The following is a 139,376-nucleotide window of genomic DNA, read 5'->3' on the forward strand; positions in this document are numbered from 1 at the left end:
AGTGCCAGCCCTGGGGCTCCGCTCGTCAGCCGCTGACTCAGCCACGAGGAAGGGAAAGGGCTGGAGCAGGCTGTGCTGAAGCTGCCGTGGTGAGATGCTGCTGCTGAGCCTTCAGCCAGCACCTCAGGGCACAGGGGCACTGCCAGCAAACTCACTGATTGATTGATTGATTGATTTGTTTGTTTGTTTGTTTGTTTGTTCAGCAGCTGGCAGTGCCATCCCTGCACCAAGGTGAGTCAGTGCTCAGCACCCCAGTGCCATCCCTGCAGGTGGCTGAGTGGCTCCTCTCCTCACCAGGCAGCAAAGCCACGTGGGATGAGTCAGACAGAAAATGAGTTTATTTCCAGATGCTGCAGGGGAACTAATTTTGATTTAACAAGCAGGCAAGAGTGAGGTATCTTGAGTTTTTATTTCGATCCTACTCCACAGGAAACAACATCCACTAGAGTTATCTTCCTTACAATTGTTTGTATTTGACCCAATACTGTGTTAAATATAAAATACCGATTGAACAAGGATGGATGGTGAAAAACATGAGATGCTAAAAAGATCCCTCGAGCCCTCCTCCAGAAACATCCTGAATGTTACGAGTCATTTAAAATTAGTATAAAACAGGAGGACAATCCAATCACTTGCTCTGTGCCCCCCATGCTTTGCAAGGGGAGGATTTAGGAGCAAGAGGAGAGGGGGAGCCTCTCACTTACAGAGAAGCTCACTGCACATCCAGGCTGAAGGCAGGGTGTCCAACAGAGCCTGCACATCCACTCCTGCCCAGGAATCCTGCCCTGGATTTTCAGCAGGAGACTGAGATGGAGCAGCCTCAGAAAGGTCCTCTGGCACTCGCTGTGCCTCAGGAGCCCTTGGGACAGATTGAGGGCCAAAAGACCACAAATGGCAAAAGAGTTTCTGAGATAAATCCCTTGGGGTGAAGCTCAGGGCGGTATCCCTGGGCATCCTCAGCCCTGCCAGGGACATTGGCCTGGGGCTGGCAGTGCTGTTTGCCTGCTCCAACTCCAGGGTGGCTCCCCATGGTGTTTGGGGACACAGGGAGAGCAGAGCTGGAGTTGTCACTGTGCCCTGGGGTGGCTCTGGGGACCTGCTCCCCCAGAGCCAGGGAATATTGAAGCAGGAGTTTGTGCAGCTCTGGCTGTCCTCCAAGTGCTTCACGGGATCCTCACACGAGCCCTGTGAGGTAGGTCAGGGTCTGCACCCCCATTTTACAGATGGGGAAACTGAGGCACAGAGAAGGGTAATGACTTGCCAGACAGGAAATATGGCATCTCCCATCCTGGGATCTCTGCATCCTGCTATTCCAACCCTGGATGTGCTCAATCAGCTGCTGGTTACTCACAGCTCATCCTTCTCCACCTGCAGCAGGTGGCAGGGCCAGGGCTGGGCAGAGCAGCAGCAGAGTCTGGGCTCACACCAGCTCCTTCACCCCGTCCCTGAGACCACCCATCATCCCAGGGCAGCCCCAGCCCAAAGGATGCTTTGGGCACAGAGCCCCAGCAGCCCCAAACCAGGCTGGGGTGCCAGGGACAGCTCCCAGAGCCTTCTACAGGCACCTCCTGCCTGTGGAAGTGAAAACCCAGCAGATATTTTTGTCAGCCTGACAACCACAGGCATCACATCAGGAGGGGGTGAGCATCCAGATGTTTCCTCTTTGGTGATGTGCTGCACAGTGGCACAGCCCTGGAGAGCCAGGCCTGGGGTGCCACAGGCTGGGGGCCCTCAGCTCTGCTCAGCTCCCTGCAATGCTGCTGGAGAGACAGGAGATGTGGGATGGTGGCCACAAATCTCCTTCACTTGCCACATGGTGCCAGAGGCTGCAGCTGTGATTAATCAAAGGCCAAAAAGAGGTGATGGGCAACTGATTCCTTTGAGGCTGGTGGGGAAGGTGCAGGCACAGCCCAACACACACCACCACACCCTCCTGGCTCCAGCAGCTCTGCCAGGGTGTTTGGGAAGCAGGATCTGGTGTGGTTTAGCCATTCTGCTGCTCCCAGCAGCTGGATGGATGTTCCATGGTTAGGCATCTGAAAACTGAGTGTCACTGGGATCTCTCCATCACAGCTCACACCCAGGCTTTGTGTGGATGCATTCCTGCCCTGCAGCAATCCTGAGAATGCCAGGAATCTTTCCAAAAGTGGAATTAAATCTGATGAGCAATAGTTTCATCAGCAAATAGGAGCAGAGAAGGCAGGTAGCCCCGTGATCCCAGTCCAGGGAGGATCTCTTCCCTCCCTCCAGGAGAAAGGGACTCCCCTGGGCTGACCCCAGCCAGGGAGATGCCAGGAGCTGGATCCCAGCTCTGCTCCCTGCTGAAGGCACACGTGCAGCAGGGCCTGGGAGCTGGGCTGTGCTTCAGGCTGCCACTGGAGAGGAAAACCGAGCATTCCAGGGAGAAAATGTCCACAGGGGATCCCAGGGATGTATGGATGAGTTGTGCACTTCACATTGGCTTAGAGAAAGGCTTTCCCAGTGCTCAGGGACTGGGATGCCCTGGAAGAGATTCAAGTTTCAATCTCTTGTAAGGCTTGTTGAGTATGGACCATCCCCTCAAGGGCTTGGGACGGAGCTGTTGATGCTGGCAGGACTCAGGACGATTTAGGAGCCAGACCAGGTGGTGCAGGGGTGTCACCACATCCCTCTCCACCACTGGGGCTCTCCACTCACCCTGACTCCTCCAGTCCCCTCAGTGGCACATCTAGGGACTCCAGGAGCCAAACCCAGGGTGTCATAGCTGAGGCATGTGAGGCCAAGGTTCCCAGTCCCATGGGATGCTCAAGACCAGGTGAGTGAGCAAAGCTCCAGTGAGTGGTCACTCCTACCACCCACAGCCCAGTCACTCACTGTGTTCTGAAAACTTTGCCTAAAAAAATAAACAGTTCCCGAGCTTAAAAAAGAAAAACATTTAAAATCAACCTCCAGGCTCTCCTGTCTGTGCAGGAAGGGCACCAACAGCTGCTGTCCACGGGGCCAGGGGGTGGGTTGGGGCGAGCCCGCTGTGTCACCAGTGCCCTGTGTGTCCCCACGTGCCAGGTGGCACAAACAACGTCTCTAAGGCTTCTACCGAGGGGAGGTTTTCGTGTCCAGTGCCCCAGGCTGGTACAGGTACCTCCAGATGGCATAGTAGTGGGTGCCAGCTCCCATGGCCACGAAGAGGTGCCAGATGGCGTGGGCGAAGGGGATGCGCCCGTCGCTCTTGAAGAACACCATGCCCAGGCAGTAGAAGAAGCCACCAGCCACCAGCTCCAGGAGGCCGTCCCTGTTGGGCTGGGGGCAGGCAATGCTCAGTGAGGCCAAGGCAGGCTGCCCTCTCCCCACCACCCCACTGAGACCACAAGGGGTGTCCAGCTGCAGCTCTGGGTTCCTCTGCCTGCTGCTACACCCTTCTCTCCAGCAAGGCAGCAAGGAACCAGCAGCCCTGGGAGAAATGGAACTAGATGGTCTGAAATGGAGCTAGATGGTCGGAAATGGAACTAGATGGTCTGAAATGGAGCTAGATGGTCTGAAATGGAACTAGATGGTCTGAAATGGAGCTAGATGGTCTGAAGTGGAACCAGATGATCTTTAAGGTCCCTTCCAATCCTATGATTCTGTGACCCTACAATTTTCAAACAGAGTCCAGGAAGGAGATCTGGGAGGGATGCACACGATGCTGCCAGGCACCCAAAGCACCTGCAGAACCAAGGTGAGCCACTCACATCAGGGATGGCTTTATCCCTCACACAGCCTGGACACTGCACCAAATTGCTCTGAGTTTTCAAACCCCTCCTGGGATTTGTCCCTCAGGCTGAGCCCAAGTAGAGCCTTACCATGGAGAGGATGACCAAGGCGGGGAAGAAGCCCATGATAACGTAGCACACCAGCTCCACTAGCTTGTACCTGTGACAGACAGACAGACAGACAGAGGCAGCTTGGAGCAGGAAGGCTGAGTTTTATGCTTGACATTTCCACAGCAGTGCTACGGGGGAAGGGGTGGCAGTGCCATCACAGCAGGTCCCATGTCCTCATGAGCGGACTGGCTTGGGACCTGGCACTTGGGACTCCGGGGTGACATCTGGGGCTTTTGGCTTTTTATTTGGTGCCACCACGTGGAGGAAGGAAGGAACTCGTGGCAGCAGTGCCTGCTCCTGGCCCGGGTCCCGCACGCCCTCCAGCCCGGGGCTGCAGGCACTCACCGCTCGTGGAAGAAGAAAACGTAGACGGTGCCGACGGATGCCATGATCCAGATGATCCAGCGCATGTGGGACGCCCAGGGACCCAGCTCCCGCAGGTTCAACCTGCAAAACCAGGGCTGGGGTGAGGGGGGTCCAGGGCAGCACCCTGGACTGGGCTCAGCCCCTCACCCCCGTGGCTGTCCCACCACAGGGTCTTCCCAAATTGTAACTTCAAGAGGCTGGAATCCATAGGGTGTTGTGGAAAGGGGTGAGGTACAACCTCAAGAAGAAGCAAAGCCGGAGGGGGAAACCCTCTTTGTTGGAACCAGGATGATTTTTTTCCCCTTCATTTGGGCCAGGTGAAGGCCCCCAGCCACCAGCAACTCACCAGGGAGCGTAGGAGGCGGCGATGAAGAAGTAAATCACCATCCTGTCAAACATGTGCAGGCAGTGCTCCACAGTCCTGCAGGACAGACAGATGGGTCACAGCTCTGGGGGCATCTGGACCCTCTCCCCCTTCCCAAGCAGTCAGGGATGGTACCTGAGATGCCTCTTCTTCCAGGAGATGGTGTGGAAGATGGTGGAGACAATGAAGAGGCTGGACAAGCCAAAGCCATAGATCCAGGCTGAGATGGTTTCCCACTGGTCATCAGAGAGGATATAGAGGATGGAGCTGCCAAGGATGCTGGGCAGGATCCAGAGCTGGAAGGGGAAGCAAACCCACTGATGACTCTCTGCATTTCCATTGAGTAGCTACAACAGAGCCTCCACTTTTTTTTTTAGGTATTTCTTTAGCTTCTGGTCAAAGCTACCACCCCTAAGGGGCAGGCAGGGTCCCTCCCTGCATGATGCAGCTCCAAAATAGTTTGTCCAGAAGGTAGGGAGGAGGAGGAGGAGGAAGGCACAAGGAGGATGACTGTCTCTGAGTCATCTCCCAGGACTCAGAGTGGGAACTGTCAGCTCCAAAAGAAACCCTGGTGGGGGGAGAGGTCCCTCCCACCGCTGCACAGGCAGCCCCATGGGCACCTGTCACAGCTCTTGCTGTGAAACAATCCATTTTCAGGGAGCTTTGAAAATACTCCTGCCCCACCAAGCCCAGCTTCCCCAGGGACATGGGGCCACAGTGGGGGAGAGCAAGGGAGGTGAAAATCAAATTCCCATGGTGGGAGGAGGGAGAACATCCCAATCCCCAGGAGCACACAGAGCATATCTGCCTCAGGCTATCAGTGACTGCCCCAGGGCTGAACACAGATGTTTTTGGGTGTCCCTTGAGGTTCCTCAGTGGATCCCCAGAGGGATGAGCACTCAGGATCCAGGGACAGGGACTCACAGCGTGGGTGGCAGTGTTGGCTGCATGCTCATATTCCGTGGGCTGGTACCTGCAGTTGGACGGGACACGGTGATTCATGAACCTGCAGAGAGAGATGGGGAGAGAAACACACTCAGGGGACAGGGATGGAGCAAAACCCTTCTGGAAGGGCCTGCTCAGGGCCTGCAGCCCTCCCATGGCTCAGCTTTGCTCCAGCTGCCCTGCAGAAGGGACAGCGGAGCACAGCTTGTTCGTATGGCTGTCTCCATGTGCCCAGGTCTTGCTCAGCCATGGCTGCGGCTGAAGCAGCTCCTGGCAGTCCTGGTGGGACCCCAACCCATCCAGGGGTGACACCTTCATGTCACAGCAGCATGGCCAGCTCCAAAAAGGGGATCCCTGCATTGCCTTTGGTTTCTGGGTACCCCCTGCATCTCCCTCCTACCCCCAGGGCTGCACATCCCAACACACATGTGAAAAGCCTACTGCCCTCCCTTGGAAACCTGCATCTTTATTTTTGTTTCTCTTAGTCTTAGGAGGCATCAGCTTGCTCTTGGTGTTCACAGGAATGTATTGATTTCCCTGCTGGACCAACAGACAGAGATAAAAAACAGTGCCACTGCATTTCTGGGTGTGTAACAACAAATTAAATGTGCATAAATAACAGCTCTGAGCACAGCCTCATCCACCACCCTCTTCTGGCAGGAGAAAGCAGTGGAGCCTTAGCAAAGGGAATGAGGAGCAGGGAAATGGAGAGGGTTCCTTCTCTGCTCCTCAAATTCTGGGATTTTAGGACTTTTCCTGCTGTGGCTCAGATCAGGGAGGCCGAGCTGAGCTGCAGGGCAGGACCTGGGCTAATTGCTCTGTGACCCTGCTTGCCCCCAGCTCCAGCACCATCTGCAGCCTTTCACAGCTGAGTTGTGCCCAGCAAAGGGGCTCAGGGGCTGGCACAACCTTGCTGCTGGGCACAGGGTGATGCCTCAGGCCGGGATGCTTGGAAAGGCAGGAAATGTCCCCTCTCCCTGTCCCCAAGCCACCCACGCCTGTGTGGGCTCCCCTGCCATCTCCTGCCTGCTTGGCCCCCCTGCCTGAGCCACGGCCTGTTAAAACTGAACCAGGATGGATTAAATAGCTCAAATGACAAAGATTTGGTGTGGGGGGAATTGTGCAACCACAGCAGGGTGAGGGGAGCCCCAGCAGGTGACAATGACAGAGGGGCCCTGTCCCCAGCCCCTGCTCTATCTCCTGCCCAACCCTGGCACTGTGGGGAGACAGTCATGATCCTCATCAGCAAAAAATGTCTGGAATTAAGGGGGGGAATGGAGGGGCCAAGCTGCCACTGCTCTGCTCCCCAGGGCTCACAGGGGGCTCAGCAGGGCTGGGAAGAATCTGGGCTCCCCTGGGGACATGGCTGTGCCCAGAGCACTGTCACCTCCTCCCCAGGGACACCAGGGATGCCCTCCCCATGCCACCACTGCAGGCACAAGGGCTGGCAGGGCTGCCTGTGCCATGTCCCCCTGGCAGGAGGAGGTTGCTGTCCCCAGCGTTGCCAGGAGACTGTCCCCAGCTCCCCTCCACTGTCTGCTTCCCTTTATTTTCCCTTTTAATAACCAGGAGGAGGGGGAAGAGGGGAGGCCAGACGTCCACATGACGTCACAGTTGCTGAGGAAACACGTTCAAGGCCTTTTCCTTGGATTTATTGATTTTAACAAAGCCTGCTCCATCTTCCCTCTGCTCTGGCTGGTGCTGTTCACAGCAGCAACACAGAACCAATTCCACAGATCCAATTCCACACCCCTCTCCCCAGGGCTGGGGGGCTCCCAGACACTTTGGGAAGGTTTTTCTTGGGTGTAAATATCCTCCCTAGCTCTGGCACAGGGTAGAGATGCTGGGAAGGACCACCCAAACCATGTCCATGTCACAAGGCTGGAGAGAATTTATGTTCCTGCAGCCCAGAGCCGTGCTAGTGAGGGGCACCACAAACTCCTGCTTTTTCCAGAGGGACAACAGCCTTGAGGAGGAACCTTTATTTTTGGACATGGGGAGAGATTGCTCTTATTTTCCTGCCCTGCTTTCTAGTAAGCATCATCTTGTGGATGGTGGGAATGGAGCATCAGGGATGTGGGATCTGGTGGGTCAGCCTGAGCCCCATTTTTGGGACCTGCATTGTGTTTTGGGGCTAATTTGGCACATTTCTGTGGTCCTCTATGGTCTTGCTTTGCCAGGGTGGGAAGAAGGGAAGAAGAGGAGAAAGGGATAGAGTTAAGTTTTTCCTCAGGAGGGCTCGTGTGGGACTCTGAGCTCTCCTGAGGGCACCAAGAGAACCTGAATCAGTCACTCCATGGTCACCTCTCTGTAGAAACGGGAGCAGCTGGTGTTGGCACATCTCCTGGCAAGGCAGGATAAGTCCCTTATTTCCCCTTATTTCCAGGGGTTCAGAGGTCACTTCCTCCCCTACTCCCCCAGGATTTTATGGATCACCTCGTGCCATCCCTGTGCACACTGGCATGGGTGCAGGGCATGGGGAGCCCTGCAGCATTACCAGCCTGCAGATAGTTGCCATAGCAGTGTGCAGAACCAGCTCCAGCCTGGACAGACAGATGGATAGGCTTGGAAGCAGCACTGGTGATTGTTGGGTGCAGGAAGGCACCAGCAGGTGCTCACACAGCACTGGGTGCTCCAGTGCAGCTCAGCAGGTGCTTCAGGATGGCAAATCAAGACCCAGAGAAGCTCAAAGACTCTGGAGAGCAGGAGCAGGAGCAGGATCATGTTCACTCCCAGGGATGCTGTGTGGGAAGCAGGGAACCAAAGGGTTCCCGGGCACCTTCTCCTCCTGGTGCTGCTCCTGGCACACCCCTACAACTGCTGTATGAAGAGGGGGCAGCCCAGGGGTTATTCACAGCAATCCCAGGGTTTTTGCCCGCCCTGCTTTGCCCTGGCCCCTTTCCCAGGGAGGGAGCCTGAAAAGGGCCAGTACAGCAGCTCTGGCCAGGGAAACAATGAGCCCCTTGTCCCTGGGCAGAGTGCAGAGCTGCCTTCCCAGGCCTGCTCCTTTCTCCTGCTCTTTCTCCCACTCTCTTCGGTTGGGGTGGTTTTTTTAATATGGCTTTAGGGGTTCTTACTGAGTTTTTAAAAGACTTTTGTCCACCAACAAAATTCCAGCCTCCAAAATCGCACAGATCTGCCAGGCTCTTGCTTTGCCAGGGTGGGAAGAAGGGAAGAAAGGGATAGAGTTAAATTATTCCTCAGGAGGGCTCATGTGGGGCTCTGAGCTCTCCTGAGGGCACCAAGAGAACCTGAATCAGTCACTCCATGGTCATCACACACTCACTCAAGCAGAGCCATGGGACACTTGCAGGAAAGCTGTCCCCTGCACACATGAGGGGATCTACCCCAAAAGAGACCCCAGCCAGGCTGCAGTTTGGGAGAGATGGGATTTAGCCCTGCCTTTGACACAACTCCCTGGATGACCTCTGCCACATGTCTTTGTGTCCCTCTCACTCCCCTTTTCCCTCTCTCCAAGTGAGGATAATAATTTTGACATCCTTCAGGCAAGCCATTGGTGGATAATGTGAGGAAGGTGTAAAATCACCACAAAGATGTGGATGGGGAGGTGTGAGCTGGGCTTCTGCCCTTGGAAAGAGCTGCTCCAACACCTGCTATAAATCAGGTAGTGCATGTGTCTGTGTGTCTGTGTGTCTGTGTGTCTGTGCACTGTGGGCTGGGTGCCATGGGGACAAAGGAGCAGTCAGCAAGCCCAAGGTCATCCCAGGTGATACAAATTTCCCCAGAGCAGCTCACCTCCACAGGTTTCACCTGCAAATGGATTATAAAAGGGCTGGGCTTGCTCAGGAGCTGGCCTGGAGCCTGTGGAGATGGGTTTGTTGTGCATCCACCCTCCTGCCCAAGGAGCTGGGGCTTCTTCAAGCTCTGTTCCTTGCTGGGCAGTTCTGGGATCTGGCTGCAAAGGAAGAGAATTTCTCCTTCTTCTTGTGCCTGGATGTCACAGCTGCTTTAAAAATAACAGAGGAAGATGCTGGTGGTGTCAGAGAGGAAGGATTTGCTGGATGTTGATCAGCAATGGAGGTAAGTCCTGCTGAGGCCGTCCCCTGCTAGAACAAGTGTTGTGATGCCTGAGGTGTCAGTGATGGAGCAGATGTGTCCCTGCAGGGCAGATCTCACTCTCTCACTCCTCAGGGCCTGGCCTGGGGTTGCTCTGACAGCCCTGGGGCTGCACACCCAGCACAGATGGCAGGGCTGGTCCCAGGGCTCACATGGGAGCTGCTGTAGTATGGCATCCCCTAAGCTGGGGCTTGGCAAGGCCCTGCCTCTGATCTGGGATCTGCTCAGGCTCCGGCTGCATCCCTGGTAAGAGGCTTCAATCCCCTGAGCTGCTGTGTGGTTTGTAATTAGCTGAGTCCTGTGTGTGCTGGCGTGGGGCCTGGCTGCTGCTTGTGTCCAGCTCACCACCACAGGGCCCACAAGGTGCAGGAGCACCAGGAAACCCCCATGGCCCATCTGGAGCCTGGGAGATCCCCCAGACTTTACTGCTTTATCCAGCCTAGGAGCCTGTGAAATCCTGCTTTTCCTTCCTACCCATTGACTTGGGAATGTTTGCCATGGCTGCTGCTTGTGTCCAGCTCACCACCACAGGGCCCACAAGGTGCAGGAGCACCTGGAAATCCCAGGAGCCCAGGAGATCCCCCAGACTTTACTGCTTTATCCAGCCCAGGAGCACTTGTTAAACCCTGCTTTTCCTTTTCCCATTGACTCAGGAATGTTTGCCACGGGAAGCAGAAACACCAAGGCTGGCACTGCCCAGCAGTGCCATCTGCAGTGCCACCCACATGGGCACGGGTGGCACCTGCAGGGGGCTGGATCCTCCCTTCTGTGCCCATTCCTCAGAGCTGCCTGCTCCCACGCTCACAGATGGTTCTTTGCTTTGCAGAGCTGGGCTGGAGCAGCTCCTGGGCCAGGCCTGGCCTTGGGCTCTTCCTGTGACTCCCATCCATGGGAGAGGGGCAGCAGGGCTGAGGGAGCAGAGCAGGACAGCTCAGGGGTTTCTTTTTGTCACACTTCCTAGCACAAGGAGCTGGCAGCTTGGGCAGGGAGCAGCAAATGGAAGGGTTTTTATCTAAGCCAGCATTTCCCTACCTTTCTCGTGGGTAAATCCAGCAGATTTCTGGAGTAACCCACCCAGATTCCCCCAGTGCAAGCCTTGCTTCCACAAAGCGAGTCAAGAGGGGCAGCAGATCCAATCATCATCCATCTCCTCATTCCTCCCATCCCACTTTTGCTCATTCCCAGCACTCTGAGCACCCTGGGCTGGCTGAGGACCATGCCCTGGCACTACACAGCCTGCACACCCTGAGAACCCATGAGCAAGGGCTGCTGCTGACTCAGAGAGGGGCCCTGTGCTCAGCCAGGTCCGTGCTGTCCCTGGCTCTGAGCCACAGGCACAGGTGTCCCCTGAGGAGGCACAGAGGAGGCACCCCCTGACACACCTCAGAGGGTGCAGGAGGGACTGTGCTGTTCTTCCCCTGACTACCAAGGGCATCCAAAACTCCTTTCTTGCTCAGGGACAGCCATGGGATGCTCCAAGCCAGGCATTGACCATTTCTGCACCCACCAGAGCCCATGTACACCCAGCAGGGCTTGGCTGGTGGTGGAAGCTCAGCAGTAATTCCCAACTGTCCATATTCCCCTCCTGTGGGCAGGGATATTCCTTTTTCTCCCCAACTCTCTGTGTAGATGGTATCTCTCACTCTTCCAAGGTAATTCATGACCCTGCAACCACAGCAGAGCTGTTTGTTTATTCACAACAGATGGGATCGGTGAGTGTTTCCCAAATTACTTTCTGAGCTGGGACTTCTTGTTTCATTTGGTACTCATGAGACATCCAACAACAGCTGATTAGTCACAAAATTACTCTGATGTCCCAGGTGTTTGGTGAATGTTGGAAGGACTGTTTCCAGAACTGCAAATCCTCTATTATTCATTAATTTCTTGCTTGGAAAGTCATTGTGCATGTTCCTTGCTGCCTTGCCTTGAGCAGTGGGATAAATCCTGAGTTGGCTCTGCCTCTTTAACTGCAGCAGCCCCAGCAGTGAGTGTGACCACTGGATCCTGTGCCTGCTGGCACAAGGTTTGGATAGTTTGAGGGCTGGAGCTTTCCCAGCCTCTCACCCTGACAGTGACTGTGAAATACATGGGCAGGTGAGCAGTCCCAGGTTCATAAAACCTCCCCACAGCATGGCCTGAGACACAGCCAGGTCTCACTTGGGATTCCCAGATGCTGCTCAAGAACAAACCATTTCTGTAAATTATTCAGCAAATGCCTCTGGACAGCAAAGGCAGAGAAGGGAAATCATGTATTTCACCAGCCAATCATGCAGATAGTAAGATTTCCATTAGTATTACTTACAACAGAGAGCAGGGCTGTGTCTAATGCTGCTGCTCGGCACAGAGAGGAGCCAACTCCTTGCCCTGACCTGATGATCTCTTTCTGCATAAAATCCTTTCCTCAGCAGCAGCAAACCTGGGCTGTAAACTCAAACAGGAGCACAGAGCTGACTCTAAATTCTCTTGAAGGTCAGCACTGCTTGGCTCAGCTCAGTGGTCCCTGACTCATCCAGCAGGAACGTGACACCTGTGGTATCGTGTTATCATGAGAGGCTCAGTGCTATCACAGAGAGCCCCTCTGGGCTCCCTCTGCATGAAAATGTTGAGTTTGTCATACCTGGAGAGACCTGATCAGTGTGCTTGGCCATGTCTGCTCTGCCTTCCTCAGATCCAGCCCTGGCAGCAGCATCATCTTTGGAGACTGAACAGAACTCCTGGTGCAGCTGCAGCCAGGCACCCCTCAGGAGTGAAGGGCTGGAATAAGTTGTGCTTTTTTCCCTTCCTTTCTTTGGGAGTTGTACTTGTTGGCATGGCTTTGTCTGGCTGTGGAGCTGGGGGTGTGGGAAGGGAGGAGGAGGAGGAGGGAGGCCAGCCCTGGCAGAGCCCCATTTCTCACAGCCACTGACCTGCAGGGCTGGGCACTGGCTTGAATTTCCCATGGGCGGTGTTGGCTGCTGCCTCGTGAAGCTGGACACAGCAAACTGTGCCAAAGAATCACATCAGGCTGATATCCAACACCAGCTGAAGGAGGGGAAGGATCATGTGTTTCCCAGGCTGTCCTTGCCCCAAAAGCACAAGGCTTGGTTTGCCCACTCATGCACACCTTCAGCGTGTTGCTCCCCACCTGAGCCTGCCCTGCTGGGTGCCCCAGCCCTTGCAGAGGATGGAACAGGGCACTTTGAGTGGATATCCCATCAAAAATGCTGCTCTGAGAGCTTGCTGCCTTCCAAACACCTGGCTCCCATTACACACCCTGAGCTACATGAGGTAAATCCTACTGGTGCCATTTTTAAGAGGGTATCAGAGCCAAGCTGGCCCCACAAAGCAACCAGCATGGAATTGGTTGGTAATATCAGCTGATCCTGCTTTTCCCATGCATTTTGGGGGCCTCCCCATCTCTTGGAGCAGCGACTTTTGCATTTGGGGAGTCTGTCTGCTCAGCTGGGGACAGACTGACAGGTCCTGATGGGGCTGGTGCTTGCAAGGTGAGCAGCCCCTGCCTCTGGAGGAGCTTCAGGCTGTGCTATCAACACTGAAAGCATTTCCCTTCTCACTGCTCCATCCCACATGGGCTGTGGGGGAAGCAGAGCACTTGGAAAGCATCTTGGAGTGTGTGGGAGCAGGAGAGGGCTGCTCATGTTTTCATGGCAAAGCAATGGAGAACAGGTCTTCCCAATGTGGTTGCTCTGTCCAGGCTGCCAGCCTGGCACTGGTTTCCTTGTGTTTGGAGACTGAGCGCCCCAACATTTCCTATTCCTGCTGGTTCTCCTATTCCTGTCTTGGCCAGAGTTGCTGGAATAGCTGATCAATATCTCCTTGCTCAATAATTACAGGTGCAGGGAGAAAAAAAGGTCTTCCCAGCTGCCTTTCCCCAAATTCAGAGGATTTGGTTTTGAGCAAGTGTAGAGCTCAGACCTCCATCCCCTCATGCTGGTGAGGAGGTGGCAATGCCCGTACTGCAGGCACAGGGACGGTAGGACTGGACCATGCACCTGCAGAGACCCCCACAGAGCCCCTGAGACATTTATGTGGATTTTCCCATTCTCTTTGTGTTCCCCATGCAGGGCAAGCCAAAAAAACACAGCAAGATTTAGAGCCTTTACCATGGACAAACCCAAGGAGCTGCTATCAGTCTGTGAGGATGATTCAGTGCCCTGCAGCTCCCAGCAGAGCCCTCTCCAGTGCTGCTCCAGGGAGGCTGAAGCTGGCTGGGTACAGCAGCTCCCTGATTAATCACATTTCCTTCCAATTACAGCTCTGCATGGCCAAGATCTGGGAAGCATTCAGGCAACTAACTGCTCAGCCCCATGGCAGCTACGTGGGCAGGAAGGACCAGACCGTGTTCGAGTTAAAACTGGGCCAAAAGGGGGTCAAAGCTGGTGGTGAGGGTCAGGGAGGGTTTGGTTACCAGGTCAGTGTAACCTGACCAATGAGCCCAGAGATAAAGATGCAGCTTGGTCTGAGCTGCTGGTCTGGGAGGGACCCAGCACTGTTTTGGTGAGCTGGGAGGGAGGAATAACCCTGTGGTGGCTGGATAAAGCAGGAGGAATCTCATCTGCTCACACTTGGTGCTGTGCTGGTGTTGTGGTTAAATCCACTCTGTGGGGCAGGAGATGGATATTCCTTATCATGGTTGTGAGTGACAGGAAAGCCTTGCAGCAACCGAGCTTTGAAACTCCATTTCCCCACGGTGTCAGTGATGGAAGAGCCTCCCGGGCCCCGGAGCAGAGCAGAAACCACCGAGTTTGTCATTTATAACCTCAAATGGCACTGCCTGCACCCTTCTCCACCACGGTGGCAGCTCCTCCCTTTGATTCCTTCCCCTCTGCCCCAGCTCTGCATCTCCAAAGCTCGGCCAGGAGGGATTTGGAGGCAGCCTCGTGTCCCTCCAGCCCTGAGTTTTCTCCTGGCAGTTCACAGAACGTTCCCACATTGATCACAGCTTTTCATCTCTTTGTTCTCACACAACAGGTCTTTCATCACCACACTGTGTTTTATTTATTCCTTTTGGTGGGTGTATCAATGGCCAAGTTCCTCCTTTCTTGGTCCTGGCTCAAAATTAGATAAAATGACATGAAAAATGAAGCTTGTTCCAGGCTTTTCCTCCACAAGGAAAACTTTGATATTTTTATGTTTTGTTTTTTTTTTCAAGGAACACCATAAGCAAGGCCACATTCTCTGAAAAGATGTTGCAAGATGGAATCACGGAATTGCTAAGGTTGGACAAGACCTCTAAGATGGAGTCTGACCATGAGCCCAGCACTGCCATGTTCACCCCTAAACCACTTCCCCAGGTGCCACATCCCCATGTGGTTTTGACAATTTCCAGCAATGGTGATTCAGCCACTTCCCTGGGCAGCCAGCCTGGTTTAATATTTCCTAGCATCCAATCTAAACCTCCCCTGGTGCAGTTTGAGCCCATTTTGTCTTATCCTGTCCCTTGTTCCCTGGGAGCAGAGCCTGACCCCCACCTGGCTGCACCTCCCTGTTAGTGAGTTGTGGTCACTGAGAAGGTCCCCCCAAGCCTCCTTTTCTCCAGGCTGAGCCCCTCACAGCTCCCTCAGCTGCTCCTTATCAGACTTGTGCTCCATTATCCATCTCTGGGCCTTCTCCAGCACCCCAACACCTTTCCTGTAGTGAAAACTGAGCACAGGATTTGATTCTGCTGCCTTGAAGGACGCGTGCCACCATGAGTCCCCTGGCTTCTGCTCGCCCCAATTCCCACCTCAGAGCTCTCTGAAGGAGCATCCCTGGCACAAAGGAAGGAGCAGCTTTAGGGTTTCTTTTGGGACATGCCCCAGCAGAGCATTTCCATGGAGAGCAGAGCTGGTGTACACAGAGGGAGGGGGGACAGGGATTATCCCACTGTTATTTTTGAGCACTGGGCTAAGAGGATCTCTGCGATGATACAGGAAGCCCTGGGTTAACATCACGTGCTGCTGATTTTCTTGGGGTGAAAGCCAAGGGAGCTCCCATCTCCTGCTGCTCCCCAGCCAGCCCTGGCACACAGTGAGAGCTGGAGGGTTGATTCCCTGTGGATCTGCCCCTTCCTGTGTCCCACAGCTCCTGCCCTGCATGTGGGCACCATCCCTGAAATGCCTCATCCCACTGAGCAAGCTGTCTGCAGAAAGCACCACCACAAGGCTGGAGCAGGCTGATTCAGGATAAATCAAGCAACAGGTTGGCAGATGGGCTCTGCTGGGGGGGACTGATGTCAGTAGAGCAGCCCCTAATCTGCTGCCCAGCTCCCAAAGAGCCTCTGCACCCCTGCCATGGGGCAAAGGTGTGGTTTCCCTCCTGCTCTGGGGGCACAGAGCTTTGCTCAGCTCCTTTTCCCCCAGCTCTGCCCTTTGCATGCCAGCAGGGTGGGGGAGTGAAAGGTGGGGGTGTGAAAGTCTTGAATTATCCATTTTTACAGGGTTTTGTACCAGGCACATTGTGCAGATCTGCTGGGTGCCTCCTGCCTCTCCCCCAAGCAAAGGTTATCAGGAGACAGCTACAGCCTCAAAGGGGTCTTTGAGCAAGTGGCCACGTTTCAGGCAGGTTTTGGAGATGCAAGCATGGATTTTCCCCACGGGACACCTGTGAGGAAAGGAGCTGATGGCCGGAGGGGGTGGGAGGATGATCTCCTGTCCTTACCCAGCCCAGACAAACATCCCTCGGGGATCATCCTGCTTGGAGCAGGCGAGAAACACCCTCACCGCTTCTTTTCGCACAACTTTTTCTCTGGTATCTACCCCTAACAGGGCCACGGGGAATCTGGAAGTGGCAGCACAGAGTTCAGTGGCCTCAGGAGCTGTGCCAGCCCGTGGGACCCTACACAGGCACAAAAACATCCCCAGGGAGCTGGGAGCACAGCCTGTCCTCGGTGCAGGGCTGAGCACCCCCGGCAGCCGCTGTCCCCACCTGTGCAGCTGCCGGTGCCACCTGCCTCATCCCGGGCAGGTGCTGTCCCCGTGTCACCTCCCAAAGGCCACACCTGATCCCGCAGCGCGCGTGTGGCCAAGCGCCCTGTGACCCGTGCTCAGCAATCCTCCCGGCACCGGTAACACCGGGAGCTTTCCTGCTGCACCTCAGCTCTCCAAACAAGCCCCGGCTGCTGCTGGAAAAGCTCCCTGGGGATTTCATGGAGGGAGGGAAGGATCCTCCGCCCGGGCATCCCATGGGGACCCTGTTGAGCCTGCGGGTCCAGGCTGGCACAGCCGCCCCGAGGGGGTCGCACCGGGGTGCAGAGGGACCCTGGATCACATCGGTCCCTCCCTCCATGGGGGTTCGGAGCCAGCGTTAGGGTGGTCTGTCCCCTCGGGAAGGCAGGATCCTGCCATGGGAGAGCCGCGGTGAAGTTAGAGCCAGCGAAAGGCTCCCAAGGATGCTGAGAATCCTTTAGGGATGCAGAAAAGCAGGTAGTCGAAAGCCCAGCCCGCACTTGCCCTGTGCTCCGAGGCACTCAGCAGCTCTCCAAGACCCTTTCGGGCTCCATCCCCTCCGAGCCGAGCCCGGGGAGGACTCGGGGCTGTCCGGGGGTCGGGGACCGGCGCAGCGATGGATTTACCTGGCGTAGCGCGTCTTCTGGAAATCCAGGAGCCGGGACACGAACATCGCGGCGGTGCCATGGGGGTCCCGGGCAGCTGCGGCTGCTCAGCCCCGGCCCGGGGGGGCGGCACCAACTCGGCGAGCTCCGGCTGCCGGCGACGAGAAGGGGCGGCCGGTCCGGCACAGCTCAGCCCGGCACAGCCCAGCCCAGCCCGGCACAGCCCAGCCCGGCACAGCCCAGCCCCGGCCCCCTCCCGCCCCCTCGGCCGCTCGGGAGAAGCGACACGGGCAAAACAAAGGCGACCTCCGGGAGGGGGGAGCCAGCCCCGCTGCCGCCCTCAGATGTGCAACGAGGAGGAGGGAAAAAAAGAAAGGGGGGTGTGGGGGGAATCCCTTCCAACTCTTGCCGGCCACAGCAACCTGCGCGATCTCCCTCCGCCCCCCGGCAGCTTTAAGCACAGCTAAAAATATCCCCCACCCTCCCCGCTGCCACCCCCGGGGGATCAAATAGCAGCAGATTTGAATTGAAAATGTGATTAAAGCATCGGGGAGGGGGAGAGCGCCGAGTGCCGGCAGCCAGACGCTCCCCCCCGGTACCCACCTGCTCCCCCCGGCCCCGCTGCCCACGGCTGGGTCACCCCCGAGGGTCCCCGAGGCATCTCTGCCCGCCCCGGGGCAGCGCCATCCCCAAGGAGCTGGTTTGTTTGGCTTTGCGTTCATTTGTTTGGTTTTAACGATTTTTTTCACATTATTTTCCAGGGGCTGGGGTGGGTGGCTCTGCCACCATCGCTGCATGGTGCCCCTGGGAGAGGGCACAGCTCCAGCACCCCAACACCCCTCCCTGCTGGGGAGAAGGGGGACAAAGCAGCACGGCAGCAAGGAAAGGATTAAGGACCCCAAAATCAGCCCATCTCCATGGTAAAGCCTTCACCCCTCCCTCCTCTTCATCACTCAAGCAGGCTCCCGCGGGAGGTGACATCCCGAGGTACATCTGAGGTTGGGCAGCTCAGAGGGGGGATACAAAAGGTGATGGGGCTTGTCTGGGGTAGATTGGTGTCATCCTTGACACAAGGACTGCAGGCAGCCTCAGGCCAGCAGCTGAGGGACAGAAAGGAGAGGTCAGCAACACCTGGAGGAGCAGAGCCTTGGTGACCCCAACATCCCCTCTCCTTCTGGAGCTGTGGCAATGGGGCAGCTGAGGACATCCTGACGGGAAGGGCTGTGCTTGTATGGCCACTTCCAAGGGAAATGGAGCACACACAGCTCTTCCAAAAGCCAAAGCAGACCAAAAGGAAGGAATCCTTTCATTCAAGGCATGAATTAATCCTGGCACCCTCTGCAAGCCCTTCCAACAGCAGCTCAGTCCCTCAGGGGGTGCTGCAGGTGCAGCTGCATTGTGGGGTGTCCCCCAAGCACACCAGAAGCACCCCAGGATCCAGCAACAGGTCCAGCCTTCCTGCACGATTCCCACTGTGGATGGAAGACACCAGTGGGGACCAGGAAAGGTTCAGGAGGTATGGGGCAACAAATAAACCCCATTTTCAGAAGGATATCTGGGACAGCCAAGGCCTGGCTGAGAGTGGCAGGTCCAAGCTGAGATGCAGAGTGAGATCATCTCTGAAAACCTCTCCCACGCTCTGCCACTTAGCCAGGAAGGGTTTTTTCAAATTCCCTCCCCAGATGATGAGCTCTGGCAGAGCCTATGTCATGGTTCTTGTGCCCTGCTCTACCTGTTCTCTGGGCCTGAAGAAAGAGAAAGATGAAAGGATGATAAATCACATTTACCAAAATAACCCCCATCCCCAAAGCCCCCAGCCCACAGCCGAGGGTGCTGGCAAGGGACACCTGAAGCAAACCATCCATCCCAAAATAGATCCATCTCAGAGGGCAAAAGGCAAATTGAATGAAAAATAAGTTACTATTTTTGAAGCCTGAATCCAGTTGTTATGGCAACCAAAGCCTGGAGCATCGTGCTGGGGAATGGCTCCAGCCCCAGCAATGCCTCCAAACCTGGCACACAGGGAATCACAGGGGCTGCTCCAAGCTGGGGTGGGGAGATATCCATGCTCACAGCACCTGTACCCCACTGGGATGTGTCCCCTCCCTGCACAGCAGCTTTCCTCAACCCTGCCCACGAGCCCAGCTTGATTTTCTTCCCTCTCCCATCCCTGGTGCACTCCCCACCTTGCAAAGACCTGAGTAATTGTAAGGAGAAATTCCAATATTCTGAGGTACCCTGAATACAATTGGGTATTTTTTAATGTCACCAAAACAGGGTGGAGTTTGCAGAGTTTTCCTTTAGATGAGGAATGGCTCATGAAGCCCAGGGATGTTTTCTTCCCTCGTTCTGATCTCTTCTCACTGGTGACCAGTGACAGGACCTGAGGGAACAGCTGGAGCTGTCTGGGGAAGTTTAGTTTGGATAGTAGGAAAAAATTCTTCCCCCAGAGAGTGGTCAGGCACTGAACAGACTCTCCAGGGAATGATCCCAGCTCCAAAGCTGCCAGATCTCCAGGAGGATATGGATAACACTCCCAGGCACAGGGTGGGATTGTTGTGTCTGTGCTGGGCCAGGAGCTGGGCTCTGATCCTTGTGTGTGTTCCATCTCAGGATATTTTGTGATTCTCTGCAGGATTCCCACATCTGGAGACCCCTCTGTGCACTGTCCCCCGAGGAAGGGTTTGGGGGATCCCAGTGGACAGTGTGAGCACCCACGCCTGCAGGGATGGCAGCTCTGGGATCCCATTTCCCCAGGGAGGGACATTTTCCTGCACATGGAACTGCCAGAGCCAACAAGTACAAAAAGAGACAATTTGAGATTAAAATCTGCCATCAGAGGGGAAGTCTCCTCAGAGAAAAGAAGCTCTGGGTGGGTAGGAAGAGCTACAGGACACGTGGATGTGTTGGCAGCAGGGGTAGCAGAGGCAGAGGTGACTGTGGGGGACAGGACTGGCTCTGGTGGGCATGGCAGGGGGGGCACAGGGCAGCAGGGAGCTGGGGCAGTGGGTTTGAGCCCTTTGGAGGGATCTCCGTGCCAGCAGCTGGAGCTCCTTCAGCCTTGCAGGCTGGTGAGGGGGAGGCTCCATCACCCCACACTGCTCCACTTGTGAACCCTCTGGAGCCAGATGGCCCCAGAAGCATAAAAACCCAGCACCTGGTGGCTCATATTTGTGAGATTTACCCTTTTCTGTACTAATCCCTTGATGCTGATTCCATTTCCAAAAACCGTTTTATCAGTTCTGAGTGGAGTTTTTTGTTCCTTTTGGTGAGAGTTTTTTTTTGTTGTTGTTTTGTTGGTTTTTTTAGTTTTGTGTGTGTAAGAGAGAGAGAGGGTTTGGTTTCTGTGTTGGGTTTTTTTTTTTTTTTGTGATTTTGTTTTGGTTTGGGTTTTTTGTTTGTTTGTTGGTTTGTTTTGTTTTCATTTTTTTCCCCCTGCAATTTGTGTTATCCACTAGACCAGGATGCTCAATTCAGCCCAGCTTTGGACACTGCCAGGGCTGGGGGGGATCTGCAACCTGTTCCAGCACCTCACCATCACAGTAAAGAATTCCTCTGTGTATCTATTTTCCCTTTCAATGTGAACCCGTTCCTCCTTTCCGTATTCCTACAAATCCTGACCAAGAGCCCCTTCAAACACGGAGAGCTGCTCTGATATCTCCATGCATTTTTCTCTTCTCCATCCCGAACAGCTCCAACTTTCTCTTTATTTTTCCTTTTTCCCAAGTCCGGAGCTGCCTCCCGCTCATCCGCTGAGCCTCGGGGACATCCCGTGGCACGGAGTGGAACTGCACAGGCACGGGCGGGCGGGAACAGCGTGGGGCATGAACGGGGCCACCGTGCGCGGAGCGCGGAGCCAACATCGTGGCCGGACCGCGGGGCCACCACTGTAACCGGGACCGCGGGAATACCGTGACCGCGGATAGCGGAGCCACCGTGACCGGACCGCGGGGCCACCACCGTGACCGGACAGCGGAGCCACCGTGCCCGGACGGCGGTGGCCGCGCTCAGCCCGGCGACAGCGGGGACGCGCCGAGCCGGGGCTCCGTGCGGCGTTTCTCGTCGCCCATCCACCGCCAGCCGCGCTGGGCCCTGCTTAGCTTCGCAACACGACCCGCTCCCCGCCGCTGCGCGCGCGCAGGCGCGCTGGCCGTACGGCGGCCGGGAGGGCGCAGGCGCGGGGCCGCTCCGCCGCCCGCCGCGTAAACAAGGGCCCGGCGGGGATGCGGCGGGGTCGGGGCGGCCGCGGGGGTCGCGGCTGAGGGGCGCAGCCTTCCGGAGGTGTTTCCTCGTCCTCCCCCCGCCGGACGGGGGTGGCGAGGGCTGTCCCGTCATGAACTTGGCCGGGCAGAGCGGCGACGCCGGTAGCGGCCATCTGCTGTTCGCTAACTTCAACCAGGACAACACGTAAGGGAGGCTGAGGGGGCCCGGGCCGGGGAGCGGCAGCGGCCGGGGGGCCCTGAGCGGGTTTGGGGGGCCCTGAGCGGGCCTGGCCGCGGGCAGAGCGCGCTGGGGTCTCCCCGGTGCCGCCCCTTCCTGTGGCGGGGAGCGCCGCTGGGGCCGGCCCGTGCCGGGGCCTCGGGGCTGGAGCGGGGCCGGGGTCCCCCGCACGGAGGAGGGCCCGGAACAGCCCCCGGTGCCCTCCGGCTTCATGGGGAGCGGCGGGGACAGGGACAGGGACAGGCCGCTCGTGCCGGGGACACGCGGCTCGGGGGTGGCGGCAGCCTGGTGGCCGCTCTCTCCCCGGGGAAGTTGAGCTCCTGCTGGGGAGCATCGCTCGCTGTTCCTGGGAAGGGGATGGAAGGAGGGCTCCTGCTGCTCCTCGCTGATGCTCAGCCCTACGAGGGCCTGACGTGCACCCCAGACGTGCAAAGACTTCATCCAAAAGTTCCTCGCAGTTTTCTTATCCTACAGTTATTTTATTGGCACCTGCTATGTTGAAGCAGTGAGGCTTAGGCTTGAAGGTGTTTTTATGAGCCCGTGTTACTTTTGGTTTTGATTTAGAGAACAGGCGTTTCTCTGATCCTTGAAACTGCACTTCCTTGGGCTTGGGATGGCTCAAGCTGCACGTCTCACAAATTACTTAATCATTGCAGCATATTTAGATCAATTAGTGCATATTAGTTTTTATATGGGGTATTATAAAGCAGTATTTTTAATTTAGGAACTCCCTATTAGTTGGGATTGGAGCTCATTTAAAGAAAGATTTGATCATCTTAAATACCTGAGAAATGAAACTGGGGAGGGAGTAAGAATTGAGAGAGCTTGTACGCGAGAAAGGGGTTTTGTTTTAGGAAGTGAGTAAGAGGAAATGATCTCAGGTTGGCATCACAAAGTGTAGCCCACGTGTGTGGTGGAGGGTTTGTGTTTTTAACAGCTCGTTCTTTCTGCAAGCAGCAATATCTTGTCCTCACGAGGGAGATCTGTGCCTGTCGTCAGCAGCTCCTGTAGCACACGGGAGCTGTGAAGGTTATTTCTGCTGGCTGCCAGGCACAGTTACATCACAGCAGGAGAGACTCTGCCTTTGTAGGCTTTGCTGGGGTGAAGAGATGGGCAATTGGAGCCGGGTAGGTTTGAGACAAGAGAGTCTGGCAGTAAATAAGTTGTGGTAAATGATGGGGGAGCAGTAGTGCTCTGTGTGTTTGTGAGTAAATCATTATCCCTATATTGATTCAAGGCAGAGACTTTGCATCTGCTTTTTACATTTTTTCAGTGCCATATAGAGCTCATTCTATCCATATAAAACATGCCCAAGTTTTGCTCAGCTACCATTCATTTTTTACCTATTACTGGAAAAAAACCCCAAGTCACAATAACTAGGGGATTTGTCACCTCTTTCTTCTGCAGTTTATAAGGATCATATGTAAGTTTTTGAAGTTCAGCTCTGTTCTCCAGTGTGGCAGCTCTGCATTTTCAGTTGCTCTTTAGCTTTGTGAAGGTCTTTATGTACCTAAAGATCACTGACTTGTACCAAAAAAACACTTAATCTCAACAAGAGTTGCAGGTTGGCTTGAGAACAAAACCAAGGCAGAAATAACAAGAAAGCAAATACAACATAAACTTATCTAAGTGGGTTTTGGCTTGTACACCTTGAAATCTTTCTTCAAGGAGCATAAAGGTGATTCCTTTATGACTTGGAGTTTATAGGGAGAGAAAAGGGACACCTGGCCAATGATTTTATTCCTCAGTTGGGTGTGCTGCTGCACTACTTTTCCCATTTAATTTTTGTAAATAACTTAGAAAATGTTCTTTGATAGCTGGTTTGGTTTGTTGTTTTTTTTTTTTGTGTGTTTGATATTCTAATATCCTTTGTGTCAATAAATTATATTTTTAAAAAATACTATTTATATATAAATCACCCTGAGATGAGCTGATGAGAATTTTGGTGATGTATCTTTTATGTGAGACCGATCTGGCCCACAGATCTTTGCAATTCCAAGTTTTGGGTTACTAGATCTCTTGTGTCATTTTTGAATATTTATGAATTCAGGTATCTGATGTAGAAATGACAGAAATATCAAAAGGCTTCTGTTCATATTTTTGTCTCAAAATTCTGAGAGTAATTTAAAAGGCCACTTAATTTGAGATAAAATGGGATGGTTGATGATGTGGAATAATCTCTTACCAAAAGTGTCTTGAATAAAACTCCCCAAGAAAAGTAGTAAGTATAAAAGCAGTCTTGCAGATGCCTTTGTGAGCAGCTTCTCAGTGAAACACTTATCTGATGTGGTAAGGGGCCCAAAGACCCAAGTTGCATTCAAGTTCCTAAACTGAGTAGAATTTAGTGATTGTGTACATTCTTTAAACAGAAGTTTATTTAATTTTTTTTTCTGTTTCTCACCCATGATCTCTCCTAGTTTCTTGTTTGAGTGGAGGAACAAGAAGGCAGCCCTGTGGGTTTATAATATACTATAAATATATACTATATATATAGTATTATAGTATATAGAATATATATACTACATATTCCATATATTATTTTATATACTATAATATATAATACACACTATATATTTTATATACTATAATATATAATACACACTATATAGAATATATTTTATATATCTAAGAGATCACAGGTGAGAGGAGCTGTAAAGAACTTATTAGGAAAGCCACTTTCCCATGCTGGGCCTCAGAAAGTTCACCTGTTTTCAACTTTTACAGGTAACTGGAGCCCTTCTCCAGACAGGCAAGGTAAACAAATGTATATTCTTTCAGGCAGTATATGAAAGACAAGCTTTGTTTATGTCTGCCCAGTTAGTAGAGCTCACATCATGCTTTAAGGTGCTTCAGTAATTAGAAAAATTGCTGACAGACAAAACTGGAAAATAAATGACATGGGTTCATTGTTGTTACTACATTTAAAGCTTTTACCTTCACCCTAATAAGGTCCCAGTTCCACTCAGGTGTAACTGTCCTGCTTGCCTGCACAGCAGAGCCAGTTCCTTGTCTTAGGAGAAGATGGAGCTTGTTGCTGCTGAAAAGAAGTATCAAGCTAACTTTTCTTTGTTTTTGAAGATTTGGTAATTAGATACTCTCTCCTGTAGGAGGATGAGCTTCATGGTGGCTCTCAGTCTTGGGAAATTGGATTGCTGGTAGTTAGAATGTTGTCATCACAGAAGCTGCTGCTGCTTTTCCCAGCTGTTGCAATCCCTGGTGGCTGAAGCAGATATCCTCAATCCTGCTTTTTGTCCCTCACTTTTCCCAGACTTGGCTAATATTCATTCATGGATGCTGTGTGTAGGGACATTGTCTCTTGGAATAGTATCTGCATTATTGCAAGTGTTGTCTTGCCTGTTTATGCCACATTGCCCCAAGCTTTATTTACATGAGAGTTTTGAATTACTGGCTGGGACTGGAACTGTGCCTGAAAACACTTCACCTATAATGCAGCAGAAGCAGTTGCTTTGTGGCTTCTCTTTGATATAATGTTTTCATTAAGTAAAAACCCAGAGAAGGGTATTTTCAGAAGATCTTAGTGTGCTTGTTTTGCACTGAGCCCTTTTCCCCAGTGAATCAGTCATTGCACAACTTGGCATCAGTGGCATTCCCTGATTGAGAGGCAGAAGCTCCAGCTTGCAGATCAAAGTGGAGCAACCCATTGGAATTTGGGTGTCCCAACAAAACCAGGCAGTGGAAGCTTGTGGGTGGCCTTGGTGCTAGGTAGGTTTTACAGCTGTAAATCTTGAACAGTGGAGAAAAGCCCAAGTGCAGTTTGTATTACTTCTGGGAAAACTGCTAAAACTGAGCAGAGACAGGTTTATGAAAAATTAAACACCTCACAAACTCATAGAAGCTTTAGGTCTCATAAGGGAAGTGCTAATGGATTAGAAGTTTGTGACTTTTTAAGCAAAGCATAACTTCAAGATCCCAAAGCTTGTATGTATCTGTATAATAAGTAAAACTTTCAATATTTAAACTCTTGCACAGATATTCTTTGGAAGTGCTTACAAATGGTGTTCACATTCAGTTTGCACCCCACCCACAAAAAATAACCCCACCAAACAGCTTGTGAAATAATGCAAGTGGGCAGAATAGAGAAGTTTTAGTCATCTTTTTTTAAAATAAGTAATTGCGGGACAGCGTTTGGAAACAAAGTAGTCACTGCAGTTCTGAAAACAGACTTCTGATGAAAGGGGAAGAGGAAACCTTGTGTTTGGACTTCTAAGGAAAGCACTGGTGTGTGCCTTATTGGCAAGGATTTCTTCAGGCTCTGCTTTCATTTCTGTGTGGAGTTACACATTAAATATATTGCTCCATGCATTTCTTCTTTCCAATTTAATTCTGCCTTTTATTTCCCAAATAAATCAATTTCATTCTACACTGTGAGCAAATGCTGCTGTCTCTGTATGCACCTGGCATGCTCTGTGTCCCAGAAGCTGCATCCTCATCCCCTTATTCTGTGATGTTTGGATCTCTGTAGTAAACTGCTTGTGGTGGGAGGAGCAAGGGTTAGGTGCTGAGCATTCACTCCTCTGCCTTTGTTTCTCCTAGGTTCAGGTGTCCTTCACCCGTGATCCTTGAGGACAGGAGAGCTCTCTATTCCAAGGAGAATTTAAAGCTAAGCCCAGACCCAAAAAAGGAAGGACAGAGCGGCCCCGTAGCTCCCACCCTCAGGGAGGATAGCTGAGACAGACAAGCTGAGACACACAAGCTGAGACACACAAGCGTATGTTGTGTTTCTTGCTGTCGCTGCACAGGGCACAGCAGCTGAGGGGGGCTGGCCAGAGGAGCTGTTCTCACTGTGTGACCATTTGGATGGGATTTGGCCCAAGGATAGTGATATTTATTTGGATTATGGATTCTCTGTTGTCCCAGCCTGCCTGTGAAGTGATGAGCAGGCGTGGTCTCCTTTTGCTGTAGCAGATTTCAGTTGGAGTTTTCTTTTAATACAAGAATAATGGGAAAATCTCCTGTGGGTTGTCAGAATGTTGCTGACAAAAACACTGAATGTATGAAGTTCTGTATCTCTTTTCCAAAATAATGACCTTTGATATTAAGACATGCCCATGAGATGTTACAGCAGATATTTTGGAGGGGGAAATAAAGCAAGGTACATTTCCTTAGTAATTCCTTAGCAATTCTTATGCGTTCATTGATTTTTCTTTCATTATTATTATTATTTTCCCTCTCCTCATCATAAGCCAAAATGTTTTGTCTGTGGAAATTTACATTGGTTTTGAAATGAGATGGAACATTAGTATAATGAGACTGTATCATAATGAAAGTAGGCTTAATTAACCAGTTATTTAAAGCAGTAATGACTTTTAGAGTCATGTTTATGCTGCAGCTGCAATTGATTTAATCTTGGAGAGAGCTGCCCTTGTTAGGAACTTTCTGATTAATGTAGAATATTTCTGATTAATAGTTAAGGTCCTCTGTGATATGGAAAGGGAAAAACTGGTTTTCTTCCTTCTATATGTATATTAAAGAAACAAAAGCAAACCTTAGGATTCTAACCCAGCTGAAAAAACTTGTTCCTTTTAAAGAGCCAGAGAGACTGAAGCAGCTGATTTCCCACTTTAGGTGAGTGCACTTAGAGTGAGTGTCAGCATCTTCCAGTGAATGTGTGAAATCTCCCAGCGCTGTTTGCTTGATGAGGATAGTTTTAATTATTTATGGTAGTCACTCTTGAAAATACTATCAAGATTTATGTAGTCTTGGATCAGTCTGCAGCATTATCTCTGCAAAAAGGGGATAAACACAGTTCCATAAATCATGGCTGTATTGATAATTTTGTACTGAGGAGACAAGCTTCATGATGAAATAGCTCAGAGCCTACAGTCTAAATTGTGTAATAGAGGCTGCACATAATAGAGTTAAAACCCTCATGTGTATAGCATAATGTTAGGGAAAAAAAGCCATTTTAGAGAATATTTATTTTATTTTCTATTTCATTCTCTCATCAGCTTCTGAAAATCAGTGATTATAAAGCATAACACCTGTGCTGTAAAAGGAGCTTCTGATAAACCACAGCAGCTTCTTGTTGGCCACTGTCTATCTGAGCAGCATTGAATGGCTTATTGATCATATTTCCTCCCCATATGCTTGCACATTTTTGCAGAGGTGAGGTAATTTTGGCTAGGTCCTTGTTTTGTGGATTTGGCCATTTAGATGGCTGTGGGTGTCTTAAGGGCTTAAGTGTAATATCAGTGCAGGGGAAGATTGGAGATTTAAATCACTGTGATTATGCTGGTACAATTCAGCCTAGTGGGTTCTTATTACATACAAAAAGCCTTTTTCCAGTAGTTTCATAAGAAGTAATTTAAGAATACATTTTAAAAAAAACCAAACCAACAAAGCAAACCCTCCCAAAGCAAGACTGCTGTTCCAGAAGAAAAAGGAGTTATTTTGCAGTTACACTTGTACACTGAAATGGGTTTAATTATCTTGGCTTGAACTGCTTTATGTAAACAAATAATTTGTGACTTCCATCACCTCAGTCTTGAAATAAATAACACAAAGCAGTTGTCATGGTTGGAAAGGTCCATTCTGTGCATCTGCATTTTGGGTTCTACTCAGTCTAATGATTTTTATCATGTACACAATTCATGTTTGCCATTGTCTGCAGCTCCTTTGAATGAGGTATAGTCGTAGGGCAAGGAAAATTGGTTTCCTTGCTGCTTTCAGTGATGCTGTCAGTAAAACAGTGATTCAGCAGTATTCTGTGTTTAAAACTGTGAGGAAAATTCAGGAATCAGTTCTGCCTAGAAATACAAATAGCTGCTGGTGGGGTTCTGTGTGAGGAAATCATCCTGTGTCTTTTGTGGATCGTTTGTATTGCAAGGAGTCTTGTGACTCCACTTATTTTTAACTCTGTGAAGTGCTTGTTTATCTTTGCAAAGTGACAATTCTGGTGTCATTCTTTGTGAAACTTTCTTTTGAGGAAAGCAGTAGATGATATAAGAAAAGCTGACTCAGTGCTTTGTTTTATCAAGTTAGAGTTTTAGGGGGTTTTTTCTCATAATGTGAGTTTTTGTTGAGTTGTACAACAAAACCACTGAAGTGTCTTTGGTGATGAATCAGATGGAGACTGCTGAACATACTGATTTTGTCTGAAGGAAAATTAAATTCAGTATTTCTAGGGTGACTTAGAGGAGCAGCAACAAAATTTTGTTTTATGATTGCTTCTCTATCTTTAAGCCTAATATGCTTTTTTAATATCTTGGTTATTGAATCTGTGGAATTGAATCTCTTGCTTGCGTGGTTCATGTTTTAATTTGAAGGTTTAAACCTTCTCAAACATAATTTCCTAACCAGATTGTGCCAGCTGTATTTTCTTCTAGAAGAAAAGGTCATACCATCCTACAGAAGTTGATTTTGTAGCTTAATTTCAGAGGGTGAACTATATGAGCAGCAATTTTTAATCTTCTGGGTATGCTGAAATTTAAAAAAGACTCACTTTGGAGCCAGAAGTGAAAATACAGAAAGAACATGAAATCTAGGAATCTTCATTGTAATCCAAATGCTGTATTAATTGTCAGTGCATCTGAACTGTAGAGAATCATCTTGCTGAGTTCAAAAAGGAATTTTTGGCAGCCTGACTGGCACGGTTGGATTGCAGCCCTGTGTTGAATGGCTTGCCACAATTTAGGGGATCAAAATGGATTTTATTGGAATTTTCCTCCATGCCTCTTGGCAGTAAAAAATATATGAACTATAAGCGTACTAATGCACTTCTGTAAAACTGTATTGACTGTTAATTTTCTTTATCTGTGGCATAAAATCATCCTCCAGATGGGGAGGGGAAACAAGAATGAGCCATTCTCTGCTGCCTTGATGTGTAAAGACCTGCAAGACAGGCTAAAGGTTTTTCTAGCTTAAAATTTAAGACCTGCCTTTGACTCTGTCTGGAAAAGCAATTAAATGGTCTGTGAGCTAAGTGTGAAAATTGAGTAATGGAGGAAAGAAGGGGTTTTAGTCAGTTTTTGAATGTTCTGCTATTGTTCAATCTGTTTAACATCAGTCCCTAGCACTTTTCAGAGGGTGCCTCTGATCAAAGATTCACTATGAGTATTTGTAAGACTGAGACCTGACAGTGGGGGTGCTAGAACATCATCATGTAAAGCCAGAGAAAATGAGAGTTGGCAGTCTTTAATTACTTTTTTTTAATATGAAAACTCTTCTGGGATGCTCGGGGCCGGTTACACTGTAAAGAACAAAAATCCCCAGACAGCCCAGTTTAAAAGGTCCTGGAGGTCACCTCTAATGATGAGGCAATGATGTAATTGGTTTGCATTACATTATTCAAGTCATCTTCTCTCCACACTAAAGCTTTTAGCCTGTGTGAGGAAATCACCGGTGAGAATTGGGCAGTAGCTTTACTTTAGGCTGTGAACTCTCATTTCATAAATGTGAAGCAGAATTCCACACCCAAATTCTGTAATTCTGAAGCTGTTTGGTCTAATCAGTATTGAGGAAGCTGTCTGTGTCTGTTATGGCTTTTTTGGACAAACTTTTTATCACTTTCCTTACTGAGCTAACCCAGCTGGAGGTTTAGAACTGGGTAAGAATCTGTCCAAGGGTAATCACAGCTGATGGAGTTGATGTTCCTGACTGGCTTGTTTCTTTTGCAGGTCCCTTGCAGTTGGCAGTAAATCAGGCTACAAATTCTTCTCTCTTTCTTCTGTGGACAAATTAGAGCAGATCTATGAATGCAGTGAGTATCTATTTCCCCTTTTTTTTCCTTTTTTAAATCCTCTTAGTTGGCTTAATGTGAGAAGAATAAGAAATGTTTCACTTTTTCACAGGTTGTTTGAAATTGGCATAAAAAGAACCTTAAGTGTAAATATCACACAAATACAAAACGGTAATTGCAGACAGGGTAAAAGTGTGAATCAATGTTCTGTATTTAAATTTAGCTGGTATGGTACAAAATTTGGTAGTAGCTGAGAACTCTGCTTTTCTAATAATGTCCAGCCAGGTTATATAGCAGCTGAGTATAAAAATAATAATTTACTCATGTGAGAGAGTGTCTTTTGGGTCTTTATACTGGCTCTTGGGGCATGGAAGTACTAATATACCCTTATCAATTAAGAAAACAAAGCCTTAATTATTTTTTTATCCTAATATTTTCTGTTAGAAAATTATTCTTTAGCATGATAGCTGCAGGCTTGCTCATCCAAAAGGGTGAATAACTCAGATTCCCATAACTTCTCAGTAGTGATCACAGTTGAGAGTAGGATCTGAGGTGAAATGGAGGAGGCCTGGGGGAGAAGTGGTGTCCCCTGTTCTGTCAGCAGTTCACAGACTGCCCTTTTTTTGAGATGCTAATGGGTCAGCTATGAGTGCTATGCCTGAGTATCCTTGCTTTCTTGTAAACTCCATGTGAGCAGGTGGTTCCAGTTGCTGTGTTGTCAGCACTTACAGTGGGATCCCATGACAGAGCTGTGCTCAGGCTCCATTCCCAAAGTGAGCTGACCCTGTGGCATGTTAAGTTTGGAAATGGGGTGTGATTCAGGTCACCCATTACCTGGGATCACAGCCTGCTTCTGTACACAGTCAATGGAGAGAAGTAATTGTGAGGTTCAAATTAGGCTCCTGTGGTTGGATTAAATTGTGTTGTAGCTACATCTTCCTATTTGACTCATGGTCTGGTTGTACTGGTTAGTAAGTGGCTTGGACTCCATTTTCTACCGTGGAGTTTATGTACCTGACCTCTGCAGTATGCCAGGCACTTCCAGGGTCTGGCCTGGTGTCACCCCAGGAGGCTCAGTGAGATGAGTCCCTGTGTCACCCCAGGATATTCAGTGCAGATGAGTCCCTGTTACACAAGACACTGAAAAGTATCCTGGGAGATTGGCTGCACTGGGCAGGACTGCATCTTCTGGGGAGTCCTTGAGAGAAAAAGTACAGCTTGGACAAAGTGCCTTGTTCAACATCTTGCAAAAGCTGATAAAAGCAGCTGGAGTTGGAATTTTGACCTGATTCCAGTCTTGTCTTCAGATTGTTCTGGGTTTTGTATTGACTTAAACTCCTGGGAATTTTAAGTTGTCTGAGTGTGTGAAAGCTGAGCACAGAGTATGAGTTAACATTTAGTAAAATGGTTTGGGTTGTAAAGAACCTTAAAGATTATCCAGTTCCCCTATCCCAGGTTACTCCAAGCCCCATCCAACCTGGCCTTGGACACTTGCAGGGATGGAGCAGCCACAGCTTCTCTGGGCACCCTGTGCCAGGGCCTCCCCACCCTCACAGGGAAGAATTTTTTCCATAAACTGAACCTGAATTTCCCCTCTATGAGTTTTAGCCCATTACTCTTTGTCCTCTCACTACAAAAAATCCAGTGGTTTGGCCTGTGAAAGCCAGACAGTCCTGGTTAAAAGCAGATAGAAATATTGAGAAACCTTAATTTTCTTTGTATGAGTCAAATAATTTTCAGTCTTAGACTTGCAAACTGTGCCTGTTAAAACTTGATATGAGGGTGGAGGGCTTCCTGTGCATTGGGTACCTCCTTTCCTCAAGGAAAGGTGTCTTGAGGCCTCTCAAACCCAGTGCCTCCCACTTCCCAGTTTAGTTGAAGTGAGCCTAAAGACTTCTTGTGTTGAGTGAGCATTGCTAAGGACCCCTCCTTCTCTTCTGGAAGATTGATCTGACAACTCTTGTGTAGGTGTTAAAACTAAACTGCAGAATTTGCCTCAGCTGTCTTGTGCTTGAGAGAAATACAAAAAAAAAGGGAGATTTGGCTGCTCCCATCACTGACTTTGCTGTGACTGCAAATCTCCTGACTCCCTGAGCAGTTGATCCCACTGTAAAAACAAGCATTAGATTGGAGGGTGCTTTAGGGCTTAATGAATGCTTCTAACATGCTCATGTTCTTGGATTAAAAATGGAATAAAGGCACAGCTGATCATAATCTAGCTGGCTCTAACCAGCTCTTGTCTGTGATGCTACATGCTTGTGTTTATGAAGCTAATCTTGTTATGTGTTTGCTTGTTCTCCCCTCGCTGCTGATACTTAATTTGTTTTGCAGCTCTTTTTGTTCCTACTCTGTTTTGAATCTGAGTTTCTGGCAATGCTCAGTTGTGTGGTGTAAAGGAGATAATACTAATAGAAAAAAAAAACCAAAAAACCTGAGTAACAGCATTGCTATAGGGCTTTATTGCTGCTAAGCATATGATTAATTCAGGTCAGCTGAACATAGGATGGGCAGTATAGCCTGGTGCCCTCTTGAATGGTTGCTGTTGGGAAGCATTAATGACTTGGCAGCTGTGAGGAGATTTTATCTCTTCTTCCCGTTCAAGGAAGACAAAGGAGCAGAGGTGCATCCTGTATTTTAAAGTGAATTTAATTAAATGCCCATCACAAAGCCTTTCTTTAAAGGTAACTGTCTGTATTATAGTCTTTGTATGGCGAGACTGAAGGATTATCAATACTTTTGAGGCATTTGGCTTATTGAAAATTGTTTCTTCTGTCTGGTGGCTTAGTTGTGCTCTTCCCTGAGTGCCTTCCCTTCCCATCAGTGCAGCATAGGACAGCACTATTTCCATATGAATCCCTGCTGCTGTTCCCCTTCTGAAATTCCAGTTCTGCCTGCCTGGGAGGGTGAGAAATCCCAGAAGCTGTTTCTGCACACTCATCCCTGGATGGGGAAAGAAGCTGTGCCCACCCTGGAGCTGGGAGCAGTCAGACTGTGGGTTTGGGGTCTCTTAGTGCTGGTCTTCTGACTCTTGTAAAAGGATGTCACCATTTTGAAGGACTCCAGGCTTAGATGGAAAGCTGATAACCCATCCTGTAAAATACTTGAGAGTCTTTTATGTAGCTACTCTTATTCAAGGAACATGGACCTCTGCATTTCAAAGTCTCTGCATGCACTTATTGGAGCAGATTTTTGTATTTCTTTTTCATGTGTTTTGTGTAGTATCAGAAAAATGGAGAACAATTCCTTGAAAACAAAGTAATTACTAAAATGCATTATCCCTGTTGCCTGAGAAAATTGAATTTTCAAAGCCTCTGTGAGCTGTTAAGTCTTCTCTGGAAAAGTACCATATTAAATACAAGATGTAGATAAAAGTCAATTATGTAGCATGGAGTACTGAAAATGCAGAGTGTAAACCTGCTCCTTTTTCATAACTAGGCTGTTTCTCTCAAAAAAATGTAGGACATTAAATATTTTGTGTTCATTTTCTTGAAATAACTGCCCAGAAAAAGCACTTTGAAATCAGGCATGTCCCACACTGATGGCAGTGTCATATACTGAGAATGTTGAACAGACCTTTTTTCATGGAGTTTCTGTCACTGCTGATGGGAACAGTGTGAATTAATTACTTAATGTTTCTCTTGGCCAAAACAGAAGCCTTCAGAAACAAGCTTTTTTGGGTTGGTTTTTCTGTTGTTTTTTTTTGTTTTTTTTTTTACTGGCAGTTTTATGATTTGGAATGTGTTAAGCATTGAGCTAATCCAGAAGCTGACTCCTGAAAAATTTGTTTTGATGGATCGAGGCCAAAGGCTTGAGTCACTTGTCTTGATTGGGGTCTGTAATCAAAGGGCAGGTGTAGCCAGTGGCTGTGAGAGCTGCAGAGCATGGTAAAACTCTCACCAGCTTCTCACTGCCCTGAAAAATGTGTGCACTGTGTTCCTGGGGTTTTGGAAAGGAGTTCATGGGATGGAGATGCCAGGATAACTGGTGGTGGGACTTGGCCTCCTGCCAGCATGGCCCAGTGCTGTGCTCTGATCAAATGCTCTGAAATCAACTTTGCCAGAGATCCTGGACTCTCCCACCCTCATGCTGTCTCCTCATGTAGGGATTTGTGTTCCTCCTTTGTTTTCAGTGCTCCCATAGTAGAAACATTTGGCAAATCTGATGTTTTATGGCTCTGCATGAATGCTGGGCATCAGTGATTCCTGCACAAATTGCTCTTAGAGTCTGTCAGGTAAAAGATGGTGTGTGTGGAAATGCTAATTGGTGGCTGCAGCAGTCTTGTGGCAAATGAGTTTCACCAGCTTCTCTGAGTTCTGTAACCTTTCTTTCTTCATAGAGGGGTAAATGGAAATGCCAAGGGTTTGGACTATCAGAAACGCTTTCAAGCATAATGCAGCTTTAAAAAGAAAACCCAAACACATGCACAAAAAAAAAGCCCAAAACCCATTTGCTTTCCTAGATTCTGCAGAGATAAAAGAAGACTGTAAAATTCTGGAATTTTACAATTTTCTGGGTTTTGTAGCTTTGGGATTTTTTCTGGTGGATTCTGGGCATGGGGAGTAGACACTGTTCTGAAACATAAACTTGTGTGTCACCTTGGGAAAGGGGGAGGAAATCTTTGGAAATCATCACTCACTGTGTAGATTTTCTGTTTTAACAGCCTATCCCACCTTGACTCTGAGCTGTCGTGGCAGAATGTTTGTGGTGTTAAACTGTATTTTTGCATAGACTGAATCTATGATTCTATGATTTTCTTAGACAATATTTCCTGTTGATGTGCATCATTCTTCTCCCCTGAAATGTCCCTCTGTATTTTTCCCTTGTTCCTGTGATTGCCCAGCTGACACAGAAGATGTGTGCATTGTGGAGAGGCTCTTCTCCAGCAGTCTGGTGGCCATAGTTAGCCTTAAAGCTCCACGCAAGCTCAAAGTTTGTCACTTTAAGAAGGGGACAGAGATTTGCAACTACAGTTACTCCAACACCATCTTGGCTGTCAAACTCAATAGACAGGTGAGTAGTGGTTCTACCTAGGTGGAAATGTGGGAAAAGGGGTTGTGGATCTTACACTAGCCCTTCCTTTAGTGACAGACTTGCTATTTGAAATTTAGTAGTGCTTTTCCAAGTGTGCCTTGTGTATGGCATCTCAGTACTTCTATTTGGTTAAGTATTTTTGGTTCTGTGTTTATATATTTACTTGGGGAAATACCCTGAGTAAGCTGGGCATGCTTTGAGTGGGAGGTTGGACTAGAGACCTCCTGAGGTCCCTCCCAGTGTGAATCATCCTTTCATCCTAATCTGAAAGTATGTGAGACTGACATTTTCTCTTCAGGTCAAAATTTAAAGTTATCTATTAAATTGTTTTGGTTATAAGTGCTGCATGCTGAATTCCTCTGAAAAAATAAAATCTAAAACATGTCATGCAACTGGAAGCATAGTTTGCTATATGACTAAATCATTAGTAGGCTCTTCAGCAAGTACAAACTTCTCTGTCTTTAACCAGTTCATTCACACTAGAGAGAATGGCATCTGGAGGAGAAAACCTTAATGTCTGACTTTGCCCCCAAAAAATGAGCGTGGGAGGAGGGGTTTCCTGTTTAAAGTCATGAGAGAAAGAGTGGGTAATTTAATTTCTGGCACAGGGAGTTAGTGTAAAATGAGTAATGTCTAATTAGTCATCCACATGTAGTCTACAAAGTAAATGAGATGATGAAGAACTTAGTTTAAAAAAAAGGCCATTCACAAATGATTATGGCTAAGTTATAGGCTTTATGAATGGTTAAAAAGTCTTGTCTGTTTTCTCTGTTTAGCAAAAGCAGAAAGTAATTTCCATTATTCCCACATGTAAATTGGTACAGAATAAGAATTAAGTGAAGGTTTCTGGCTTGCTGACTTAAACTAGTAATGGGAATTCAGTTTGCACTGGTGAGGTTGAGGAAGGTGGGGTGCAGTGTTTGTGTCAGGAGCTGGATCTTGTGTATCTTGTGTCAGATTCTTACTTTTCCCCATCAAGTGGGTACAACTTCTCTATTGGAAGAGAAGTTGTCCCCACCTACTGCATTTTGGGATAGAATTTTTTTAGGATTGGTAAATCCATATGAACTCCATTTCCTCATCACCATTTTGTCCTCTTTCTCTTTTCTAGAGGCTGATAGTATGTCTGGAAGAGTCTCTTTATATCCACAACATACGAGACATGAAGGTATTACATACAATCAGGGAGACACCTCCCAATCCTGCAGGTAAATGTGATGGTAGAATCAGCAGAACTCTGAAAAATGCTTTCTGTGTCAGAGTATGAGGATCTCTACAGGGAGCTGTGATGCTGTAAATTCTGCTTTCAAATACAATAACAAATATGAGTGTTGTCTGAAAGCCTACATGTTAGATCCAGCTGAGAACAAGTAGCAGACTCTGCCCTAAACTGCATCTTCCCAGTTATTTGGTCTCCTGGAGTGGATGTGTTGAAATGTTAGGAAGAAAACAGGAGAGATAAAAGCTGGATTGTGACAGCACTTGGTGTAGTTAAAGACTTTGCCAGGTTAATGCTTTAGGAGTCATGGCAGACATGGGAGGTTCTACTGTTTAATCAGTTATTGTAACCCTATTGGTATTATTCCTTTTCTGTATTATTTTAAACAAACTTATGCTAAATAGTTGCATATATTGCAGGTTGACTCTGAGATTACTTATCTTTGTTTCTGTTTCTGTTGATAATTTGAATTATTTTTGTGACATTCAAGCACAGAATCATAAAATTTTACTGCATAAGTCCTGGAATTTTCCTGTTTCTAATTCTGTTTCTGCATCCCTTCTAGGGTTGTGTGCTTTATCAATAAACAATGATAATTGCTACCTGGCCTATCCAGGAAGTGCAACTATTGGAGAAGTACAAGTCTTTGACACCATCAATCTGGTAAGAATCTTTGAATGCTGTTTCCACCTCTAAAGATGCAGGTTTTGGGAATTTCTTAACTTGCTTAACACAGAGGAATTACTGGACACAGGTTTGTGTGGAACAGTTTGCAGCATCTCTTGCTTCACAGAATATCAGCAAAGAAAATACAAGTGCTGATACTAGATTTGATTGAGTAGAATTGGGCAAATGGGTGGAACCAAGTAATTTCTATTTGAATTGTCTTCCTACTGCTTGTACTCTCTATGTATATGCTTCAGTGATAATTTTATGTACTTAGTTACTGAAAAAAATATTGAAGCTGTTGTCCAGAAATTAAGAACTGTATTTGTCTTGAATGTGCTTAAATATGCAGTCACATGCAGCTTTTAACCTGTACTGTTCTAAGGTTCTCTTTTATTGATTCACTGCAGAGAGCTGCCAATATGATCCCAGCTCATGATAGTCCCTTGGCTGCTTTGGCATTTGATGCAAGTGGTACTAAACTTGCCACAGCCTCAGAAAAGGTAAGGGAGCTTTTCATTGCCTTTGATTGCTAACAGTGATAAAAATCAAATTTGTCATTAAATATTTTAAGTGTGCACAGTTCCATGTGCAAGTGCCAGGAAGGAGGGCTTACAGTTAAAATGGGAAATCTAAGTTAAGATCTGTTAATGATATTTGACACAATTTCCATGCTGTGAAATGTTGGATAATAAGGTTATTTAAATAAAACATTTTAATCTGGCTGCAATTAGGGCAGTCCTCTGAGTGTTTCTCCCTTTAGTGCAGGATACTTAATAGAAATTAGTTGTCTTGTTTTGATGCTGTCTTCCTAATGAAAACAGGACAGTTAAAATCCAGATAGAGAGAAGTGCCTTGCTAGTCTTTGGCATGTGATGACAAATTGTTCATGTAATGTGTGTAAATTAGGGAGTCTGAAGCCTCTGCTCTTTGAGTAATAAGCTTAGACTATAAAGGTATAACTGATTGCACCTGATAAAGGCACAACTGTACTTGTCTAGTGTGCTGGTTTTTCGTGATCAAATATGATAAGAAGGGCTGGTTTTGATGCACAGCTTGTTCTCTGCATTAGTAGCTCCCACCTCTTGTTTCTGTACTCTTCAAACACATCCTACAAACAAGCTCCATAAATACTTCATGTAGTATCTGGGCTGCATCACAGCAATGAGTTAACAGCAAAGTGGTTTGCTGCTTCTGATTGTGCTCACTAGAGCTAGTAATAATGAATGAACTTGAAATGGAAAATGATCTGTTTCTGGTTTTTCTTTGCAGGGAACAGTAATAAGAGTGTTTTCCATTCCAGAGGGACAGAAACTCTTTGAATTCCGAAGGGGAGTGAAGAGGTAAAGTTCAGCTGGGTTAATTACCTGATGCTCATTCCTTATGGTTGATTTCCAGTACGTTCAGCAATTGAGCTGGCATCCTGATTTTTTTTGCCTGTTTTCATCTTCATTCATCCCTGCATGTATGCTCATAACACTTTCAGCTTGAATGTTTTCCAATTTCCTTCCTTTGGACTTGACTATTCTATAAATCAATCCTGTCAGAATTGTACTCCCTCTTGCCTTTTAAAATTTATTGGTGAGGGAACTTGTTTAAAGTGGGTCACCTTTTGTAGGATATATTGTATTCTTATGGAAATTGGAGGCAGTACATCTAATATTCTTACTCTCTTCTAAATCCTTCTAATGCTGTGGCCAGTGATAGCCATTGTGAATGGTGTTGTGGTTTGTGGCAGCAGTAACTCTGTGCTTTTGCTGTACTTTATACAGGGTAACACTGAGTTCAGATGGTTACTAATTGATCCCATATCTGGTAAACATCAAAGCTGAGCATCATTAATCTTGTGCTTGAATAGCTTCAAGAAATTATCAGAGAATTCAGAATGCTAATTATTGAAGGGTGTTTTTTGTTACTTGCAAAGTAGTGGTGACTTTAGAAATCTTCTTAACTAAGCCAAATAGTTTGACTTCCTTGTGTTTCTTCTCTTTTTTCTTTTTTGCCAGGTGTGTGAGCATCTGCTCATTGGCTTTCAGCATGGATGGCATGTTTCTGTCTGCATCCAGTAACACAGAGACGGTGCATATCTTCAAACTTGAGACTGTGAAAGAAAAGTAGGTTTCAAAGGTGCCTTAGAATTTTTCAAGGAAAAGGATTAAAAGTTCTGTACTCAACAGAATGAGTTCTCAAAAGTGTGGACAGACTTCTTTTGAACTTCTGCTTTAAAGTAAAGGGCATAAGAAGTCACTTATGAATCAGCAACTGCAGCTGAGCTGTGTATGGTTCTCCCACTGAGTAGAAAAGGTGTTTTTCTGCCAAAGAGAACTTGGCCATCCTTCACAGAGGAGTGTGGAGCAGTTTTAACATTTTCAGTTACGTTTGTTTCACCTCCTCTGACATCCATATGGGGAGAGCTATGTCATCAGTGCCTTCCAGCTGCATACAGGGAGCTTTAAAAGACACCAAGTTATAAAATCTTCCTATTTATGATTTGAGAGGACAGCCTTAATTCAATTTCAGTGGAAGTTATTGGAAACAGTTATTTGCTTAGTGATAAACAGATTAATAAAATCCTGAAGCATAATGCTTTCCAGTAGGTTCTGCTCTTGTGTAATGGATGTTATAAAATGCAGTCTTATATGCAGAAGTATCAGTTTACAATCAAACATGCTTAAATAACAGGCTGAGGGTATTGGAGGACACATTTTGTCCTGTTGTATAAATGAAGTGTGGTAGAATTCTCAATTAGTTCTTTCTGAATTAGTATTAATTATTTCTGAAGATAAATAGCTGCTTAATATCTTTTAAAATAAAATGTTTTCAGATGTTTACACACTTTTCTCTCTAAGATGAAGGCAAAGTGGGTGACTTTTCTCTTCTGACTTGTAGACCTCAGGAAGAGCCTACAACCTGGACAGGTTACTTTGGAAAAGTGCTGATGGCCTCCACGAGCTACCTGCCCTCTCAAGTGACAGAGATGTTCAACCAGGGCAGAGCCTTTGCTACAGTCCGTCTGCCCTTCTGTGGGCACAAAAACATCTGTGCACTTGCCACGTGAGTACAGCAGGGAGCCTGCACTGCCCACCCTGCTGGGCTGTTTGGACTCTGGACGGGAAAACACAGCTTCATCTGCAGCAGAGCACTGCTCACCTGTGATCATTCCAGTTGCCATTTCAACGTGGCAGAGCCAACACATCTCAGTCCTATGAGAGAAGGAGAAAAGGGCATAATGTTTGGATATATATTGATAGGAATAGCCCATTTCTAAGTGTTGTTTAAAGATGTCTTTTAATTTTGAAGCAAGAATATTGAGAACAGACCTGTGGGCTTTTATGGCATTTGTTTCCATTAGTGCTATGGGGAGTGATGGTGTATGTTGTTAGTGAATTGCAAAATTAGGCAATCCAGCCTAACCATTAAAGAAGTCTTTGAAAGCAAGTTCATATAATTCTTGTATCTAAAACAGCGTAGCATTCATTAAAGTTAATTTTGAAGACTAAATCTAATCTTTTATGCTGTCTTCCTCAAAGGCAGGTCCCATTTGGCACAGCTACCAAAGCAATAAGCTGAGCAGTAGTAAACTTACTTTGTGGGGGTTTTATAGTTTTTATGCTAAATTGACTTAATGTCTGTACTCTCACTCCTCTGATCTCAAAGCACCCTTTAAGCAATAATTAAGCTTTGTAACATTTCTCAAATAAGTAAATCCTTCCCGTTAGAATATTTGTCTCTGGAGCTGCACCAAGCTTGATAACAGGATGGTAACTTCTGAATCTGTTTTACTGAGTTCTATGTAATTGCTTGATTCCTGTGGTATCCTGTTAGCCCCAAAATGTGGTTATGCTATAAATCTTTTACACACAGCTCTTTCCTGGGTGCTCTGACTGTTAACAGCATTCCTTGTCCAGGAGCTAGTGTGGAAAATAAGCCTTAAAGTCATAGAATCATTTAGGTTGGAAAAACCCTCTGAGTCTAACCATTAAATCATGGGAAGGGAGGAGAGCATGCTTTCTTACGTTATTTAATAATCTTTTATATAATAATCTGTTATTAAATAACTTCTGCTCTCAACCTTTCTAGAATCCAGAAGATCCCTCGTTTGCTGGTGGGAGCTGCTGATGGGTATCTCTACATGTACAACTTAGACCCCCAGGAGGGAGGCGAGTGCACACTAATGAAGCAGCACAAGTAAGTCCATGTTAGCTGAGAACTGTTGTATTTTATTTCCTCTCAAAATCCAGTTGCTTCTCAAACTTAGTTTTTTTCTGGAAAAGTCTAACTTAGAACAGCTCATTTCTTCAAAGTAATCTTTTTTCCAGACCTCTGACATGAATGAGTAATTTCAGAATCCCCCTGAGCCTTCCTTCCAGGTATCCCCTACAGCAAGCACTGCTTTACCAGCAGAAACTGAGCCCTGTCCCAGTGCAGGGAGGGATCAATCACTGCTCTCTCTGTGCTCCTGTTTCCTCTTGGCACTTTGAGTTGAGTTACTTAAACAAGAATTTGAAACGTGTGACACTGTCCTCTTCATCAATAAATGAAGTGGTTACAAACACGAGAAAGATCTTACTCTGACTTCACAGAGGGGAAACTGGTCTATGAAATTATCCCTGTTCTCTCTCTGCTGGCGTCCTTATTAAACTTCCCTGCCTATAGGCCAGGCAGGTGTTCTGTAATAGTACTGTAGAACACTTGAGAAATAGGACAATGCAGTTTCTCAATAAGGGTTGGCAGGAAGAGCCAGGATAATACAGTCAAATTACTTCATCAATCATGGAATTAAAGATAATAACTCGTGATGATAATTCAGGTTTGCAGCTTTGGTCAACCTACAATTATAGTCCAAAATCATACATTTATCTGAACATTTGAAGACATGACCTCTGCTTAGAGATGAAGTGAAGCCTCATAGAAGCCTTTACCAAGTTGTTAATCTTTGAAATGCTCTAATACTTTCTCTAAATGGCTTTCTAGTATCTGTGTAAGAAGCGTTGCTTGTGTTGTGACAGAGCTCAAGATAACTTAAAATATTGCTGATTGGGATGGGTTTTTTTAATCATGCAGTCTTGTTTTGAGTCTTCTTTTCCTCCTATGAGCTACTAGGATTTAGATCCTGATGCTGATGAGTCTTCAGAGAAATACCAAATGTTGTCAGGTGCTTTCTAGCCAGGCCTCTGGAATAGAGGGACCAGCTTCCTCCTGTTGCCTTTCCACATACATTATACTTGCACACCAGATGAAATATGTTGCTGTAGCTGCCAGCTCAAGCTGTTTTGTGCCCAGGCAGCTCACCTCTCCAGCTAACCCCTCTCTTCTGGCAGGCTCGATGGCAGCATGGAGCCCGCCAACGAAATTCTGGAGTCTGCATCGCACGACCGGCCCTTGGTAGCGCAGACGTACAGTGCCGCTGTGACTAAAGGTACATATGTGCCTTCCTCACCCAGCAGGCATGGTAAGGAGAAGGCTGGGAATGGGGCAGGGAGCACCTCTGCCTGTTGCTTCCTTCTAGATGGCTGCGTGAGCTGGTCCACGGCCGCACCGAGCTTTGCGTAACCGCGCGCGCGAGGTGGAGCCTCGGTGAGCAGTAGGAAAAGAGCGCTCGTGGTGTGCAGTAGCTTTCTGTAGACGGGCCACTTGTCTTTGCTGCTTTCTGGGTAGAATTTTGGCTTGAGTTGTGGTTGATGGCTGTAGTGATAGTTTCAATATTTGCCACGTGGTTTTGAGGCAGTTCTGCACCCAGGCCTTGTGCAAAGCATCTGAATAGCACTGCTCCCTTTTCTAAGAAAAAATTTTATGAAAGGTTAATAAATGCTGCTATTGTTCCTTTATGGGAACAGTGACCTTTTAGCCTGATTCACTGCTCTGATAAATCAAGAGGATGAGAACTTGGTTAATGCTGCTGCTCTCCAAGTCAGTGGAGCTTTTGCCATGTCTGGCACCCAGGTTATTGTCTCGCTGCAAAGGGAGGGCAGTCAGCACAGGCCAACATCTGCACTGCACTGCATCAGTGGAGACTGAAAACAGTAGCTGCCCAAAGCTCCAGTATGCATTGCACACACAGAGGAGTTTAATTTTGATCATGAACTGCTCTTGGCTTGGAGGAACACAGTCATGAAACAGAGTCATGATAAAAACAAACATAGGGTGGCAGTGAAACTATTTGAAGTAATGCCTGGTAGTTCTGCTCCACGCATTCACTCTGGATCCAAGCCTTAGTTTGTTGCTGCTGATTCCCCAACTCCTTGTTCCTTTCTCTCCAGCCTATACGGATGACCTGGGTGCTGTGGGTGGAGCTTGCCTGGAAGATGAAACCAACTCACTTAGATTGGATGAAGACAGTGAGCATCCCCCCATGATCCTTCGGACAGACTAAACTTGGACCTGTGAACTCACTCCTGAAGCAGAGAACACTGGCTTAATGTTTCCTGAGGAATCTCGTGTTATGCTGCTATGAACTTTGACATGAGTTGGGAGAGAGGATGACAGACTCTTACAGTTTTAAGTCGTAGCTGTAGTTCTAATTCTATACAATTGGAAAAATATATGGTTTTCAATTCAGTGGCTTTTAATCTTGCTTATCTATTTTAGCTGTGTTTATTTTTTTTTTGTTGCCAAAACCTGCTGTTTGTGCAGCCCTCAGAGCCTACTTAGCTTTGCATGCATTCATGTGCCAAGCAAGCATAGGAGGGGGAGAGAGAGAGAGAAGCCACTTTATAACAAACTCAAGTTTGTATTTTTTTTATATATGTATATAATATTTAGCCTATATAAGGAAGGAGTAGAGAAGTGGTTCTGGAAGCTGAGACAGTTCTGCACTGACAAAGGTCCAAATGGGTTCCTGTGCATGGGCTTGCAGGCATACCTAGTGACTGACATGCAACCTCTCAAATGCAATGGCCTGTTTTTTTTGGGTTCTCCCTTCCCTTTCCTGGACCATTTTGTTAATTAAAATTCCTTCTGAATGTTGTGTATTTGTGGGACTGTTCTGTTTGTTGGGATGGAAAACTGGAAGTGTTTCCCTGCTTAAGGATATAGAATTTAGAAAGTGCCTTTACAGGGAAGGAAAGGAATTGCTGCAGGAAGAAGAGCTAGAATGAGGGAAGGATTGTTGGAGAATCTTGTCTGTACACCTTTGGTGCTTGGGTGTCTGCAGCCTGTGGTGGCTGATAAACTTGTGGGTTTTTGAGAAAAGACTTGGAAAGCACTTTCTTTCTTTCCTGTAGATTGTCCTGTTTTCTTGGCAGAGTAGCAATAACCTTTTTTTATACCTGTGTGAATTATCCAAAGCAAGGATTCTGTCAGGCTGGAGGGAAGTCCCTGTAGGGTTTGGCAGCCCCACTCTATAAACAGCCTTAAAGTTTCCTGCTAGAAGGCTCTCAATTCCTGCTTCTTCTCAGTCTGGGGCTGAGTATCCTGCTCTAATAGTGAAAGTTCTTGATTTTTTTTCAGATTCTGATGTAAATATAAATGATTTTGCAAATTTAATTTACTTCTGGGTTCTGTATTGCTACATAACAATGCTTTTCTTTCTGGTTTTTTTTTTCCCATTCCCCCTCTCATCAGAGTACCTCTTATAGATCACTCAAGGACTGGTGTAGTTTCTTTGGCAGTTTTGGAATAAATCTTTGACTGCCCTGACACTGACTAGGGCTTTCCAAGGCTGAGCAGTGCTGCAGACTATTTTTAGGGTTGTAATGTGCCTTCTCTTAAGTCTTGGATAACAGTTATTGAGCAAGTGATTAGTGAAGTACTTGGTGAGTGTTACTTCCCTTTGCCAAAACAAGCCTGCTTTGCCTTCTGTGTAGCAATGTGGGTTGTTTCCTTTCCCTCTACTGACTGCTTGCAGAGAAGTAAATATCAAGAGAGGCAAGGCAGTTGCAGCTCTTAAGAGGAGGACAGAGGCTGAGTGCTCCAGCTGCGTGTGAACTCCCTTCCACACCAGGCAGTGATGTTCTTTTAGGATGGGTACATGAACGAGTCTTCCCTGGAGCAGTAGCAGGCAGTGGGCTCTGTCCCCAGAGCCCTGTGTGGGCAGATGGGATTCCCCTGCCTCCACAAGGACAAAGAAGGTGACAGCCCCTGCCAGGAGGGCTCTGTCAGGGAGGCTGCAGTGAGTCCATGTCAGTGGAAGGTGTTTGTACTCAAGTGTGTGTGGGAGAGAAGGGATCAGCTTTGTTTATTCACTGCAAACCCTTGACTGTCCTAAGTAGGTGGTTGGAGTGGCTTGTGGTGTCCCCTCCAGAACCCAGCAGGATCCCAGCAAACCCCTGAGTCATGCTGAAGCCTCACTTGGTCTCTTGACTTCAAGGTCTGGCTGACAACTCAATTCCATGGTCTGCAGTTACTTATTTCTATTCTGCTTTACTGCTCTCAGCTTTGCTGTGATGTTCCAAGCTGCAGAGTGAAACACAAGTCTTGAAGTAAATACAAGCTCAATGAGCTTTGCTGGCAAACTGAACCACCCAGGAGATGTTTTCTCATTCCAGACTGAAGCTGGTTCACATTCCTGGTAACATCCTTGGATGGTTTGGCCTAGACTCCACAAGCACAGTTTGCAGTAAACATGCACCAGCAACACAGGTCTGCTAAGCACACAAGTTTTACAACTCCTGAGTGTGGCAAAGGCCATGTTACACCCCTAAATGTAATTACTAACTTTACTGTTAGAAATTGAGATCATTTATTGTACTAATTTTATTCCCTTCCTAATTTCCATACCTTATTTTCCACGGGTGAGTAGGAGATCCCGTATTCACTGTATTTGTGTCTTCCATGTGCTGTAGTGTGTTCCTGCTCCTGAGCCACACACTGTGGAATTGCTGTGCCCTACTTGGTTCACTCTTAAATAGAAGCTGAAAGCCAGTTAAAAGTATCTTCTTGCTGTTGTAACTGAGAAAATCTTTTTGTAGAGCAAAAATATTAATGTTCTGAGGCTAGTGAGCAGCTAGTAGGGTGGAGCAGGTCGTTTCTGGTCCCCACTGGCTGTGTATTTAAGAGTGGTGACAGTAATTTAATTGCATGAGGATATAAACTTTTTCTCAGATAAAACATGAGTGATGTAATTTCCCTGTGATGGCCTTAGGCCCTCAGTAACCACCCTGCTGTGGTGTGCTACCAAAGCTAGAAGCCTTTCAGGTTGGGGGTTTATCCTAGTGACACAAAGATGTATTTCTATTTTTTTTTTTTTCTTTAAACATAACCAGAAATGCTGTTTGCAGCTGCATCCTCTCCTGAGTGTGGAGCATGTGATTGCACTGTTGTTCTCTGTGAATCAGGTGGTGTCTAAACATTTCTGTTCTGATGCTCTGACAGACCCAGGGCAAGCCAAGGAGGCTCGAGCCCTGTGCTGTGGCCACAAGCTCCTGGTCACAGGGTATGGGAACACCTGTGCAGTCCCTCTCAGTGCAGACTGACCTTCCTTGGAAGGACAGTGTTTGTTCTGTACAGCCTGTCTCTCTCTCTCTCTGTATGGGCTGCACTCCTAGATAGCTTTTAACTCAGTGGAGGGTTGAGGCAGAGAACTGAAACAACCAAAGCTGGGGAGGGGGGAACACTGAAAAACTTGGAATCCTAAACTCAGGTCTTAGCTTGCAGTGGGATGAGTTCCCAGTGAGTACCGTGGGGAAGGAGCTGTTTCTCTTGATGTGCAAATGGGCAGCGAGTGCGGTCCTCGCTGCTGTCTCGACATCTGTCTGTGTGTTCTGTATTCAAGTTCTGAGGCAGAAAGCTTTTATCTGCCCTGGTCTCTTATGTCACTGTTTCCAAAATACAACTGATAGATACCAATCTAGCAGTTAAAAGGCAGGGCCTGGCAGAGGAGGAGGAGGAAGTAGAAAGCATCAAGAGGTTGGTAAGAGCTGTTTGTTCTGGTGCCCTGTTGAACGAGACGTTGGCACGAGTGAGTGCTCCCTCTGGGATCAGGTGTGTGCTTGTACCTTGCTGCTCTGGGTCCTGCACGGCGAGTTTCTTGGCTGTGTTCTGCAGAGGTGGTGGCTTTTCAAGTCTGCCTGAATGCAAATAAATACCTGAGAAGACCTTTAATGCAGTGACAGGTGTCTGCACAAAGGGAACTTGGTCTGACCTGTGTGGAACAGTGAAAAGGGAGGAGTGAGCAGAGGAGCCTGGGCTGGGTGAGTGCTGAGCCCGAGCTCAGCACTCTCTGTTACATCCCATGCTGTGCTTTCCTGGCTCCAATAATGGCATTAGCACCAAGCAGCATGCAGTAGGACAGTAGGATTTCTTTCCCTGTGGGTTGCTGAGCTGTTCAGTATCCCACTGGTGTGTGCAGATGCTCCACTGCTGTTTGCAGAGCGACAGGAGTCTTTGTCCAAAGCGTTGGTGGGGATTAATCACTGCAGAGGTTTGGGAAGTTTTATTCTGTGCTCCAGCTGTCCTGGCTAACAGTCAACTTCATTTAACCTGTTAATATCTGAGAGCAAGGCCCGAGTGTCTTCTCCACATGTGGAGAGCAGGCCTTTCTTTTCCTGGAATCTGCTGGCCTCTGAAAGGCTTGCAATGAAGAAAGCATGGCTCTGACTGTAAATAAATCCTTTCAGATTCCAGTTGTACAACCAAAGGAATTCAGCAAATTCCTATTTTTCTAATCATGACATGCCTTCATTTTAATGCTCTTCTGACTGGCAAATCTCATCTTACACTGCTTTGAAAATAACGGGCAAGAAGTTGTAACTCTGGCTTGCAAACAGCTGCCCTTGTGCTCCTTACAGGTGTCAGTGCTGTGGCTTTGGCCATGTGGCTGCAGGGACCCTGCATGTGTCCAGCTCAGGAGTGGGGAGTTCTCCCCAAACCTGTAGCTCTGGGTTTCTGTGGGGTGTTGACTCAGCCCTAGGTCTGCCTGGATCTATTTGCTCTTGCATTTGCTTCCTTACCTGGAGAAATCCCTGCATCCTGCAGTGCTCACTGACTGTTTGGTATCTGTGTCGATAAGTGGAAAAATCTGTCTAACATTCCACCTCACCAAGTGTCTGGCTCTCACTGCTAGCCCGTCGCTCTTTGTAATTTTATAACTGCCTAAGAAATTAAATCTGTGTTGTGATAAGTATTCTGTGTCTTCTTCCTTTTGTTTGCCACTTGGAGATGGGGCCGGATAAGATCAGGGTAAGGCTACGTGGCCCAAACAAAACAGCAGCAGTTCTGAGCCCTCGGTCTCAGCAGTGCTTTGTAGCTGCTCTGCACAGACACTGTCAGCTTGGGCTTTGCAGGGAGTGGGGAAAGAAAAAGCTGAGTTTTTCCTGGCACATTTTGCTTGCAAATGTAATTTTCCCTCTTGTTGCTCTTTAAAGCTTCTCTTCCCAGGATTGCATTTGTGTATTTTTCTCATGCTGCTCAGGTGAGTTTGATAAGTGCCTTTATTCCTTTTTTTTTCACGGGATGCATCTCAAGCAGTGCTTTCATACCCAGCCCACTCCCTGTGCTGTCGCTCCAGGCTTGTTGCTCCTCATTCAAGCCCTGGAGGAAGATGTGGAGCGAGCTCTTGCAGGTGGGAGAGGAGGCAGCTCCCGCTTCTGAATCCTTCCTCCTGCAAAGCAGCGACGAGAGCTTTGATCGGGGTGGACAAGAGGAGCCAAAGCCTTTCTGCTGTTGCTGCAGTGTTGGAGCACGCAGGATGAGATGAGGGTGAGGCTCTCCCTGTTCTCCCGTGTTGTTTCATGGTGAGGCCTCGGCTGAGGAGCTGCAGGCGCCGCCTCCCCGATCCAGCTCTGGAGGGCAATGCTGCCCTGTCGCTGCTGCTTTGTGCCTCCCTTTGCTCCAGGCAAAATCGGCTCTGCTGCCTCTGATGAGTGTCTCCAAAGTGTTCACTCGGCTGCTGGTGATGTTCCCCTGTCTCCTGCCTGGAGCAAACTGAAGATCTGAGGTGGATTCAGGCAGTGGCAGTGACTTCCATCTGCTGTGGTGATGCCAACAGTTCCTCTGTCCCCTGTGTCCCAGGTGGATAAAATCATCCAGCCCCACTGGTGCTTTGGGAGGTCCAGCAGCCCCTCTGCTCCTGCCCTGGGGGAGCAAAACAGAATATTCTCCAGTAAGCAAGGGGGAAATTGTAAACAGTGGGTCACACCCAGCCCTGAAATAGGCAGCTGTGGTTGCCTTCAGGACAGCAGCTTCACTTCTGTCTGCTGGTACTGAGTTTGGCCCACTGAGCATGAGTTTCTAGGGAAGGGACTGAGCAAGCCCATGTCCAATTATTTATCTTAATACAAGGGTAAACACGGACCTGTGCCTCTATTTCTCCTTGTTTTCTCTTAGTGCTGAGTTGGCTTTTGCCTTTAGCTGTGATGATCTGCCCAGTGGTCAGGCCCTGACACCTTTCACTATGCAGGGCTTGAGTCCAAGATGAAACAACTGAGCAGAAACACAATCCTGGTGTGAACAGCCCCACTTGGGCTGTGGCTGAGCTGAACACACTGCTGGGAGCAGAGGAAGGTGTGAGACACCAGCAGAGCAGCTCACACTGCCCCTGGCCTGGCTGCTGCGCAAGGTGGATGCAGCATCACTCATTTTTTGAGTCAGTGAGCAGAAAGGAGGAGCTGGAGCCAGAGGTGAGCACCAGCACCACTCTGGTCCTGCCCAGGCTTGGGAGCAGCTTGTCCCCCTCTGCAGCACCCACACTCAGCTGCTCCCTGAGCCTTCACCTCTCCTGTGCCACACCCAACCCACACCAGTCTCAGACAGGCCCTTGGCAGAGGCTTTTTTGGCTAATTAATGAACTATGAGCTAATTGAGGGCATTGTGCCCAGCTTGCTGGAGCTGAGGACAGCTGATGCTGGCTCCTCCAGCACTGGGTTATGTTTTGGGTTGGGAATTTTAGCAGAGAGTTCTACTAAGTTACAGGTTAGTATAAAGGATTTGGAGATTGCTGTATCTGGGTAAGTCCATAAGGTAAGCTAGAGGGTTTGGCAGTATTTTGATTTTTTGCATGCTGTTTTGCAGGGTCAAGGGAGAGACTTGTTTCCCCGCAAGTGTAGTCTGGAGCTGGGGAGCACTGAGTGATGCAGGGGCAGGGATGCTCTTTGTCCTTGTGATCAGATCCACCTTGGCCACACCGAGGGTACATATTCACTTTTGGGTGCCAGCCTGGTGTGTAACTCCTCAGCATCTCCCTTGTCACTGCTGTCCCCTCCTCCCTGCTTGAGGGAGGCTGGTGACACCATCAGCCACTGCTCCTCAGCAGCTCCAGATCAGGCTGATAATTTATTTTATCTGAGGAGGGCAGGCAGAGGGATGGGCCAGGAGCCTGGGCCTGTGGCTGGTGAAGGGGAGGTTTCTGGGGGCCAGCATGGGGGGCTGTGCTCTGGGGCCTGGGGCCACAGAGGGTCCCTGTCCCTTCCTTGGGACCATCCCAGCCCTCTGTCCCCAGAGCATCCATGTTCTTTCTTCCCTTCTCTGCTACCATCCCACTCTTCCTGGAGCATCCATGTTCTTTCCTTGCTCTCCTGGGAGTATCCCTGCTCCTCCCCTGGGAGCACCCCAGCCTGCACATTCCCCAGCAGCATCCCAGTCTTTTTCCTCCCATAACCTCCCTCCTCTTCTGCTGGCAGCATCTCAGCCTTTTCCCCTTGGTGCATCCACACCCCTTCTCTTGTTTCCTCCCAAATCATCCCTCTCCACTTCTTCAGCAGCTCTGCAGCACCTTCTGTGTGTGCTGAGGGCACCACTGGTTCTCCTTGACCCAGAGCAAAATGTGAGAGGGGGGAAATACTGATCAGTGTTTGCCTTCACCTGAGCCAAAACTGCTGGGGGAGGCAGAGGGTGTTTGGTGTTTGCTGTGTGTGCCTGGAGCTTGATCCATGCTGGGAAGAGGGGACTGTGCTGGGGCCAGAGCAGAGTGGCTCTGCCTTTGTGCCACTGCTCTGCTGTGTTTTCCTGAGCAAATAATGCTGCAGCTTTTGGAATTGGGCCCAAAACTTGAGTTCTGGCAGGGGAGGGCAAAGTTCTGGGCTTCACCACAACCTCTGCTGCTGGCTGAAGCCTGGGGCAGGGAAGGGAAATGCAGCCCCTCTGTGTCCCCTCTCTGCACCGTGGGGCACAGGGCTCTCTGCTGCCCTGCTCTCTGTGCCACCAAGCACAGAGAAATCCTGCAGAGCATCTCTCCTCTCCTTACCCGAAAACAATTTTGGAAATGAAAGCCGGGAGGCAGAGCCAGGGACGTTATCTCACCCCTTTTTACCGTTTCAGATAGGAAACAGCCTTTCATCTCTCCCAGGGTGAAAGGCAATTTGCATTTCAAGAGGTCAGGACGAAGCTTTTTCTCTTTACCATCCGAAATTCGTTATTCAAAGTCTATTTGGAAACAAAACAACACATGCACGGGAAGATGGCCTCTGCAGGCTCAAATTAACTGCTCCTGTCATCCCTGATTTCCCTGGCTGCTGCTGCTGGAGGATGCTGGATCGAGGAGGAGGAGGCACAGGCGCTGCTGGAGATGTGAGTGGAGCAAACCCGTGAGCTCCTCGCTGTGGCTGGAGCTGCTCCAGGGCTCGGGGGACTCCCCTGGGAACTGGGGGGGGTTTTTCACCCCCCTGCCCTGCACAAGCTTGGCTCGGACAGGTCAGATCCCTGAGGAGAGCTCCAGACTCGCCTCCCTGCAAACCCTGCTCCCTTCCAGCTCCCACCCTCAGCCTGGCTCCAACAACCCAGTCCTGCTCATAAAACCCCTCTGGCAGCTTCGCTGGGGCTTGCTGGGCACTGCAGCTTTGTTTTCTCAGCTGCTGCCTCTGCCCTCACTGCTGCCACTTATTGATATCAGAGTTTGCAATAGCAGGTGCAGCTCTGGGATATTCAATTACCTATAAAGAGCTGTAGCAACAGAAGACATGGCTGGAGGCATCAAGGCCGTTGGTTTCAGGGTTTTTTTCCTTGATTTCAGGGGTTTTTTTCTCTTGGTTTCAGGGTTTTTTCTCTTGGTTTTGGGTCCTTTGTTTTGGTGTTTTACCTTGCATTTAAAAGAGATGTGAGGACGGGTAAAGTGGCATAAAAAAACAGAAGTGAAAAGTGGAGTAAAGAGAAGGAGAAATAAATAAATAATCCTGTTTATTAAATGAAACAGCTGGGTTGGGGGAAAAAAAATGATCTCCGGGAAGAAAGCAGCTCCCTGGGCTATTTTTAGCTCTTTTGTTTCTCCCCCCCTTTCCACCCCCACCCTTCTTGCACAGTCTGAGGGTTTGGTGCATGTCAATCCTGCTGTTCTCCCTCACCTCCTGAGTGCCAGGTGATGTGCTCTTTTCTTATTTTCTTTTTTTTTTTTCCCTCTCCTTTTTGTGCATCTTATTTATAGCAGGGAGCTGGGGGAAGGGCAGCGGCAGCACCAGGAGAGGCCGTGCAGGCTTGGCCTCGGTCCTGGCTGGGAAAGGAGGGGGCAGCAGGGGCTGAGCCTTGCCTGCAGCATCTGGGGATGCACATGGTCCTCCCTCTGCTCCTCAGCAGCTCCAGAGCTGCTGCAGCCCCCCAAAATTCCCTTTGCCTGCGTCTGGGGGGCTCCAGCAGCTCCAGGGCAGGGGCCCTGTTTGGTGTCTCCTCTCAGCTCTTGCACCAATGGGGCTGGGGAGCCCTGGATTTCCATTTTCTTGGATTTCCATTTTCTTGGATTTCCATTTTCTTGGATTTCCATCAAGTCTTTCTCCCTTAGGCACCACCATTCGTAAACCCATCCCAGCAAAGCTCTCCATCACCCCCAGGCACTCAGCCCTGCAACCTTCCCCTTTCCATCCCTCCCCATTCCCACCTTCCTGGATGCTGCTGCTGCTGCTGCCCCAAGGCCCCTCTCCCCTCCTCTCCTCTGCCACCGAGCATCCTCCTGGGCTCCCATCTCTGTGCCTTTATGGAAGAAATACATAATTCTTTTATTATTCAATTAGGAGTTTAACACACAATCAGGTGATCGCTTTAAGAGGATTTCCTATAAGGCAGGATTTGAATAACGGGGCTATGAGTAATATATTCCCTTAACTGGTTTATTCCTTTATCAGATTTTTTTTTTCCCCCTAAGCACTTTAATGCATTTACTTTCCCATTGTCGACACTTTTCTCCGAGCTCTTCCTCCCTCCCCGAGCTTATGCAAATCCCCCTTAAGGCGTTTAATGCTCCGTGTGTGTCAATAGTGCCCAAATCTTGGCGGCAGCATTAGGGCTTCATGCATGCCCCGGCTGATTAAGAGGGGTGGTGGGGCCAGCCTGGCTGCCCAAACCCCCTTTCCAACCCCCACCGTGGGGCCTCTGCGCTGGGAGCTGCATTTTTGCAGAGAAAAGGCTGAGCTGAAAGTCGCTTTTCTTCTGCAGGGTGAATGGGGAGCGCCGCGCTGACCTGCCCGCCGCTGTTTGCCGCCCTGTCGCTCACATCTGCGGCTGTGTGGAGGTGTCTGCTGCCAGGGGGGGATGGATGTGGGTGGGATGTGAGCAGAGGAGGAAGAGGATGGAAGGAAAATAACCCCTGAGCCGGTGTCAGTGTTGGTTTGTGCACGCACAGTCCGGCCTGTGCGGCAGAGGATGCTCAGGGTGCCTGCTGGGAATGGCTTGGGCATCACTGGCAGGAAAAACGGGGGTGTGCCCACTTTCTGTGCCACCAGGGGCTGGGGTCGTGTCACCCTCGTGTGCTGTGGGTTTGCTTCCCCTGAGGCAGGCCCTGGGGTTTGTTTTGGGGGGTTAAGGAGCCCTTACAGACACAGGTGTGATGTACCTGGGTACTGGAGGCTCAGGGGATGTGTTTGTTTGCCTGCTCACCTTGGTGGAGTGTTCACTCTGACACCTGGGCAAAGGTGAGCCTGGAGAGGAGAGCAGCAGTGATGAAAGGAATAGCAAAATGGGTTGGCCTGGAATTCCTGGTTTTCCCACTGCCTGAGGGTTTGTGGCTGTTGCTGAAGCCCTTCCTGAGCACAGCACAGGGAAAACACTCCCTCCAAGGGTTACTGTCACCATTTTCTCCTTCCAGAGAAAAATATCTCTCAGCCTGGGTCTGTAAACAGCCCGGTGAGTGGGAGGGGGCTGGACCAGCCCTTCCCTGCGTTGTTTCCTCCACGCCCACCACTGATTGTCTCCTTTTTTATCCCGTCCTGCCACTCCGCCTGTGCGTGCAGCAATTATGCAAAATTGCAATCAAGGAGCTGAATTAGGAGCTCATCTTGGATTAATTAGTGATGGATGCAAATCTGTTCCAACAAAGAGGAGCGAGGGGAGTGCAAAGGCCATGGCTATCCTCCCAGGGTTTCTCCAGCTCTCCCAGGCTGGTTTGAGGGCAGGAGGGATGCAGTGTAATGCCTTGCAGGAGAATTGGGGCATCCACGTGAAAGAATTTGGTTCTTGGCCTTGGGACAAGGCTTTGGGCGCCCCAAAGCTGATGCTCAGCTCAGCCCCTGCATCTCCCTGGAGGTTTTAAACCCAGAGCTTTGGGCTTAGAGCATCTCCTCCCACCCCAGCCTCGCTGCAAAGCTCGGGGAAAAACCAGTTAATCCCCACGGCCTCCAGTGCTGAGCCCCTGCCAGCGCTGGGGATTTCTGTTCGCCTGCAATCGGATTGTGACAAACCCCTCCACTTGCATTGAACAAATTCCCCGGCTACTCCCTGCTCCTTGCAGGCCCCAGTAATCCCCTGAGTGTGACTCTGGCCAAGAGGCAGCATCCCTGATTAATCCCCGGCGTCTCTGTGCAAAGCTGCTCTGCCGAGGATGCTCCTGGGCTGGCACGACACGCTCGGCCGGGCTGGGAGCAGACCCAGGGGAGGAGGTAAAGGATGCAAGGCTGTTAAAGGAGCTTCTCCAAGAGGGGATTGCAGCCTTGAGAGCAGCCTCTTCTTCCCCTGAAGTGGAAAAGAGGGATGTGCAGCACTCCTGGGAGCTCTGGGGGTGGGAAAGGGGGGTGCAGATGTTTAATGTTTCTTTTCCTGCCCCCTCTCAGTGTCACCCACCCCAGCTGGTGCAGAGGGGACACCCACAGGGCACAGAATAACCAGGGCAGCCTGGCAGGGTGAGCACAGCTTGCTTAAGGAGCTCCTGGCTCGTGGCTGTGCCCACAGGCATGGGGACAGTAGGGACAGCCCATTCCCATGGTCCCCAAGAGTTTAAAGCCTTGGCTTGAGGCTTTTGGTGTGCAGACAACTGAAAGGTCTCTCCTTCCTCTCCCATCTGCAACAGCAGTGATTAATAAAACCTGACTCGGCTGGAAGGGCAAGGAGAAAAACAACAATACAGGACATTTCTGGAGATGGTCCTAATCCAGCATCTCGGAGCCAAATGAATCAGCAGCTTCTTATTCTGCCGGCAGGATTAGTGAATGCTCATCCAGGCTCCTGGGGAGTGAGGTGAGGCTCTGCATAGCAAGGAGAGATGTGGCCACAGGGTGTTGGCTGGTTCATGGAGCCAAGCAAATCCCTCCTTGTAATCCTGCAAACACTGCTGGGATGCACCCACTGGTGCTGGGAGCCATGGGACAGCAGGGAGAGGCAGGAGAAGGGATAACTACCCCTAAAAATCTGCAGTGGGGGTGAAGGATGAGGCTGTTGGATGTGGGGTACAGACTCAAGGCTGGGGCTGTGTGTAAGGGATGCCCCTCATGCCACAGGGACCCCCATGCCACTGGCTGGTTTTCCTGGCTGTTAAAGTGGGTCAAGCAGAAACCCAAGGAGCATCTGAGCTCGCCAACCTTGAGCCAGCTATGTGGGAGCTGAATTATTCAGGGCCAGCTTAAAAAATTGAAGAGCCCAGCAAAGCTCCAGGAGAGCACAGCCCATGGGACCCCCCTACCCTTGCCAGGCAGAGGCAGCTCAGCCGGCCCATGCTCAGGGGCACCTTGGGCGTTTTGGGAGGGGGGACAGCATTGTTTGTGTCTAACACTGCCCTTGGGGATGGAGAAAAATCCACCAGGGTGAACTTCTCTGGGTGCTTTCTCCCTGTGTTCACTGCAGAGCTCCAAGCTGTAGCAGTTTCCTTGGGTATCCCAGCATGGCTCTGTCACACCTACAGCAGGAGCAGCTGGAAGGGAACCCCCTTGTCCCCTGAAATGGGGATCTCTTCATTGTGTGGTTTTAGAGAGGAGGCTAAAACTTGATTTTTGCCAGCAGGTGTTTGGCTGCAGCATCTCCCCCAGGCTTGGAGAGCACCACATCCTCTTGGGAGCTGAGGTGCTCCCCTCAGCTTGGTCATCTCTGAAGGACCATCCCTGCTTCTGCTCCTGGGGCTTTGGAATGGGGAGAAGCAGCTCCAGGGGGAATCCCTGTGGTGAGTAATGCTGCCTGGCGAGCGCTGCGAGAGGCGGGTGCCCATATGCTGCAGCTCACTCTGCTCTTTTCTGGAGCACTCTCCCTGTCTGGGTGCCAACCAGCAGCACACACGGCCAGGGATCCCCTCCACACTCACCCCACAGTGGCGTTTTACATTTCTAAGGTTCCCTGAACAGGGTGATGGGGTCTGGTGTAGAGCAAGGGGATGTACCCCAAGGCGAGTGAGGTGCTTTGGGATTTTACGGTGACGCTATGAAATTAGAGCTGAACAAATGTGCCAAAGCAAAGAGCCCAAAACAATCCCCGTTTGCACCAGAGGGCCGGGCTGTGCAGGTGCTCAGCCCAGAGGGGAGCAAGGCAGGCTGAGCCCCAGCTCCAGGCCGTGCTTGGCACAGCAGTCAGGTGCACTTGGAGCCAAACTCCGGCTATTTCAGCCAGGGAGAAAAGATGGAAATTTCCACCTGGCCTGTTTTCTTGCCTGTGCTGGGTTTGCAGGAGCCCCTTTCCCCAGCCCCGCTCCCGGCAGCAGGAGGTGGTGCAGGCGCCTGTGTCTCTCATTTCCTCCGGCGCCCGCAGCAGCAGCAGCGCATCCCCGGCCCCGCTCGCTGAGTTACACAGCGCAGCAGCGTTTATTGACTGCGAGGAGATTGTCATTCACGGCCAGGCCTGGAGCAGGGATGGTTCCTCCTCTCCTTCCCGCTGCCTCCATCCTCTCACGCTCCGGGGCAGAGCCCAGGGATGGTCCCGCAGGGCTCTCACCCTCTCGCTGGGAGGGGGCACCTGCTGAGCCCCCCCTCTGTGCCTTGCTGCTCCCGGGGAAAAGCATCAGATCCCCGTGATGGAGCAGGGATGGATAGAGCCTGCAGCCTGGGCTGGGGACACCCACGAGGTCCCTGCCTGGGTCACCCACCCTGGGGACACGTTTTCTCCCTTTAGTGGATATCCACACTGCCCCATTGCTGACTCCCTTCCTCCTTTGCTTCCATTCCCTGGTTTTGGAAGGGAGCAGAGACACTCTTGGCTGTTTCCTCAAAAATCTGAGGGATTGCTGTGTTCTGTTAACCAGAGCTGCCTGCCATCCATCCATCCATCCATCCATCCATCCATCCTGATTCCATCAGCCTCTCTTTGACAAAACCCTTCACAGGGCACGAATAACCCTTTAGCTGAAAACCTCATGCCCTGAACTAAATTACCGGGGCTTTCTTCCTAATTAATCTCTCTTGGCAATTAGCACCGGCCCTCGGAGATCCCTCCAAGGCGCCTCTAGCCGGTACCTACAGGCGGTACCTACAGTCGGTACCTACAGGCGGTGCCTGTGGCCGGGGGTGCGGGCGGGCACCGGGAAAGCCTCTCCGGGGCCGGGGGGCTCGGGGGAGGAGCGGGGGGCGGGCGGGAGGCAGGGCCGGGCCGGGGGAGGCAGGGCCGGGCCGGGGCCGCCCCCGCTCCGCCGCCGCCGCGCTCGGTGCCGGCCCCCTCCCGGCGGAGGCTCCGCGATGGCGGGGCCGGGGCCCGGCGGCCGCCGGGGCTGAGCGGGGCGGGCAGCGCCGGTGCCGCAGAGCCGCCGATGCGGACACGGAGAGGTAAGAACCGACCTGTTGTGCTCGGCCGGGGAGCGGGGGAAAGGAGGGGCAGCCGCCGCTCCGAGCCCTGGCCCCGCCGAGCATCCTCCCGGCTCCCCCGAGCATCCCCGGGGCGCGGCCGGCCGCTTCTCCTTCAGACAGGGACGCGGGTTACCGAATTCCCTCCGTTTGTGGCAACTTCGCCGCTGGCAAGATGTCGGGGGACCCTTTTGCGGGAGCAAAAAGCGCTTTTGTGCCCTGGCAGGAGGGCTGCGGTGCCCGGGGGGCAGCGGGGCAAGGGATCCTCTAGGGTGAGACCCCCCCAGCCCTGCCCGCGATGGGGAAACGCTGCCACCGCCACGCTGGGGCCACAGGGGCGGCACGGTGTGAATCCGTGCGGGCAGACGGATGTGAATCCAGCGGGAGGAGAAAATCCAATTTACGGCAGAGCAGGGATGCTCGGGGGAGCGAGGCGGGGAGCGCCGGAGGCCGGTCCAGCGCCGCGGCCGCGCAGCGCATCCCGCACCCCGCATCGCTCATCCTGCACCCCGCACCCTGCATCCCGCATCCCGCACCCTGCATCCCGCATCCCGCATCGCTCATCCTGCACCCTACATCCCTCATCCCGCACCCTGCATCCCGCACCCCGCACCCTGCATCCCGCATCCCGCATCGCTCATCCCGCACCCTGCATCCCTCATCCCGCATTCTGCGCCCGCATCCCACACCCCGCACCCCGCATCCCGCTCCGCTGCCGTCCCCGCCAAGTTTGGGCCACACACAGTACGTACGAGGCTTTTCCAGCTGGTTTGTTCTCCAGCTGGGATTCCTGCTATGGAAAAACCCCGTAACAGGCTCTCCGGCATCCCGGGAGACGCTTCCCGCTGGGTTTTGTTCCCTGGGGGGCAGCAGGCACAGGAGGTGCAGGTGAAGGGTATCGCGGGCAGCTCCCCTGGGTGGAGCGGTGCCCCAGGACATCGTGCCCTGCTGGGGTGCCCTGCTCTGGGATGGGGGTGTTGGGGTGAACCCCAGCATGGGGACAGAGGGGGACCCCATCCCAGCATTGCTGTGCCCTCAGCACAGCCCCAGAGCCAGGGCAGTGCTGCCCTGTGCACCCATCCCTGCACGAGAGAAGCATTTTGGGCTCCAGGAACTCACTCACAGTGTCTGTGGGCACCACGTTTGCCCCCATCCTCAGGGCCCAGCATCCAGCACATGCTGGCAGCTGGAAAAGCTCTCTGCTCCTGCAAACGCCGTGTCTGGCAGGGAGACCACAGAAATTACTGTCATTGATTTTTCCTGCCTTGCCTGACTCAACCTGCAGCCTTGGAGGAGATTTTTCACCATCACCACCGCCCCTGGATGCCAGGGAGATGTGCAGGAGGTGGGCTGGGGACAGGCAAGGAGTTCAGAGCAGCCCCCTGGGGCTGAACCACAGGGATGAACCCTGGTGTGGATGGCTCTGGCGGGGTCACTGGAGGATGGTGGATATTTGGAGAGCTCATTTTGGGATGCATTTGGTGTGATGCTGGGGTCTCTCTGGCAGGTCCGTGCTGGCTCTGATTCCCCTAGAGAAGCAGATCTGAAAATTCAGAGTCAAACTCCATCTCCTCTCTGAAAGCTGCAGGAGTGTGTCTGCCTGGGCTGGCAGCTCTGCCCCAGCCCCAGGCACCAGAGATGCTGAAGAGGGCAAAAAGCAGAGCAAATGTGCAGCCTCGAGGCAGCCAGGACCTTCCTCACAGCCGCCTTCCCTGAGTGGATTCCATCCATTAATTTCCCTAATTGCTTTTGGATATCACAGTGGCATTTGTCTTTGGGAGCATCCCAGGGAGGTGCTGAGCCAGGCTGTGCCTCGGGGGTGGCTCCTGGGGGTTCCCCCCAAGCACTGCTCACCACCCCAAAGCCAAACTCCTGTGGGTCCCCCACGAGCACTGCTCACCACCCCAGAGCCAAACTTGGGATCACATTCCCATAAAACTCCTGTGGGTCCCCCACGAGCACTGCTCACCACCCCAAAGCCAAACTTCTGCTCAGAACGTTGGTGATCCCATTTGCCTGGGGGGAATCTTCTTTCCAGGTGGAAAAACCCATCAGAACTGCGAGGTGGAGAAGGCTCAGGGCCACCCACGTGTCATTGTCCCTTGCAGACCCCTGGCACCACCCGGGGGGATCTGTGCACACGGGGGTGTCCCTGTCACTGCTGTCCCTCCCCTCAGGTGGCCAGGATGGGCTCGGTGGGTGCTGAGCGCTTCAAGGAGCTGAGCCCAGCGGTGACACCCGAGGGGAACGTGGTGATGAGCTTCAGCTTCGACAGCTACCAGCTGGAGGAGGACGAGCTGCAGCGGGGCAGCCAGGCCAAGGGTGTGCTCACCTTCATGGAGCCAGGTGAGGCAGGCCCGGCCCAAACCAGGGTCCCTGCTGGCTTCCCACCCCCTTAGGAGCTTCCTGAGATGGGTTTAATAGCCACAAACAGCCTGAAATGCCACAAAATGCCCACTACCCTTTTTCATCCCTTTTTGTACCCGTGTGAGCCACCAGCACATCCCATGGCAGTGGGATCTGCAGCTCTCCCAGGCTGGCAAGGAGTTGAGGATTGGTGCCCTGGTTGTCCTGCCAGGCTCATCCCCAGCCTGCAGCTTCATCTTTCTCCATTCAGCACTCAGGGGCACTCCTGGGATTCACCCCAGCCCTGCCCCACATCCTGAGGCAGCCCTGTCCACCTCCGCAGCCACCTCTGACCCTTCCTGCACCTTGACTTGTGCTGTCACCTGCACTGCCTGACTCTGAGCTTGTTTAACTGCAATTAAAACTCACCAGACCCCCAAAACCCAGATGTTTTCCTGACTCTTGGGTCTCCACTCAAGTGTCTTTATTTAGGGAAGGAACTTCTCAGAGCTGAGGCTGTTTATTTGTGCATCTACAGGGAGCTGAGCTGTTTCATTGCGACAAGGCTGAGGTCTCATGTGGGTCCCAGGGGTGCAGCAGTGCCACTGTCACGTCTTTTTCTCTTTCTTTCCTCTTCTGGGGCAGTTTCTGAGGAGCCTGAGCCCCAGGATCGATACCATGGGATTTATTTTGCCATGCTGCTGGCTGGGGTGGGATTTCTCCTGCCCTACAACAGCTTTATCACCGATGTGGATTACCTGCACCACAAATACCCAGGTAGGTCTGGAGCAGCTCCAGCACATCCCTGACACCCCAAACCTGGAGAGAGCTCAATCCCACTTCCAAGGGAGCTGAACTCCTGTCCCCCCATCTACTCCTTCTCTCCAGGGACCTCCATTGTCTTTGACATGAGCCTCACCTACATCCTGGTGGCCTTGGTGGCCGTCATCCTCAACAACGCGCTGGTGGAGCTGCTGAGCCTGCACACCCGGATCTCCGTGGGTGAGTGGGGTCCCTGCACCCCCAGGCAGGGCTGTCCCCGTGCTGTGCCCCTGCCACCACCTCTGTGTCCCCCCCACAGGCTACCTCTTCGCCCTGGGGCCCCTGCTCTTCGTCAGCATCTGCGACGTGTGGCTGGAGCTGTTCAGCCGCAGACAAGCCTACGCCATCAACCTGGTGGCTGTCGGGGTGGTGGCCTTTGGCTGCACAGGTATGGGGCAGAGCAGCTGGGCTGGGACATGCATGGCAGGTAGGGGAGGGAAACAGCCCCATCCCTGAGCCGTGATCTGCTGGGAAAACCTCCTGCTCTGCTCCCCGTAACCCTCAGGTCCCTGCCCCATCCCATCCACCTCTGTCCGGGCATTTGGGACTGACCAGGGGCACCAGCACTAAACTGCACATTGGTCACCAACACCACTGATCTGGGCCACCATGGTGACATGCCAAATCCCCACACCTGGTGGCCACTCTGGGTGGGAACAGACACAGTGGAACATCCAGGGAGGGGAATAAAGGCCCTCCTGCTTTTGGAGCAAGGAGGCTGCTGGAAGGAGCAGCTCCCAGCTGGCACAGCTCATGGGTTCCCTCTGGGGTTTCTTCCCCCTTCCCGGAGTTTCGGCTGCAGCAATAATCCCTCCTTCTCCCCTCTGTGCCTCTCTCCTGAAGTGCAGCAATCCAGCTTCTACGGCTACACGGGGCTGCTGCCCAAGCGCTACACGCAGGGAGTGATGACGGGAGAGAGTAAGTACCCACGGCCATGGTCAGTACCCACAGCCACTGAGCGTGTCCACAGCCCACCACAGGGACTTGCACCTTCTCCTGGGGCCCCAGTGAGCCACACCTGGGGCCCCAGCACAACCAGCAGATCAGGGTGCTCCCCAACAAACCAGGGAGTTTACTGGTTTCTGAGTGCCTGCACTGCCATGCCAGGCCGGGGGTGAGGATGCTGAGGAGATTTATCATCCCAAAATCACTGCTGGTGACTCCTCTATATGGGGAAGCATCCCATCCACATGGTGAGGGGTGATGAGGATCCCAGAGCTGGGATTCAGGGGGGCCCAGCACTGACAGCTCCCCCCACACCACCAGGCACCGCCGGGGTCATCATCTCGCTCAGCCGCATCTTCACCAAGCTGCTGCTGTCGGACGAGAAGGAGAACACCGTCATCTTCTTCTTCATCTCCATCGGCATGGAGCTGACGTGCTTCATCCTGCACCTGCTGGTGAAGCGCACGCGCTTCGTGCGTTACTACACCGACAGCAGCTCCCGCCAGGGCCTCCCCGAGAGCCGTGGCGCCGGCGAGCCCAGCTCCGGCTACCGCGTCCACCACGACGTCACCTCCGAGGACGTCAGATTTGTAAGCCAAGTGCGGGTTCCCCTGCTGTCCCCGGGGGTTCTTGGCCGCTGCACCTCAGCGCTGCTGTCCTCTCCTCCCTCATGCAGGAGAACCGGGAGCAGGGGCAGCCGAGCTCCCCGCGGGGCAGCCCCGGCCCCGAAGCTGAGCTGGCTGGGAGTGGCACCTACATGCGCTTCGATGTGCCTCGGCCTAGGATCAAGAGGAGCTGGCCCAGCTTCAGAGGTGAGTGGTGGGCTCGGGGGAAAGCCATGCCCGTGGGGTGGGATAAATAAATGATGGTGACCCAGTGTTACGGGGAGGATCATTCCCAAGGCTGCAGAGGGACGTTTGAAAAGGGCATGGAAGAGCAGGACAAAGGGAAATGGTTTCAAACTGACAAGAGGACAGGATTAGATGGGATATTATCTACAAATTCTTCCCTGTGAGGGTGGGGAGGCCTTGGCACATGCTGCCCAGAGAAGCTGTCCAACTGAAAGTGTCCAAGGTTAGGTTGGATGGGGCTTGCAGCCACCTGGGATAGTGGAAGGTGTCCCTGTCCATGGCAAGGGGTTGGAACTGGTTGGTCTTTCACAATCCCTTCCATCCCAAACCATATGTGATTCTATGATCCCTTTCCTAATGATGTGCCCATAACCGTGGGGCAAACTCATTTTTGGAAGGCATCCCTGTGGGTCAGACAAAGCTCTCAGGCTCTGCAAGGGGCCTGGGCTGCAGTTTTGGCTGAGCTGTGCTGCCTGTCCCTGCCAGACATGCTGCTCTACCGCTACGTCGTGTCGCGCCTCATCTGGGCCTACATGCTCTCCATCGCCATGACCTACTTCATCACACTGTGCCTCTTTCCCGGGCTGGAGTCAGAGATCCACAACTGCACGCTGGGGGAATGGCTCCCCATCCTCATCATGGCCATCTTCAACCTCTCTGACTTCGTTGGCAAGGTAGGAGAGAGGCCAGAGCCAGCACGGGGGGGTCTGTCCTGCTTTGGTGCCCTCTTTCTAAGCCATTTGGCTCCACCAAGGGTCATCTCCACCCACGGGGGTCTAACCAGTGTGAGGCTGGTGCTCACCAGCACAGCCAAGGTTGGGTTCCCACAGCAGTTGGTCTTTCCACCATCTCATCTCCTTGTTACCCAACTTTGGGCACAGCGGGGCCCTCCCCATCCTCCTCATCCCCCCAGCAGAATCTCTGTCCTCACTGCAGATCCTGGCTGCCCTGCCCTACGACTGGAGAGGGACCCACCTCCTCGTCTACTCCTGCCTCCGCGTGGTCTTCATCCCCCTCTTCATCATGTGTGTGTACCCCAACGGGCAGCCCACCTTCGGCCACCCCGCCTGGCCCTGCATCTTCTCCCTCCTCATGGGCATCACCAACGGCTACTTTGGCAGCGTGCCCATGATCCTGGCGGCGGGCAAGGTCAGCCCGGAGCAGCGGGAGCTGGCAGGTAGGACTGAGCCCTCCTGGGAACCCCACTGGTGTGCCCAGAGCACCCTGACACCCCATTTCCCTTCCCACAGGGAACACCATGACCGTGTCCTACATGACGGGCCTGACGCTGGGCTCGGCCGTGGCCTACTTTGCCTACAGCCTCACCAGTACCTCCCACAGCAGCTGTTTCTACACTGAAACCTCCAATGGCTCCTTCACCTCGGGCTACTGAGCCCTGGGGTGGGGCAATGAGGACAGGGTGGGACCTGCTTCCCCCCTGGTCCCCAGCGCCCCACATCCCTCCTCAAGGAGGGAGCCTGGAGCCTGGAAGCCGCCCCAGCATGGACAAGGACTGGTATCCTGTTGGCACAGGGCTGTGGCATTCCCAAACGGCCTGTGCTGCCCAGCCAGGCACTGTGCAGGGCCACTGCTTGGGGTGACATTCCTCCCACCCCAGGGGACAGTTCTTGTTGCTTTTGGGGGGGTCTCCCCATCAGCAATGTGCAGCTCTCCAGTGAAGGCTGGGGATCTGCTGTTTGCGCCAAGCCATTGACAGGAGGAAGAAAATACTGCCAAATCCCAAAGGGAATAGGACCAGCACTGGGGAGGAGGGTGATGGAGGGCTGGTGAGGAAGAAGAGGAGCAAGAGAGGAAGGAAGCACTGCTTCAGTCCCCCGTGGCTCTGGGAAGGTGGGTCTCCACTTCCATTGATGGTGCTGCAGGTTTTCACCAGGAATGGCTTGAAATCACAGTCCCTCCCTAAATATGCGAATCATATGGATGGGGAAAAAAAGATTTTTTTTTTACTGTGTCTTGTTTTACCCCCCCCTAACTGCAACAGAGGCAGGGTCTTGCCTCCCCCCACTCCACACTGTGAATCTGCTCCATTGCAAGGGGTACAGGGGGGGTCCCAAGGTTGCAGCACTGCCAGTGCCACCTGCAGGCCACTGCTGAGCTTCAAGATTTATTGCGCAGGATGTAAGTGAAGCTGATTAAATAATTAAGTGTCTTTGCAACAATGGCTGGTCCTTAGCTGTGCCACACACAAGTGTGTGGGTGGCATTTGACTGCTGGTAATGGGCCGGGCTGGCAAACACACACAGGGTGGCACCTGCTGCCTGTCCTGTTGGGTTTTGGGGTGCCCCTGGTGCTGGTCTCCATCTTCAGGGTCCCTTTGTGAGCTGGGGTGGTGGAACACGTCACTGGGTTACACCAAACCCCTGCCAGCCTGCAAACTGCCGTGGGCAGCACACAGGAGAGGGAACAGGCCAAGAGGAGCAGAAAACATCAGGAGAAGGTGCCAACACCACGTTTTGGGACCAGCTGCACCTCGCTATGCCAACTGGCGGATGCCACCTCCCACGGAATCAAGCCCAAGGAGCCAATGAGTGCCAGGCCTGGCCCCGACCTTGCCCCCACAAAATGGGAGGGTCTGGCTGCGCCAAGCTCCTGCCTGTATGAAGTGCAGCTCACACCAAAAAAGAGCAAATCCAGCATTTCATCCTCAGCACATGGTGCCCTGGGCACAGTGGCAGGGGGAAAGACCTCCAGGCCCTGTGCAGCAGACACCTCTACTCCAGTGGCCAGTCCTGTGCCATTGGTGCCACCACCTCACACAGATGGGTTCTCCCCAAAAAGCCACCAGGCACCTGGGTTGTATCTTTCTCCAGGGCAGGGGCTGAGCCAAAAAGCCATCATTGCCACCAAGGGGAGAAAAACCCTGCGGTCAGGACAAGCGAGACAAAGAAAGATGCTTCGTTGGGTTGCTTTTTTTCAATTAGATTTTTTTTTTTTATGAAAAAAGATCACACGGAGTTCTCCAACAAACAGAATGCCAAAAAAATTGTTTTAAACAAAACATAAACAAAACAAAACAAAAAGACAAAAACCTGGCTCTCCTTTCCTCTCGATTGTCTGAAATATCCTTGTGTTCCATAGAAGGCAGTGGGTTTTAAGTGCTTTCTATTTAACATTAGCATAAAATCTCTCTCGCGCGCTCTCTCTCTCGCTCTTTAAAATATGCTCACACAATTTGCTTCTAGAAGTACAGTACACTTTGAGCGTGGGGGGTGTGCCTGTTCCCAGATCATTTACAATCACAATCCAACAGGAAATAAAAAATAATATTCTAAACGTCAGACTGTGTTCATTTCTGCCGTTGTGGGTTTTTTTCTTTTTTTGTTTTTTATAATTTCATAATTTTTTTCACAGTTTTAAAAAGTTTATATTTATATATATATATTTATATTTATATTTATAATTAAAAAGTTGAATCCATTTAAAGACTTATAATACAGGAGGGCTAAAGAGTCTTTTGGTACATTAAAACTGTACAGGCTAGAACCGTCACTGTCCGCCGTGGCCCGGGCTGGAGATGGTACGAGCTCAGCACCATGTGTGGTTTGTTTAAAGGACGAGGGGTAACTCTGTGGGGCTGTCCCTCACCCCTGAGCCCCGGCCTCCAGTCTCTGGTATGTAGCCAGGGTGGAGAGTTTCCAATCTGTCCTTGGCTTAAGCATCGCCCCGCTCCGCGTCCCGGCGATCCGTAGTGCGAGTCGGGAGTTGCAAAGATCAGTGCGTCTCTTGGAGTTTTGTTTAAGTGCAAGGATGGTGCGTCGTTCTCCTCAGGTTCTCCTCCAGTGTTCCCTCTTGCCAGGTGTAAGCCTGGAGCAGCAGTGGCGGTGCCCAAGGGGAGCTCAGCCCCTCTGTGGATGGAGGCAGCTGAACGGCGCAGTCCCTGAGCCCCAGGTGGCAGCGGGCTCTGGCTGTGGGAGCGCCGTGGGCAGGCACAGCTGGGTTCACACACTGCCCCCATTCCCTTCAAACCACGGGCAAGGCTTCCCAGCAGCTCCACATCGCAGCACAGGCAAGGCATGGCAGGTAAAGCTGGGTGAGGGATGCCAGAATCCAGTGGCCTCTGCTCTTCTTTCCTCCAAGCACCAAGCAGCAGCTTTTCCCAGTTTTTTCCTGCTCCATCACTGCAGCTTTTCCCAGTCTTTTCCTGCCCCTTCACTGCGGTTTTTCCCAGTCTTTTCCTGCCCCTTCACTGCACGCTCCAAGATGAGGTCTCAGTTTGCCACGTGTCACCCCCTTGCCACTTGCTTGCTCCCTCCTTCGCAAGGCAGAAGGGGTGCAGAGCTGCAGAGGGTTCAGTTTGTTCAAGGCAGTGGGAAGAATGCTTCCAAGACTGGATGTTGGCTCCTCTTCCACCTGGCTACTCCCAGGCCAGAGGATTCTCTTCTGCCATCTCTGTGCTGGAGCCAGCCCTGCCCTGTCGTGCTCCACACGCTGCCAGAGGGGCCTCCAGGGAAAGGGAACAGCAAAAAGGCGCTGAGAGGATCGAGACGAGGCGCTGAGAGAGACTCATCTCCTTTCTCTTTCACCCTGTCCTTCCTATAAAGGGTCATGCGAAACTAAGCAGGAAAGGGAATATAAGGACGGAGAGGAGCGCACGCTGAAGGCAACAGGGTCCTTCCACGTGCGGGCGGCTTCCGAGTTACTGATGGGGAAAAATGACACAAAAGGGATCCCTCCTGCCGGGGAGTCCCGCTGGTGAAATGATCACGAGACCCATGTGCTTTCCTGGACCAAAAGGAGGAAGGGAGAAGTTGGTCAAGTGTCACCGTACTTAAAAGCCACTTCCAGAAGAGCCTCGGGGTTCAAGCACCACCACCACCACCCCAATGGCATCTTCCTCGAGTCCTGTAACTGCTTCCCCAACCCCTTTCTTCAGCCTTCTCCTTCCTCCTCGTGTCTCTCGCGCTCTCCTGTCTGTAGTGTGACACAGAAATGAGCATTGAAAGAAACAATCATGTCGTCTGAACAGGCACGTCCTCAGGTTTGTCCCATCCCTTCCCAGGGGCTGGCACGTGTCCCCTGGGCGGTCAGCAGATGACAGGGACCCCATCAGTGTTGAAGATCATGCCCGTGGTGGGCTCGTAGGTCCCTGCAAGGTAGTAGAGGTCCTCACTGTCTTGGTATTTCTTTGTCTTTAGCATCTGCTCATACTGATCCAGACCAACAACAAGACACTTGTGTGAGATGGTCTGGACATCATTTTCATCCACGTGGGAGGACTGGTAGAGGGCTCTCTGCACAACAGGAAGAGAAGGAAGGAGGTGGGGAAAAAAGGAGCCATTAGATCACACAGCATTTAAAGCATCATTTTCAATAAGTAGGAAAAACACTCATCATAATGGGGTAGGGACTCTGCTCACACTCAAAAATATCTCACTCATCCCAACAGCCAGCCCAGGGGAGGGACACTGGGAATATGCACAGATCCATGGCTGGACAATTCTTCCATCCCACTGAACCTGAGCCCTGGCTTTCACTCGACTCCCGCTGATGGGAATGTTGCAGCTGCCAAGCACACATACAGGGAAATATGGAGGCCAGGAGTGTGCCATCCTCATTTCAAGGATGCAAATGCAAAGATGGATGCTGGATACCAGCTCCCTGTTCTTCCCCACACCCAGCACCTGCAGCTATTCCACCCACCCAGAAATATGCACCCCAAGTCTGGGGCACTGCAGACTTGGCAGCCAAGGCAAAAATCAAGAGCCAGAGAAGTCTGGGGGGCATTTCCAGTATTTATTTGTTACAGGGTACCCAGCATTCCCTCCCAACCTTCTCCCAGTCTCACCAACCTCCATAAAGTCCTTCCTTTGGTTGGATGCCTGCAAAGCTGTGGCCAGACTCCTGCCTGATTTCTGATCCCAGCGCTGTGCCCAAGAAGAAAAGAGGAAACAGAAATGAAAAACTGGTGAATTTGTTGTTTTTCCATGTCATCATCTCCTGCCCACCACAAGTGCTTTTGGACCTTCAGCCCCTGCCCACTGCCACTAGGAATAAATCCTGCTGTCAACCAGCTGCACACATGTGCAAAATTCAGTGTTTCTGAGCACCAAGCCCATCCTTCTTACACTTTAAAGATTTGATCTGGATCTTGACACTTTTTTTGGACTCACACAAAAGTCTTCATTTCCTAATACAAAGAAACCCACCCCTCCCTTCTTCAAGGGCCCAACACTGGACTTGCCCACACCACAGAGGAAAACATGGGGCCACCCCCTTCAAGGTACCAGTAACGAACTGGGCTTTGGGTGTTTTCCTCATCGTTGGAAACAAAAGGGAGCAAGGAGCTTTGCAGCCCTCTCAGCAAAGGAGACCAGCCTACCTTGCCTTCATTGAGTTTCTTCCCAGGGTTGGTTTCTTCTGGGTGATAAAACCATTTGACTCTGACCACCATGTTGTTGCCCCAGGACTCCCACATGCTCTGGATGCGGCCGATGTAGGGCAGGTTGGGGCGGCCGGCGGAGAGGAAAACGGCGCAGTCTCCGATGCGGATGATCTCCTTGCCCCGCACGATGGCCTTGTAGAACAGCTTCCTGGCCTTCCCTTTCATTCCTCGTCTCTGCCAAGAGAGCATCATGCAAGTGGTCAGCCAGGGATCACCCACATTTTCCCTACAAACCAATGTCTGCCCTCTCCTGCGTGCATCCCTTTGCTGTTGGCAGTATTCCCACAGGAATTGGGGCAGTGGGATACACCACACAGAATGGCTTCCCCAACACAGTGAAAGCCAACCCCCATCTCCCAGCACAGGTGGCACACCATGCCAGCAGTTCCACCACTGCAGGAAAAGGGAAGAGGCACCAGAAGGCAAAACCAGTGCTGAATGCTGAGCACTACAGAGCATTTACCTGTGTGGGTTTCCCAAACCACTTCCACAGCTGCCGTGCCGGGAGGAAAGCGGCGATCTTGGGCCTGTTCTCCACGGAGGGCAGGCGCTGGCGCTTGGCCAGCTCCTTGGTGGTGGGCAGGTGGATGCCCTCGCGCTTCTTGGGCCGGCTCTTGTTGCCGCCCTGCGGCGCTGCCGGCTGCTGCTGCGGCTGCTGCTGCGGCTGCTGCGCCGGCTGCTTCTGGCTCTGTGTGTGGGAGGACGCCCGGGATTTCCCTGCCTGCTTGGTTGGCTTGGGAGGGAGGGTTTGCTGCACCGAGGAACTGGGCTGGGCCTCAGCTACTTCGTCGTCAGAGCTACAGGAGGAATCTTCATCCGTAGTGGAGGAGGAAGAAGAGCTGGAGCTTGATGAAGAAGAGGTTGATGAGGTGGAGGAAGAGGAGGAAGATGAAGATGAAGAGGAGCTGCTGCTAGAAGAGGAAGAAGAGGAGGAGTTGGAGGAAGAGAGAGGGGTGGATGCTCTTGAGCTGGCTGAGCTGCTGTCCTGGGCTTCCCCTTGGTTCTTCTCAGCCTCCTCTTCTCCCTCTGACTCCGAGCTGCTGTCGCTGCTGTTGCTCTCAGACTCCTCCACACCTGCTGGAGCTGCTGCCTTTTCTTCCTGGTCCTTTGAGGCAGCAAGGCTCTCTGCTGAGGCATCAAACTTCCCTCCAAAGCTGGCAGGGGAAGGGTCTCCCTCAGCCACCTTGGCTCGGGAAGATTTCTGCTTGCCCTCCACACTCACTGCAGCAGAATAGCCCAGCCCCAAGAGACCCTTCCCATCTCTGCGACTGGCCAGGTTTGAGTCCTCCAGCATCCTCATCGCCTCCTTCATCTTCTTTGTCTTTGGAGACATCACACCCTCATGGTCCAGCTTGATCAGGATTTCATTGTCATGTTTCCTCTGAGCCTTGACTATGGTGCCAAACTCTTGTGTCTCTTCTGCGGGCCGCCCTTTCTTGGCCTTGGCTTTGGACACCGAAGCATCGCTGGAGCCAAAGGCCGCCAGCGTTCCTGGGAGATCGCTGTAGGGCTCCGTGCCCAGGATGCTGCCAAACACAGCAGGCTGGTAAGAGGGTTGGGGGGGGCTGTGCAGCTTCGTGGAGATCTTCATTTTGCTGGCTTTTGAGCGCTTTTCCTCTGTGGGAGCAGGAGAGCCTCCAGTCGGCAGCGGTTGCGATTTTCGCGACCCCTTCATGCTTGGCTTGCTCAAGCAGGCCGGCTTCTCTGGGACTGAGGAGGTAACAGGTGAAGACTCCACCTGATCCTTCTCTTCAGGCAAGGCAGCCTCTTCTGCAGAGGGGAAGAAACACAAAGATATGATGTTATCCCTCCAGATGGGCTTTATTAGCTCAGATACAACCAGATACCAGTGCTGACTGGTCTCTGGCCAAGCATGGCTTGTTCCTGCCTGCTCAGGAACCCCCAAAGGAGCACAAGGGGTGTCTTCAATGCTCACTGAACAGCCTGGCCTGGTGCCAGTACTTGTGAGAAGTGACGGGCAATGCCCAGGGGTGCTGCTGTAACTTCAGGAGAACCAAACTACAAATCTCCTGTACCTTTGGCTCTATTTACAGCTGCAGAGATGCTCAGCTGAAAAAAGGACTCTGTGCTCCACATGCCTGACTGACAGAAGGAGGCTGTCACAGCACAGCCCACCTTCCAAGCCAGCCTCCTGTAGACTGTAGCCACAGCAGAGGGAGATGCACGGGTGCTTTGCACTCAAGCAATGCATCCACCCTCACCCAAATCCTGCTCCAAGCAACAGCCCTAACTTGGGGAGAACAGTGGGGAACTGTGCAAGGATTCCCTCAGCTCCAGGCCTGGCAGTGTGCAACTTACCAGCTTTGGCCTTGACACTTGGCTTTCTGCCTCGCCCTTTGCCCTTTGACACAGGCTCCTCTGACCCCAGGGCAGATCCCTCTTTTCCTTCTCCAGTGTCTTTGCTGGATTTACGGCTTCTGCGCTTGGTGCTGGGCACCAAAAGGGCAGGGGAAGGCTCAGCACCTGGAACAGGTCAAAGAGATGTTCAAATGTAGTCAAATTACACATAAAACAGAGATGTGATAGAGTGAAAGTAACCCAACCAAATCTGCAACAGGGACTGGGCCTTTTTCCTTATGGGTGACATCCCGCCCCAGCTCCGTGTTCTGTAATTGATGGTGCAATCTTTGTGACTGAAAGTCTGTGAAATTGTCCCAAAATTTGAGGAAAGCAGCCCAAAACTCCATATATGTCAGAGCAGGAAGTGTCTTGCAATAAACTGAACAGCAAGACTCACACTGGATCTTGTAGTCAGGTGGGAGAAGCCGAATGTGAGACAGTGGGATGCGTCCCGTGTCCCCGTCATCGAACTCTACGGTGATGAGATCACCATCTTCCTCCAGATCCAGGGTTCCTGTGGGATGGGGGAGCAGCAGATGGGATTAGCAACAACCATCAGAGTACAAACCCCTTGTAAGGGAAGTGGGGACATGGGGAAAGACGGGGGTGCTGCAGCAGCTGCAAAGCACCCACTTCACCTGTCCTGGGCTGTGCAGGGAGGGCACAGAAGGCTCACTCTGCAATGGAAAGTCCCTGATAACACTAAACCAGCCCACTCAGTGTGAAATACCCCGTCAGCAGCACTGCTCCAGAACATAACAGCCATTCCAGTTTGACTTCCCACCTCTCTCCACTATTTCCCCTTATTTGCAGAAATTAACTTCTCTCCTTTCACTGAAATATCGTTTTTTTTTAAGCTGAATTTTTAACTACTCTCAGCCATCATAAATTGCTGTTTTTCACCTTCTCCAAGAGAATTGTGTTCTCAGCCTCTCTTCTTGCATTAGCATTACTGGTTTACACATCATAAGTAATTATTCCCTTTTACATATGTGGTATGACCAAGATCCCAAAAACAACACCAGCCATGGCAGAATTGTCCTGAGCCATTCAGGACAATTCACCAACTTTCTAATGGGATCAGACTGGTGTTTCATTTCAGAACAATAGTTGTGAGTATCCAGGTGATTTAGAAATGTCCACAGCCTCAGAAATAATCGATGCTTGGAATAAATTCTAACTTTCTGAAATGTATTAAATGTCCTTGATGTATTTAAGCTCCTAAATGGCTCGAACCTCTTCCTGAATCTGCAGGATGTTACTAAATCTGCATCATTAATGAGAGGGGCATGACCTGGAGGAGAGAACAAGCCAGGCTCTGACTTCCAGGACATTCCCAGCAGAGGTGAGGGCTTGCCCAGACAAGCCTGACATCCCTAAGGACACACAGGGCTGAGACATCCCAGGTTCAGAGCACAGAGCAGGCAGGGTGGCCTTACCTCGGACAACTGTCCCTGGGTAGAGGCAGCGGTACTGCTGGCTCCAGTAGGCTGCAATCCTCGTGCCCTCGGGCAGGAACCGCACTGAGGGGGGCTTCACATCGATGATCTGCTCAGGGCAAGAGGAAGGCAATCATTGACCACCCTGGCACCAGCACAGACCATCCCAGCACAGCTGCCATGGAGCAAAGCAGCTCTATGGATGGCAAGGGACATTTCCCTGCAGCTGCAGGAGGAGAGAGCTTCCAGCTAGCCTCCCCCACCCCAGAGCAGGCCATGGGCACCGAGCACAGGCAGCTTTGGCAGCACATACCGCTTCCTGCAGGAGCTGCTCCAGGCAGTAAATGTGGGGACGGTTTCCCCTCTCGCCCTCCACCACCACCCGGTATCTGAAACACAAAGGCTGGGTCAGACACAGCACATGGGAGACACCACCCCCTCCAGGTAACGCCTCCCTCTGAGGGGAGAGGATGTGAGAGCACTTCATGAGAGATAATTGGATTTCCCTCAGTGCTGATAAACCAGAGTGGACTCTCCTTCCCTCCCTGCCAGACACTGTCAGTCTCTGGGCAGCCAGCTCTACACAACCCCCAAATTGATCCATACAGCAGCTATGTCCCCATTTTCTGGCACATTCCAGGCAGCCCCTCCACTCACATGTCTGGTGAATGCACTGTCTTGACGTGCCCAGCATAGAGCAGTTTGTCATCCATGGGGATGAGGACACGCAGGCCATCCTTCAGCTCATCCTTGTCAATGATGCAGGAGCGGGGAGCTGTGAGGTGTGGGAGCAAGATCGGGATTAGAGAGAACCACATGGGAAAGGGACAGTGAGGGGAGAAGGAAACTTAATAATCCCAGCATCACTGTCCCCTCTCTTGGTAATAATAACATACCAGTAATGAAAATAGGACAATTCAGAGACTGGGCTTCAACTAGATGTCACAGTGAGCCATGCTGATCAGGCTTAGTTTTTATTGAATTGACTGAAGAAGTGGTATCTCCATCCCAAAGACTCATGGCTTTGGATGAGGAATGTGTGAAAGCAGCACAGTTGTCCCCTGAGCAGCCCTAGGAAACCTGGCCAGCTCCCCTGCCTATAAAATCCTGCCCTTACCTGGTGTGGGTGGCCTCTCAACCAGCATGCTCAGTGGGATGTTCTCATCCTCTGAGAAGCTGCTGTCTTGGTTGGGTTCAAAATCCTCCTCTGCTGCCATGCTCTCCATGAGCTTGCTGACAGCTCCTCCTTTCCCTCGGTTCTGCAGGACAGCAAGCAGCACATCAGCTGGACCACCACAGGAAACAGCCTGATCCCACCTCACCTCCCTCCAGCAAAAAATAACCTGAGGATATCAGGACAAACCTGCCTCCATCCTCACCATGGAGAGTTAAGTGGGGGTACCCAGACTTTTTGCTGCCTTCATCCCCCAAGCATCACCAGCAGTTAAACAAAAGCTATTCCCCACATCCTCACTCTCAGAGGTTGGGAGAAATGCTGTGGAGCTGTAGTTTTGCTCTGCATCACCACAACGCTCCTGAGCCTCCGCCTTCCCCGAACAGGCACCAGGCACTGCTCCTATTTCTTCTCCAGTCTCCATGATATGTTCCTTGCTGTTACACACAGATCATAACCATCACACAGAAATCATGTGAGAAGGCAGCAATGCGTGTTATGAGAGATGACAGGCTGCAGCAGTGGAGCAGGAACCAGCTGTGCCCCAGTGCTGAGCAAGGCTACTCCATCTCCATCTCCTTGGTCCGTGCTGTCCATGCTCTTCCTCCACCCCGTGGCAGCCTTGGAGAAAATCCTGCCTGCTCACTGATTTGGGGGATGAAGGCAAATGAACACCAGATGGTACCAGCAGGTACTGTCAGAGAGTTTTAGGCTTTTCAAACCAGCCCTTTGCCTGTCACAGACCCAGCAAAACCTGCACCTCTGCTTTCCCTCCCTCACACTGCAACAGCCCAGGTGCTCTGCCAGTCACCCTGCACTCCAGCCACACTAGAACCTGTCCCTCACCTCTTTTTTCACCTCCTTGGCTTTCACCTTAGCTTTGCTCTTCTTGGTGGAGCCCAGTGCACTTGCCAGGGTGACCCGAACATCAGAGGGGGAGCTGGGGATGCCAGGAGGAGACATGGATGAGGAGGAGGAGCAGCAGGGCGTTTCTTTACCCTTCTTCCGCTGCTAAAAATAAAAACAAAACACTTCCATCAGTAAAGAGAAGATTGGTAAAGATCTGGGTCCAAGGAGAGGGCAAAGGTGGAGCAAGGCAGGCTATGCACAGGTAGGACTATGTTCAGCCAGCAGTTAGTTCACTGCCCACATCACATCCTACGTCTCCCACCTCTGCTTTCTGGTTTCACACATTATGGGAAGAGCTTTTCATTACCCTGGAGAGCAACTCCTGCCCATCAAATCTGCCTCCAAAGAGCTCCAAGAAGATCCCAGTTGGCCTCATGTCACAATTAACTTGTCTAACTCTCCCCATCAGTGTTCTTCCATAACACTGCCATGAACTGAACTGAAGCCAGAGGGAGCCAAGCATTCAGCTTAGATGAAAAGCCAGTAACCCAGAGACCACTGTCACTCCCAGCCAGGGACAGACCTCAGAAGTCACCATGTAAAAGGGGAACAGCCTTAAAGGCCAGTCTGGGGGCCACGGGTCATCAAGAGGACAACCTCATGCAGAGAGTGGGAGAGAGATTTCTCAGGATCTGTTTTAATGCAGGATCATCAACTCTGGCCACCCAAACAGAATGGATTTGGGACATGGAGGGAGACAGAAGTAACCAGCCCCATTCAAACATGGCTTTTACCCCCTGCAAGTCAGACCCAAGTCTGACAGAGCCTCTGGGTGTACAGGGGGCAGCCAAACAACTGCTGAGACAGGAGTTGAGTCCTGTCTCACCTCTACCTTAGTGGAGTTTATTGCCCTCCCTTCACCCCCAGCTCCCAAGCGTCCCAACACCAATCTGGCCAGCACCTTCCTCACCTTGCTGAGCTCCTTCCTGTCCTTCCCCTTGCTGCTCTCCTTTTTGGGGCTCATGGGGGCCCCCTTGCTGCATCGGCCAGGTTTGGGGACGGGGGTGGAGCTGGCAGGAGCTGTGGATGCCAGCATGGCCGAGGAGGTGGTGGCGTCGTGGAGGAAGATGCGCTCGCTGCGGCGCCGGTTCCACAGGTCGTCATCGCTGGCCTCCAGCCCGAACTCAAAGCTCAGGTCCTTGGGGGATTTGAATTTCTTCAGCTTTCGGCCTTTCTCAGAGCCCAGCTTGGCCTTGTCAGCGCTCCCAGATGTGGAGTCCAGGCTGCTGGGGGCCTGGCTGGCCGGGATGCTGCTGGGCTCCAGCGGCCCCTTCTTGCCGCGCAGCAGCCCTGAGGGAGATTTCTTCCTGATCTTGATCTCGCTCTCCGAGTCAGTGTACTCAAACTCTGTCCCTAGGTGCAAAGGATTGAACCATCAGTCAGAGCCCTGGCTGAGCCAAGAGGGGACACATCCTGCTGGAAACCTCTGGGGTATGCTGTGCCTGTTCAATAGAGCTCTTGCTTGTTCTTCTTTTCAATCCTCACATCCCTCAGACCTCCATTTCTGACCCATAAAACACTCTGGAAATTCCCTGGAAATAAGCCTGCCCTGCTCCAAACCAAAGGCCAACAATTCAGGCAGTGTGGTTCAGTGTGTTCCCTGCCTCCATTTGCTCCTTTCTCCCACAGGCCAAACCCTGCAGGGAAGCTCTGAAGAGAAAATAGACTTTAACATGCCCCTCCTCAAAAAGGAGCTGCTCAGCTGAAACCAAGCATAAACCCCACAAGCTGATCCCTCCTTCTCTCCTGGTGGGAGCCCTCTCCAGTTTCACCTTTGTTTCAGGAGAACAATGTCTTTTAACAAATGGAATAAACCAAAATTTCAAGCTTATTTTTTCCCAATTGGCCAACAGACACCACAAATCCTTTTACTGGCTCAAGGAGTCGCCTTAAAGTCAAGAGAGGTAAATGATCTTTTGTCTGTGGCAAGTGGAATTCCCCTCACATTGGCCTCTGCTCAGCACCATGAGCACAGCAGTACCCAGAGGCCTGAAATACTGCAGTAATGCCAAGATATTCCCCACTTTCACTGTGTTCCCCTGAACCTGATAAAGGAAAGCAAGAGGGGCAGAAGAGAAACTGAGGCAGCACCTACATCCAGCAACATGGGCAGGAGGTAGGCACGTGGGAAAATGAAAATGTACATGGCACAAGCAAGGAAAGCATCTTCTCTTGGTCCTTCTCTCAAATACACTCACTTTCCTGGGTAAATTCAGTCTGCAGGAAAACTGCTCTTATCTTCCACCCAATCCTCTTCCCCTGAGACAGCCCCAGCATGGAGAGAAAAAGAGCCAGCACGTCAAAAACAAAGTTGGCAAAGCTCAAAATGAAAAACCCACTGGAAATTAAAACACTCCTTCTCCTCTCTCAGTACTGCATGAGGTAATTTCTAGATGCTTCCAGTTTCAAGGAGGGCAGATTACAAGACAATAAATTCTAAGCAGAGGCTGTTGGAACAAGTTGGCCAAAGCCTAATACAGCATGGAAACAGGGCTAAAACAAGCCAGGCTCCCAAGGAGGACATCATTTTCCATTCTGAAGCATGCTATAAATTCCATTATCACTTAATAAATATTAATAGAGAATTTATAAATGGAACCCATATAGATCTGTCTGACCACGAACAATGTCACCAATGGGCACTTGTGCAGCAAGGCATGGGGAGAGGAAGAAATTAAGTTCCCAATACATTGACATTGAGACAGAGGCACTGCAGAAAACCTGAATCTGCAGATTCTGGCACTGCAAACACAGGAGCAGAGGAAGGAATGCTTGTTTCAAGTCTCTCTGGCTGGTTTCTATAAGGAAGCTGATGGAATGGGCTGATGGAAAGAGCTTTTCTTCTGCTTGGGTGTCTGTGCTTCCCTTGGGTATCCAAGATCAGCTGCATTTAGCACATGCTTCCTTCCCTAAAATTTAACAGCACTTCAGTGCCTTCTGCACTCCGTCCAAGGGGATGCAGCATCCCCCTGCTTGCCTTTGCAGTGTGTCTTGTTGAGAATTTGCCAAAAAATTCTCAAGAGAGCAAAAGAGGAAAAGAGGAAACTTTGACAAAGCCACAGCTGTCCCTAGGGAAGCCATGTCTGCAGCTGCTAACCTGCCATGTCCATGACTGGCTTTTGTCTCCCTATCAGCCACTTTTCCACCTTCAGCATCAGGACCAAGCTGCCAAAGCAAAACTAGGGCAGCTCAGTGTCTGGGTACACAACCTGCTCTCTTGCAGCACAGCTGGGACCTCCCAAACCTTTCACCTTGCCCCCACAGCACCACCATGGGACTCACCCATCAGGCTCTGCCTCTCCTCCTTCTTCTTGGCCTTCTGCTTGGCCTCCAGCTGGATGATGGAGAGCGGAGGGGGAACGATGGGGCTGGGCATGGCGCTGGCAGCAAACCTGGCCAGAAGGCCCAGGCCACTCTCATCCAGGGCAGGTGACGACAGCCTGTCTGTGCCATCCGTGCCATAGTCCTCTGCTTCCTCCTCTTCCTCCTCATCGTCGTCATCCTCCTCCTCGGAGCTGGAATCTGGCACGCAGAGAACAGGGAGCGCGTTACAAACCTCACGGAGCTGTGCACCAGCCACAGCCCCAACCCGGAGCGCAACCCTCCTGCTGCTCTGTGCCCACCAAGGTGGCACTGAGCCACAGGACGCTGGCCCATGGGCACACACGTGTCCTTGCAGCCATAGAGCCGCTGTCACCCTGCCTGCCACCACCCTGCAGGGACACAGCAATACAGGGTACAGCAAAGACAACCCACTCGGGGCAAGGGAGGGAAGAGCAGGGGGCTGGCAGATTTGAAAAGGATGCCAGGCACCCCTTCCCTACAGCTTTCAGGAGGAATTAAAAGCTTAATTCCTTTGAAAATCCCGACCTGGGAGCTGTGGGATTCCCCTCCCGCCCACCAACACTTCCTCCATAATGAAATCCATTAGTGTAATCAGAACCAGAGATCAGCAGGGAAGGGGAATACCAGAGAGCAGCCTGAGCCATGGCGGGAGGCAAGGGGAACACAGGGAGGAGAAGGGGCAGGAAGCAAAAATGCAAAGAGAGGGGGGAGAAATAATAATTCGAAAGCAATGGATTTGGAATGCATAAGGGAGGAAAGTGCAGGTAGTGCTGGAGACAAGGAGCAGTGTTTGAACCCTCTCCATGCCTTCCTTTCATTTCCCTCTCTACAGCTCAGGACAGGGAAGCCCAGAGCTCAGCGCAGGCAGGACGAGCTGCTCACAGCCAAAATCTAATTCTGGCAAAGAAATCACCTTCACTGCCTGCCTCAGCTGCCACCTGCAGAGCAGTGGGCTGGGGGTTTCCTCTAGGGTGTGTACACAGCAGGTATTTTGGGGGTAGATGCTCCAAGAGTGGCACCTCTCCCTCCCTACAGCGCTTCCCAAGAGTCTGTCAGCAGCTCAGAGGCAATTAATTTTAACAGCATCTCATCCAGTGAGTGCTGGTGAGCAAGCCACTTCACAGATGCACATGTACCACACACACACACTTATACACACACATATATGAGCACACACATCTATAAAAATATATATATTAAACTTCAAAACGTGGGTCTGGAAAAGATATTTCATTTCTTTTGAAATTGAGGGCTTAAGTAGGATCATTGAGGCTGCTGGAAAATTTCCACCACTAGCAGGAGCCCTGTTCTGAGCCCACTCCCCAGCTCCTACCAGCCACTATCCTTGTGTCTGAAATCCAGCCAAATGAGAAACCAGATCCCTTCAAAATGAGCTGGAATGAACATGAAAATCCTTTTCTTTTCACATATGCCCTCTGGGATAGATAAAAACGTCCTCAACACTTGGTTGCTCAGAAAAAACCACAATAACACAAGTGTTATTTTTCCATGATATTAGAAAGAACAGGAATATCAGAAAACAATGTTCTCATTCTTGTATTTTATCAACTGAGGTAACTGGCAGCTTTTTTTGCCTTTTTTTTAACATGGATGGCTTATCTCTGTAGCATACATCTGATAGTCAGAGAATACTAATTTTTAACTGCATAAAAATTCTTTCCCCATTTCAGTTGCTCAGACTCGTTCCTCGTGATATAAAAATGCTACTAAACCTACAGTCCTGCAATCAATACCAAGAAATCCACAATCCTGTTCACTCCTTGCATAAAAACCACATGCAAAAAAAAAAAATCCACAGCAAATTTGGATCAGATTCCTTCCCCTTCCAGAAAACGGGTCACAACTGCTGGTTTTAAATCACATTTTGCCAAAGAGAAAACAAATCCAGATGAACTTTATTCTGAGACGTGAAAACTACCTGCCTGAAAAGCAGCAAAACTGTGCCTGAGTTCAGTGACACCCTGTGGGGTAGCAAGACTTTCTTCATCCATCCCATCTAGCTGTGAAATTCAGCAATTTTCAGCAAAAATAGGGGGAAAAAAAATACAAAATCAACCTGTACAGCCCCTCATGCCAGACCTGAGAGCTGGCTGAGCAGAGAGTGACTCAGTGAGCAGTTGGGGAGGAAAATGAGGGGAAAAAAAGGGAAAATTTTGCAGGAAAATCCATGATCAGTCCAGCTCCATTGGCTCAGCCCCACGGACTGCCCAGCATCACATTCCTTCAGCACTTACACACTGCATGTGCAAGGGCAAAAGGGTGCCCTGCAGCTCCAGTATTTCAGAGGCACTCAGGTAGAACAGATTTAAAAGGCAGGATGGCAGAGGCTGCTCCTCAGGCTACAGAAAATACAGAGCACAATGAGGTGCCTGATGGTTATTGCAGCCCCCTGCTCACACACAGCGTCACGCTACAGAAAGACAACTGAAGACAGTCCCTTGTCAGCATTTTTACCACAACACTTATATTTTTATCTGCAGGAGATACAATTTCCAGCCTGAAAATAACCCCATTTTAACACATTCACAGCACAGATCTATCCTCCTCCACCTCTCATGGCGAGGATAGATCTTGCTAACCCCACTCCACATGCACAACACAATCCCTGCTTCTCTTCTTTCTGACTTTTCCAAGGGACAAAAAGTAACAAATGAAGCAAAAAGAAGACATTTGGGGCTCTGCTCCAAGCCCACATGCTTCTAAAGTAAGTCCCCAAACTTCTGGCCATGGTGGCATGGTGCTCTCTGTCCATCTGTATGGCTCCTTGGAGACACTGGTGCCTGTATTTAATGGGAAGCAGAAGTTTCATTCCTACTGTACCCAAACTGTGTGTGGGTTTAAAATTAACTATGCACACATGCCTTCACACAATTGAAGCCTCAATATTTTTTCTGTCCTGAAAAGGTGATTTTTAGCTAGCAAGGGGGAAAAGGATTTTTTTAAAAAATCATTTTTTCCTTCAATGGTAATTCTGTTAACGCTGAGAGAGGGTAAAGGAAAAAAATGCTCAAAGTTAAAAATATCTTTTCTAATTGACATTTTTAAGAGCATGTATATGTGTGTATATACCCACACACACAACCACACGTGTACATACACAACTCCACAGCCAAAACAAACAATACATTAATATTTAAATGCTACTGATGCCACATAAACAGGAGCCAAAGATTATTTTAATTTTTACCTGCACTGAATTAAAACCCAAACCCAGTTAAGAATACTAAGTTTTCTCATTGCTTTTAACAGCTAAGCTGCCATGGTATTTTACTGTAGGAGAGCAGTAAATGAAGATTTGTTAATGATGAACAGAAATTGGTTAAGCAATTTGGTTTTTAGAGACTGATGTATGTAACAAGACGGGTTGAGGGGGGTGTGAAGAGGAAAGGCTGGGGAAGGGAGGGAGTAAAAACACACACTTAAAACAGTCATTTCACATTGTAAAAATAAACAGCATGATTTTCTCATAACACCAAGCAGGTCTACAGCATACAAAGCAGGCTAAGTACAGGCAGACTTTAGACAGCTACTGGGTCATTAACATCTGATTTCTTCAATCTGTCCAAATTCTGGAGATTACTTATTTTTGAGTGCCCAATTTAAGACTGTACCTTTTTTTTTTTTCCAGATAAGCCAATTCTCATCATTGGAAGATTCTTCCCCTCCACATGTGCTGTGCTGTTGACTCCAGAAGTGCTTATGAAAAATTTTAAAATATTACAACTATCACATGGGAATGTGTAGGGAACTGGTTACACATCACTGGTTTCTTTGGTTTTTTGTTTTTAATCAGGGTAAAATCATCCTCCAAGTCAGGAGAAAGAGAACAGAGAATAAGGTACTAATTTTTTAAGGAAAACAGAGTATGGAGGAGCAGGACTTACGGGTCTTTGGTTTCAGAAAGCTCAAGGAATTACCTATCCTGATGGGCTTTAGCCCACTTTAACAGTTTCCTCTCCAAGGTCACTGGATTAAAACCCACAAGCTTTGCCTCTTATCAGAATGGCAATGTGATGTTTGGTCTGTAAGAAAGCAGAGTGTCCCCGCTCATCTGTGTCTAACCAGATGACAGCAAACAGGTCTCCCTGCAGCTAATCCCACCTCTGGCACAGATGCTGCAGGGCCAGGGCCAGACAACATCCCTGACATGGGGACATTTCTGCACCGTGGTCCAGAAACCTTTAAGGTTTGCATCTCAGACTCATCTACAAATCCTTGCTCTGGCTGGGCTAAGGGGTTCTCCAAAAGTAGTTCTTCAAGCAGCAAAGCATTTCTGGAGTCCTCAGACACAAACACACGCGTGCAAACCTTCCATGTGAGACTCTTCACGGACAGAGGAAAGCTGAAAGCGGACAGCAATCATTTTCAAAATTCAAATAACCAAGAGTATGCAAAGAGCTACGTGTCATTATTCATGGAGGCAACAGCGAAACGTCTGAGGCTGACAGATGACATAAAGAAAAGTTATTTTGCCTACCTACATAACAATGGTCAAGGTTCAGGTTCATGGCTAGTGACCCCTCGCTGAGAAGTGTCTGCCCTACAACCAGCCAACCACTTTGCTTCTTTAGTGCAGCGTGAGAGCAAATGCAAGAGACCGACACAGACATTCAAAGCATCATGGATAGGGGCAGGGGTGAAAGGGTTGGTCAAGCAGCTGCAAGGAGAAAGCGAGCACTTCTAGAAAAGCTGAGGTTATTAATCGGTTTAGTATTCAGGGAAAGCCATCAGAAACCCTATTACCCAAATATCCCTTCAAGAAACGATTCTGACAACAACAACAACAAAAATTAAAAAAAAAAAAAGAAAAAGAAAAAGAAAAATTCATTTGCAGGAAAAAACCCCCAAATTGTAAGCAATAATCCCTTCCCGCCTCCCTCTCCATACCCACCTCCCACCCCAGGGGGTTTTGCATCTTTGGTTTCCCCACCATTAAATGACACCCCAAAGGGATTTGCAATGCATTTCCCCATTTGTTCCAGATTCCCCAACCTCCTCCCATACCCCCTTCCCTCCCCAGATTTTATCCCATAAAACTGGGATTTTTAGTTTATTTCTTCTAATAAAGCAGATAGGTTACTTGAAAAATAGGCAAAGGGACAAGTTACCTCTCTGCTTACCTGGAGCAAAACCAAAAAACAAACCCAAAACCCCCCTCAAGAACTTTGCACCTAAAAGGGATTGATATCCTCAAAATTTCCAACAGCAGCAAAACAAACAAAGAAAAGATGCAGGAAGGAACAAGGAAGGGAAGAATGGAAGTTAACGCAGACTCTTCATGGAAATGTGGCAATCTCAGCCTTACATAAAATTCACTCTCCCCACAACTTTTTGGGTTCTCTAAAGAACAATTTTTCTTTTATTTTCTTGCTTTTTTTTTGACATATGTATTTCTCTTTTGGGTTTTCTTTGAAATGCATTGGTGGGTCCAGCCCAGAGCCACATCAAAACAAATCAACATTCTGTATCCTTCTGCCATGTTTGATAATTTTCTTTTTTTAATTTTTTTATTTTTAGCTTTAATTATCTTTCTTTGGAGGTTGGGTTTGGAGGGAAGAAAAAACCAAACAGGTGCACGGAGGAAATTAACATCAAAAAACTCAAAAAATAAAAAAAAAAACCAAAAAACCAAAAAACAAAAGCCAAACTATCCAGCTCTGTTTTTCAATTAACAGCCCTGAGCAGTGTAAAACACTAAAAGGCTTTTGCTGGGCTACATCCAGCTCTGCCATGTAACTTAGATAACAACTGGGGATGCTCTTGCTTTGCATTCAGCCCAGCCAAGCTGGTTTCTTTCGGGAGCTGAGGGCTCATTAAAATGACCTTTCCCCATGATTATTATTTAATGAGTGCGCTCTAAAACAGAAACCCCTTGTGTCTCTGGAGGAAAAGTCTCAAGTAATCTCTTTTCCCACTGAAGTACTAATGACAGGCTGACAAAAAAAAAAAAAAAAGCTGCAAGAAAAAAATTGGGTGAGGGTGAGGGAGGGAAACTGGAGAGTCAAATTTAATGCAGTAATTGCCACATCCTTGAGCACCGTGGGTTACGTCTGGGCATCTGAAAAAAAACCCTACCACCCAAAAAGAGACACAAAAACTTGACATTTACGTTTTAAAAAATTAAAAAGAAAAAATTCTGGCTGTTAAATACATCCTGCACCCTCCTGCAGCAGCAACAAGGAGTCAGTGCCTCCATGGTTTACGTGCCTGGGGAGAGTCTAACAGCAAACAAACTGAGAAATATAAAACTAAAAATGGGTGAACAAAAAAAAAAATTAAAGGGGTTGGGGGGGAAAGGGGGAAGCCTAGGCTTTATCTGGACAAAGGCAGCAGGGATATTTGAATAATAGAGAGTACCCCAGACTAGGTTAATTCCAGTTCTACTGATGGGGAGTGGGAGCAGGAGGGGGATGCAGAGCAGGATGGAGTGAAGCAGCAACCTAATCGCCTGATAAGAGACACAGCAAGAGAGACAAGGTACACAGGTTTAGTTAAAAATGAACTCGGTATGTTTAATAAAGCTTGGTAAACCAAATCGCAGTACAAACATCAAGTCACACGGCCACACAACAGTACCCCGGTAATAAAAAAAAAATAAAAGAAAAAGAGGAAGAAAAAAAACAAAGAGGGGAACAAAAGAAAAAGGGAAAAAGGAAGAAAAAGAAAGGAGGGGTAAGAAACAGAAGAGGGAAAAAGAACAAGGAGGGGAAAATAATAAAGGAGGGATAAAAGGAGGAAAGTAATTAAAAAGCTCCTTTCAAACTTCGACAAGGCTCATGCCAAAATAAAATAATATTAATTAAAATAATAATAATAATAATAGTAGTAATAATAATAATAATAATATAATGGTGGTGGTGGCAGCAAGGAAGGAAGTGAGGTTAAAACTGAAGGAGGGAGGAAGGGAACAGGAAAGCAGGGAGAGGCGGACACTAAAACCCAGTGGATATAAAAGCTCTAAAAGAGCCAGCCAGTAAAAATATCACAATGATACAGATACAAAAAGGATAAAAAATAACCATTGGGGTGATAAAGCAGGCTACGCTGCCAAGGACAAAGATGGCCGCCCTGGCTCCGACCATCAAAATGGCTGACCCCGGCCCGCCAGGCTCCTCGGCCCCACCCCGCTCCCACACGGGCTGCGCTTGGGGGTGCGTTTGCTAGAAATTAATAACCTTGATCGAACGAGTCCTCCGAGGAGTCGCTGAAGGAAGATCCCGCCTCGGCCTCCCTCAGCAGCAGGCAGAATGGCTGCTTCCGCCCCGCCGCGGCCTTGGGCCTCAGCGGCCGCCCTGGGGCCACCGCGCTGCGCGGGGCCGCCCTGGGGCCGCCGGCCGCCCGGCCGCCCTTCCTGGCCGTCGAGCTGTACAGGCCGGGCGGCCGCGGCTTGGCGGCGGACTGGGGCTGCGCCGGCCACTCGTCCCTCAGGGATCCCTCCTCCTCCTCCTCCGAGTCCGTATCTGTGGTCAAAGCGGGTGGGAAGAGCGTTACATCACCACACGGGGTTTGGGGATTTTGGGGGGTTTGGGTGCCACCACTGTCCACCCCTGCCCAGGTGCTCCATCGTAAGCCTTGAGCTCAACAAACACAGAAATTCACATTTCCTTCTTTCCATTACAAACGGACATTCTCTACCTCCTTGTCCTCCCTTAAGATCCAAGGAGTGTTTTAAGCTTGGCAGCAGAAAAATGAAGCAAACATTTCCACTATGAAAACGTCCACTGAAGGCAACAGCACTGTCAACAACTGGGCTACCAACCTGAATTTGTCTTGGCTATGGTGATATCCAACACTCTTGACCTGAATCTCCTTTTCTACACGAACCAGCTCTCACAGAGGGTTTTCAACATGTGTGGTTGGAGCAAGCCCAGCTGCCAAGGAGGCAGGATGTCTAACTCCAAATGTCTGACTCCAAACACGCTGCCCCAGATGCTCCATGGCGTGCACCGCAAAGGAGCAGGGACCAAGACATTCCTTGGTCTGTGAAGGATGGCATTACAAAGCTGCTAAGGCTTGGGGGTGGTGAGAAGTTCTCCAGCCATCCCCTCTGGCAGCTGATGAGAGGGACAAAAAGAACATGGTACCCCTGGGTGCAACAGAAGTGGGTGTACATTGTCACCTCCCCGTTTGTGGACATGCCCTCAGCTCCACAACATTACAGACATTGTGTCATCACTCCCCAGCTCCACTGCACTGGGTTGTGGAGAGGAAGACACAAAGAATAGCAAGTTTAGGAAGCTCAAAGCCCAAATTATTTTGGACACCTGACTTTTCTTAAAATTTGTGGGAGTAAGATACTCAGTCTGCCCTTTGGATCTATGCCCAAAGTTTTCAGGACTCCAGGCAGACAATCCTGAGGTCAGGAAGCAGAAGGACTTGGCGCCAGTCCTGCTTCTCCTTCTCCACATGAGCAGCCCAGCAATCATATGAGGTGCTGCCATATGCTCAACCTGCCTCCCCAAATTCACCATGCCTGAGTGACCAAATGACAGGCTGAGGTCCTTCCTTTGAACCTGCACATGGCTGAAAAACCAAAGCTGAGCTGTTTCCTCAGTTGCAATAATCCTGAGCTGAGACCTGAGTGACAAAGGGAACACTCCCACAGCAGGAGACTCACTGGACAGTGGTTAGCTAGAAGCTCTCTTAGGTCTGGGAGGCAGTTTTTGTTCATGAAACCACAGTGCCAAGTGGGAAGGCACTGTAAAAGCTCCCTCTGCAATGAGCCAAGGCTTTAGCTCCACCAACAGCCCATCCTTTATCTTCCCATTAGCTCCAGAGCCCACAGTTCAGGAGACACGTGTCTGTCCTTGGGAGTAAAGCACACTCAAGAACAGAACTGCTGGGTACTGTGTACAGCACAATAAGCCAAAGGCTGTGTTCAAGTCCAGTGGACACAATGACTCCTATTTTGCCACATAAATAGCTAATTTCATGCCAAACATTTGTTCCATTGGAGAGTCCCTAGCTCATCTTCCCCATTAGCGAAATTTCTAAACTAGTGTTGCACCAAGAGATGTATTTGTTATGCACACAAACACCCCATAAAGGTTTTAACATGGCTTTAAATAGCTGCAAGCAAGGGGAAAGATGCGTGTGCAAGTGAGCTGAGACCATTACACAACGGTCTCAGACCATAAACTCTGCCCCAGTGTCTGCCTGAACTGTTAAAGACTCTCCTATGTTTGATTCTACTGTTTTCCCAACACTGGAAATTCAGATCTTTCCGTCTGTAACAGGGGTCAGTTGGAACCTTCACTTTGGGCACACTTTGGGCTTAGAACTAACAATCACCACACTGATGTGGGGTGGGGACAAGCACTGTTGAGAGCCATGGGAAGGCTCAGCACAGCCAGCCAGGAAGCAAGCCATGACACTGAAGGGCAGGAGGATGCTCAGGAACATCAGTGTCACAGCCAGGCTTTTCCCTTCCAACACATTCCATGGCATCATCCTAAAGCCAAGCCCACTGAACTCAACAACAACTTCAACAGTCAACTACCTCCTAGAGAAGAGGCTCCACCTGCTCATCTGACAGGTAGGAGAGTGTCTACTCCCACCAAAAGCAAGAACATGGGTCAACTTCTTCAAGTGTTTTCCCCACTGATGATGAATATAACACAGGTCAAGGAAGAGATATGGTTTCCCCTTGGACAGCAAGGTGGGCACACAACCCAAAGATGCAGCAGCAGTGCTGGGAGGAGGAGGAGGTTACTTTTCATTCATGAACAAAACCAGACTCATCTGCAAAACCCCTTTCAATAGGCCAGAAACTTCCACCACAAGCCCTCCTACAGACAGAAGAGGTAAAAAAGAGGTTACTTACTATAGGAGTAGCTGCTAACTTCAGATATTGCTGGTGAATGGGAAACCTTGAGCTGATTTTTGACTTTCAACCCCACCTCCATCTTCTTCATTTTGGCAGTCACTTTGTTTTTACCTTCCTTGGCTGTTTTCAGTGACAGGCCCAGGTTCTTGGCCAGGCTCTTCTCCTCCTTGCTTGGCAGAGCCTCGTGGGCTGTGAGGTACCTGCTGCCGCCTCCAGTGGTTTTGAGCTTTCCCCCAGAGCTCTCAGCAAACTTGAAGGGGGATTTGAGTTTGTCTTGTTTGGTGAGAGACAGGGCCTTGTCAAGCTTGCTGGCCAGCTGCTCCTGATCTGATGGTACCTTCTTCTTTTTGAGCTTTAACTGCGAGGTGAAAGGAAGAGACAAAGTGAACATGGAGCAGATGTCATGGGAGACCTGAGGGATTTTACTAGCCCTCCAAATTATCTCATCCATGTAGTTAATAAAGCCTCAAGGTGATAGTTTTAGCCCCCCAGCTGCCATAACCCATCATGGTTCTAGGGAGGAAGAAGAGGAAGATGTCAGCTAAAACTACAGTTTTACTGAGCATTACAAAAATGCAAGATTAACTTAGAAAACTTGAATGTTCTTCCAAAAGAAATATGTTCATAGAACAACATACTTTGGAGCTCTTTTTCTGTACACCACCTGGTTTTTAGGGTATGTTTGGGCTGGTTTTACAAGCTTTTTCCTAAATCACAAGGATTAAAAATCTTCTTTACCCAAGAGCCAGTCAAATAAATACGGATTTCCACATAATCAACCAGCTCCAGAGGCTGGGATGCCAAAAGAACCCAAATACCTCTCAGCATGAGCATCAGCACCACTGCACTACAGCCAGAGCTGTTACATCCTTTTCAGTACTTTCTCGCTTCTTCAAAAAAGCAAATATATTTTACATGTGCTACAGCTAGATAACAGCAGCTCTAACTCAGTACTTTGCCTGCATGCATTTTGGATTTCATCACCAGCTTAAAGCTCCAGTAAATATCTCATTGCCTCAACAGGAGCAGAAAACCCTGCATTTGAAATAGCAAGGCTGTGCTTCCATTCCTCCCTTGCTTCAGGAGATCCATTCCCCTGTGCTCTCTCAATAGGCAAAGGGGTAAGACAAGCCCTGCTCTGGACTCAGAGCCAGTGCAGCACTGAATGCTCTGGCTGCCTCCAAGGCACTGGACTCTGCTGTTCTACCTCTGTAAGCCAACATTATCCCCTCCACTGCACACAATCCTCTCTTGAGGAGCACCTAAACCCATGTGAACTAAAAGCAGACGCTGAAAGATCAGGAGTCCAAGCCAACACCAGCAAAGCAGGAAAGAGATGGGCTTTTGGCCCGTGGCTCCATGCTCCCCACGAGGGCACTGACCTCATTTGAGAAGCTGGGAGCTGCATCGTGCTCTTCCCAGCTTGGGTTCTTCCCTTTCATCTTGCCACTGCTGCTCTCCACATCCTCGTCCTCCTCTGGGAGGGCCCCTTTGTGCCTCTTCTTCATGCCCTCACCAGTCTCAGAGTCTTCAGAGAGCAACAAGGACTTGCTCAGTCTGCAAGCCAAGCACAGCATGGGTCAAGGTGGGGGAGGCTTTCCTCCCTGTGATCCCCACCAAGCTCCAAAGTGAGGTTAAACGCCTCCCAAGACAGTGGGGATCCTCAGCAGGAGCCAAGTCTACTGTGAAGTGACAGCTGTTCAGACAAGGTTTTCCACCAAACTGGAGAGCCAAGGAGCCCTTTGTGGACGCTCCTGGCCACCAGGACAGGTGAGGGTGCCTGAAATCAGAGACCTGCAAGGTGGTCTCTACAAGGACATGCTTTGTGTTTTGGTAACAGCCACCAAAAAGTGCCTGATTTGGTACAGAGCAGCCACAGGAAGGACTGACAGCTGAGGTGGCCCTTAAGGTCTTTTCCCACTTCTACTTCCATGGATTCTGTAGGTGCACAGAGAGACTCCTGAGGCCCAGGGAGGTGCCTCACTGTCCAGACACTTTGGTTTCTTTGGTATGAGCAGGAGGTGGCAAGGAAATGCCACATGGGGTGACAAGGAGGGACAAAGGCACTGCAAGGACTGGCTCACTCCAGACTCCAGGTCAGGCCCTTTGTGAAAGGCATTTGTGATCTACACCATTGGACTTGCTTTGGGATTTGGGGGGAAAGGAGAGGGTAAATAAATAAGAAAATAAAATAAAAAATAAAGTAGGTGAGACTATAAGCACATCTTTCCCGGCTCCCCAGCCATCTCCAGTCACTATATGATGGATGACCACTCAACACCTCAGGATTCCTACCAAGCTTCCATTTCAAGCTCTCATATGCTGCCTCCTTCACACTAAGCCTGCTGGTCAGACCACAAAGCCACTGACACAGGGCAGCCTCCTCAGCTTCCAGGCATTTCCCCTCCCTCTATCCTCTCTGCTGACCTGCACAAACAGCTAAACCAACACCTCAGGCCCTGGACACTGGCTGAGAGTGCACCTCCACCTCCCACAGCAGCATTCCTGTGATCCAGGGACGTGCACACACGGCACTGTCACACACCCACACATGCACAGCTCCAGCTGCCTCTGGGTGCCTCCAGCCTGGCCAGCCACCCAAACACAAAGAGCAAAACACGGAGCCACCAAGAGGACAGATTTTCAGAAGCGTTGGTCAGTGGGAGCTGGGCACCTGACTCTGATTTGCAGTCCTGAAAAGGACATTTGCAGAAATATGGAGCACACAGGGAGGCAGCTTGGAAATGCCTTCCCATTGGAGAGGCCATCCATGGTAGGGTAGGTGGCCAACAGTGGTGAGACCCAAACAAGAGCAGCTAGGCTTGCAAAAGAGAAAAAAGCAGAATAGAGGATAATCTTGATCCTTGAAACAGAGATGTCAGGCAAAACCAACTCCCACTGATTCAGGGAACAGAGAGGAAGACAGAAGAAACACAGCAGAAAGGTCCTACAAAGTAGATAACCTGGAATAGCCCTGTCCTTCCCAGTTTTGACATCAACATCCCCACAACTGCCTCTACAGCACCTGACTGCACCATCTGCTCTCCTGAAAGCACACGAGGACACACTGCCCAACTCCAAAACCTCACCTACAGCTCCCTGCCAGCCATCTCACCTCACAGCTGCTCAACTCCACCTGTCCTACCTGCACCCAACAGCAGCCAGGAGCTCTGCCTGCGGGGAGGGAGGACACTGGCACTGCATTCCCACTGTAAGGACACACTCACATTATCCAGCCTGCCAACACAGCGAGCTCCCACTGCATCCGAGATGCTCTCCCCAAGTCAGACCCTGGCACAGTGACCCTGCCATGTTCCCATCTTCCCCAAATTCCAGCCTTACTTTCCACTCTTGCTGTCACTCTTCCCTCTCTCCTTAATGGGTGACAGAGCGCTTGATCCAAGTTTCCTCTTCCTGGGCCTTCCAGGGCCTCTTCTCGCCAAGCTTCTACTTTTCTCGTCATGCTTTTCCCTTTAAAAAAACCATACGCTTCACTGTTAACCAAGGCAACAAAAAAAAACCAAAAACAAAAAAAAAAAAAAAGGGGCAAAGGAAAAAAAAGAGCAAAAGCAAATTTTGCAACCGAAAAGCAAAACGAACAGGGAAAAAATAAAGAAAATAAATCCAAAAAAGAAGAAGAAGGGAAAATAATTAAAAGAAAGCGAGCAAGAACGGGAGCCAACCCAGAACCTTCGCCTGCCACCAAACTGCTAAACTGAGCTGCTGAAGCCAAGGTTGTCTCTAACACAGTCTCCCAGCTGCAGTCACCAGTTACCAGGTTGTCGTGTCACATAGCCTAGGAGTGTGCTGTGCAAAGCTCTGCTGGGATGTACCAGGAGGAGAGGACAGGAGAGGCAGGGAGGGATGGCGGGCAGTTTTCTCTCCTGGGCCGAGAGGCGGCGCCCAGCTGGAAAAAACCAAGACCTGGGTGAGCAGCCTGTGACTTACTCGGAGTCCCTGCGGCGCTGCAGCTTCACCAGCTCCCGCTGCTTCTCCTTGTAGCGCCGCTGCAGCTCGGCCAGCCTCATCCTGTAGTCCAGCTCCATGGCATCCATGTTCTCAATGGCTGATTTGATGGAGTACATCTGGGGTGGGGAGGCAACAGAGCGTCAGGACAGGCCCAGGGGGTCTGCAATGGCCAAGGTGTGCAGCCTGGCAGAAAGCCCTTGGTGCTGAGAGAGGAGCAGAGACACCAGCACAGCCTCAGAGTGGTGCCCAAGAAAACCAGCAAAACAAAGATGTTCTGTGGCTTATGCACAGGATGGCATCAGCTCAGAGGGACTGCAGCCCTGGAAGAGAAGCTGCAGGATAAGATGCTCTTTTACCTTGTTTAAAAAGACAGATCACAATATATCCTATCTTGGAATACTTACTTGCTCTGTACAAAATAACTTATCAGCCTCTTCCACAGGAAAGGGTCAGCAAATTAAAAATAAACAAGGAAAAACCCTGCTGCCACTATTTTTATTTATCCTCTGGCCAAAACAGTAACACACAGGTTGCTCTGGTTTCACATTAAAACAGCATTTCCAGGGCTGAACCCTGACCAACAAACAAGGGAAGAACCTAAACTGCAGCCAGGATGTGACATGAGGGAACAGCCAGCTCGTTGTGCTGAATGCAGAGGGGCAGCAGAGCCAGCACAAGCCCCCAGACTGGGGCTGGGACAGTGAGCTGTGTCAGTGGTGCACTGGGGCTTTCCAGGCTCAGCCCACACTAAGAGCTACTTACTGGCTCATCCTTCTTCTGCATCCAGCTGTACTTTTTGTTGGGATTCAGCTCTCGAGGCAGCCGGATGGTTTTCAGACTTTCCATAAAGGGGGTGGAAAGCACTTCCATGAGCATGTGGGTGCTGGCAGCCAGCAAACTCTCCAGCGTTGGCCGGACAGGGAAACTCTCTGGACCTGCTGAGAAGGGCAGAAAAACAAGCTACAGAATCTCTACATTCCAAGACTGCTTCTCCAGCAGGCACAAGGAGGGGCTGATGGCCCTTTCTTGACTATGGCTGCTCATGGAGCCCCCCAGTCACCCTTGGCCCCCAGTTGTGATCTCCTGTTGTACTCAGCCATGGTGTAACTGGCAGTTCCCATCACTTCTCACCTCAGGAAGTTACTGGAAGGTGAGATTCTTTTCAGGACCTGCCAAGCTCTTGGAAAGCGTCATCTGGAGCTACTGGGGTCTTTGGTGCCAAACCCCAACAGACTGTGGACTCAGTGCCTGCCAGAAGGGTGTTACCCTGGCAGCTCTCAGCAACTGGGCCTCTGTTTCCTCTGCGCGTACCACAAACTGTCTAGACATGGCGAGGGCCTTTGGAGGGGAGAGCAGTACAAAAGCCACACGTAGCTCAGCCTGCTGCAACAAAAACTCTGCTCCAACCCCATCTGAAGTACCAGCAACTCCTGCAACTCAGAGCAATGCTCTCCTTGCTGCCTGGCTGAGGAGATCCCACCTGTGACTGCTCCTCTGCCCATACGGAGAGCATGGGGACCATAAGCTGGGAGACCCAGCATGGTCCAGACTCCCCACTCACAACTTACTCTGCATTTCTTGCTTCCGTTTCTCCAGTTCCATCTCTGCAATTTCACTCAGCAAAGTGATCCCTTGCAGGAAGGAGTGCTCCAGGCTCTGGTCAGTTAACACCTCCACCTTCATCTGGGGTGGAGTGACAGTGGTGGTAGTCAGCAAGGAACAAGCCTGAGGCATTTCTGTAGCAGCCACCAAAGCATTCATCCCAGCCAGCGGGTCACCCGGCTTGATGTCCAGATCTGGGATTTGGCAAGTGATTGCCTCTTCTGTGTAGGAAGGGATCTCTGTCCCCTGCTCCCCCTCCTCAGGAGGCAGGCTGGGAAACTCCCTGGCCCGGGGCACATCAGCACTCTGCAGATCCATGGCCACAGAGGCCTCCTCCCGCTGGGGCGTCAAGTCCATCTCCGGGGGCTCGCTCTCCGCATGCACGAGCAAACCATCGTAGTCCATGTGCATGGAGCAGGTTTCTGCTCCACTCCCGCTCTCTGCCTCAGCCTCTGCCTCTGCAGGACAGGCCACAACCTGGTAGGGAGGTGGGCAGCTCTGGAGGTCTTCCTGGTCCTGCTCCATAGCTCCCAGGGCCTCGCCCTGGTGCAACAGGAGGTTGCAATTGTCCACGTTCTGCACGGGGACGGCTGCAGAGGTGCTGATGTTCAGAGTCCCCATGTCCTGCTCACAGATGCTTTCCTGGCTTTCCTCCATCTGCACCTCTGATTTTACCCTCTCTTCCAAGGATTCCTCTTCTGGTGCTGCCGGGATGGGCTCTAGGATTTTGGACGGAGACAGGCGGATGGGTTTGACCTCTGAGGAGAGGTCCATGTGCTCAGAGCCCTCAGCAGGCAGCGGGACGTCAGGAGCCAGCCCGTCCGCGTCAGATGCTGCGGGGGGCTGGAGGAGGTAGGGATAGTGTCTTCCAAAGGAGGGAGGCAGGGACTGGAATGGGTATCCAGGGGGGATCTCTGCAAGATATCAGAAAGGACAGACTGTGTAATGGCTGGGTCTCCAAAGCACCTTCTCTCTCACTACGGCATAGAGCTGGTTCCCTTTGCTTCCATCATCTCTGGTCTCTTTCTGCTCTCAAGCAATAGAACCTTTGGGCACCTCTCTCCTGACCAGGCTGCCACAGACAGCACCCCAGAGGTCCCTTCTGCACCCTTCCAGCACTTTCATGCAACTGGAGAGAGATCTGCCTCCTGCATCCTCTCCCACTGGGACTCCAGCCCTGGCAGAACCAACCCAGGCTCAGCCCAAAGGAAGAAGAGAGCCAACAGCCCCAGGCACCCAGGCATCAATCTCGGCCCATCACACCAGCCCTGCTCCTTCCCTCCCCCCTGTCTTTTAGAGGAGCTATGTGGCTTTCCCTAGGGGAAGGGACAGAAGCAGGAAAGAGTCGAGGAGAAAAAGGGAGGCAGGCACAAACACAACGGGACTCTGCCAAAGCAGGGCTCTCTTACCTGGGAACAAGGCCTGATATGGACCAGCAGCCTCTTTTTCCAGCTCCAGCTCTTTCTTCTCCACGGTCTCGGGCGCCTCTTCCTTTGGAGGGATGGCAGGGGCAGGGGGTGGAGAGGCAGGGGGTGGGCTGGAGGGATGGGAGCTGGGGGTGGCGGGGTAGGAGTAGGCTGGCTGCGAAGGTGGCTCCTCCATCTTTTGGATCACCTCAGCTTTGAGCACAGACACGGGTGAGGCCCTGGGAGAGAGGGGAGGTGGACTCACAGCCTTGCTGTAGGACGTGGAGGCGCTGGGGGACAGCACAGGTGGCTTTCGGTGCACCAGCCCCGGGGCAGAGGAGGAAAGGCCTGATTTGGCACTGTCCAGGCTCCGTTTTGTCACCTTCTCTTCCATATCCACTCGCTGCTCGTTTGCCTTCAACCTCTCCTGTGACAAGAACACAGCAAAACTCAGCACAACATCTGCAAAGTGGCACTGACCAACCACCAGGCAAGACCAAAACAAGGTCTTATCAAATATGCAGTGGAATAAAACACATTCCCCAGTGCAAGACCATTTGAAGACCAATCGGATAGACGGTGACAATGATTTACAAAAGCTTCATTACAAATTCCCAGCTCCAGGAATCATGAGAAGGATGTCACAGCTTTCATTTGCATCCAAAGCAAAACATTTCTATTTCCAACCTCCAGCCCACATGTAAAATGAAGCCTGAAAACCAGAGGACCACTATAAAAATGAATGGGTGTAAAACAGCCAAATGAAAGCTCATGACTTCCAAAACCTTTTCATGAATGGGATGTCCCTCCAGGAACCAGTGTGACTGCTGCAAGTCCTGTAGCTGCTTCCCTGAGCTGCTCAGGAGGTTTGTTTGGAGGTGACCAGAGATGAAACCACTCAATTACACAGAGCCATCTCATGGGAAGGAATCTGGCTCACAGTGCTGCTGCTGAGGAACTCTTCTGACAGCATTGCTCTACACCAAACCCCTCCAAAACCGACTCCAACTGCAGGATACACCAAATGCTTCATATCCCAGAGACCAGGCCAGAATCACTCAATGCATCCATACCCTTGCCACACAGGCACAGCTGCATTTTCTCCCCAGACACTCCAACTTCAGGCTGGTTTCATGGCCAAACAAGAAGTTCTTGAAAACATACCACGAGCTGGGCACTCCTCTGCAGCTCCATGGCGTGGGCTGCCTGCTGCTGCAGGATGTACAGCTCGTGCTGCCTCAGCAGCTGCTGATGGGAGAGCAGCTGGAGCTGGTGAGCGTGCTGCAGCGAGCTCCTGGTTGGGGGGTACATAGCAGGCCACAGTGGGGGTGCCCGGTCCATCAGCTCTGCTGTGGAATGAGCAGAGATGCAGTCAGGGAGGCAGCAGGGCAAGGATGGATGAAGGATCACCAGGATCACTCAGGGCAATGGTCTCTACAGTCCCAGAGAGTATGCCAAACACTGGGCTTTGCAGAAATGCAACCAGAAACCAGAGGGGAAAGTGTGCTGTGTTCCCCTCTGCAGCCCCAATCCCACCACCCCTGTGCCCTAGGGCCACTGGACTTGCTTTGCTCTCCAGCCCCTGGTTTGATGTCCATGCCTGAGCCTATGAATGGATTCTCCTAACCAAGGACTCAAACTCTTCATCCCCTGCAAGATGAAGAGCCACTGCTAAAGATTACATGTTTCCATCACCTAAGGAGAGGCCCACTCACACCCACCCTACAGCAGTGGCTGCTGGCCCCCACAGGTAGGTATGCTCCTCTCTGGCCCTCCCCAAAGTCTGTTTTCCCCACAGCTGTCAAAGAAAGGTCCTCAGGCACAAGCCCACATCCTTACCAAAGTGTGGCAAGTGCTCGCTGGGGATCACAACAAGCTGCCCTGACTGTGGGTCTCTGGCAAACTGGTAGGCAGAGGGGAGAGCTCCCCCCATGGCAGGGGGGAAGCCTGGAGTCATGCCCTGGTGCAGGGAAGGGTGACCAAGTCCTGGAAGAAAAAACACAGAGGTCACAACTCAAGAGATGCACACAGCTCTGTCACAGACATCTTTTATGAAAAGTCCTTTCCTTAGGATTTTTCCTCCTGAGAAACTGAGAGGCCTCAGGAACAAAATGTAAACAATGATTATCTGCTGCTGTGGAATGCAACAGGTGGATCAGTGATTGGCCCAGGTTGGTTGTTTCTAATTAATGGCCAATCACAGTGAGCTGGCTCGGACAGAGAGTCTGAGGCACAAGCCTTTGTTATCATTCTTTCTTTTTCTATTCTTAGCCAGCCTTCTGATGAAATCCTCTCTTCTATTCTTTTAGTATAGTTTTAATGTAATACATATCATAAAATAATAAATCAAGCCTTCTGAAACATGGAATCAGATCCTCATCTCTTCCCTCTTCCTGGGACCCCTGTGAACACGGTCACACAGCTCCTACCCACATGAGAAGCCATCTACTGCTCCAAAACGCCTCCATCCCTTTTCCCTGATGCTTTTCCCTGGGTTTCATTGGTGTGAGCACCCTCTGGACATGCTCCCTGCCAGGCACTCACCGTAGGGATGGCCAGCCAGCCACATGGAGGGGCTCCCTGTCCTGGGCAGCCAGGGGTGGGCTGCCAGGTGCGAGGCGGGGTCTGCAGACCAGCGCCCAGAGCCCGCCAGGGCTGGGCCCCCCGTCACCATCAGGTTGGAGTTCAGACCGTTGGTGGCACAGCTGGACGGGTGTATTCGGGCAAAATCTGCCAGCTCCTTGCTTTCTCTGGGGATGGAGGAGGCAAGAGGGACACAGTGAGAGAGGGTCCAAGTGATGGAGGAGCCCAGGAGTATGGACCAGCCCGCAGAACCTGTCTTGGCAAACGAGGGTCAATCACTCTAGGAGAGCTGTGATGGAGATGTCACATGTAGAATAAAACACTCCATCTCTCCAACCCTTTGGAGCAGGAATGGATTTGCAGCTTTCTATTAGGATTTCTCTGCTGAGGACTTAGGATCTGCCTATAGCCCCATGTACCCCACTCAGCATCCCTCTCCACACCAGCAACTACCCCAGGACGGATGCAACCCTGTCTCCTCTCTGGACTGGCTGTCCCTGAGCTCAGTTTGTGACACAAAGATCTCAGCTCCTTCCAAGGCTCACCTGAGCAGCTTCTCCTGGTCCCTCTCCAAGCGCCCTGCCAGGAGGTGGCTGTCCCGGTGCCGGCTCCTCTCATCCCCACAGTCATCTTCAGAGCGCCCGTGCCCTAAGAGACAACCCAGCACCATCAGACAGGAGAAATGGCCTGGAGAAAGCTGTCCCCTCTCCTCTGGGCATGGAAGAGCCACTACACCCAAACATCAGTGTCCCCAAGGATGTTCCAGGTTCAGATCCTGAAAGACCAGGCAAGGCTCTCTGCGTGATCAAGATATTCTCACTAAAGCAATATTCTCCTGGTAGCACCCAAGTGCATGTGTTTTAAGGTTCATGTCTCCAAGACATCAAGGGATTACTTGCCACACCAGGTTAGTCTCCTAGGATAGCACAGCCAGCCTGGGAGCAACAGGACCAAACGGACCACTGCGCTGAAGGACAGATTTCCCATCCTGGCAACAGCCAAGATGCAGCTAAATCCTGCATCAAACCACACAGTCCTGCTTAGCACATCTCAGGGAGGGGAAGGATTTTATTTCTGCACTTTCTGAAGCACCTTCTGATCTTGTAAACTACTCTGGGAGCAGTGAGTATGCTCTGAATGCCTGTCCCTCTGCAACAGGCAGACCCAACAATACAGACCCTCACAAAACCAGTGCGCTCCACTCCACAATTCACCCATTAGCAGGACTCTGCATCCCCCTCGAGACATGCAACAAGAAAGTGTCTGAGAGGCAGGGACACATATGGCAGATGAGGGCAGGAATCCAAAAAGGGGGGCTGGATGTTTGGCTGGAGAAACCACTTGTCCACAATCAGCACAGCTCTTGCAAACACAGCCTGGCATGGCAGCAGCTGCATCTGCGAGAGGTTAGGAGGCACCTTCACAGGAGCGAGCAGCAGAGCCTCGCTTGGCTCTGCCAGCACCAGGTATTGGGGCCACCCTTCCCTTTATCCACAATCTTCAGTCCAGCTGCCTGATTTTAAGCTTGCTTTTCCCCAGTTTTCTTCCTTAGCTTCTTTCTTGCATGCTCATTTTTCACACAATTCCCTGCTGCCCCTCTCTGCACCATGCTTTGGTGATACAATCCACTGCTAAATCCCAGCCCTGCTTGCAGAAAGCACTCAGCCTCACAGGACTGCACCCCAGCAGCCCTTCCCAGGGTCCTCACTCTCCTGTCTGGATATGGTTTGGCACATGGGAAAACATCTCGGAACATCAAGTCCATCCTGCTGACAGGCAGTCTTTCCAAGGAGAGCTCTAGTGTGTATTTCCACAAACCTGGACAGCCCATGGGCTTTTTGCTGTCAAGTCTCCAATTCCCTCAGCTTTTACTGTCAGAAGGAATCCAGGAAAAAGACAACATCTCTCCCAGCTCCTTTCCCCAAGGCTCCTTCCACGGGCTCCATGCAGAAAACAAAGATGCTTTAAAACCTGGCACACAGCTCTGCCTCCCAAAGGACTCTCCAGGGTCACCACATCTCCCTCACAGCCCGCCAGGACACCACGTGCAGCCCAGCCAGCCCCAGCCAGCCCCTCCCTGACTCACTGAATGATGCCCCACACAGCCTCTGCTGCTCACTTTTACTCCCCAACCTCCACAGCACGGGGGCTCACAAATCCCTCTGGAGCCCAAACATCTTCCACTGCCTTTCTGCCAGCATTCCCTTTCTACACCCTGTCCCAAGTTTTTCCCCTTTGGAGCCTCTTTTCCTATTTCTTTCCCCTAATCAATGCCCAGCTGTCTCTTTGGTGTCAGCAACATGGAGCAATTCCTTGGAGAGCTCAAAGCCTCCCTTCCTTCCTTGGCAGAAGGTGAGTACATCCCCTCCCCCAGCCTTTCATTAGAAACACATTATTTTGTTATTTTATCATCGCTCCTCCCTCTCCCATCCACACCCCTTGTGCTCCTTTATTTCTAGACGAGTTTATCATCTTTTTTCCACCGCCCCCATCCAAACACAAACACGGCAGGACCTCTAATTCCTGCCCATCCTCCATCCCACCAACAGGACAGTCCCTTTTCTGGACAGAACGATGATTGTCCAGACAGTGAATGATCATTCTGTCTATATATATGAACATGACGCACGGACTGCATAGAAAAATTCAATCAGTTATGCATGGAGGAAAGGCTTAGGTCCGTTCCCTTGACAACCAATGCCCGGTACTAAATACTTGCATTTTACTTGCCAAATACTACAGATTAGCCAACTAAAGCCTGCTTTCTCCTTCTTAAAAGGTCTAAACATTCAAGCACCGTCCACTCAGCGCAAGCAAGCTAATGTTATTAGACGAACATCTCCTGGCACACAAAGGGGGGGCAGCATTTGGGGGGCGAGAGGAGGAGAAAAGCAGTCTTGTTTTCTGTCTGAAAGCCAACTGCATCACTTAGCAACGAGCCCAGAGGCCTGCCAGAATTCAACCCTTGTTTGCAGCCTTTTAGTTCGGCTCAGTAAATTACATTTAACGCAAGCTGGGAGCGTCTGGGACGACTGAACGGCTGAACAAACAGCTCCCTGTGCTGCCCACGAGCTCCTCGGCCAGCTCCCGGCTGTGGGGAGGGCTCTGGGAGGCGATGGGAATGGGGAGAGGGGCTGCTGCCCCTGAGGGAAACTGCTTTTTGCCACTCAAGTTTGGGAGAGGGGGGCAAAGGCAGAAAAATGGGGAAGGCAAGGGATAAAACTGGAAAGCCGAGCATTGCTCACCACTTTGGCATCGCTCCTTGGCACAGCAGAGCCCCGTGCCAGGCAGCCCCCGGGTGTTATCTTGCTATACAAGTCAAGCAGAGGACCAAAATCTCTCTGGTGCTATCCCCCTCCTGCCAGCACCACGGCTTAAATCAAAATCACGAGATTACAACACCAGCACAAAGGTGGTTCGAGAGGTTTCTCTGTCACTCCCTCTGCTAATGGACCAAAGAGAGCAGGGTTGTCCTCAAAGGGGATGGAAGAGGGGACAGGGGACTGACTGCCTCTTGCACAGGGGGTTTTGCTTCCCACTGTGGTTAACAACACGTCCTTGGCTGGCAAGGGAGGGAAACACAGCTGAAGATGCCAAACTCAGTTCATGGCACGCAGCCTGCACTGGGTGGCTGCTCTTCCCAGGGAACAGATCCTCCAGGGAAGCCCTGAGACAAGCCCTGGGGAACCTACCTTTGATGCTGCTGAGAGACAGCGAGCGGTCCCGGTCTGCCAAGCTGGGCCCCAGTTTGCTGCTGCTGCTGCTGCTGCTGCTGCTGTTGTCCTTCTGCCGGGCCACGGCCACGGCAATGCCCACAGGCAAGTGCCTCACCTCCACCTCGCCCTGGGAGCCGATGCTCTCCCGGCCGAAGGATTTGGCACTCTCAGGTCTCTCAGGGTCCCTCTTCAGCTGCTTCGCAGGCTGCTGCAGCAGCAGCTGCTGCACCTTGGAGGCTCCCAGCTGCGCAGAGTCCAACTTCACGTTGCCCAAACCCCCGAAGGGGCTCTTCTTGCCGCAGCCCTGCCGGGACGCCGTCTCCTTGGCAAAGCTGCCGCTGTACTTGATGAGGCTCTGCATGGCCGAGCCCTCGCCGTGCGAGGCGGGGTGCAGCACGTCGGCGGCGCCCCGCGAGCCCACCACCGAGGAGCGCGGCAAACCGCTGGGGTCAAGGTAGACCTTCTTGGCTTCCTCCTCCACCCGGCTAACGTGGTTGTGCTGCGCGGCCAGCACCGCCATCTGCGTGGTGGCAAAGTTGCCCATCTCGAAGGGCTTCCACTTCTGCTCGGGCGGTTTCAGCTGACCGTGGTCCAGGTGCTGCCGGGAAGAGTCCAAAGTGCCATAGACCTTTGCTGCTTCTTTGGAGCTGGATCGCTGGAAGCGCTCCCGCTCGCAGGGGCGATGCTCGGCCTCCGGACTCGGCTTCAGCAAATCCTTGGAGGCCAGGAACTCCCTGCTCTCCGGAGAGCCCAGCCCCGGCCGGTTGAGGAAGGGCTCTGACGTGACCTGTCTCTTCAGAGCCATGGAGGTCGTCCTGATCACCGAACCCTTCTCTCTCAGAACCTCCATCCTTTTGGCATCACTGTGACAAGAAAAGTCCTGGGACAAGAGTGTGCGGGAGGCATCTGCAAGGCACCGCTCCGTGGGTGACTGCAGGACCCCCACCTTGCCAAGGTCCTTGTCCTTCCCCTTGTTGTCACGGGCCTGGGAGGCGATTTGGATGGGCCCGCTCCTCTCGTCGTAGGCTTCGACCGAAGGCACAAAGGTGGGGGCGATTACTTTGTGCTCCCTCCCCAGCTCCTTGGCCGGTGGGAAGATGGTGTACATGCTGGAATGGACGGGCTGCGGAGGGAATGTTGCGGCTGGCGTCATCTTCCCCGTCTGCGAGGGGTGTGGGGATGGACAGCTACAGGAGATGTGCAAAGCGCCCACGGAGGGCAGGAGGGGCTCCCCCCGCTTCAGCCGCTCCGCGTGGGCGTGCGCAGAAGGCCTCATGTTCTCGTCGTGCCGAGCGGGGTCCTTGGCACAGCGGTCCTGCTCGGCTCCCAGGACCTTCAGCATGGGGTCCCCGCCGCCGTTGCAGTTGCTGAGGGAAGAGCTCTGCAGCGGGTTCTTGGACTTGGGTTCCCCGCCGCTTGCGCCCCGGTTTGGCATGTGCTCAGCCAGGAACGGCGAGAGGCGCTCGCCGACCTTCGCCGCCTTCTCCACCACGCTCACTTTCCGGTCGCTGTCGGGCTTGGTGTCCTGTGTGAGGTCCACCACACTGCGGGGTCGGGGCTCCTCCTTGGGCTTGCTCTCCTTCTTGGCAAAGGGCAGGGGCAGATCGCTCCGGCACGCCCGCTCCTTCCCACCGGGGTCTTTCAGGCCTTCTTTCGAGCTCTTGTGCAGCTGCCCAAGGTCCTTCTCCCGGAGCAATGTGCTCGACGTGTGGCTGCCCACGGTCCTTGAGAGGGGAGGCTGCGGGTGCAAAGCGGACTGGCCTGCATGGCTGGACAGGTAGAATCCATCTGCAGAGTAAAAGAAACCAAAATTATCACAGGCTTCCAACGCCTTCACTCCTACACAGAGACAGGCAAGAGGTGGCAAACCAGGAAAGAAGGGATTTCAAGGATGTCTTAAACAAAAATGCCAAGGGCAAAGGGGACCAAGCAGGTTCCTCCATGTGGGATGTAAGACAGCCCTGTCTCATGCATACTGGGGCTTCAAGGAGGCTTCCACATCCAAAACCTTGGTACCGCTCAGCCCAGGAAACATCCCTGGCTGACCACCCAAGGCAGTTCCTGCTCTTCACCCCCAACACTCCAGCATCCAGCAGCTCCAGCAGCCAAAGAGGCCCAAAAAACAGGGTAAGGACCCTGGGGTGACCAAGGGAAGGGCACACAGGGTCCCAGACTCACCTTTCTGTGACTCAAAGAGACTGTGCTGTCCCAGCTGGGCCAGGAGTGGACTGCCGGCACTGGGAGGTTCGAGGTGGCTCAGGGGAATGTACGATGGGTAGAGACCGTTAGGCAGATGGGAAAAGCCTGCAGAAAAGGGGAAACAGAAGAGGGAAACATGTTTTATCCCGAGCAGCACGCTGCCTTGGAACGAGCCCCGCAGGAGCACAGACTGTTGCGGCTGTCGGTCCCTCGCACGCCAGGAGCGGCAGTGGCGGCGGGGACACAGGCGGTGACACACGGCCCAGGGCAGGGACCCCAGCTTGGGGATCCCCTTCAGGTACTGACCCCACACTGCAGGTCCCCCAGCTCAACCCAGGGCTCCAACTCCGCAGCAAATGGAGCATGCTGCTTCCTGAGCAGAGCCTGACACCTGAGGGCTCCGTGACCAAACCACCTGGCTGATAAGATGTTTTATCACAAGTAGAGAGACCTGTGGGTGAGGGCACACCCCCGTGTGCTTCCAGAGCCATGATAAGACCCTCTTGCCAGCATGGCTTTGCCAACATAGCTCATTCCCTCTGCAGGTGCCCAGCACTGGGTTCAGGTTTTGGGAAAACATGAGAGCATCCTCCAGAGCAGCTCACAAAAAGCAGTTTCACATATCCAAACTCAGCATCTTATCCCAGAGGAAGGCAAAACAGAGAAAGTGTGACAATCATCCAGGAGCTGATATGAAAGCAGCATATCCTCATGATGCTGCTGCCAGTGGTCTGGATGTCCTGGACACCCTCATGCAAATCGTCCTCATCAGCATTTCCGCAGTGAATACAATCACCATAATAGTGGTAATAACACACACTGTTGGCTACAGGCAGCAATTCCTCTCCAACACTGCCACCAAACGACACCCGCGCAACACTACAAACCCAGCCCTCCACCAGAATCAGCATCCAGTCCATGCCATAATTTAAAAACTGACTTAAAGCCATCAGGAGAATCTGAAGGAGCCAGTCAAGCCCTCTGCAACCCTCCTCCCCTCCCCTCAGCCCGCATTAGCAACCAACTTCCCCCAAATTCCACGATCCCACTGAAAGCAACAAGTCTGTCAAGAGTCCAGCATCCAACTGCCTCAAAACAACATCACTCCAAAACCCAAGGGGAGACGGAGAAGTTCCGTCCCCGAAGCTGCACGTGGAGCACCATCTGCGAGAGCTAGTCAATATTTCACATTATTTAGACAGCCAGGATCTCTTTGGCGTACATGTTTGCATGCCGGCATATGTGCCTCACCGCCGCGGTGCTGCGCGCAGCTCCTGGCCCGCGGCCATCACCCGACAGATCCCAGCGGCGGCACCCAACACGCCAGCCCTGCAGCAGCAGGACCAGGGGAGCTGCTGGGCCCCTGATCTTCAACTCAGAGCCCGTTTTCCCAGCAGGTAAAACCTGCTGTTAACCCTGAGCACAGCGCTGCAAAGGCGCTAAGCGGGCACGCAACATTCGAGCCTCTCCTTGGTAACCCCAAAACATTCGCAATGAAGATTTCCAAACACCTTTCCTTATTCCAGAGCTGGAGAGAGGTGGGTAGAACCCAGCTTAGCTTAGCTGTGAGCAGCTCCATTCCATGCTACGTATGCCTCGGCAGTGTCACTGTCACCGCTCCAGCAGGACTGGGCTGGCAACGAGCCAGCAACTGGAGCAGGAGCGACACATTTCCAAGGGAACACCAGTCCCATCTGGCAGAGCACATGGCTGCAGCATGGCAAAGCCCCTGGAGCGCCCCATGCCATAGCAGCCCAGAGGCTCTGGCCACAGACATCCCCACGTGAGCCCCTTCTCCCAGCCAGGCATCAATCCCAGCTGCTCCAGCAGGAGGAAACACCACCACAGGGAACACAGCGAGACACATCCCATGCTGCAGACACCACTGTGCACAGATGCCCATGGCATGTCCCCACTTGCATGTGCTGCAAGGACAGGAAGCCACCTGCAGGGCTCCAGGGAAGGGACACACTCCTGGGCTGCCATCAGGCACAGGGACACCTGCACAGAGATTAAGTTACTGATACTCAAAGAGGCATTTTGATACCAGTTACATCCCTGGTCCTATGAGGGCATCTCCCTGCCTTCGGCATCATATCCTGCCCAGGCTCAGTCCCAGCCCCAAGCGTTCTGAGGCTTCCTCCCCAGTCAGCATCATCCCATCCTGCTACAGTGACCCAGCCTCAGCTCAGGGCTGCAGAAGCAGGGGGAGAATACGAAGAGTCCAAGCTGGGGACAGGTTCAGATGGACAGGTTGGGAAGCTAGCAGGGCAGTGTCACCATGCCAGCTGGGAAACAGCAGCAGAACTGAGCTGATGCCACCAGCCAATGCCAAAGCCACCTCACACCTGGCAGCTCTTCCCAGTAATTTCCAGAAGCCCACAGCTGCTGCTCCTTGGAGAGGCGTAAGCCCAGCATAGAAGCTCAAAGCACATTCCAAAGCTCTGCAGGTGGAGAAACTGAGGCACAGGCAGGTGCAATGACTTGGGGCACCATGCAGCTGACCAGCAGCAAAACCAGAGAACCACTCAAACTCCAGCCTCGGGTCTACCAGCGACACTGTTTTTCCCCTTGCAAAGTGCCTGAAGAAGCTGCACAGGCTGTATTTACCTGGCTTCTTCCCTGCCAGGAACCAGAGCTGGAGTAGGGAGGAGAAATCCGAACCACAGCTTTCCTGGGGATGAACCCAATGCAAATCCAACCTCGAGGCACTGCCAGAACATCCCTTCCCCTGCAGAGCCCTCCAGCAGCCACGCTGACAGGCTGCTGGCGTACGCCTCACACAGAGCCCAGAACCTGCTGCCCCAGTGCCCTGGGCAGGGCCTGGAGGTGAAGCTGCTCCTCCATGCGCTGAGGAGCTGCGCTCGCAGGAGGCGGCCGCGGGTGAGCCGCTGCCTCCTTGGATCTCCGTGCCAGAAAGCGATGCCAAGGGGAGAAATTCTACCGCAGTGAGCAACGCACAGCTCACCCCAACCATGGGCATCTGCCAGGAGAAAGGGAGGGGAAAAGGGGAAACCACAACCATCTCCATCTGCCTGGGGCCAGAGTGTTTGCTGAAGCAGCACAAGATCCGCTTCGCCCAGGGACACGGCGACAGGTCTCGGCAGGCTGAGCCACGCTCCTCCAGCCGAGTGCTTGCCCAGAGGCGGTCTGGCACCACAGCACAGGCAGGGAGGTGCGAGCTGGCAGCACTGCCAAGCCCAGACTGGCTGTGCCCCCCCTTCCCTGCCAAGTTACACCACGCCAAACACACACGTGTGCCCATTAGCTCGGCCTCTGACCGCCTGGGAAAGGCACCACCAGAACTTATGTCATGCCAGCAGGGACACACAGGATCCAAATCAGCCCAGCTCTGGGGGTAAAAGGGTTCAGGGCACGGAGATGGTCCCTCAATCCACTTTATCCCTATAGCCAGCAGCCAAAATGCAACCCTGTGATGCTCCAGTTGCTGCAGTGGATGAGCACACCTGTCCTCCTCCCTTCCAGCTCCAAGATTATAAAACATATCTGTTTTGCACAATTGAGACATAAATCACTAAGGGCTGTTATTAGAGGAACTTGGCGGGTGCAGATGTGTCAGCCCACTTGCAAACATCTTCTTCATCTTTGCTCAGCTCTCTGAAACGGCAGCACGGGTTCGGGGGAAGAGGTACGGCCTCGGGTGAGTCACCACCGAGAGGGGATGTGACCGATGGGGAGATGAGATAGCAGCGACCGCACAAACCGCACACCAAACGTCTGGAGGATGGAGGTCACGCTGGGGGGAGTGGGAGGGAAACAGACCCCACGTGCTCAGCCCGCTCGGGGCTGCCAAAGGTCCCTGTGAGGAGGGAGCTGACAGAAAGCACCGCCAGGCAGAGCTGGGGGAAGCAGGCGGGCTGCTACTGGTCACCAGGAGTTTTAAACCTGTGGGGCTTTCTCCAACTTGGCCCCTCACACTTCAAGCCTAAAATTCAGTCCCAGCTGGACAAGTCAGTCAAGCCTGGGTTGTGAAAGAGCCAGACAAGAGCAGGGCATGCTGGAAGCAACATGCTGGAACTGAACGTATCTCCCCCATGGACATAGCTGCGGCCAATGAGCCAGGCTACACGCCTGAGGTGACACGGGTGTGTGCCAGCACTGGGAAAGCTGCTCCACCCCTCCTCAGCTGTAGGCACCTTCAGCATCCCCACTTGCTGCCAACATGCTACAGAGGGGACAACTCACTTGGACACCCATGAAGGGTGAAGAGCAGCAAGTGGGAGCAACACAGAGACACCATTCAATGGGGAATTCACTCTCCCAGTCTGGTTCCATGTTTCCAACTAACCAAGAGCACACCAGAGAGAAGCAGCATCCACAAAGCCTTTGCTCATGCCTCGGGACAGCTTTCCAGGTGGAAAAGACCTTTAATCAAGCCCAGCACGGCTGGGCAATCCTGTTGGCTGGTGTGGGAGAACAGGTGGCCACATGCACTGCTGGCTGCAAAGCACACCCTGAAGCTGAGCCCTGGGCACAAGCCATCCTTGTCTGAGAAGCCACAGCCCTGGCACCGGAAGACCAGTAGCCTCCAGCACCCCGGGAGAAGTGAAGTAATTCTCCCCCATCAGCCCCATCTGCCCGTTATACATTTCTGCCACTTATGAAATATTTCCAACCGCCAGCATCTCTCCCCATGCTCCCTGGGCCATGATGGATGAACACATTGCCAGGACTCAGGCTGGTACCACACAGTGCTCTGCAAGGGGCTACGACCACAGAAGAGCCTGAGCTACAAAGCCCGACCCCTTAGACTCTCCAATATGAGCCCAGCAGGGCTGGGAAACACATCAGCAAGAATTTGGGTTTATTTCCATGGGATGTTTTGAAGTCTGGGCACTCAGGGGAGATTTGCAGCCCAGCTGCAGCCAGTTCTCAGCGGGCTGCTGGGCACGGCACAGAGCAGGAGCTGCAGCCGCCCTTGGCCAGGAACACAATCACCTCTTCCCCAGTCCGGCCCGCAGAGCCTCACAGGCAGCCAACTGGGACAACAGTGCACGCCACAAACAGCTGGATAAATGCTTACGTCCCCCCCGGCAGGCAGGGAGGGAGGGAGGAAAGCAGGGAAGGTCCAAGCACACTGAGTTCCTTCCCACCACCAGCAGGACAGACACCACACAGCTGCCTGTGCTTACCACCATCGGTGCATCCCTTATCCTCTCCCTGCAGAAGCAGCAGATTCCCAGGGAAGACCTTCCGGGCTCCCCCTGCAGCAGCACACACCTCCCCATCTCTGCCCCGCGCAGCCCGGTGAGGCACAGCCTCAGCCATTCCTCATGCACACATTTATGGCTGCAAACAGCTGCGAGGCGGAGTGCTGACAGTGTAAATCCTTGCCACCTCCTCCCCTGCCTGCCGGGGCAGCTCCAGTGACACCCGAGGCACCGGAGCCGCTTTGACTCCGTGCCATGCACGAGACACCAGCGATACGAGCCCCCGAACATGCCGGGCTGAAACCAAAGCTCCCGGATCAGATGTGCCTGGAACTCCAGCGGTGGCTGGTCCCTATCCCTGTCCCCAGCAGCCACAAGCTGCTGTCATAACCCACCACTCTCCACGCCAAAAACCGCCCCAAAATCCATATTTACACCCCATGCCACGGGACTGGCAGTAGCTTCAAAGCCCTAATTTACAGCCTCAATTCTCTGCATCCCCTGAAAGACTTCGATCCCATCCCCGGGATCCAGAACAGCCAGGGCAATTTAACTCCCCATTTAATCTTCTAAGGGCCCTGGTGTGCTCCGAGACAGCATCCTCCAGTGGGGGGTCCGCACTCCCAGACTCTGCTGGCTTGAACAGCGCCGCGCCGCTTTCCTTCAGCTGCAAAAATCACTACCTTAAAAGCCAAGGCGAATTCTCCCTCCAGCTCAGCACAGCTCTCTCTATTGTTTCTTTTAATTTTATTTTATTCCACGTGGGAATCTGTGTCCAGGCTGCTTTATTTTTAAGTGGCTCTTGCTCAATATTTACTATCGCTCGCAGCTGCGTCAGCGCAGGAACGCTGCGCGCCCGCGCCAGCTTTCCGACCAGCCCTCCCGCAGCCATTCCCCCCGTGCCTGTGCCATGCCATGATTTTCACTCCCATGGTGAATCACCAGCCCCCCACAGCCACAGGACACTGAAGGGCAGGGTGTCAGCACAGGGCAGGAGAGGGTTTCCTGCTTCCATGGAAATAAATAACATCAGGATGAGCTCTGCCGCCCACCTCCTCACCCAGGAGCTGGAACAGCCCCAAGAGCCTGGAGATGGCAGAGGAGGAGAAAATGGGAAGTGGCTCAAGGGACTGGTTCTGCCCCAATGTCCTGGAGACTTAAGTTTCCACCATGCAACCAACTAAAGGCGATCCAAGGTATGCCAATGCCTCAGGAAAAGGACACCAACAGGACACTCTGAAGATGCCCTAAAAGGTCACCCACCAGCTCCCCATTAACAGCATCTCCATGGGGAGGACAGCAAGAAGCCACCCAGGTGGGGACACAAATCACTCTGGCAAAGTGAAGGTGGCCTTTCCTTGAAGGTGGCCAAGATGGAAACCATCCCAGTGGGATTCTTGGCACGATGTGCAGCCAGTCCACTGAGCCTGAAACACGGGGTCTGGGAAGCAGCGATCTGGTCCCACGCTAATCCTGACACTCAAACCAGTGTCAATAATCCTGGGTCACTGCCAGCTGCTACAGAAGCCTCTCCCACATGCCCCCAGCCTGAAATCCCCCACCACGTCGGATGTCTCTCCTTTTCCACTGGCATAATTAAACCTGACACCCCAACAGGGGTCCACCAAAACCTCCAGGCTCTCACCACACAACCACACAGCTCTCCTTAAACAGTAAGGAGTGACACCATGGAGTCTTCAGCAGCACATTTACTAAAATGCTGTATGGAAATTGAAAAAATAATAATTTTAACTCTCAAACTGATTAGCAGAATCCTCAGGAATGCAGAACCTGGCTGCTAGATTGCAGCCTCGCCTTTCTTCTGATTTTCTAGGACAGCATGAAAATGCCTTTGCTCTGGTTCATCCTTCATCATGTTGAAGATTCTTTACCCACTGGCGTCCAGCACAGAGGTCCCAAGGCTGTCTTTGCTCCTGGCACTGAATGCACACTTTTAGTACAGGTGCTCCCCCTCCTTCCTAAGCACAGAAACTTAACCCACCCCATTTTTAAAATCTTATTTTTTTTTAAATCACCCAAAGTCAGTGCAGAAGATGATACAAACAAGTGAGCCCCCCTCCCTGAGCCCTGCCCGCATATTTAACCAGGCACCACCCACGCACTGTCCGTGCCTTCATTAGAAAAGAGCTCGTTACCTTCCCTGCCAGAGCCAGGAGAGCTTCAGGAGCTCGGTGGGGGAGGTTATTGTGGGATGGCACCAGTGCTGGTCCCCACATCACCTGCGCCGAGTGCCTGCCAGCAGCAATTAAATCAGCCTTCAAAGAGAGATCCCAGCTTTCCCAGCACCATTAGCAGTGCCCTGGAGGGAACATGGTCTATTTTCAGCCACAATGACTTAAGATCAGGTCACTAGCAGGTTAAATGGGACTGTGCAGCATCATCTCCCTGCCCTCCCATTGAGAAATTAAACTCGGCTGTGTGATGGGCAGCACCAGCCCTGGACACACACCAGGTGCCCATGGAAAGGTAAATGCCACCTGCCTGCTCCTCTCCTCTGCTCTCTATCACTGGCCATGGACACCCACTGCCCTGGCTGCCTTACCTCTGCGTGGGGTGGTGAGAGAGGGCTCACAGCAGGATCACCCCTGGGTTCCTCCCTGCCTGTCCTCCTGTCCAGCACAGTGACAGCTCACAGCCAGAACGGTCCCACCACACCCAAGGTCAGGAGTGCTGGAAGGAGCCTCAGCACCCCTCATCCTGCAAACCCAGGCCTGCACAGTGCCAGGCCAGTGCTGCCCATCTCACCCCTTCCTCCCCATGGTCCTCCCCAAGCTGGGGACTGCCCCAGGCCACCAGTTCCACCAGGGTTTCACCAGAGCCACCAGAGAGGTGGCATCTCCCCACAGCAGCTCCATCTGCTCCGCCGGTGGATCCAGCACCGAAACCCAACCAGCCACCCCACCACGAACATCTGGCGGGGAGGTGGCAGCTGGATGTGGGTTTGTTTTGCCTCCCAGGCTCCTGCCAGGCGCAGTCAGCACGAGCGGGGATGACTCAAAGCCCGGGAGACGCAGCCTCCGCCACTGCTTATTTTAAACCCTCCCGTCTGCAAAGTGGCTGCTGCGGCTCGGCACCTCTCGGGGTGCTTGGCAAAGGGGGTGGCACTGCAAGGCAAAACTGAGGTACAGCCCCACGAGCAGAGCTGGGCACCACCACACCACCACTGCCTGTGTGCTCAGCAGTCACTGAGCCCAACACTGGGGGCAAGAGCAAGAGGGGATCAGCTCTGAGAAACAGCCCAGGGTGCAGCAAGGACATTGCCGATGACCCAAACGAATTCGTCAGCTTTGGCTTCATGATTCCCCTTGGATACAGCATAGCCAGGACACAGTGAGTGCAAGGTGAAGCTGGATGCTCCCAGATCAGCATGTGCTGCTCTGTGTGCCACAGGAGTGAATGCATCCCTCTCCCAAAGCCCAGCACTTACTTAAACAGCATCTGCAGGGACTGAAACCACCCTGGGAAAAATTCAGTGATGGCCTGCAGGTATTTGGGAGTGGAAGAAAGGGATCCACACACAGATCACAATCTCATAACAATCTTTTCCTTAAGAAACCAGGCTCAAAATCTCAGCCAAGTCTCTCCTCTTGACCCCACACTCAGCTTTTTCCCTTCCAGATGCTCCTGCCCTTTCCACACTCTCTTGAACATCATCCCACACCACCTTTTCTGCACCAAAAAACCACTGAACCACGAAGCAAAGGTATATCTGTGGCCAGCAAATGCCCACGACCCCACACCTCCCCACTGCTGATAATGGGAGATAAATGCATGGGCAAATATGGCACTGTGCTTTAATTCCGGATGAATTATGCAAATCCGTATTCAAATTGAAGTGAAGCCCTTGGGCCCTTGACAAATTGCCAAGCTGGCCCCGATGACACCAGGCAGGGACAGCCAGCCCTCCATCAGGTGAGGCACCACATGGGTGCACTATATATGCACATACACACACATGTATGTGCAACTAGGGAGACCAAGGAGTACCAGCAAAAATGGTTCAAGAGTGACTTTTGCACTTCTGCCTCCTCCCAGCTGCGTTTAGTGTATCCAAAGAAGGCCACCAAGCTTTTGTGTCCTCCACAAGATGGAAGCAGCTTGGGATGATGGTGAGATTCAAAGCAGGACATAGATAAAATCCACCACATCCAGGGGACAGGAGGGGAAAGCCTGAAACACTTGTGCCAATATGAATGGCGAGGAAAGGAAGATGTGTCCACAAAATAGTCACAGAGAGGGCTCATCTGATGAAAGCAGGAATTTCCGATCCCACACAAACCCCGAACATCTATTAAAAGTAGCAGAAGAATTACTGCTTTGTGTCACTAATCTCATTAGGGAGAAAGCCCTGCTGCAGCGCCGGGATTGCAGAGGGAAGCCCCGGCACACTCCGGGAGCCTGGCACGGAGTGCCCTGCCCATCCGAGCGGAGCCGGGCTCCACGGCACCTGGCAAGGCGCCTGCACCTTCCTCACTCACCCGCCCGCACCTCTCCTCGCTGGAGCCCTGTCTGCTCGGCTCGTGTGTGACACGGCGTGTGGGATGTCCCCACGCCCAGCAGACCAGGACACAAACACCGGGATGACACACAGTGCCTGCCGATAACACGGGAGCTGCCTCATCCACAGCAGCACACAGCCCAATCCCTCCAAAACCCTTCCTCCCCAGCACAACGGCCACTGCCGTTAATATTTTTAATATTTTTAATTAAAAGCAATTAAAAATGTGTTAAAAGCATATTCAAGTCACGGGGAATTGTACTGAGAAGGGATGGGGGCATGAAGGGGATTAGGGGCAATATATCCAACTACCAAACGTAAAAAGAGCTCTTTGCTGGCAGGGATGCATCAGGATAAGATGGATGGAGGCAGAAGAAGGAGCAACCTTGCAGAAGTTGCCGGGGATACAGCTCCAGAAAGACAGAGCTGAGTGCCTTAAAATTTCTGTTATTCCTCTAAAAAGACATAATCCCTCCTGAATATTGCTCCTTCCCTTGCTCCAAGCCCACCATGTTTGGCTTGCCTGCCTGCATCCAGCTCCCTCAAAATGGCTCTTTGGCCACTGCTACGCCGGCAATAAAATTTATTCCCAAGGTCACTTCAATCCTTTTGCCACTATTTCAATCTGGCTGGATTTAAACAAAACCCAGCCTCAGACATACTGAACCCCCCCCTCTCTGCCCCTCCTTTCTGCCCATCACTTCCCTGATTTAGCGCTGCCAAACTCTCAACTACCTTTCGCTTCCCATAACCGTCAGCAGCAACAGCTGGAGAGGAAAACGGGAGCATATTGTGCACCCAGCAGCTGATCCTGGCGGCGTGGGGAGCGAGCCCAACTGTCACTGCTGCACCGGGGGCTCCTGCCACGCGTCCCCAGCCAGCACCCACCGCGGGGACCGAGCTAAAGGGGCTGGGTGGTCGCCGTCCCCCCGGTGTTGAAGAGCTGGGGAGAAGGGAATAATAAGCAAAGCAAATAAACAGCAGAGAGGGATGGTCGGTGGGTGAGTGGTGATGCCTGCGGACATCCAGCTGTGGCATCCCGGAGAGAAGCCAGCCTGAAACGCGGGGATGGGAGAAAACACGGGGAGAAGGAAACTGCCAAATCCTGGTGGTGAGGGTGAGGCAGCCACAGCAGAGCAGTCCCCTCCCAAAGTTTGGTTTTCAAAGAGCATCCCCAGCTGGAAAAGCCAGCGAGAGGCTGTGCAGCTGGACACAGCACTGCTCCCTCGCCCCGGCTCCAACAGGCAGGGAGCTCAGAGCTTAGCTCCTCCATCCTGCCTGCATTTTCAGGTTGTTCAGGGCGCAGCGTGCTCTCCGTTTCAGCAGCGAGGCTGAACAAAGCCCTCCCTTGTCCTCGGCACCTCGAGCAGGCGATGCTGGATCGCGTTACCTAACCCAGACCGACATCTCCTCGTCCCGGCACGGCAGCTTTCGTGTCAGCACATGCCAGCCTGGCCCCGATTCCCTGCACCACCTCCTGCCTGGAGCTTTAACTGGACCAGTTTAGCGCACGGTGAAAACACACGGGGCCTTGTTTGGACTCGTCGGGCGCTAACCCCAGCTCGGGGAGGTGATCCGACACCCTCGCGCCGGTCGCAGCCGCGGCCGAACCGCAAGGCGCTCACCTGGACCGCTGCCATCGTGACGTTAATTCCCATTAACAATGTTCATTTCCATATTCATCAGAAGATGGTGAAATGACGAGATGGGGGGTTATTTACTATATAATTATAAACTAATTTCAGCTTTACTCTGGGTTATCCTAGGAAGGAGATCTAAAATTTCCCTTACGAAAGCCCGGCTCTGCTAACCGCGTCTGCAGCGAGATTAATTCCCAGCGATTTCCATTTCTCCAACAGCTGTTCTGCTGGGAAAGAGCAGGAGCTTGTCCCCAACACCAGGGACCTGCCCAGTGCCCCATGCCACCCCAGGCTAGGATTTCTAGTGCCGGCTCTTCCTCCAGATCAGATTTTCTCTGGCACACCATCAGTCAGGGATGGGACCCGTGGTTTTCCAACCCTACCAAGGAGACTCTGTACTGGCAAAGGCTCTGTACTCTGCAAGGCTCGCTCCAACTGGGAGAAAGGCTGCTAGAAACCACACCAATAAATGACACCTTTAGCAGCCTTGTGTTACCAGAGGCAAGGACAGACTCCTGCCCATTCACCTGGGAAGGTGTTGGAAATCTTCACACTGCAGAGGATCCCGCAGGACCTTGCTCAGAGCAAGTTTACATCACCACACTGGCCCTTGGGCTCTTGTCCACATTCCAAGCCCAACATCCCTACCAGCTACCACTGCTTGGGATGGGCACTTCAACGGAGCATGCAGCACAGGCTGGACAGTCCTTGTCACTGCTCCTGAAGGATGGAAATGCAACTTCACAGCCCACCAGAGCCTTGGGAAAAATCACTGGGAAATCAGAGAAACACAGCTGCTCGGGGTGGGAAGCTCCCAAAAATGCACAAATCCACCACCATTTCAGCCCAGCCACTGCTCCTGCCTTGGTCACAGCCTCCGAGTTGGCCGTCAGCCCGGGGGAGCTGCAGGGACATCACTCCATGGCCGGGCACTTCCTCCACCCCCGGGGATGCCGGCTGTGAAGAGCGGCGTGTGCCGGGACCCAGCACCACATCACCGCCCAGCACCACCTCCCCGAGCCCCACCGGGGCAGGCACACTCCCTGCTCTGCCTGAAAACAGTCTCAAAAAGCATCTCGTTTCACCAGGGCCCCAAGGGAGGGGAGGCATCCTCCCAGGCAGGTCTCCGGGCTGGCCGCATTCCTCCCGGTGTTACACCGAGCCCCCGCCCCAAGGAGCCCCCTGCACCACCCCTTGGGCAGGCAGGGAGGGGGAACCACGATTTCAAGGGCCATTAAACACCGATGGTGTTTTTCTTGCAGCATCAAAACGGGACCAAAAAGAGCCGTGCCAAACCAGAGGCAAAATCCCACTGCGGGTCTGGGAGCCATCCTGCTCCGAGAAACACGGAGAAGCAGGGCATGGATCACTCCAGTGCCCAATCCATGCTATCCCAGTCTCTCTATCAGCAAAGCAAGTTTAGCATGGATGCAGCATGATGAGTGAATTGTGCTTCCACTGGCATTGCCGACAGCAAGGCCTCCTGCAAAATCTGCGGGCTCAGCAGAAGCACCATTTTGCCATTATAAGGATGGCTACAGCAGGATTTTGCTGGCACAGCAGTGCTGTCCTGGGGGATGGAAGAGTGTTTTTATTTCTTTTCCTATTCTCCTACCTGGCCCAGCTGTCTGGAAAACTTCTCCCCGGGCACAGCAGGCTTGGAAACAAGGACAGTCTCCAATCTGCCTTAAATCCCTGCATTTGAATGCATTTGCTAATGTGAAGTAGGAAAGCAGGGAAACCAAAATCTCTCCCCTCTGTCTGCCCGCTTTCCGTCCAGCCACCGCTTTGGAGCTGGATTTTTAGTCAGCCCTGCCCATAGTGGTGTGCCCCTTTGCCCGAGCACTAAAAAGTGTTTCTGAAGCGAATTTTAATGGAAGAGGCTGAGCATCCTTTTATACAAACATGGATCTCTTCCTGCAGCCCCCTCACCCAAGAAAGGATACCTCAGCACAGAGCAAAAAGCACATTTTTATTAATTACTATTAATATTATTTTAAACTCTGAGAGGTTTTTTTGGCTATGGGTGATCCTTGCTCACACACAGCCCCGCTGCTGCCTTTCAGGGACGCAGTCCCATAGCAGCCCTTCGCAATCGCGTCCGAGGGAGCCTTTTCCACCTTCCCCAAAACACGGAGCCTGCCAAGAACAACACGCTCCTCCGGGATGGAGCTGAGACCCAGACCCACAGACAGCGGCATAGGGAAGGAACAAAACTATAAACCTCCATATTCTGAGCTGCTGCAGAGCAGAGCGAGCCCTTGCTTTAATGGACTCGGCTGCCTCATTCCATCAATTGCAGCCTTTTTTTTAAGCCTTCCAGCAAGCTCCAGGCATGAAATTCCTTTGCAAACATTCCCTTTCCTCCGCTATCCCTCCACAAAGCCCATCGGGGGAGGACCCCCTGCCCTCCTCAGGGACGGGGAGACGGCGATGCCCAAGAGCACAGGGGGGACAGGGAACGGCATCCCCGGCTCAGCTCCCGCCTTGGCCTCCAGCTCACTCCTCCCTCCTTGCGCTTCCAACAAAGGGGCTTCTGTCCCTGTGTCCCCCCGGCCCGTACGGAGCAGAAATCCCCACCATGGAGCAGGAATCCCCCCGAGAGGAGCCGAGGGTCCGGGGGTCGCTGGACACAGCCCAGGCGGCGGTGCTTGGACGCTGGGGCAGAGCCCGGCTGCGGGAACGAGCAGAAGGTACGGGAAAAACAAGGAGTCGGTGCCGGCCATAACTGGATTCTCAAATATGGCCAATCGTGCTATTTTTACAGGGGCGTATTTATTTTCGGAGGACGCTGGGACGGATTCAAGAGTCTCTTTCTTCAGCCCGGTGGTATTTAAGGATCGGTTTGAACTGGCTCTATTTAAAGGCTTCGCCTCCTGCCCACTTTTCTTAACCCCTTGCACAAGCCTTTGCGTTCCACCCCTCCTAAAAACAAAACAAACCCCCAAAAAAACACAGCAACAACAACAACAAAAAAAAAAAGGCACCAAAACCACACACCAACAGCACCGCGAACGCAAACCTACAAAGGGCGTCTCGGTAGCAGGAAGCAATCATCATTTCAGGCGATATTGTTAAAGCCGTAAAAAAACAACAACAAAAAAAATATCCCTGCCTATCCCGCTGCTGTGGTTTAATGGGAGTTTCAGCTGTTAATTGTACAGATCTTTTTAATGGAGTTTAGCCTGACTGGGAATTGCCGTGACAAAGCCGAGCTTTGCGAGGATCATGCCGGGGAGCGGACGGGGAGACCGGGCACCGATGAGGTGCAGGGACAGGGGATTTCAAACAATTCCCAGAAAAAGAAAAATAATTTTAAAAATAAACTAAGAACGCAGTAAGAAAGAATTGGAGGTATCATACACCCCACTCCCTCTGTGAGGGGACTCAAATCTGAGGATTTCGCCCAGGGTGGTAGGAAAGCTCCCAGACAGCATCACGGAGCTTGGTCAGCTCGGAGAGACCAGAGCTCTGTGCCTCCCTCCTGACCTGCCTGGATTTCAGAGAAGGAAACTTTGGGAGGAGAAATAAAACTTAAAAAAAAATAAAAGAAAAAAATTACCCAATAAAAAATAAGAGCAATTTAAAAAATACCAAGAATTCAATCTCGGTTTGGCGTGAGATTGTCCAGATGAATTTTTGCAAAGATCATATTCTGCTGCAGTAGGACGCGAAGGAGAGAGGGAAAAAATAATCAGGGAAAAAAAAAAAACAAAGGAGGGAAAAAAAAAGACAAAAGGTAAGGAAAAAATAAGGTGTTTGCCCATGTGCTTGGCTTCATAGCCCCGTTCGCTTTACACCGCTCCTCTTAGCACCTGGGAAATTGGCACTGCCGCCTAGTCTAAAACTAATAAATCTTTTTCCCTCGATTCAGGCTGCTTCCTTCTCTGCAGATGTTGGCAATCAGGTTTGCAAATTTCAAAGTCATTCATCCCGGGCGGCTGGGAGAAAAGCAGGTTTATTATTGCGAAACCTGTCACCCTCCCAACGCCTAAAGTAAACTCCGAGTCACCTCTCCACACCCAGGGGAAAAAAGCGGAAAAAAAAAAATTAAAATAGAGCCAGGGAGGGAAATCAAACGGTCAGAAATCCCTTGTGTCCTCCTACAGGACCGTGGGCAGGAGAGTGCGGCAGTGTCCTCCTCCCAGCAGTGCCGGACTCTGCGATCCGCTGGGAAAGGGAGCTCGGGAAAGGGGAAAAAAATCAAAACCCTCCCAAAAACAAAAGTAATTTAAACAAATAAATAAGAAGCTGATTGTGGGGGGAAAAAATTAACTGCGTATATTTCAGGGTCTACTCTTCTATTTTTTTTTTTTTTTTATGGATATGCAGCCGTGGGGCTGCCCGAGGATGAAATGCGTCGAGAAAGGTGAAAAAATTCAAGGAGAGAGCAGTCACTGTACATTGCATGGAAGCTTTGTTAGCGGGTTTAAAAAATAAGAGTTGCGGAGAAAAAGAAAAAAAAAGAAAAGAAAAAAAAAATCAAAACCAGTGGTGCCGGCAGCGCTGCCCGGAGGCAGCGGAACCTCAGCGGGGCTCGGGCTGCACCGGGCAAGAAATCACCAAAAGAGCCCCATTTCACCCCTTTTCCCAGCCCAAGGATGGCTTTTTTGGCTGTCCGGGCAGCGCAGCCCCGTCCCTCCGCAACCCGATCTGAGCCTCTCCCAGCTTTCCCGAAAATCGGATTTATTCCCCGGATTTATTCCGCAGCCGCCGCGGCGGGGATTTTCCCCAGTGCCAACAAAACCGCACGCTGCAAGGGGGGACTTCTATCGGATAGGCGCGATTTTTCCCCCGTATTCCTCTATTTTTTACTCCATTCCCTTATTTCTCCACCATCACCCTATTTGTTTTCGCACTTCTTCCCCATTCCCCTATTATTATTTTTTTCGCCAAATCAAAACCACGCGAAGCAGAAAACACTTGGGCAAAACACGCAAAAAAGCTGCGCATAAATATATATAATTATCACGACGATATTTATATTTTGCAGGGTGGGGGGGGGGGGGGTTAAATCCCGATCCCGGGTTCGCCGCGGAGGGAAGGCAGGGAAGGCGCGGGGGTTCCGCGGAGCCTTACCCGGGTGGGAGTGCAGGCTGATGCCCGACGCGAGGAATTTTCCGGGCTGGAGGGCGGCGGGGAGCCCGGCAGCCATGGGCCCGGCGGCGGGGGCCAGGCGGCCGGTGGCTCCCAGGCGGTGGCTCTCCATGGCCAGCCCGGAGAGCAGCGGAGGGGGGCCGTGCACCGAGCGGGGGGGCCCGAAATCTCGGCCATCCATCATCCACTCGCCGGCTTCACGGAGTCTCCCGGATCGCTGTCGATGCCCGCCACCGCCTTCCCGCCCCCCCCCCCCCCGCCCCCCACCCCCCCCTTCTCCTCCTCCTCCTCCCCCAAAAAATCAGATGGTTTTCAAAAATAAGGCGTCCAAGCGTCCCATGGCGCGGTGCAGGGAGCCAGCCCCGGCGCGGCGGTCTCGGCGCTGCCTGCAAAGGAGAAAAAAAGGGGGAGGTGCGGTGAGACGACACGACCCGACACCCCCCTGCTCACAGCCACCCCCAAAAATACCCCCCCAAACCCACCCGCACCTTCCCGGAGTGGAGGGTAGAGAACGGGGAAGAAGCGGGGAGGAAAAAATAAAAAAATCTAAGGAAAACTTGTGGCAAAAGGCAGGGACAAAAAAAAAAACACCCTAAGTATTTAAAAATAGTATTTAAAGAATTTAAACTTTTTTTCCCAACAGTTACATTTGTCACGGCCGCAGCCCCGGCCGCGCCGGGCAGCGCCCGCTCGCAACCCGGCTCCGGCGGGACCGAGCAGCGGGGACGCGGCACCGCACTTCGCCCCGGAAAGCAAACACACAAATCCCAAAATAACAACCAGACAGAAAAAAACCCAAACCGACTCAAATATTTCTTCTGTTTCTTTCTTTTTCCTCCTTTTTTTCCCCCAAGATCTTTAATTATTTTTTATTTTCCCCCCTTTTCTTTATTTCTCCCCCGCCGCGGGCTCCGGCGGCAGCGGCATCTCTCCGGCAGCCCCGTTTCTCGCTTCTTTTGGAGCTCATTCCCACGGCTCCAAACCACCGACTGGGCTTGTTGTTTGGGCTGGGCTTTTTTATTTTTCCTTTTCGCAGCGCCGCTTTCACTCGGGAAAACAAAACCCGTATTATCATTTCCCGGCACAGCGAAAAAAAACCAAAAAAAACCAAAAAACCCCAACCCAACCATATATATAAAACTATCTATATTTGTACTCGCAGCCTGATGAAAGGCTCCACTCGCCGCCGTATTTTGCACCGGGATAGCGAGAAGTAATAAACACAGAGGGGATAAAGTGGAGGTTCTCGCCTTCAAACCCTCTCCAAGCGCTACCGGAGCCCCGGGAGCCGCCGCTCCGGCCCCGCCGCCCGTCCCGGCTCCCGGGCGGCTGCTCCAGCGCGGGGGAGGGATGATTAAAAAAAACAAAAAAAAACAAAACAAATAAGTAAAAGAAAGAAAGAGGGGAGAAATGCTAAAATTATACCCCCAAAAATCTCATTGCTTTGCTTTGTTGGGGCTTTTAAAAAATTATTTTCGAGTGGATTTTGAAATTAATTAAACCCTGCCTGCGTGGCTGCTCGGGGCGAGCCTCACCCCGGGGGCTGCGGGAGCGGCCGGATCCCGGCTGGAAAGTCATCAATAAAGGGGAAAACGGCTAAAAAGGGGCAAAAAGCGGGAGGGATGTGGCGGAAGAGGGGGGTTCGGGGGGGGGTGGAGGGAGACGGGACCGCCGCCCCGGGGTCGGGGTGCGGATCCAGGTGCGGGTCCTACCTCGGCGCGGTCAGGCCGCCTGGTCGCGGGGCATGGCGGCGGTGCGGGGCTGGGGCGGGGGGTGCCGGCTCGCCGCCCTGCCCGCCGCCCGGCTCCTCCGCTGCTCCGCTCCGCTCCTCAGGGGCAGCAGCGCGGGAGCGACGCGGTGGCGGCCGCGCCATGGAGCGGCGGGGCCCCGCCGAGCTGCAGCATCGCCTCCACACCCCCCCCTTGCCGGGCCGGCCCCGCGCGCGCGGCTCGGCGGCGCTTAAGGGAAGAGGAGGGGAAAAAAAAAAAAAAAAAAAAAGGAAAAAAAAAGAGAGAGAGAGGAATACAAAAAAAAATTAGGGAGGAAAAAAAAATTATTAAAAAAAAAGGGGAGCGCGAGCGCGGGGCGGGAGGGAGGGAGGGAAAAAACGGGGGAATGGGGGAGGGAAAAACGGCGGCGGCGGGGCTATGAAACACGCATTGTTCTCCGCGCGGCGGGGGCGGGCCCGCGGCCTCCATGCGCTTTCCCATTGGCCGGCCGGGCTGTCACTCAGCGGCGGGTAAACAGGCGGCTGTTTCCAGGCCCCCCGCTCGCCCCGCCCCCGGCGCTCCCGCTGCTGTTTCCAGGCTGCCCCCGGAGCGGGCGGGCGGTTGGCGGGGAGCGGCCGCGGGCGCCCCGCGCCGAGCGGGGCCGTGAGGGGGGAGCGCCCCGCGACCCCTCCATTATCTGTGCGCCTGAAATCCTTCATCCCGCCCGGGCAGGCCTGAGGGGGAAGTGCCGCCGGGCCCTCTCCCACGGCCCCGCCGCGGACAAAGCGGCCTTTCAGGGCCGGGGGGGAGCGGGGGAGGGTACCCTGCCCTCCCTGCGGGCCCCGCCTTCCCAAAAATTCAAAAATAGGGTGAAAAGGGACGCTGGGGGAGGAGACACACACACACTCCCCCCCTCCGGGTTGTGAGCGGGGCGGCCCCCCCAGCACTGCCACACCAACTTTTACTTTTCTTTCCTTTTTTCTTTTCATTTCTATTTTAAAATTCTTTTTCTCCCCCCCCCCCCCCCCCCCCATTTTTAATGTGTTTTTCCCTTTGCGCAGCACAGAGCATTCCTCGGGGAGAAGTGGGGGGGGGGACACCATCGCTGCCAAAACCCCCCCTCCTTCCCTGCTTCTTTACTTAATTAAACAAAAATCGGCTTTTATAACGAAAAAGGGGAGGAGGGAAAAAGAATCTACTTTAATCCGGTATAAATTAAAAGTAATAATAATAAAGCGTCCCCCCCACCAGCCTCCCGGATAGGAGTTTCGAGGCGCCCACCGGGACATCGGCCAGAAAAGAGGAGAAACTGCCCCAAAAATCTGCTTATTTTTAAACATTCCAAGCAAAATCGAGTTCGTCGAAAAGCTCTCACGCTGCTCAAGGCCCTGGTTTAACGCGAAAATAATAATAATAAATAACAATAATATAAATTTATGTTTTTATTTATATTTAAGAGCAAAACTGCGTCAGAGGCGAGGGCTCAAACCCCGCAGCCTCCAAGGGGAGGGCGCTTCTTTTCTCAGTCTTCTTTAGTAAACCAAAATAAAAAAAAAACGGGGGAATTGGGGGTGAGGGGTAAAAAAAAAAATTAATGGTTTGATCGCTTTTATGTGGCTTTAAAAGCATATTTTATAAATGTTTAATGCCTTCACGCCCGGACCTCCCCGCCGCTGTCCCCGGGCCGGGGGGTTGGCATGTCATAAATCAGGGAAATGCTAATAAAAAATAGAAAAAGCAAGCTCGGGCGGGGCGGGGGGGCACAGTCCCCCCTCCCTGCAACTCCAGCCCTTCCTCCTCCTCCTCCTCCTCCTCCCCTTCCCCCGGCCGGGAGCCATCTTGTACAGCAGCTCTTGGCTGGGGCATCGCTGCTGCAAAACACCCTCGGAAAACAAAAAATAAAAAAGAAAAAAAAGCCCCCTTCCGATCCAATATACGCGTTTTTCTAATTATTATTGTTATTGTTATTATTATTGTTGATATTATTATTTTTCCCTCTCCGGCGCGGTGCTGCGGGCGCGCCTGTTTTCCCAGCGTTTTCCACATGAAATCCCAGCCACCCTTGGGTTTTTTCCCCTATTATTTCCCCCAATAATCCCCCCACCCCTGCAGCACCGCAATGGGGGGGCTGCGAGGACCCCGCGCAATTTTGGGGGGGGGCGACGGCCGCTCCCACAATTTCGCCCCGCTCCACAGCTTTGCCGCAAACAGCGCTTTCTGCAAAAATATTAAATTTTTTATTAATTTTTTTATTAAAAATAACATCGGGGCGGGGAAGGGGGGGGGGGGGGTGGGATGTCCCGCGAGCAGCCGCACCGCGTTGTGCCCCCAATTCCCATTCCTATACCGATCCCATTCCCGTCCCGATCCCATTCCCGTCCCGATCCCGGTGCCCCAGGCTCCCGGCAGGTTCCCACGGTGCCGCCCGCCCCCGGGCCGCCTCCCGCCCCCCCCCGGGGAGGGGGCACCCCCCTCCCGCCCTGCGCGCCCGGCTCCGCTCCCTCCGTCTCTCCCCTTGCGCTTTTTCCTTAAATTTCTTTTAATTTTCCCTTCCCTCCCCCACCCCCACCTATTTATTCTCCATTTTGTTTTGTTTTGGCGTTCCTTCCTGGTTGGGTTTGTTTTGTTTTTCTTCTTTTTTTTTTTTTTCCCATCCTCGCCTTCTCTGCCGTCCCCGGACGAGCGCGGCATTCCCGGTGCCCGGGGCAGGAGGCTGCGGAGCGGTGCGGGGCTCGCAGCCCCCAGCCCCTCACCGGGCACTGCCCCCCCCTCCCGGGATGCAGGTAGGACAGGAGGGCAGAATTTGGGGCTGGGGGAGGCTCTCTGGAGGCGTGGGAGGCAAAGCAAACAGAACCCCCCCATCCCCAACGCATCTCCCCCGTTTTGGGGGGGTGGGGGACACCTACCCCTTCGCTGCCAACCCAGCTCTCGATTCTGCACCCACAGGCCCTGCTGGACCCCCATCCCCATCTGCTGGGACCCCTAAAATCCCCTTTTTTCCCCCACAAATCCCCCTCTGTGCTGCCCATCCTGAGCCGGGGGGGTGCTGTGCATCCTTCCCGCCCGCTGTTCCTAACGTGCTTACTACACGTTTTCAGGGTGTTTTTGGAGCTATATTTAAAGCGTGCAGTCAGTGGCTGGATTTAGAAATCCAGGCATAAATCACATTAAAACGCGGACGGCGACGATCCCAACGCGTCGGCAAAGCTTTGCCCTGATTTCATTCCTTCCCCTCCCATCTTAAAAGCAGAACCGAGTCTGACAGCAAGGTCCCATCCCCCCCAAATAAAACCCTGTAGGGACAGAGGTGGGATTTGAAGGCAAGGGGGGCCCTGCTGGGGTTTATTCCGATGCATTCATGGCGATTTATTTATCCATGGGGGGGCTTGGATAATTCCAGAGCCTGGGGTCCCTCCCCACCCCATCGCCTGTGCCTGCAGTGAAGGAGCTGCCAGCCCTGGGGAGGGGGCTGTGGAGTGGGGGGGGTCCCAGTGAGGAGATCCCCAGGGAAACGGTTTGGGAACTGAGCAAAGAATTTCTGATTAATGACCAGAACAGCTCTGGATTTCGGTTTTCTCCATAAATCCTGGCTGATTATAACCCCTGTGCTCAGCCTGGCAGCGGGCTTTGCGTGGAGGGGGGAGCCCAAGCAAGGACCCCCACCAGGGGCTGGAGCCAGTGCCTGGGGGCTGCAGCATCCTCACCATCCCAGCCCGAGCAGGGAACGAGGAGAGGGGCCAGGGGGTGCACAGGGATGGGGTTGGTGCCCTCCCCCAGTTCACAGCAGCTCTGATCCCTCAGCTCTGGGGTTTGTACAGCCAAACATGTCCCAAACCAGGCTGGTTTCGAGTCCAAATAGAATCCAAATACTGACTTTTTGCCTTGCCTGGCACAGGAGGGTGGGTATTTATGCACAATCCCACCCTGTTTTCCTGCCCTGCCACCTGTGCACTCACTTCCACCCCAAATCCCGAGCTGGGACCCCCAGTGCTGGGACCTGCCCCATGCTGGGTGCCCTTTGCTTTCCACAACCTCTGCCAAGCCCCTGTACTGGGCTTTTTTCACAGCTAGACTTGGATACATCAGGCTGGATTTATTTTTTTTTTCCCTTTTACCCAATAACAAGTTTTTTTCATCCAAGATCAGGGGGAAAAAATAGGCAGGGAGGAGGGCTGACATTCACAACCCATAGAGAGCTTTGAGAAGAGCATCAGCCCCAAAGCTATAATTACTACCTGCATTTTTTGGCTACGGATCAGCTGCTAAATTGGTTGTAAGGCACAGAAACGGCAGTTACACCTTTCAGAGGAAAAAATGTGGTTTAGTGGAGAAACGTGCATGGGAAACCTCCCCAAAACTGCAGTCCCCATACAACACCCCTCTATTACAGGGTCTGCATTTGGGAGTTTAAAACAACCCTCCATCCAGGTGAGCTGAGCTTGGAATGACGAGACCTTCTGCACCAACTGAGTAAATTGGGGATTTTTCCCTTGATCTGTCACTTAAATCAAAAATACTCTCCTGGATGCAGGACACGAGCAAGACAGAGGCAGGAGCATGTGCTATTTTAAGGTTTGATATAAAATAGATACCCTTGGCTCCAGCATTTCTCCCTAGCCCAGCCCGCTGGAGCTGCAGGTACTTTCGTATGCATACAAAACATTCTAAAATGGAAAATATTCACAGCTGCTCTCGCTGTTTTGACAGGGGGGAAGGAATCGCGGGGCATGTTAAGGAGATATTAAAAGCTGTGGTTTGAAGCTCCTAAAGCATTTACTCAGTGGGAGAGCCAGAGAAAGAAGTTTAGAAGTTAACTGCATACTTGTGTGCCTTTGCTCTGTCCTTCTTAAAATTCACCTCTCCTATCTGCTTCTAATTTAAACAAGCAGAGCCCTCCAGGAACTGGAAAATCCAGATTTGCAGCATCTCCCAGGGAAAGATGATTTCCTACGTGCCCCCCCCCCCAGCGTGAGGGTCCTGCTGAAGGTTAAACTCGTGAGTGCCTTTGGTTTTGCACCAAGTTAATCTCCCCCACAAAATAAAAGACTGGGGAAGTGCTGGTGAAAACTGGTCCCGGGCTTGCTCCCATCCCTGTTCCAGAGCCAGACATGGATTTCACCACCTCTGCCAGCACTGAATGCTCATCCCCACGCTGTGCCCTGGCCTGCTTCAGCTTCCCCTGCCTGAAAGCAGGGTAAACCCATCCACCTCCCCGGGGTACATTAGGGTGGCTTAAAATTAACACTCACGAATGTATTTTCAAATCCCTTCATGAAAGGCATGAGAAGCGCCGGGTGTTAGCAGAATAGATCCTTCACCTTTTAGCAGCTGTTAATTGCCATTAAAACCAAACCTGCACAGCTTTATTGGAGCAGCATCTGAGTTTCCGTGTCGCGCGCGTTGCAAAGCCCTCGGTCGTGCCCTCCTGCACGTGCCTGCTGCCAGGACGAGCTGTGGTGGGTAAATCCTGTCCCACTGGTGGTTATCGTGCACTTTGGGGCCTTTTGGAGGGTTTCCTGGCGCCAGGTTTTTTCCTTCGCCATCCTGCGAGTGGCTGCGCCGGTTGCAAGGAGCTCGACGCACCTGCCCTCGACTCGTGGTGGGAGAGAAGATGGGATGCAAGACTTGTTCCCAAAAATACCCCGAGGCAGCAAGCAGGAGCCTGCCCTCGAGGAACTGGGTCCCTGAGGCTGAATCCAGCCCGCAGCTGCCAGCAAAAGCACGTGCTGGGTGTCACAGGGACGGGAATAGCTCTCTGTGAGTAAATCAACAGGCTGGGCTGGGGAAAGCCTGCCAGCACCACTCCCCTGCTCCCATCCACCAATTACTGGGGTAATTGGGTTTTTAATTGGTAATTGGTAATTGCTGGGGTTCCCTTCCCTGCTGCTTTGGGGGTTCATTGACCTGATCCCTTCCATGGCATCCCCTCATCACCCTGCAGCCCAGATCTGGCAGGGGGAAAACGCTGTGGAAGGAATTCTCCCATTAACCACTGGCTCCTCACATCCCTCACAGGTGCTTTGTGCACTCCCAAACATCCAGACCCAGCCGAGAGTGCCCTGTGCCACCAAACTGCAGGTGCTAAAACACAGGAGGTGATTCAGGAGGGCTCTGTGACTCTCGTTAGACCCCAAGATTTCCTCTCCCCTGGATCCAGCGCACGGAGGGTGTCCAGGGCTGGCTCCCAGGGCTATCCCATCCCTGTTCCCATCTCCCAGCCCTCTGTGGGGGAAGGGGTGAGTGGACCAGACGAGCCCTTTCTGCTCCACAAAGCTCGTCAGCCAGCAGCACTGGGCTCATAATTATTATTTCCTTAAAGAGGAGCCGAGCAGCTATAGACAAAAAAGTCCCCTCTTGTCGGAGCTGGAATTTGATGTCCTAACGACTGTTTTTGTACCGCGCCTGTTAGAGGAAAGAGCTCGGCAGGAGGGGGAAAGAGAGATTTAATTATAGAGCTGCATTGTGATTTTGCACACATAGCTGGCTGTTGTAATCAGGTTACAAGTGTATCTGATTTTCTTCCCTCCCCTCCCTCTTCCTCCTCTTTCTCTTTCTTTTCTTTTTTTTTTTTTTCCCTCCCCCTTTTTCCTTTCGGTGGTCCAAATTAGTTGCTTATGTTTGGGTGTTGCAGAGACGAGCTGCTATTTGCCTTCAGTGAAGATCTCGATCTAGGGAATTGTGTTTGCAAAGACCCTCGGCAGCTCTTTGCCAAAGGAAGGCAAAGATTCCCAGCTCCGGCAGAAACCCACAGGGCCGTGCTGGGCATTCACATCCCACCCTCCCAGGGCTCCCTTCCCACCACCAAATTAAGGGGAGAAACCCATAAAAATATATATATATATATATATATTTACGCACATATATCTGCCTCCCCCATGCTCCCCGCCAAATTCCTTCACATCCAGGATTCCCTCAATAAATTGATGCACTTGAAGAAGAGGAGAATTTCTCTTACCTGGGGCAGGAGAAGAGAAAAAGAGGAGACAAGAACCTTTTTAAAAGAAACAATATTTTCCCTATCTGAGGCAAGTGATGCCGCACTGGGATTGGGGGCTGTTGTTGGGTTCATTTAGGAATCCATTGTTGTCCATGTGAATTCTTTTTTACATTTCAAATAACAGGATTATTTCCCCAGGGGGTAATATCCTGTAATTTGAACACAATAATGGGAATAAATTACTTACTTAGAACTAATAACGACAGCCTGATTCCAATATATATAGGAACTGTAACAGCTTTGGTTAGTTAAAGTGTAATTGTGTCGACGGATGACATTTTCTTTCAAAGGAATCTGAATGACTTTTAATTAAATTTGCTGGGGGTGGGGAGGAGAAGGAGAGATGCGCTGGGAGATCTCGGCTGCTCAGGCTGTGCCGGTCCCAGCCTTGGTGCCCCAAGTCCGGCTTTGCCCCAGGCTCGGTGTCAATCCAGGCTTGTGGAGCTTAAAAACCAGAACAGAACAGAGAGGGAAACCAGCACCAAACCCCAGGGATGGTGGGATGGAGGGGGTGAGGAGGATGAAGAGGGGATGGAGCCCTCCTCATTTCCCCTCTGGGGCTGGAGGGACAGAGGGGATGGAAGGATGGAGCCCAGCCCGTCTCCCAGCCTGGCAGAGGGCAGGACAGTGCCCAGATCCTGCCCTGGGGCACCACGGAGTTGCTTCTACCTTTGCTGGCAAACAGAGGAGCTGATGGAGGGCAGGAGGCAGCAGCAGCCAGGCAGAGCAGCTCTGCTGCTCACACTGGAGTCACAGAATCCCAGGATGGTTTGGGTTGAAGGGAATCTTCAAGATCATCTTGTTCCACCTCCTGCCCCAGGCAGAGACACCTTCCCCTATCCCAGGCTGCTCCAAGCCCCATCCAGCCTGGCCTTGGACACTTCCAGGGATGGGGTAGCCCCAGATTCTCTGTGCACCCTGTGCCAGGGCCTCCCCACTCTCACAGAGAGGAATTTCTTCCTTATATTGGATATAAGGGATTTCTTCCTTATATTCAATATATTCAATCTAACCCTGCCCTCTGTCCGTGGGAAGCCATTCCCCTTTGTCCTGTCACTCCATGCCCTTATCCAAAGTCCCTCTCCAGCTCTCTTGGAGCCCCTTTAGGCTCTGTAAGAGACTCTAAAATCTCCCTGGAGCCTCCTCCTCTCCGAGCTGAACACCCCCAACCCAATGTTGTTACCTGAGCCCAAGGGTTCTCCAGGAAGGCAGCTCTGACCAGGGGCATCTGCAGCAGCAGCTGTGCATCCCAGCTCCTCGCCCTCAGCCCAAAGCTGCCCTGCACATCTCCTCACTGCTGCCTGCAGTGCCTGCTGCTCCTCAGGTTCATTTCTGAATCAGCAGCACGCGAGGTTCCCTTCAGAGGCAGGATAAAAAAAACCTGCAGTGTGCAGAAAGCCAAGTTCCTGCCCCGAAATAATCTTGGAGAGGAGCAGCGTGCTGCTGCCAGTGGCTCCAGCCTCCTCCAGGACTCATTTTCCTCTGTTTATCTTGAAAATATTTCTGTGCTGAGGTCCCACCCCGCGCGGCGCAGCCCTGACACACGGCCTCTTGTTTATCCACAGCCAGTTTTACAAATAGCTTATTAAGCCCAGAGGTCTGTTTGCTGGAGGAAAACCTCACAGAGCAGCTCCTGCAGCCCCTCCCGAGGCTCCTGCCAGCTGTGCCCCCTCCCAAAGCCCCTCTGATGTGCATCCAGGGGCTCAGGCATCAGCGTCTGCCGGGTTTGGGGATCGCTCCTGCTCTGATAAAACAACCAGAGTGCTGCTGGTGGGGTGGGTGTCCCATCCCCTCACCCTCTCCCTGTTCCCAGGGATGTCCCCGATGGGATGTTGGCATGGCACAGGGATGCTGTGGCACGGCCAGCTCTGGTTTATGTGATCCCACAGCAGAGCTGCTGGGAAGTTTTGCCTTTAGCAAGACTCCCCTGTAAGGGCTGCTGGTTTTGCGGGGGTGGAGGGGTTTAGGGTGCAAGAAGAATATTTTGGGTGTTGCTGAAGCCACGTCCAAAGCCATGAGAGATGAGGACAGCTGGATGCTGTGTGTGGCGGTCCTGGCAGGAGCCCAGAGGAACCCTGCCCTCAGATCCCCTCCCGTGCCTCTGCTGCCCACCTGGGCCTGGGATCCCCTGCAGGGAGCTGGGATGGGGGCTCAGCCCTCAGCAAAGTGTCAGGGATGTCACTCTGGGCTCGAGCCTGACCACAGGGACCACCAAACAGTGCCCAAGCACCTCTGTCCCTGCTGCCACCACTGTCCTGGCAGGAGCCTGGCTGTGCCCAATGCCCAACATCCCACCCCACCCATCCTGGGCATCCCCTCCCCAGGACCCCCAAAGCATCACTCCCAGCCAGGCAGAGCCCTACAACACAGCAACATTCACAGAGCCCAGCTGAGGAGATTGAGTTACCTGCCCCTGGAAGAATAAAGGAGGCATTCAGGCATTTTTTCAAAGTCTTTTCCCCTGCCAAGGGCAGACACGGCGGTGACGGTGGCGCACGGAGGCAGCGAAACACGAGCCCCTCTCCTCTCCCTCCGAGGGTGACCCCAGCCTGCCCCACATCCCCCACTGCCCGACCCCGTAACACCCAGGGAAGCACAAGCTTTGCTCACCCGACAGGAGCTCCCTTATCTTTTAATAAAACCTTTAAGAGCAGAAGTCAGGCAATGCCGGCACAAAGGCAGCTCAGCCTCCTCCCGGGACATTAATCATTTTCTTTGACACGTTTTGCTAATTAGCCAAAGCGTTTGCCTTGACAGGGGAGAAACTGGGGCCTGGGAAATTAAAAAAAAAAAAAAAAAAAAAAAAAGGTAGAAAAAAAAACATTAGAAGAAGAGGGAGAGGTGGAAATGGGGGAAGAAGGAGCTGACGTCACCTTTGTGTGATCCAGCATCCCTGGGCATCACCTTGCTGGGAGAAAACCCAGCCCCAAGCCCATCCCAAGGATTTTGGAGCTGCAATTCACATTTTACCTTCCCCACCCCACTCCTGGTTGCCCCAATAGTGCAGATTTCAGCCGTGCAGGGTTATTTGAAACGCTCTGTTTGGAGGTTTAGCTCATGGCTCTATCTTTTACACGGCTGTTAATCTCAGGACACATGTTTCCTATCAGCCCTTGATATTTAGCATACAACAAGCGTCCTATTAAATCCCAGGGACTGGCTCCATGCAGACCTCTCCCCCCAGGACCTGTCCTGAGGACATCCCAAAGGCAGAGGGGTCACCCCAGCTTGGGCACACGTTTGGGGTGCAGAGTTTGTTATAATCCACAGGGGGAGAACTGGAGTGGAGTGGAGGCTCCTCTGCACAGGAATTCAGCATTTAAATTGGCTGAGCAGCCACTGCTCCCACACATGAGGAAACCCCTCACAATTTTTAAAAATAAGTTATTTTTAAGGGTTTTCTGGCAATGCAAGGGTGGCCAGTGAGCCCATCTCAGGCAGGACCAGCTCCTTCCTCAGCATGGCTTCTTCTCCTGAGTCCAACTCAGTTTTCATAGGACTTGGTGTTTTCTGGGGGAGAGATACCACAGAGAGAGCAACTGGCAGCGAATTCCCTCTAATCCACAGCATTCAAAGCAGAAAATCCCAAGGAGAGAAAGCAATGCCTGCTCATCCCTCCCTCCAGCCCAGCATGGCAAAATCCTGGCTCCTGTCCCATCCCTGAACATCAGCTCCCATCCCAACTCCTTAGGGAAGGGCAAGGCAGAAAACCACAGGGCACAATCCCCTTTTCTCCACAAAACCAAGGGTAAGAACAACAAAACTGGGTGGTACAGCCCCTCACATGATGCAAGGACAGCCCCTGCCCACAGCAACTGTCCCGTTCCCATCCATGGGTACAAGGGGCAGGAGCAGCATCCCAGAGCCACGTCAGTCCTTTGGGGAGTGCTACAAAAACAAATCACAGCTCTTTGCTCCTCTCCAGCACAAGTTTCTCATTGCTGTGGGATGACACACACCATCTCCTCCAAAACAAGGCTCTGTGTTGTTATTCTGTTTCTAATTTGGGGGTTGGAAATGATTTTCCATGCCAGATTCCAAACTAAACCAGCACCCCCCCCCCCAAAAAAAAAAATTTGCTAATGTGCTTTGCAGAGAGCAGTGGCACGGTCAGTGCTCTGTGAGGAAAGGGTGAAGGTGTGGTACACACAGTGAGCGCCACACAACATCCCTCTCAGTGCCTATTTCCAAGAAAAAACATTTCAAAAGAGCCAATTCAGTTAAATACAGAGCTGGCCCAGACTCCTGCTGCAGCCGGGTCTGGGATGGGCCGTCCCACTGGGAAAGGGCTGTGCTCCATCCCTGCCCTCTGAAGGACTTGGAGAAAAAGCTGTGAGAGGTGAGGATTTGGGAAGTGGTGCTGGGAACTCGATGGGAACCAGCATCATTCCCATTCTGGGTGTTTTAACCCAAATCTACCAATGGATCCTGCTTGCTTCCTACGAGGCATCAGGAAGCCAAGCCACACAGCAAGGTCTCACTTCTCCGTGTCCTGCCTGGCCTTGGGGACAGTGGGGACACCCAGGACAAGCCTGGGTGAGTGCCCAGCCCCATCAGCCCAGGTTGTGCCTTGTGGAGAGATTTGGGGGGCCCGTGCAGCCGGTGGTGCTGGCAGGAGAGTGGAAACCAACACACAAGGAGCTGATGGAAACCCTCCAAGCTTCCAAGGCCGTTGTATAAGAGCCACTCAGAAATACTATTCCCCAAAAAATTCAGCCCTGGAAGGATGAGCAGGCTGCCCCCCAGGCTGATGGAGCGTGGCTTGCACAGCCAGCCCTGCACACACACAGGGGAAAACGCCTCAGGTGAGGGGCTCCGCAGGAAAATTGGGGTCCCAGAGGTTTTACACCAATGATCCTTTAAAAAAAAGACAGACAAGCGAGGGAGGGAGGCAGGATCGCCCGACATGCCGAGCGCTGCTGCAAAACAAGTTGATTTTCCATGAGTCACAGTGGAAAGAGCAGATCAGGCGTCCCTTGGGTGGGCTTGGCTGAGCCTGCCCCGCATCCCCACCAGGGCCGGGAGGATGCTGAGAGTGCAGCCCCTTCCCTGCCTGCTCTCAGCTCCCCCAGGGCTGCTTTGGTTACCCCAGGGTGGGCTCCAGGGAATCCCCAAACACCTCGGGATGCAGGGATGCAGGGTTTTCCCCATCCACTGGCATTCCCCATGGAGACCAAAGTGTGCCCTGCACTGTGATCTGAGGCTGTGGCATTGCTGTGCCCTAAAACCCTCCTGAGGGACCAGGGCGGAAATAAAAACACAGAAAGAAACGTGGAAGGAGCGCCCCGAAGCAAACGGGTGTGGTTTGATGGTGGAGGGAGGGGGGAGAGCGATGACAGGCAGGGCAGGAAATCCCTGGGATCGTAAATCCCATCGGGAGTGCACCAAGCCAGCGTGTTTGTGTTCCCTTCTACGGCTGGGTGGGAGGTTACGGGGAGGGCAGCAAAGTTTAGGGAATCTGGGGTGTTTTGGTGTTTTCTGGGGGAGAGATACCACAGAGAGAGCAACTCGCAGTGAATTCCCTCTAATCCACAGCATTCAAAACAGAAAATCCCAAGGTGAAAGCAATGCCTGCTCATCCCTCCCTCCAGCCCAGCATGGCAAAATCCTGGCTCCTGTCCCATCCCTGGACATCAGCTCTCCATCCCAACTCCTTAGGGAAGGGCAGGGCAGAAAACCCAGGGCAGGGGGTCCTGGGGTCACATCCTGGAGAGGGCTGGAAATCCATCCCATCTCATCCCATCCCATCCCATCCCATCCCCATCCCGTCCCATCCCGTCCCATTGATCCCATCCTATTGATCCCATCGCATCCCCATCCCCTGGGATCACAGTGAGCCTGGCTGGGCTCTGGGTACACCAGCAGCACGTCCTCGCTGCTGGCCGGCTTTCCTGGCAGTCCCAGGCAGGATTTGGCTGCGCAGGAATTTGGAAGCTGCCTTTAATCCAGAGAGAAATGAGAAAAGGCTGGGAGCGACTTTCTGGGCAGAGTTCAGCTGCAAATCCCGCCCGGCAGCGGGGAGGGGTCGGACACTGCCGGGAATCGGGAATCGCCTCCTCCTCCCTGGGCACATCGAGGAAGGCTCCCCAGCCCCTTCCACACCTTCTCCTCCCCCTCCCAAAAAGCACCCAGCCCTCCTCCTCACCCACCCCGCTGGGGTGACCCCAGGGATGGATTGTGCCGCTGTGAAATTCCATAATTCCCCCTCCCCTCAGCCCCGGGGCTGCTCTCTCCCCATGGATGCCACGGACTGACACCAGGCTTCACTGCCTTACTGCAAATTTGGGGGGAATCATGAGGAAGGAGGTGCTGAGTGCTCTAAAAATCAACAGCAAAAATGCAGAGAAATGAAAATTCTCCCCCGAGTCTCCTCTGGGTGCTCAGGAAGTGCTGCCCTACCTCATCCAGGCTGTCCTCATCCAGGGTTGGTGCTGGGGTCATTTCAGCCCCACACCCTTCAGGAGTCCAGCTCTGGCTCTCCACCATCCCAGATCCATTGGCAGGGATTTCCCTGCTTCATCCTGGCTCGTTGTATTTGTGGGAAACTCAGAGTTTCTTAGGAAAAACGAGCCCAGTGATGTTCCTCAGCTTCCCAATGACACCCCAGGGTGGGGAGGGTGCTGCTGGTGGATGGTACCCCCAACCCTGCATCACCAAAATCCAGGCTGCACCTTTTCCTGCAGGAGGAGCAGCCAAGCATTTTCCACCCCAGTGATTTTTTTATCGCATTTAGGAGAAGGTTTTTAATTGCTGGTGCCATTACCCCGCACACTTTCTGTGTAAACACAGCCTCTCCATGGTGGTTTAAATGGATTGAACTCACACCTTCCTAAAGAATTCACTGGGAAAAGCAACAAGCCCTGGATGCTCAGAGGGAAGGGGAAGCCCAGGTGCTGGAGAGAGGATTTCTGCAGGAATAAATACACTCAGGACATGCCCCAAACCCATCAGCTCTGTGTTTCCCAGCTCTCTCCTCATTCAGGGACAGGCATCAACACAGGAACTCCATGCCACATCCCCTCCAGCTCCCTATATTTGCCCTAAAAGGATTTTCCTGCCTTTTTTCCCTGGCTCAAGCACCATCCTTTCCTACAGCACCTGAGGCACAGCAAACATTATTCAATATCTTAGCTAGGTTTTATAAATTGATCTTTTAACTCCCGAACTGGAGCTTGCAGGGGAAAAATCGAGTCTGGTGGGAATGGGATCCCAGCCCCAGCACTCCCTAGTTTTCAAGCATCTCATTTGGCTTCTCTGCCTCATTTTGGGGAGCAAACAGCTTCTCCATACTGGGCTGTGCCTTGTGCTGCCTCTCCCTGATGAAGAAGCCCTTGAATATTGTGGAAAGGGCTCAGATCTGCTTTGGTGGAAAGCTGCTTTCTCAAAAAACCTCAAAAACAATTTTCTGTAGGAAAAATAGATGGTTTGGGATGACCAGGGGTGCTCATCAGGGATTCAGGGCTGGATTTGCCCCCCTCACCCCCACCCCAGTGTGCCCATCAGCCCCCCATAAAAGCCAGGTTTGCTCACTGCTAATAACTCCCTGCAAAGAGGGGAGGGCAGAAAATTCCCTTCGTGCTCTCACTCATGCAGAGACAAGGAAACGTCGTTTAACCAAACCAAACAAACGGATCCAGAGGCAAGGAGAAAAAAAAAAAAATCACATTATCCCCCATCATAAATCCTGGAGAGGGGTATTTACAGGCTGGATTGCCAAGTGCATTGGAGCTGCAGAGCATCCGAGGAGCAGATAGCCATAAAGGCAGACAACGGCCCTGGAAAAATGCTTTGATTAGGATCTGGGCAGCATTCAGCCCAGATGTTCATTTGTCAATGGAAGAGGGATGGGGGGGAGGTGAGAAAGGCTTTAAATTAATCTTTACAACTAGAAAGGAGCTTGTAATACACACCATATGGGGAGCAGCGTCCTTGGAGCCCCCTCTCCTCCCCCAGCCCCGCTCAGGGCCAGCCTGGGACCCTCCAGCCCTGTCCCCCTGTGCCCCCTCCCCGTTCTCTGCATGCCCCAAACACCCTGCGAGCCCAAACCCCTTCCACATGTGCTTTATTTTTCACTGGGAACAAAACAAAACTGCAATTCCTCTTACAACACCACATCTCTGTTATTATTCCCCCCCTCTCTCCCCGCTCCCTACTCCAGACCCCGATACCTGCTCCCCTCTCCCTCCAAAATCCACATGTGGGGTGGTTTTTAACCCTTCCAAGCTGCCAGCAGGGCTGAGCTGGGGGCTGTGTGTGGAGAGGAGGGACAGGGCTGTTTATTAAACGCCAACCATTCAAATTAATTCCCCTAATGGACTCCCCGACATCATGGTGTGCATTTAAATGAACGCTTTGTCATATTTCATAGCCAACCTGCAGCTCTCTGCAGAGCAAACCTGCTGGAAAGCCAGGAACAGCAGCAATGACAGGGACAAACCTACAGAGAGATAAATAAGGATGAAATACAAATCCCCAGCGCAGCGTGGAGGGGGGGAGCAGAGAGCCCAGGAAGCCTTTGGAAATTTGGAGATGCAGAAGAGACCCAGGCAGGGCTGTGGTGGCACTGGGAGATGGGAGCAGGAAAAATCCTCCTGCTGCTGGGGCAGGAAACCTTTGGCTGGGATGGGGAACCAGCTCAAAGGCACAGAATTCCCAGCTGGAGTTTGGGCTGTGTGTGCTCCACTGAACCCTGGGGAGCCCCACTAGGGCCAGGACCAGCCCCAGCAGAGCCAGAGAGACCCAGCAAGGAGGGGAACCCTCTCCATCCAATGCGGGGATGAGGGTGGAGGTGCCTGAGCATCCCGGCTCACAGCAAAGCTGGGATGCTGGAACCCAGCCCCTCTCCATCCCTGCTCACAGCAAAGCTGGGATGCTGGAACCCAGCCCCTCTCCATCCCTGCTCACAGCAAAGCTGGGATGCTGGAACCCAGCCCCTCTCCATCCCTGCTCACAGCAAAGCTGGGATGCTGGAACCCAGCCCCTCTCCATCCCTGCTCACAGCAAAGCTGGGATGCTGGAACCCAGCCCCTCCTGGCACAGAGTGCCCCAGCTCCTGGCACAGCATCCCTGCTGCTCCTGAGCAAACAGCTCATCCCCCCTGGGACAGCCACAGGTTCCTCTCCTCGGCTGCAGCTCCAAGAGCTCCTGGTCCTTTCATCAGCCCGATGGAAAATGGGTGTGTGCACAGAGCCCCCACGTGCAGCACCAGACACCTCCTGCCCCCCTGGTTCCTTTTCTCCCCCCACCTTTCAGAGCTGCAGCAGAGATTTCTTTCCACCTCTGAGGGTCCTTCTCCTTTTCTCCATCCTGCCCCAGGCAGCTCCTGTGGGGTCTGGAGGATGAGGAGGGGCTGAGGGAAATGTTGCTGCCCCACTGGCATGGCCAGGGCTTTTCACACACCAAGGGAAAGGGAATTTTCATGGTCCAGGACAGGGATGCAGGAGCAGCCCCAGCCCCATGCTGGGCACAGGCAGGAGAGCAGAGGCAGCAGTGAATGCTGGCAGCCAGGTCTGCCCCAGGGCCCTGAATGGGCCAAAAAACCAAAAATCATTGAGTCCCAGAAAGAAGAGACCCCAAAGATCATCTCGTTCCATCCCTGCTATGGCAGGGACATATTCCACTGTCCCAGGCTGCTCCAAACCCCATCCAGCCTGGCCTTGGGCACTGCCAGGGATCCAGGGGCAGCCACAGCTGCTCTGGGAATCTGTGCCAGGGCCTCCCCATCTCACAGGGAAGAATTTCTTCCTAAAATCTGATCTAACCCAGCACTGTTCGCAGAAGGTTCTCATTTAGGGAAACATCTGGAGTCAGCACTTCTCCCCCAAAGGGCAGCAGAGGGTTCAGAGGACAGCAGCCCTCATGCTGGGGAGGAAGAGGAGGAGGAAGGAGCCCATTTTCCTCATCCCCCAAGGAGGGGACACAGCATATTTGTGCTTGGTGTCTGTGACCTGGCACCACCCCCTGCCAGAGAGAAGTGTGAAAATCCCCTGGAACCCCAGCCAGAAGAGCCAGGGGGGCCAAGCAAGTGTTGGCAATGCCCAGGGTCCTCCCAGGGCCAGGGGACAGCCAGCTTTGGCTGAGGGACCCTGAGGGGACAGGAGGAGCAGGGATGCTCCTGGTCCCCTGGGCTGTGGGAGCGTGGGGAAAACGACTGAGAGAGGGACAGCGCACCTGGGGACAGGGCTGGTGTCACACCAGGGGATGTCACCTCCTTTTTCCAGGTCCTTCTGGACCTTATTCCAGATTCCCATGGAGCAATACCCGGGCTGCAGAGCCCTTCCTTCCATGCTGGGGGATGGCAGGTGAGGAAAGGTCCTGTCCCATCC

The 139,376-nt window shown here is 51.8% G+C and overlaps 4 protein-coding genes across 10 annotated transcripts; 2 read left to right on the forward strand and 2 right to left on the reverse strand.

Moving 5' to 3' along the window:
* Positions 1-2,381: 2,381 nt before the first annotated feature.
* MMD2 (monocyte to macrophage differentiation associated 2) lies at positions 2,382-17,548 on the reverse strand. The gene is made up of 7 exons (XM_054270673.1): positions 17,144-17,548; positions 5,494-5,575; positions 4,705-4,865; positions 4,552-4,626; positions 4,185-4,286; positions 3,819-3,888; positions 2,382-3,276 (listed from the first exon to the last, which is right to left on the reverse strand). The coding sequence occupies exons 1-7, from the start codon at positions 17,188-17,190 to the stop codon at positions 3,070-3,072; spliced, it is 744 nt and encodes a 247-aa protein (XP_054126648.1). The 5' UTR covers positions 17,191-17,548; the 3' UTR covers positions 2,382-3,069.
* Positions 17,549-21,321: 3,773 nt separating this feature from the next.
* On the forward strand, positions 21,322-44,147 carry WIPI2 (WD repeat domain, phosphoinositide interacting 2). Of its 2 annotated transcripts, none has more exons than XM_054270811.1 (12): positions 21,322-21,529; positions 30,199-30,281; positions 35,101-35,270; positions 36,403-36,499; positions 37,076-37,173; positions 37,587-37,679; positions 38,449-38,519; positions 39,183-39,290; positions 40,066-40,230; positions 41,257-41,364; positions 42,498-42,628; positions 43,437-44,147. In XM_054270811.1, exons 1-12 carry the CDS (start codon positions 21,456-21,458, stop codon positions 43,547-43,549), a joined length of 1,311 nt encoding a protein of 436 aa, XP_054126786.1. In that variant the 5' UTR covers positions 21,322-21,455; the 3' UTR covers positions 43,550-44,147. The 2 variants fall into 2 exon arrangements, with proteins under 2 accessions (XP_054126786.1, XP_054126787.1); XM_054270812.1 differs by having other exon boundaries at positions 42,498-42,595.
* A 12,233-nt stretch (positions 44,148-56,380) lies between these two features.
* Positions 56,381-64,723, forward strand: SLC29A4 (solute carrier family 29 member 4). 2 transcript variants are annotated; one of them, XM_054271330.1, is made up of 11 exons: positions 56,381-56,398; positions 60,179-60,347; positions 60,993-61,124; positions 61,236-61,349; positions 61,429-61,557; positions 62,013-62,087; positions 62,436-62,704; positions 62,791-62,926; positions 63,452-63,639; positions 63,902-64,142; positions 64,216-64,723. In XM_054271330.1, the coding sequence occupies exons 2-11, from the start codon at positions 60,188-60,190 to the stop codon at positions 64,356-64,358; spliced, it is 1,587 nt and encodes a 528-aa protein (XP_054127305.1). In that variant the 5' UTR covers positions 56,381-56,398; positions 60,179-60,187; the 3' UTR covers positions 64,359-64,723. The 2 variants fall into 2 exon arrangements, with proteins under 2 accessions (XP_054127305.1, XP_054127304.1); XM_054271329.1 differs by lacking the exon at positions 56,381-56,398 and adding an exon at positions 57,913-57,983.
* A 1,166-nt stretch (positions 64,724-65,889) lies between these two features.
* TNRC18 (trinucleotide repeat containing 18) lies at positions 65,890-120,583 on the reverse strand. Of its 5 annotated transcripts, none has more exons than XM_054271325.1 (28): positions 120,328-120,583; positions 103,898-104,023; positions 101,696-103,507; positions 98,549-98,651; positions 97,965-98,170; positions 97,260-97,406; positions 96,585-96,766; positions 95,424-95,847; positions 93,981-94,928; positions 93,175-93,350; positions 92,392-92,528; positions 91,786-91,914; positions 89,826-90,000; positions 88,441-88,801; positions 85,793-86,077; positions 78,534-78,773; positions 76,162-76,604; positions 75,189-75,353; positions 74,286-74,427; positions 73,826-73,943; positions 73,482-73,557; positions 73,169-73,277; positions 72,127-72,243; positions 71,688-71,852; positions 69,832-71,138; positions 69,306-69,542; positions 68,776-68,850; positions 65,890-68,217 (listed from the first exon to the last, which is right to left on the reverse strand). In XM_054271325.1, the coding sequence occupies exons 1-28, from the start codon at positions 120,527-120,529 to the stop codon at positions 68,011-68,013; spliced, it is 8,814 nt and encodes a 2,937-aa protein (XP_054127300.1). In that variant the 5' UTR covers positions 120,530-120,583; the 3' UTR covers positions 65,890-68,010. The 5 variants fall into 5 exon arrangements, with proteins under 5 accessions (XP_054127300.1, XP_054127301.1, XP_054127299.1 ...); XM_054271326.1 differs by having other exon boundaries at positions 93,175-93,347; positions 96,585-96,769; XM_054271324.1 differs by having other exon boundaries at positions 75,189-75,350; positions 96,585-96,769.
* Positions 120,584-139,376: the final 18,793 nt, after the last annotated feature.

This window comes from Melozone crissalis, unplaced genomic scaffold (genome assembly GCF_028551555.1).
Source record: "Melozone crissalis strain CALT ecotype California unplaced genomic scaffold, PUWL_Pcris_2 ptg000012l_1, whole genome shotgun sequence".
Classification (NCBI taxonomy): domain Eukaryota; kingdom Metazoa; phylum Chordata; class Aves; order Passeriformes; family Passerellidae; genus Melozone; species Melozone crissalis.

Coding starts and splice junctions, on each gene's coding strand:
- MMD2 (XM_054270673.1), bottom strand. CDS start 17,190: ATGTTCGTGTCCCGGCTCCTGGATTTCCAGAAGACGCGCTACGCCAG. Junction 5,576..17,143: donor CAGAAGACGCGCTACGCCAG/GTAAATCCATCG, acceptor CTCTCTCTGCAG/GTTCATGAATCACCGTGTCC. Junction 3,277..3,818: donor CCTTGGTCATCCTCTCCATG/GTAAGGCTCTAC, acceptor GCCTGCCCCCAG/CCCAACAGGGACGGCCTCCT.
- WIPI2 (XM_054270811.1), top strand. CDS start 21,456: ATGAACTTGGCCGGGCAGAGCGGCGACGCCGGTAGCGGCCATCTGCTG. Junction 35,271..36,402: donor CTGTCAAACTCAATAGACAG/GTGAGTAGTGGT, acceptor TCTCTTTTCTAG/AGGCTGATAGTATGTCTGGA. Junction 42,629..43,436: donor TTCCTCACCCAGCAGGCATG/GTAAGGAGAAGG, acceptor CTTTCTCTCCAG/CCTATACGGATGACCTGGGT.
- SLC29A4 (XM_054271330.1), top strand. CDS start 60,188: ATGGGCTCGGTGGGTGCTGAGCGCTTCAAGGAGCTGAGCCCAGCGGTG. Junction 60,348..60,992: donor GCTCACCTTCATGGAGCCAG/GTGAGGCAGGCC, acceptor CTTCTGGGGCAG/TTTCTGAGGAGCCTGAGCCC. Junction 61,350..61,428: donor GCACACCCGGATCTCCGTGG/GTGAGTGGGGTC, acceptor TCCCCCCCACAG/GCTACCTCTTCGCCCTGGGG.
- TNRC18 (XM_054271323.1), bottom strand. CDS start 120,529: ATGATGGATGGCCGAGATTTCGGGCCCCCCCGCTCGGTGCACGGCCCC. Junction 98,652..101,695: donor GTCTCTCAGCAGCATCAAAG/GTAGGTTCCCCA, acceptor GTTGTCTCTTAG/GGCACGGGCGCTCTGAAGAT. Junction 95,848..96,584: donor AGAGGAGTGCCCAGCTCGTG/GTATGTTTTCAA, acceptor TTCTTGTCACAG/GAGAGGTTGAAGGCAAACGA.